Source organism: Nothobranchius furzeri, chromosome 12, assembly GCF_043380555.1.
Source record: "Nothobranchius furzeri strain GRZ-AD chromosome 12, NfurGRZ-RIMD1, whole genome shotgun sequence".
Lineage (NCBI taxonomy): Eukaryota > Metazoa > Chordata > Actinopteri > Cyprinodontiformes > Nothobranchiidae > Nothobranchius > Nothobranchius furzeri.
The window spans coordinates 33355571-33477466 of record NC_091752.1 but is presented as its reverse complement, the minus strand read 5'-3'; the positions used below and the strand labels follow the sequence as shown (position 1 = coordinate 33477466).

Below are 121896 nucleotides of genomic sequence, written 5' to 3'. Positions count from 1 at the left end.
TGTAAGAAACACAAATTTAATAACAAAACTGCTAAACTCTTTCCAAAACCTATGTGAAAAAACAGAATTGAAAAAAGATGCAATATATTTTGGCCGAATGGTATTGCCGTATTATGATGACGTCATCAGCAGGCGCAAGACCCTGAGCAGTTTCGGAAACTATAGCGCCAAAAAAAAAAAAAAAGAAACGCAATCGGCATTGCATTCTCTTGATGGAAGGTCAGAGTATTCATTTCATTCAGCCAAACACTTGACTTATTACACATTAGAGATTCTTTAGTGATTTGTTTACCCACATGGTGTGTGTAATTTCTAGCAGTGCCCTTTCTCACAAAATCTTCCCTTTTCCTAGCCTTTCTACCTATTTGTTCTCTGGGATCCAGACGCCTTCTGGAGATTTTAAATAAAACTACCTTCCCTTTACATTTCTCTCAGATTTAGGAGAGAATTGATTCTTCCTCTCAAACAGCAGTCTGACTCGATGCTTCCTGACACGCAGCAGAGGAGCAGCTGGTGAAAGCACAGATTGATTCTGTTTGTTATTTTCCACAGCTCTGGACAATTTTACTCTAGGCGGACGGTCACTTCTAGGATGAGGGGTTACTTCACAGGAAGTGGCGTGTCTCTTAACCTCTGTTGATCACATTGTTTTCAGAATGGCTTTTAATGAGCTTTGCAATGATGTGCACTAGATAATAAGTCCTGCTGTAGCGATACCTGAGCCAGATTTCACACACAAAAAGCATTTACAAAGTCTCACATGGCTTTTTAATCCCGTAACATCGTTTAGCACAAGTCTACGAGGTCCGGTAGGTCTTGATGATATCTTTGATTGTCCTTCTGCAGATGGGGCAGCACGCATTGGCCATCTTCTTGAGTTTGAGGCCACATCTGTAGCAGAGACACATGTGTCCACAGGCATAAAGGACGGTGTCCACCGCATTCTCGTAGCAAATGGTGCATTCGTCACTCCATGAGCCGGAGCAGGATGGGAAGGTGGGGGACTCGGGGTGGCTTGAAAATGGAGAGCTTGGGGTTGTACCTGATGAGGTGAGAGAAAACATGAAAAAGTAGATTTTCTCTTCCTCTCTTTAGCTAACGAAGCTTCAGGGCCACTTTATGAAAAATCTCAATACAACTGACGTAAATACTTCTGAGATCGTCGAAGAACACAACACCTGACTGCTGATTGTACCAGGAGAATAAATGTCATTTATAAAAAAAAATCATAAATAAGTTTGGGCACTTTTAGGCTAAATTTCTGTTAATGTGAACTATTTTATAAATTTTATATAATAAATGAATGACTTAAACTGAGCATACACTCATTATTTTATAAGATCTACTATGGTCACACCCAAATGAATGAATGCCTTGTGAGTACAAAGCACTTCTGTTTTCTGTGCTTCTGTTTCCGGGAGAACACGTTAGTCATGGGAGTTGGGGATAGAAAGCAGCAAGATTTGGAGTCTTACTCATATTCAAGATATGCAAATATCTTGCCTCTGATTGGCTAACAGAGATGCAACTCTTCCACTGCCTTTGCTCTTCTTTCGTGGGTAAAATAATTAAACCATGATGTCTTATTTCCGCAAATCACACAAGCCTGAATGTGTTCCACCATGTTTTGGAGTTGCTAATGCTAATGGTTAGCTTCTACTAACAGAGATACACTCTGTTCTCTCCTGGCTGCAAACAACAAACAGCCTACCCCGGTCACGAACCAAGACAAGTGAGTTCATAAAGTCAAAATTCACAAAGCGACGTAGATCTGTGTGACTTTTTCTGACCCGACCATTTCCTTATCCATTTTCTTCTGGCAGCTAATAGGTGTAGAAGACTATTTTCAAGTTCAACATGTGAAACTCAGCGTTGCTGATCGTATTTCAGAATGAACATTCTCATCTTGAAGGATGAAAGTGAATATTTGAGCAATCTACATTTGAAGTCGCTTTTAAAATGCATCACAGCTCCAAAATGCACAGATTAAACCACCAGTCTGCAAACTGCAACACTCCAGTAAATAGCTGTGAGAGTTATGAAAGTAGATGTATCAAATCCTTCATATGACTTTTGCCAGAAGCTATACAAAGCCACTGCAGAGACCAAAGACCTTCGTGTGGCCCCAGTTACTGACCAGACTTAATCAATGCTTCCTGTAGCTATGAAAACAAGAGATTTTTCTCATTTCTCCTCATTTCACCTCCACTTTAGCAACATTCTTGGACTGTCTTGCATCACACAGCTTTTATTAAAATTTTATCCACAGATATTTGAAGGTGTTTACACTGGAAAACTTTAGAAGTAAAGATTAGAAAAGAATTTTGTGGATTTTTAGTGGGTGGACAAACCTGCTGAGGAAGAAAACAGCGTGTTGTAGTTGGAGTTAAGGCTTGCATTGAGGTTGATTTTCATAGAAGAGTTGAGGGTGGACTCAGAGCTGCTGCTGTTAAGGATTGTTGGGGTGTTGGGTGTACACGACGGGGAGCTGGGCACCGATGGGCCTCGATAGTCAGCATGCAGAGATGAGCCTGTGATAGATTTAACACACCTGGGTTAACACAATCTTCTTTATAGATGATTAAAACTTAGTTTTACAAGAGAAAAAGAAAAGATAGATAAAAATTTGTGTCACTAGCATCTTGAAGTAGAGCAAAGTAGACAATTGGTTTATCTAACCGCCTCATTCTGTCCCTATTTCTTTTTCACACACATTAAATCAGTTCTATCACGAAGCAGATCACTATAGTGAGCCCACTGAGTGTGCTTGTGTGTGTGGGTGTAAGAGTGAGTCACGAGCCCATGAGGCCCTCCTCCCTTCCTTCCTCCTTCCTGAATCCATGATCCCTCTGGGTGAGGAACAAAACACTTCCACAAGACTATCTGCTGTCTGTCCCATACGATCCATCCCTAACTGCACCTCCTAACCACCAGCGCAAGCATCACTTCTCATACTGGCAGCTCATCTCTCCTCAGACACAAACAATCAGACCCATTTCCACAGACGGACAAATTCTGATCTTCTCTGCCTGACTGGAAAGCAGCATTGTTGTCTACACATTGTCCTTTGCAGAGATATAGCTGCACAGCCAGACCAGCTGTTTACTTGGCACTAAACATGCTAGATTAACTGATATCGGCACCTTTCATCTTTTGCAACAATTTGATAATCGGAAGAGTTCTGCAAGACAGCGTGGGCCTCCCTCCCACAAAAACAGAAAGATGAGATGAGATGCATTATCAGTTCTTTCCTTAGAGCACTTCAACCAGTGTATTTGCAGTTTCAGCTCATAGAAACAACTTACAGAAGCTTTTTATGCAACAACCAGATTCCTACTAAAGGTCAGCAAAAATAGTTTATATGAATACAAGTCTTTTGGTAGTGCTTTGGTCTTCACGGTGCTGAGATTAAAGACAATATCACTTTATTTAGACACACCTTTACAGATGACTATTGATTCTACCATTTTATCATGGAAATAGATGTGCATGTATATATAAAAAAGCAGAAAGAGGCCTTGCATTATCAATCTGTAATGACCTTTTTTGTCCACCTTGAGCTAAGTAAATGTATTGGTGAACTCTTAATAGGCCAGAATGGATAACCTCCATGTCTATGCACGTACGCTTTCATCAAGGGCACTTTTCATCTTCTCTTGCTGGCTGTGTGACCATGGATGCTTTTAGCTATATGCAGAAGGTGGGGATGACTTGTCTTTCAGATATGTTTGTAGGGGCTTTGAGCTTTCCCTTAGAATTATGTAGCTTTCAACTTTACCCAAAAAATAAATAAATAACTAAACAAACTGTTTATCTGCACTGTTAGCATCAGAGTTTGCATTGATCTGACATTTTTTATTTGTTTTTTTTTTTCAGTTGTTAGCTGTGCTTCCATATTTTTTCCTACAAATTGTTTTTTTTTTTAGTTATTTATTTAACGTAAAACATTGGGTTTAAACTAACATTTCAATGTTTTTAATGGCCTTTTATCTGGGTCGTGACAAACTCGGGGCTTGTCCGGGATTTTACCTAAAGTCTACTTGTTTGTCTGTGTATAGATTAATAGGAAAACATAGATTTATCCTAAATCTTTGTGCACTTGGGACATTTCTGAAATAAGACTGAGGATTACTCTTAATGACTTATCATCAAACAGCATTTTTGTAGCAGCTCAGCCGCATTAGCAATGTCAAACAGTCCCAGTAAACTTTACGCAGAACTCTGCTGCAGCTCTTCTCTTTCAAATCAAACCCAACCTTTCAACTTGTTTGCATTCATGGTTTCCATGGTGTTATTTCCCGAATGTAACGTTACAGACTGCCTTTTATCTGTTAAAATGTAACTTCAGTTTAGTTTTCCACTTGAGCCCTTTTCTGGTTTTTACTCTATGAGGCCAGCAAACACGATCCGTCTTGTCTCTCCAGAGCTCAAGACACTCAGGAAAAGGTTGTGTGCTGGAGCAGTTCACTATTAACCTGGGTCAAGACCATCAGACCACATACAAGATTGATTACTGGATGGACTATTGGAACACTCCAGGAATAAGGTCTGTCACCTATTTATAGACACTGGCACACATCAAATGAAAGTTTGTAGTAAAACTGAACGCTTGGTCAATCAGTGCAGTTAATTTGATTAAAACAATGCTCAATGAGTAAGTGGCAAAGATGAGTGTATAAATAATTATGAAATGTATCCGTTAGTTAAAAGGTTAATTCTTAAAGTAAGAACATAATTTAAGCTGTGGACTGTGAAAACAAGGGTTACCTTAAACAGTGGAATCTTTGCAGAGTCAAGTTTGGCATTTTTCAGTGGTTTGGACTTTAAATGGATCCCAATTCCATATTTGGACACTTGATCAGCTGCTGCTTCACATAAGTTTGGACTTTAAATGGATCCCAATTCCATATTTGGGCACTTGATCAGCTGCTGCTTCACATAAATCAACCATAACATTATGACTACTTCAAAGGTTTCTTTTTTTGGCTGTTAAAACCTGTTAAAGCAGCTTGACTAGTCAACCTGCGAACCCAAAGCAAATAAGGGATTTTACCAGTAGGTCATTTGGGTCAAAAGGATCATTGGGTAGGTTTCCTATAAACTGGGTTTGCTTTTCACAAATTCCATCTGCTTAGTATTTGTAATCTAGGCACTGCAGACCAGGGGCGGCGTTAGGCCCGGCTACTTGGGCTGAAGCCCCGGATCTTTCATGATAAGCCCCGGATCTAAATCGTGGAAGTAACATGCAGTACCAAAGTCCAACAGAGAGAGCGCAGCTGGCAGTAGTTTGTAAAGTCCCATTTAGTCTCCGCATTTGACCCATCCCCTGGGGGAGCGGTGAGTTGCAGACACGCCGCGCTCGGGAACTATTTGGTGGTTTAACCCCCCAATCCAACCCCTTAATGCTGGGTCCCATTTTTCTCAAAAGCTTTGGTATGAGCCGACCAGGAGTCGAACCCCTGAGCTCCCGATCTCAGGGCAGACTCTCTACCACTAGGTCACTCAGTCGGTATACAGCCTGCCCGAGCCTCCACCACTGAAGAAAAGCCCTTCAGCAGCTGGCTTCTTGTACAGTCTCTGTCTGAAACGCATGAGTGAAGATGGACATAAGGACGTTTTTTTAGACCAAAAGTACAACGACAGAACCCCAGCTCTGATGAGACTGGTGTTGACTCAGGTTTGTGAGTCTTATTTGAAAATATTTGTTGTGCTGCTGGTTTGCCTAAAGTTAGCTTACTATCAGGTAAAGTTGTTGGAGAAAGAAGGGAATATTTACTATCATCTCACACTAAACACTAACAGGAACAATACTCTGCCCTGAATATGCTGAATATGTAGCTTCAGATTAAACATTATGTGGTACAAGATATATATATATGATGTTGACTAGTGCGTGTCACATGTGTGCGCGCATGCTTGTTTGTGTGCGCGTGCGCGCGCGCGTGTGTGTGCGCGTGTGTGTTAAGCCCCGGATCTTCTTCAGTCCTAAATCCGCCCCTGCTGCAGACTCTTTCGAGGCTCTGTCAAGCAGCTCCTGACGCCCAGCTGAGAAGCAACAGAGTATTGTGGGAGAGTGCTGTTGCCCTGTAGGTGGTGTGATTGGTCTTTAGAAATGTTTAAGTGGGTAACAAGTGACATAGTCACACCCATATGAATGTAAAGATGCATGTTTCTCCCAGAAGAACATTGTTTTGTAGCCCCATTTGCAGTATCACCTGTCCATGGTAATAAAGCAGCAGCAGAATAGTGCATACATGTATCCATAGCAGCTTTAAAACAACTGCTGAGAATACAAAAAAGTGAACAAATGATCCTCGAAAGCTGAGGAGTTGCATGACTTCTGTAGGCCATTACTGATTCTAAATATATCAGATGAAATGTTTAAATCTTGGTTTCTAGGATAACACAGACAAAATGACCAAGTGACAGCAACAGACTCCCATCTGTTGCACTTCACAGGCTTGACAGCATCTTGCCATGACAAACTGTCACTTGCCTCAGTGGTTAGATGTCTCCATGGTAACTTGTGGCATGCAGCTGCAGCGAGTGTGGGTGAGCACAGACGCCACAAATGCATCCCCCACGACTGGAATGGGTAATGACTCGAGGAACGTACCCCAGAGAATCAGTATGGGGGTAAACGAGGAACGAAAAGCAAAGGATGAAGAAAAAAGGAATGAGACGATCAGAGACCACTGGTACAGGAAGTAGGTGTGGGTGGAAAACCTAGCTTCTCAAATCTCCATGCAATTAAATTTTAATAATGCATTATGAGGTCATCATAAGAGGCTATCACAGGCTCCCTCCTGACACATAATGCTGGCTGCTGGGAGCCCACGCGTGACAGAAATAACTTCCTTAGTTACCGGTCTCACTGCATGGAAGAGTGGAGGGAGAGCAGAGCATCGAGAAAAGATTTACCAAAGAAAATTAGGAAAATTGATCAATAATAAGTGCATTTTAACCTGCGGCAAAGTTCATCTCAAATTATAGATTTGAGGAGCTATCTGAGCTGCTGGGACAGATTCAATAATGGCTAAGCTAGCAAAACAAAGGCTGGTTGGAGGAAATTAGTTTTCAAGGATTTAAGATGAATGTTGTCTTCAGTGATGGTAAACAAATAGAAAATCTTCCCAATCATTCCTCTGGCAGATTCAAACAAATCTGTTAACCCTGAGTTAAACTAAATATTTCAAACCTGATGTTTGTTTTTTAAAACCCACAGTTTTACATTTAAAAAAGTAATTTGGGACGGACAATTTGTCCAAAAATCTCTGAAGATTTTATGTTTATTATTTTCTCAATTTCTAATCAAATCACACAAACATCCAGCTGCGCTATTGTTGTGTGAAATCTGCTGGAACATAACCAAACTAGCGCATGGTTCTGAGTCTGAGAGTTAACATATATAGGCAAATTTCTGGATGAAATTCTAATTACTAGCTGACATATGCATGGATAAAAAGTCAGAAAAGCACTGGGATATATTTCAGGATTTGACGAGAGTGCAAATGCAGTCTCCAAAGATTGTACAAGGATCAAGGCCTGCATTAGTTTTGAATTAAAAGCTACAGATGAAGTCTTTTGTAGATCTGTGGAAGACACACAGATTTATACAATGAAAACTATCCCCACTGTTAATAAAGCTAAATTTAATTCAAATTTAATCAAACACCTTGCTTTGACTTTTATTTCCCTTCGATGTGAAAACAAGCAGAACGTAAAGCCTAACCTGAGATTTAATATGAACTATTAAGTCCTTACTAGTGGATGCAATCACTACGATGAGCATTTTCTGGACAGGTTACAAAAATAGTCCATAACAGGCAAAAGAAGCATCTTATGAATTATTATGAGCTCTGAAAGTACCTGCCACATAATTATTATAGAAAGAGAATGAAGACTGCTTGAATGTACCTAAAATCCTGAGTTGTGTGATGGTGCTGGGCAGACAGATGAACATCCAGAGAGGCCTGGAGTTATCCACACACAGCTGCATTCCAGCACTGATTCCATTATGGCTCATCGTGACCTCCCCCTCTGCATTCATCACAAAGCCCAAAATATCTCCACTCTGAAGTGGCACCGCCACCCTACACATGGCCCAGAATTCCTTGCGATCAACCAGGGACTCTGGGTTGGATGGGAGATCACAGGGCCTCAAGGTGGACGGGTCACAGGACGTCACACCATGAGAAAGAGAACCAGCTCGGGTGACTCCTGCCTTCACCTTCACAAACACGGTTTCTGAGCATTGCACTGCACGGTTGGTGAACACCAGGGTCCTCTCATCACCACGGTGATCCAACCGTGCCACCGTGTGCTTGTCCAGCATGGTGACATGGAGGCCGTGCACCGTGTGAAACTGAAGATCGGTGTCTAGGTGGCTGGGCAGTTGTGAGCACTGCTGGGAGTTGTGAGAGTTCTGGGGAACATGGCAGGAGGAAGAGCTTATGCGCTGCAGCTGTTCTTCCTCTTCATCATCTTCCTCTAGGTGCAACTCTTGTGGCTGCAGACTGAGGTCACACAGGCTGATGGAGAGGCGAGGGTCATGACTGTTCCGCCGGACGGGGGCCTGGTGGGTGGCAGCAAAGGAACGAGGACGCAGACAGTCCAGAGGGACCATCTCACTGTCTATTAAAAGATATTAAAACACAAACATAAAAACAAAATGTTAAAGACATATTATGACTTTTCAAAAGTTATAATAGTCCTATGATCTAAACATAACACGTTTGACAGTTTTTTGCACCAAAGACCACTCACATGAAGCCATTCCAGCAGTTTAGACATTTTCAGTACCTTCCAGAATGAGTCAGTTTCAGGGCTCTTTCACTTTATGAAAACAAACAGAAGCTGGCCAAGCCCACCCACCCCCCAAACCCTAACCCTATAGGCTGCTATAGGCTGAGAAGCTCTGATATTCGGGAGGGGCTTGGAGTAGAGCTGCTGCTCTCCTCTAGGTGAGAGATGGCTCTATTCTAATTTTGTTATTGTGACATCACAAACAGACTTTCTGAAATGACTTGTTTTAGGCATTCAATTTCAAAAACCAAACACTGACAGAAAACAGACAGATGTTTATTTTCCATGTTTGAATTGTATATAGAAGCAGTAGAGACCCACATGGCAACACAGAAGGATGCAAGAGCTAAGATTTTCACAATATGTCCTTTTAAACAATTAATTGTTTTTTCTTTCTTTTTTAAGTATGCATTTCATTAATAGTTCTAATTTTATATTTATCAAATTGCACTGAACAAAACTGTTTAGTTTTATATTGTGTTGGCTCATTCATCACACCTGCCACTGTAAATAAGAAGTAGCTTCTGACTTTTTAAATTTTCAATCTGAGGCATCTCTGTACCAAGGATTGCTCTCCAAGCAGACGAAATAATCCGTCAACATGCTTAGAAACATTGCAGAACTGTAAATGGGGGCCAACTGTAGCTGCAGGCCTATTCCTACATCATAAAAAATACATAACAGGTTTATGTAACATTGAAGGAATAAAAGATACAGACCTAACTCTTCATTTATTCCTCCTGGTCATGTAATAACGAGCCATATTTTTCTTTTATTATCATTAACAGTAGATTTATAATTGAGTCATTTTTGTTAATTTGAACAAGGCCAGTTTAAATTCAGCTTTTGTCAAGGACTGAACGTGTTTATGTAGTATATGTATATACAGTATGGCGAGTTTCAGATACCTGCTATGTGCTGCCACAATTCCTAAGTGTTTACATACTGTAACAAACTGTGGCAGCAGCAGTGACTTCATGGACCTCTGTGCAATGTTAAGATTCTCTGTTATGCGTCTGGATGTTTAAGTCAGCTACTTTCCGACAGTTGTGAAGGAAAGGCATTCTAAATATCACCTCGCGTGTCTTTGTCTTTGCTGCACTGAACCCCTTTCACAAAAAGCCATATGATAATACCCCCTCACTGTAAAAAGTTGTCACGCGGGCACCACCCGTGCCAGTGAGAGCACTAAAAGAGAACGTGCTCTCCATGCTCACAAACAGATCTACATTGTGGCACGCTTAGGGACTCGGTGCCAAAATTAGCCTGATTGGACATCTGAGATGAGTGGGGAGGCAGGGGAGGAGGATGAGGGTGAGTGACATGATGGCTCTCAGCCTCGGCCCGCTTTGGGCTTCCCCTATGTGAAGTGGATGAAGAATAAGAATAAGCCGGGAGAAGATTAGATGAATAATAGCGCCGGGCGGACACTTGAGGCAAAGGGCATACCTCACCAAGCTCCTCTTTTATCACCCAAAGACAGCACATCTCCAGCCAAGCGCTGATAAACTGCTTGAACTTAATTACTTCCTCTGTCAAGAGTGTGCACAAGCAGCCATGAGGCTCTTATTATTAGCAGCCTTATCATCTTCAAGGCAAAGTTAGCCGACGCTGGGATACAAGAGATCATTTCTATTCTTGCTTTTACGGATGCCTAAAGTGTACGGTTTCTGTTTCTCAGAGCTGCGCAGCAGTCGGAGAGGAAGAGCAACGTTAAGTGAAAATTTCAACCTATTGTGGAAAGATGCATTAAAGTTGAAAAGGGGCAAGACAAAGGATAAACATTTGGGAGTTGTATAAATATGTATGCTTCTTTCTGGGTTTGGTCTCAAAAGGAGCCTCGATAGTTTCACATGTTTGGCAAATAAATAAAAAATAAAGACCCTGAAGTCTCTCAGTGAGAATGAGATATGTTTTCAGAAAAGAAAAACTAAAAACTGAATATTTAGAATACTTTCTTTCAGGAAATCATTTCATCCATAAACAGGAATCCTAATGAGAAAGCATCTTTTATTATGTAAAGTGTTGACTGTATTAAAGTTGAAGCAAAGTAAAAAGTCCTGCAGTACGTCTCAGAGATTTTCATTGGGGTTAAGATCTGGGCTCTATGGGAGTTCATATGTAAAAATCTCGTCTCGTGTTTCAAACCATGTTTAACGATCTGAGCTCGAAGCATGCCGGCTAGTCACTCCATGTCACATGGTTGATTAATCCAGTGAAAACTTATACCTAAGGGTTTTCCAGGATTAATTGATAAAATATATGTCAGTTTCCAATTTTTTTTTACATTTTTTTGATAGGTGGTTAATGAAGGCTGTCTGATATGTGCTGTATGACCGATGTCAGTGCTTGGTCCACATTGCCAGTAGTAGGTCGAGCTCGCTTCCAGTGAGAGTTGGACTCCGCCAAGTATGCCCTTTGTCACCGATTCTGTTGATAACTTTTATGGACAGCATTTCTAGGCACAGCCAAGGTGTTTGGTGGCCTAAGGATTCAGTCTCTGCTTTTTGCAGATGATGTGGTCCTGTTGGCTTCATCAGAACGTGATCTAGGGCTCTCACTGGAGCAGTTCACAGCTGAGTGTGAAGTGGATGAGAATCAGCTCCTCTAAATCAGAGACCTTTGGTCTTGAGTCCAAAAAGGGTAGAATGCCGAGTATTCTGTCATCAGAAGTCTGGTGGACTACTGGCGGTTGCGAGTGGGGCCCCTTGGAGGTCTTGGCGGCAGCCATGGGTCACTGCCTGACAGCTGCGTTGCCCCTGGGCGGGTCTGGGTGGGGGGCCTGGGGGCTCAGGGTGTTGGGGTGGCCGACCCCGTGTGGGGATCTGGGCGGGGCCTTGGGGGTCGGGTCCTGACATGTACGCTGCCAGGAAGAAGGCAGGAACATGCAGCAGTGCCTGGCCTGGGTTCAGGGGCCTCGGGTAGACCTAGGCTCCTCTGCTGTCCCATCACAGGGGAGGGGGAGGTCCAGGAGGAGGAGGACCCAACCTTACCTGGATGTCCTATGTCTTATATATATTCTGGAAGTTGTGCAAAGGCAGGGATGGGCATAGATATTCTGCTGGGGTGGGGCTGGGTTGGTGCCCTCGGACTCCGTGAGGCTCTGTAATGCTGCTGCTTTGGGCCCTGGCAGGATGGGCTGGGGTCTCCATGCCCTGGGCGGCAATTTGACAACAGAGGTGCCTATTGGGGCCAGTGGGGGAGCTGGCTCCCTGGAGGGCTAAGCCCAACCAGCCGTTCCTCCCCATCCCCGCATATTTCTCTCCTCCTGCTCCCTCACATCATCACACAAACATGCACATGGACCTTGGGGGGTGGACAAGTCAGAGAGTGCGGGTATGGACCCCATCTCCGCATTCCTGTGGCAACCTGCCCCCCAATTTTATTTGCACCTTATACACTTCCACCGACGGCAATCCACGCAAACACACACTTAGGGCCTTGGGAGTGAGCACATTCAACGGCACTTGGCAGGGGGATTTCTCAGCCTCCTCCCGAGTGCCAGTGCTCACTTCCAATTTTAAACTGCACTTAGACACAGAGGGCTGTGAGTGCAAGTGGGGTGGTGCGGTGTCATCTGCTGGCATAGGCCAGACAATGCCCGCACTGCCCGCTCACCACAGCCATGGAATACACCTCATTAACACACAACACTATATTGGAGCAGGTGGAGGGAGACAAGGGGTCTTAGCACACCTCTGTTGTCGCTTGGCTTCCAGGGGCTGGAGGCTAGGAGGGAGATCTGGCCGTCTGGTTGGGGTCTGGGGTGGTGGGTTGCTGTGCTCAGCGTTGGGCGGGGGAGCCTGCTCATCAGCACCCCAGCAGAAAGGGTCAAACTCTGGTAACTGGTGATGGTTGTACCCCATGTGCAGCAGTACCGGGACTAGAGTGAATAAGGTGTGTATGGGGATGAGTGGATGTCCGGCGTGCATTTTTGTACGTCTTTGGTTGTATGTGCATGTGTGAGCATGAGGGAGGGAGTGTGTGACTGTGTTTGTGTATGACTGTATATGTCAGGTGGGGCATTTGACTCCTCCCCTCTCCTGGGACTTCTTTTGATGATAGAGATCTTTGTCTCTCCTCCCCCTGCCACACCTGGTGTGGGGTGTGGTGCCTTGGTCTGCCTGAGTGTTCGGGGCTCCCGGGTCAGGGGGTTTAAGATTTTTGGCGTCAGCCTGATCAATCCCGGTGGCGGCCTGGTAGGGTCTGGGTCCCTGGGCTCAGCTGGGTCCCTGGGCTCAGCTGGGTCCCCGGCGGGGGGTGTTCGCCCCGGTTCCCGGGTCGCTGGGTCCCGGGCTCGGCTGGCTAGGGGGTGGGAGGCTGCGGGCGGGCCTGAGGGCTTGCCGCTGATGTCTCCCGGGACTCTGCCGGCTGCTGGTTGTGACCCCCGGGGCGATCCTCTGTGCCTCTTGAGGGGGGCGGGGGCCTTTCTGGTTGCAGTCTCCTTGGGGTTCCTGTGTTCTGGGGCAGCGCCTGGATCTCTGGGACTTGGAGCTCTCCCCGTCTTCTACGCATCTTTGGGGGGCAGATCTGTGGTCCCTCACACTCTCTATTTGACGCTCCTGTAGATAAACCTTACATAAACAAGCGCGTGTACACACACAGGTGCTCACATGGTGCTGTCAAAAGTATGGGCACGTTCAACACATGTCTTAAGACTATGGTGGGCACTTAATGCATTGTGATTTATTATCGTGTGACTGTTCAGTTAAACAATGCTGATTATGTATTTCTTCTTCAAGTTGATGCAGTGACAGCTTGATCTTGTTGTATTGTTGTTGTGTCCCTTTTTTTTTTTGCTTTTTTTCTTGTCTCTTTCTGCAGGTCTAGAAGCAAACTCTTGTTCATTTTTTGTTCATTTTTGTGACTAATAATATTATAATATTTACACACATACCAGACTGACATTACAAGGTCAATAGTTAACCTTTGCTACATTTTGTATTAGCAACTTGACTATGAGAGAAAATTTGTCCACAGACTCTTACTGGATAGAATCAACACACTAACAAAACCATAAATGACAGTCAGAAAAAGATTAGTGCACCCAAAAGACAAGATATCAGCAGATAAAAAATGTGGCGTCATTATCAATACCATGCAAACTCTGTAATAAAACATACATAGGAGAAACGGTCGCCAACTCAACACATCCAACAATAGAATATCAAAGACAGTGCGTGAGGGAAACAAGTCGAAGACACAAGAGCAACAAAGCAAGAAGCAGAAAGTACAATAAAGAAATCAGCCATTACAGACCGCTGCACAAGGTAAAATCATACAGTGGACTGAGAGCGCAAGGATCATAAACACAGAACAACTAAACTACAAAAGATGGATCAAAGAAGCGATAGAAATAAGGAGACGTGGACACAAAACCATGAAAAGAGATGAGAATTACCGTTGGATCATGCATGGGACAGTGTCATCGACACTGTCCTCTGCTGCCCGCGGATAAATGGAAATGATGCCACCAACACTGGCTAACTCTGATGATGCTAGAGTTACTAAGCCGAAACATGTAAGATAAAAAACAAGTTTTTACTAAGCTGTGTAAAAAAAGAACAAAGTAATGGATTCTGAAGTTACACACAGAACGAATGTACAAAAAAAGGTAAATCTTTCTTTGAAAATGGCTTTGAGAGATAATAGACTTCATCCAATCTGGAAAAACTGCTTTCAGAGAAGTATTAGCTATTATAGTATAAGCTATTTATAAACAGATGATGACCAATCAAAGTTTAGAAACCTGGAGACTAGGCGGTTTTGGCTTGCTTTTAGCACCCCATAGTGTCTGTTTATAGAACTGAAAGCCAAACTTATCTCCTTGGTGTGCGTTCGTCACACCTTCATTTACTCAGCCTTCCTAACCCTGGTTTTACACTGAGAGCATCAGCGACGCGGAACGTCAGCGGAATGTCACTGCTTCAAATAGAATCCATTATAGTCTATGGACAATTTCAAACCAGCAGCGACGCAACAATTTCCAGGTGAGTCTCAGAAGTGTCACGCCGCGCCACACCGCTAAAGATAGGATTGGGTTCTATTTTTGCTGCGAGCCGCCTCTGAGACGCGTCATTTTCCGCAGTTAACATAGGGCTAGACAGGAAAATCCCACACTGTTTCAGTGTAAAATACCCGGTTAATTACAAAACAAAAGTACTGCACCAGTACAATTTCATATGAAGTTTACATGTGGCCCAACAGCTTATTTACAAACAGCATCGTTCCAGAAGTGCAGCAGTGTGTTTTTCATGGCTTTAATGCTGGCAGTGGAGAGGAACAACATCATATATGACATCAAACAGCGATATGAAATGTGATTTCCTTCTTTTTGGTTTAATGGCAGATTGCATGAACAAACAGTGGCCTGAAGTCTTGAGGGATCTTGCATTCTCGCGAGTCCAGCGAACAACACAGCGTGGAAGCCGTGCTGCTGCCAAGACTCTCTCAGTGTGATAAGGACTGCTTTGAAGTTCGCAAGTAAACCGTTTCGCGCTGCTGATGTGTGAAACCAGGGTTAGTGTCTACAGGAGGGATTTATCACTAAATTAAACAAATCAGCTGTGCTCATGATCCAAAACATACAGGAAATTTGTTGGAAGAAGACTGCAGCACCAGGTATGTCACCTCAATTTTTTTTAAGTCCCGAAAGAGCGGCCCACCAGTCTGAAGTTGTAAGTGGGATTTTCTGGCCACAGGGGGCGATAGGGGCTGGGTGGCCTTTCATTAACCCTGTAAAGGGTCATTTTAGCTCATACTGGCTCAAGAATTAAAAATATGAAAAAGTAGCAAAGTATCACTTTAAAAATGACTCATGGCACAGCAAGACCTTAACATGGTTTGCATTTCTTCCATATCCCATTTACAAATACATGAAGTAGCACTGGGTGTGTGTGTGTGTGTGTGTGTGTGTGTGTGTGTGTGTGTGTGTGTGTGTGTGTGTGTGTGCGTGTGTGTGTGCGTGTGTGTGTGTGTCTGTGAGTGTGTGTGTGTGTGTGCACTGTAAAAGTGTGTTTGGAGATTGACTCTATGTATAGACGGGGTGTCCTGGACTCTGTCTACTGAGAGTGAATGAAGTCATCTGTTATCAGAGAAGTAGCTCTGGGGGTCTTTGCCCCCAAAAGGAAACAATGGGAATACATTGAAAATGGATTCTGCAGAGGAAGCAGACTATGACCTATGAGATCAAGAATATTGGAAGTCATGTGGCAAGTTTGTGGGCTTTAGTGAAAAAGAAATATATCAAAACAATGAAAAACGAGTGATCTAAGAACCCTTTTCAGTAAATGTCAGTGGAGAAAGACTCAATAAACAGGCCAGTGTAGGTCAAAGGTCACTTCATGCACTCTCATACAGCCTAAGCTGTTTTTGGTGATTTTAGACTGCATCCATCAATGAGGTGTCAGAATCTGATTCTAATTATATTATATATTTATCTCAATGTTTTGTGACATCTGCAAAAATACTGTAGATGGACACATTTTTTCAATCACACACACACACACACACACACACACACGCACACACACGCACGCACACGCACACACACACACACACACACACACACACACACGCATACACACACACACACACACACATACACACACACACACACTCATAAAAGAGCACACATTTTCATTTTCACTGGAGCTGAAATCAGTTCATCTGCAAGTGATTAACTTCCTCTCCAAAGGTTTCCCCCTGTACAGTTCAGCTTCCAAGATCCAAACCTGACAGGCTCCATTACAATTTCTATTTGGATTTTCTGCTAATTTTTTGGATTCCACGTGGACCAGTTAAATTACAGCTGAGGCCTAATGGTCTGTCCAGCCACTTTTATTTTTGTTCCACAAATCAAATGAATTTCAAGCCTGGAGATCACCAGAAACACCTGTATACATGTTGACAAGTGTTGGGTCAAAGGTTGTTAGGGCCTTCCACTGTTTTATAACAGAACATAATGTACTCAGAAATGATCAGAAAGGAGGTTTAGTTTAGGACTAAGCCTTAACTACTATTAAAATGTCACCTTTACCCGACTTACCAGTTTATATCAGAAGTAAAATCTGCCTTCAGAAACCCTGAACAGACCTCCTGCTCTGTTAGCTCACTTGTTTAGGAGTATGAATAAATGAAATAACAGACAAAGCCATAATAAAATCTAACAAATAATCCAAAATAGCAATGTGATAAAAAAAAAGTAAAAAAATAAAAAAGAAACAAGCAAACAACTCATGTAGTCTGACCCCTACTTCAAACTGGAGGCATCAGCATCATGGGACGGTTTACTCGCAAGCTTCGCTGCGTGGCAGTACACACCGGGAGAATCCCAGCCACAGAGCGGCTTCTCTGCCGGGATTCTCGCTGCACACGCAAGACCACTAAATCCCTCAAGACTTCAAAGGTCACGGTTTGTTTATGCATTCACTATTAAACCAAACACAAGGAAATCACGTTTGATATTACTGTTTGATGTCATATTTAATGTTGTTCCTCTCCACTGCCAGGATTAAAGCCATGAACATACATTGTTGCACTTATCAAAAGATGCTGGGAGTAAATAAGCCATTAGTTCACATGTTATAACGTAATCTACATAGATATGAAATTGCATCGCTGCAATAGTCTTTTATTTTGAAAATGACCAGAGATGTTACACTGAAACCATGTGTGATTTCCTGTCTAACCCTATGTTAACTGTCCCAGAAGCTTCTCGCGGCAAAAATAGAACCCGATTCTATCTTTTGCGACGCTGAGAGCCGCTTCTGGTACGCGCCTGAAAATTTCTGTGCTGCGATTGGTTTGAATTACCCCCATTGACTATAATGGATTATGTTTGGAGGAGAGAGGAGAGATACTGTCTAAAAGTAAAGGGTTAAATGAAAGCATAAAAATACAAATGGATAAAAATAAACCAAATATGTATCAATGGTTTTAGCCAACCAGCCTATTTTCTGGACGATAACCAGATGGTGCTTCAAAACAAAAAGGCTCATCCACATTTGCTGACTCCACCTTGTGTAGATACTTTTACACCCTTGCATTATTTTTTTTTACAATTTATTCCTTCATAATTAAGAGAGTAGATTAACTCATTCACTGCCAATGACGACTAAAGTCGTCATTTGCATTTTTTTTTTACTGTTTGAGCATCGGAACGAGCCCCCGCGCTGAGAGAACAAACATCTCAGCCCTGAAGCCGATCTTCATCCGCATACGTCACAGATCACATGATCAGGAAGCAACACATCCATGTGTTAGAAGATTGTTTTGGGCCGTTCTTGTAAAAAAAAGTGAGGCGCGAACCGGAAAAGCATCTGCCGATCACAATTCAACAACGGATTATGAAAGAATGGATAACGCTCGAAACACGTGGACTCTTCCTGATGTAAGAGGTGAGTCTCCTCTTTGTTTTGGCATCGACATCATGCTAGCGCGCAATGTTCTGTGACTCTTAAAAAAACAGTAAAAACGGCGAGAAACGCTGGCAGCGAAGGCCGTTAGTGATCAGGAAACGGCTGGCAGTGAATGAGTTAAATAAAAAAACCAATTTACCTAAAAAAAAATGCTTTATTTTTTCTTTTTTTTTATTGATGGTAATACTCCTCTATAATCCAGGTATCACATTATCTAACAAAGACATGATTTACAGACCATAGAACAGGTTTCATTAAATGAAAGTTGAACTCATTCTGCATTTAAAGCATCACAAGTTTGTTAAGATCCTAGAGTTTGGGAAAAAATAGAGACTTTTTACACGTTTTTTGTCATGTTTTCTGAAGTAAGGTAGGCGTACCTTTTTTAAAAAAAGTTAAATGTATCAAACAATGAAAGCAGTAAAAGCTGTACATTAAAAGGTCAATATACCTACTTAGAAATGCTACTCCAGCCTCAGTTTTCTCTAGTCTCTGAGTATCAACTCACACCCATAATGTCCTCTTGACCTGAACATAACTTGCAGACTGCAGTCATTTCCATAATAGGAGAACTTGGGCCAGAATCCAGTGTTGTGAAATCAAAATGTGACTATAATCAGGTTTAAATGCCAACTCCTTTATAAAAGAAGAAAAAAGTCATTTATTAGTGTTATCATCAAACTGAGAGGAAAGGCTGGAGCAAAAAGAACACAAAACAGGGAAAAAGACCGAAAGGCTGCGGCATGATTCATCATTTAAGTCTCATGCTGCCAAAAGATTTCAGCAAAGGGAAATTATAAAATGTTTATAGTACAGAGACATTCAGTATATCTCTTTGCCTCTCTCTCCAATTGCCTATTTTTTGCCTTTGGCTCAGAAAAGAGTTTTGACAGATGAGTTTGCATATTGTTATTACCGAGCTGAAGTTCCAGTTTATTGTTTTTGGAGGATTTGGCTGTAAGCAGCAGACCAGAAATCAAATGCATTAGTGCAACATCAGTTTGCAGCACCTCTAGGTAAGGAGATCCCTCAGGCCTTTTGCATGTCTTCATCTATCAAAATTAACCAAAGAATGTCTGTTAGTTTCTTCATGACCCCCTGGAGAAACAGGTGTAACACACTAAACGTCTATAGAGTTGTGATAAAAGTACCTGAATATAAAGTTTTATTTATTATTTTTACAGCATGGTAACAATGCTTTGAACTGTGTGCAGCCACAGCATCAGATCACAGCTCTGCTACTATATTTAAAACCTTAAAAAGCCACAAATCAAACCTTGTGAAAGGCACATAATCTATGCGGATAAGTGAAACAATAAGCGAGGTCCGTAGCAACTGAGCATGAGCGTGCGACACACTGAGCAAACAGGCAAAAATAGAAACAAAAAGAGGAAAGTACTGTACAGCTAACTCAGGTTCAGGGAAGCCAACAGGCTTGCACTGAGCTTTCTTAAAATCCACAAACCATATTTTCATCTGTTGACAGAACAGTTATGAGACAAACAACCATTCCAAAGGGGTACAAATTAAGGCAGGTAGGAGAGGTATCCATAGGCAGTTTCTACTTGTTAAGCAACAACAGACAGCTACAGTTTAGAGGCTCGACCCTGCCATATTCCTGTCAGAATTAACAAAGCTCCTCGGATGAGAAATGGTGTTTTCAAGAATCCAAATAAGCCCAGTTGCCTTCGTTTGAACCCCTTTGGATTACCATGACCTGGATGACTGAAAACCTTCACCAGCACTACAACCATTTAACGGGAATTGATAAGAAAGCACCAAGCATAAGGAAACTGTGATGATCTGCTAAAAAGTGACCTAGAATAGCTGGAAAAACACCCACAAAGTAATGGTTTTATTATTCCATTTTGGCTCTCGTTCTGTTCTTGCTGCAAACACGTTAGAAAAGATTGTTCTAGTAAATCCACAAAAACGTGAAAGAGTTCATGAGGCTGGAAAACTTCTGGCAAAGTGATCATCAATGTCACTAGTGAGTCGTGGCGGACGGCTGCTTATACTGATCCAGGATCCTCTGGAGGTTTCTTCCTGTTTAAAGGGAGTTTTCCTCTCCACTGTCACAACATGTTTGCTTAGACTCTTTGCTGGGTTCCTTATATAAATTTTTTACTGATTGGTTTAATGATGTGAACTGTATTGGAATGTTTACTTTGTGAAGTGCCTTGATACGACTTGTCGTGATTTGGCGCTATATAAATAAACTGAATTGAATTTAACTGAATGCAAAAATCACCAAGGATCACCAGTAGGGTTGGGCACTGTTTGAATTTGAATGATTCTGGTTCCAATTCCAAGTTTCGGTTCTTGTTACAGTTCCTATTGATTCCCGATTCCGACTCTTTCAAGAGGCTGGATCCAAAAACATTACGTGTTTTTAATCATTAAGATAACCACAGGTCTTACTTTATGGAATAATGTGAACTTCAATATGGATTTTGAGTCTATCAATAGCATCACCTTCATTTAGACAAAAGATGTTTTGTGCTGCAAAAAAGACTTGCAGCACAATCAGTGTGTTTGTTTCTGACCACAAACTAAGTATGGCAACTGAAGAAGCCTCTAGGATGAAAGGCTAAATGTCTTCAACATAACCAGAAAAGTCCAGCTGTTTTCAACTAAAACTCTCAGGATGATCATGTCCAGGATGACTGAGAATCTACACAGACATGCTAAAGGCAAGTAGGGTTGTCACGGTAACTGGTGTAACGGTAAACCCCGGTAAAAAAGTTTACAATAATAATAACCGTCTTGTTTTTTAAAAAAGTGGACTGAGTGGACAAAGCGGGTTCAGAAAATGGATGGATGGATAATTACAAAATAACACATTTTAGGCAATATTTAGACACAAACTGAGGACAATATTTTCCTGATAAACAGGGTTTATTTAGTTGTCTGAAAATGTAACATGTTTAAAAAAAATACCACGATAATACAGAAAGCCGTGATAATTCACAATAACCGTGAGGTTACATTTTCACACCGTGACAACCCTAAAGGCAAGTGCCCAAAGTCCTCAAAGTCCTTTTGTAAACTTGATCAATGTCTTCATCACCTGTATATTCTACAACTACAATTCTCTGCATTTTCATCTTGATCAGTCATCTCTCCATGCTTTGGTTAAGTATATATTTTTTTAAATGCGCTATAGAAGTAAATTTGACACTGACATTATTCAAAGACACCAGTTTATCATCTAGTATTGGTAAAAATAACCAAAATTAAACAGTTCCCTCTCCATGAATGTTAATATGCATGAAAAGCCCAGAGGGTTTTTCCCACGCTGACGCTTTACAGGTCTAATGCTGAGTGAACATGGACGATTGATGTCAAAATCCTTCCCTTAATCACACGAAATGAACACAGCCTCTTGACACTCTGGCAGCCATTTTTATTTTTTTAATGACTGAAGAGACAGGTTGCAGATGATTTTAGATGATGCTGGCCTTATGGATGACTACAGCTCTGTCAGTGATGAAGTGACTCATCTACCTCTGGTAAACAAAACCCCAGTAGGGCATGTTGCATCCATCAGATGATGGCTTTGAATTTCTAGGTTCATACAGCTTTTAAAAATACATCTTACATGGAGAAATAAAAGGGAAGGATGATTTGGTTTTCAATGGTTTATGTTCTATAAGCAAACACACACATATGTAAAGATACTAATCTAAATTCATATTTAGCATTGTAAAAACACACTAATCTCATGTGTGGCTTACGCCATGGGAACTATTGTGTTGAATATCAAAAATCTGGTGAAAAGATACAATACACAGTACATTTGAGATGATACGATAAATCGCGATTCTAAAACCCAGACGATATAAAAAAATTTTGAGACTGGATTTAATTGGAAAACTCAGGCCAGAGACTTCCAGTCCAGATCCAGCGTTATCATGAGATCTCGTTGTTCCATCAGAATGAAGGTGATTAAAAAACAGCTGCCACCTAACTGTCGGGGTTTGAACTGCAACACACCAAAAAAATACACTAAATGTTTACATACAAACTCTCAAAAAAATCAATACACTGCTTTATAATATGAATTCAGTTTCATAACACAAAACATTGAGATATTTCAGTGTATTTATATTTTCTTAATCCTTTAATGGAAAATGAATTGAAAATTGAACTGAACTGAAAATATGTGTAAACTGTAAGCTGTTATTAGATCAATAACTAAAACTAACCTTGCAGAATCAAAACGTAGAAAAAGCCAAACGTTTGACAATCCTGGCAGACTAAGACATCTGTAAATACACATTTGTTACATGGCATTTCTCATTCACTTGAAAAAACCTTTTTTCAGTCCCTCAACAGACTAATGCGTCTCAGCTTGGTGCAGGATATTCTTCACAGCAAAGTGTGTTCTGTATAAAACTCAGGAGAAAAGGCACTTTGGTCTGTATTGATAGCTGCATGAGTAGAGCGACCGTGGTGATGTAACAGATCTTCCTTAAGTTGCATAGGCAGCATTGTTGCTCTGGACAACCCCTGAGGCTCAGTTTGATTTCAGCAGATTAATTTAGCGTTCTCTCTTATGCAACACCATCTCAGCTTTCAGCAGTCTCACTGATCTCAGGGTCACCTTTGACTCCTTGCAGGGGTGGCTAGCTTCTGAAAACTGTACTCCCTTGATAAAGGCTTAGACAGAAAGCTGTACCTGAAGAGAACCTCAAACATCAGAATTTGATCTGAGTCACATTGTGAGAAGTGAAGCAACTTTCATGAATCCTTTAAGATGACATGAAAGGTCGAAAGGAATAAAAAAAAAACTCTATGCAGAGTATGTGTTCTGTACAGAGGACTAAAATAACAACAATAAATGCATGACTGCAGCATGCATTAGAAACATGTTACGACATAGCAAATCCAGGTTGTGTGACATTTTATCAGATCTGACACAGATGTTTATTCTCAGGAAACATTGGGACACTGTTCTGTCATGTGAGCAGGGATGTGTTCAAAATTCATCCATGAAAAATTCAAATGAGGGACGCATTTCACTGCAAAGGTGAGATCAGACACTGAGGGGCTCACGTGTCTTCAATTAAAAGAAGAAGAGGGTAGCTATGAGGTCATAACACAAGAACAGGTCAAGAACAACGGATACATGTTCCCAATGTGTATGAAAAACAGAAAAATATAAACTACATCGCTTTTGCTTTTCACTAAAATGGGTTAGACTCCAGCAATGATGAAACTGCACACCCTATGACTCAGACACGTGCTATCTTTGATCCTGACCTTCTTGGTAAAAAGCCCCAACCTTTTTTTTTTATCAGAAATCCCCAGTTTGTAATTTTACAGGTGCAATTTAACCAGTTGTCTTTATGAGGTCCGATGCCCTCCAGCAACATGCCTGAAGTTGTTGTTATTAAACGAGGTTCTTTTCGTTTCGGACATGAAGTTTCGAGTTACCTTGACATGTTTCGACTGTCGTCTTCCTCAGAAATGTCACAGATGTTTGTGTGACACGTCTATCAGCTGTTCTAGTGGGCGCAACCAACCCGGATCTGTCAGATCCACCGGGTCGGCCGCGCCCACCTCCGCTGGCCGCTCTTTGGAAAAGGGAATCCCAGGTGTGAGACAGATGATAGGCACCCTCGTCTGTTCATGTTCCAATGAAAATAACCTTGTTTAATATTGAAAAAAGAGGACATAATGAACATTGTAAAGGATGAAGTTGTTGTTAACTGAATTTAAAACAATCTCTCAAATTTGAAAGTATAAGGAAAAAAGAAAGATACCAGAGATTTAGAAAGATGCGGGAACAAGCACCATCGTGCTAATTTAACTACAGAAGACACTAGAATCATCAAATGATTTGATTCATTAAAGTCCTCAAATAATTTTTTACTGATTCGAAGCTTCGTTAAATAAATGGTAAATGGCCTATAGTTGATATAGCACCTTCTAGAGTCCTGGGACCCCAAAGGCACTTTCCAACACAATCAGTCATTCACCCATTCACACCCACATTCACACCCTAGTGATGATGAGCTACACTGTAGCCACAGCTATAACACACTGACAGAGGCAAGTCTGCCGTACACAGATGCCACCGGTCCCTTCGATCACAACCAGAAGGCAAGCTGGGTTAAATGTCTTGCCCAAGGACACAACAAAAGCGACTGAGTGGGGGCTAGCACTTAACTCCTATGCCACCGACGTCCCATAAGCATCATTAAATGTGTGCACCACAGTCAGAAAACATTTTACTGGTGCACTACATGGAAATCTAGGTGCTGTGGAGGAAAATGGAGAAACCAGCAAAGTCACAAACCATTGTAAAAGGCAGAAACGCTCCAACCTTTAGGATCGAAAGTCAAACTATGGGCAGATTGGCTAATGCTAGCGGGTAGCACACTCACGATCAAGTGGGTTTCAGTGAAAACATGATGGTTGTTATTAACTAAACTCTACAAGCAGAAGAGGAATCCCCACCATCCCGTTTATTTGTAGATGTCTGCAGAGCTATGGAGCCAAACTGCAGCAGCTACCTGGAGTCTGGTTGTTGCTTCTGAGTCTGTGAGTCTTTAGTACGACTATTGCTCAACACTGCTCCTGGAACTCTGGCAAGACATTGAAGCATGCAATTCACAAACATATCTATCTTTGAGTACAAATTAGACAAGATTATGTTGCCCATCCATCCATCCATTTTCATCCGCTTATCCGGAGTCGGGTCGCGGGGGCAGTAGCCTAAGGAGAGAGGCCCAGACTTCCTTCTCCCCAGCCACTTGGGCCAGCTCCTCTGGGGGAATCCAAAGGTGTTCCCTGGCCAGGTGAGAGACATAGTCCCTCCACCGTGTCCTGGGTCTATCTTTAGGTCTCCTCCTGGTTCGACGTAGGGCTGGGCGATATGACGATTTTAGACCGTTTTACGATCTACACATCTGACGGTCTGTCATTTTTGAGAGACCGTTTTATCACGATTCACAGCTCTGCTGTTGAATTTCTGCCTCTGAATGAAAAGGGAACTTACCCCAGGTGAATGACACGCCTTTGTTTGACCCTTAACCAATCAGAGTGAGTCATAGTAATATATTAGTGCCCCGCTTGTTTTCACCTTCACCTGTGTGTGAACAAACATGGCTTCGCCGCGGCTGAGAGACAACGAGGTTTTCGTTCCGAAGAGGAATGCAGTGTTTCCTTAGCGCGTGGCGCTAACAACTTAGCGACGTGACATGTCTCGGAGAAAGCGTAAAAACACGTTGGACGCTTCTTCTGAAGTAGGAAAATAACACCGCTTCTTAAGCAGAGCACGACGTCACCTCGGCTCGTTCACCCTCTGCCGAGCCGGTGTCGGTACCGGACTGAGCTCGGTCACTGGGTCCCTGGAGCTGCCCCGTGACTGCCTGATGGAAAACCAGCGGGTTTCATCAGACTCGTAGTTTCTTGTTTTTGTTGGGGACCCCCTGTATTTTACCGCTCCCTCCTGCAGTCTTCCCCTATTAACATTTAAAATGATTCTGTAAACTCCGTGTATCAATAGAAACAATCTCTGCCTCTGCCAGCTGCAGTAAATGTAGTTTCCAAATAATAAGAGGTGCATTCATCTGTGTATCTCCTTTGATCCACATTAGTGATATTTTCAGCACCAGAACAGTGAAGCAAAGAAAAGATTCCTAAGTTTGTTAGTAATTTTATTTATTAGGTGCATCTAACCTGTTCTATTTTTCTCTGAAATGAGATCAAATCAGTGCTTCGTCTCCACTCTGCACTGGAAAATTTTACTTTATTTAGAGACTTGTTGCAGAAAATATTCAGAATGCGCAGTTTTTTGCTACCACAAGCGATCTCTGGTCCAGCCGCACATCAGAGCCGTATTTGAGCTTAACTATCCACTACATGAGCAACTGGGAGCTACATAGTATTTTGAACAAGTTAATGTTTGCACAATACGTTTGCAATTGACATGTTTGCACTTTAAATATGTTTACAATTTTAATTTATGTTAAGTTACTTGAAAAACGAGAAAAACAGATTTTTGTAATTGTTTCTCTCAGGGCTTTTATCATCTCTGGTGTGAGTTTAAAATATAAGTGTGTTAGCACTGTGTTGATTATCCCTAATATGAATAAATGTTTATTTATTCAATGTTTCTCTTCTTTAATACGCAATTGAAGTTATGCTATTCATGGATAAAAAATCGTGATAAAATCGAAATCGTGATAAAATATTGGAAAAATCGTGATATTCTATTTTTTCCATATCGCCCAGCCCTAGTTCGACGTGCCCGGAAAACCTCATCAGAGAGGCGTCCAGGAGGCATCCTGACCAGATGCCCGAGCCACCTCAACTGGCTCCTCTCGATGTGGAGGAGCAGCGGGTCTACTCCGAGCATCTCCCGAATGACCGAACTTGTCACCCTATCTCTAAGGGAGGGCCCAGCCACTCTTCGGAGAAAACTCATTTCAGCCGCTTGTATCCGAGATCTCGTTCTTTCAGTCACTACCCAAAGCTCATGACCATAGGTGAGGGCAGGAATGTGGATCGACCGGTAAATCGAGAGCTTCGCCTTCTGACTCAGCTCTCTCTTCACCACGACAGACCAGTACAATGCCCATATCACTGCAGATGCAGCACCAATCTGCCTATCGATCTCATGCTCCAGTTTTCCCTCACTCGTGAACAAGACCCCGAGATACTTAAACTCCTCCACTTGGGGCAGGACCTCATCCCTGACCCGGAGAAGGCATTCTACCCTTTTACGAATCAAGACCATGGTCTCAGATTTAGAGGAGCTGATTCTCATCCCAGCTGCTTCACACTCGGCTTTGAACCGCTCCAGCGAAAGCTGAAGATCACGTTCTGATGAAACCAACAGGACCACATCATCTGCAAAAAGCAGAGACCTGATCCTCAGGCCACCAAAACGGATGCCCTCCACACCTTGGCTGTGCCTTGATATCCTGTCCATGTCATGACTCTCAGGCCTACACCCTCCTCTGCCTCTGCTGCCTCCTCAATCAAGCCCTCAGCCACTTAATTACCATCACCTGCATCCTGTCATCAGCTCATGCCACACACCTGCCTCCTTTGCTATTTAACACCCAGCCTGCTCTCCAACCAGTGCCAGATTATTGAACACTCTTTGTCAGTAGATCTTCCAGCCTTTCACCTTGCCTGATCACAGCCTCCGGACCTTGTTTTCACGCCTGATCCCTGCCTAGGACTCTGCCTGACATCACGACCCTCGCCTGTCTTTGACCCCTTCTCTAGCCTGCTCCATTTACCTGCTTCGCCTCATTCTGGTTTTTGACCCACGCCTCCTCTCCGACTCTGTCTCCAGCCTCGCCCTCCTCGGATAATGCCACATCTAATAAAGACTTTTAAAGGAGCTTTACTGTGTTTGGTGTCATCACGGGTCCTCCAAGTTCTGGTCGTTAAAGTCCCCCAGCAGAACGAGGGAGTCACCGGAAGGAGCGCTTTCCAGCACCCCCTCCAAGGTCTCCAAAAAGGGTGGGTAGTCGGAGCTGTAGTTTGGTGCAGAAGCACAGACCACAGTCAGAACCCATCCCGCCACATGTAGGTGGAAGAAGGCTACCCTCTCATTCACTGGGGTAAACCCCAACGTACAGGCACCAAGATGGGGGGCAACTAAGATGCCCAACCCTGCTAGGTGCCTCTCAGTGGGAGCAACTCCAGAGTGGTAGAAAGTCCAACCCCTCTCAAGGAAACTGGTTCCAGAGCCATGCGTTGAGGTGAGTCTGACTATACAGGTGCTGGCCAGTAAATTAGAATATCATCAAAAGGTTGAAAATATTTCAGTAATTCCATTCAAAACGTGAAACTTGTACATTATATTTATGCAATGCACACAGACCAATGTATTTCCGATGTTTATTACGTTTAATTTTGATATTTATAGGTGACAACCAATGAAAACATCAAATCTGGTATCTCAGAAAATTAGAATATTCTAAAGGCCAATGAAAAAATGTTTGTTTCTCTAATGTTGGCCAACTGAAAAGAATGAACATGAAAAGAATGTGCATGTATAGCACTCAATACTTAGTCGGGGCTCCTTTTGCCTCAATAACTGCAGTAATGCGGCGTGGCATGGACTCGATCAGTCTGTGGCACTGCTCAGGTGTTATGAGAGCCCAGGTTGCTCTGATAGTCGTCTTCAGCTCCTCTGCATTGTTGGGTCTAGCGTATTGCATCCTCCGCTTCACAATACCCCATAGATTTTCTATGGGGTTAAGGTCAGGTGAGTTTGCTGGCCAATCAAGGACAGGGATACCATGGTCCTTGAACCAGGTGCTGGTGGTTTTGGCACTGTGTGCAGGTGCCAAGTCCTGTTGAAAGGTGAAGTCTGCATCCCCATAAAGTTGGTCAGCAGCAGGAAGCATGAAGTGCTCTAAAACTTCCTGGTAGACGGCTGCATTGACCCTGGACCTCAGGAAACAGAGTGGGCCAACACCGGCAGATGACATGGCACCCCACACCATCACTGACGGTGGAAACTTTACACTGGACTTCATGCAACGTGGATTCTGTGCTTCTCCGCTCTTCCTCCAGACTCTGGGTCCTTGATTTCCAAAGGAAATGCAGAACTTGCTTTCATCAGAAAACATAACTTTGGACCACTCAGCATCAGTCCAGTCCTTTTTGTCCTTGGCCCAGGCGAGACGCTTCTTGCGCTGTTTCTTGTTCAAGAGTGGCTTGACACACGGAATGCGACACCTGAATCCCATGTCTTTCATGAGTCTCCTCGTGGTGGTTCTTGAAGCGCTGACTCCAGCTGCAGTCCACTCTTTGTGGATCTCCCCCACATTTTTGAATGGGTTTGTCGTCACAATTCTCTGCAGGGTGCGGTTATCCCTGGAGCTTGTACACTTTTTTCTACCACATTTTTTCCGTCCCTTCGCCTGTCTGTTAATGTGCTTGGACACAGAGCTCTGCGAACAGCCAGCTTCTTTAGCAATCACCTTTTGTGTCTTGCCCTCCTTGTGCAAGGTGTCAATGATTGTCTTTTGGACAGCTGTTAAGTCAGAAGTCTTCCCCATGATTGTGGGGCCTTCAAAACAAGACTGAGGGACCTTTTAAAGGCCTTTGCAGGTGTTTTGAGTAAATCAGCTGATTAGAGTGGCAGCAGGTGTCTTCTATATTCAGCCTTTTCAGAATATTCTAATTTTTTGAGATACCAAATTTGGAGTTTTCATTAGTTGTCACTTATGAATATCAAATTTAAATGTAATGAACATTGGAAATACATTGGTCTGTGTGCATTGCATGAATATAATGTACAAGTTTCACGTTTTGAATGGAATTACTGAAATATTTTCAACCTTTTGATGATATTCTAATTTACTGGCCAGCACCTGTATCTAGTTGGAACCTCTCAACCTCACACACCAACTCAGGCTCCTTCCCCACCAGAGAGGTGACATTCCATGTGCCAAGAGCCAGCTTCTGTAGCCGAGGATCAGACCGCCAAGGTCCCCTGCCCCCGACCCCTTTGGCCCCTCCCACAAGTGGTGAGCCCATGGGAAGGGGGACCCATGTTTCCTCTTCGGGCTGTGCCCGGCCGGGCTCCATGGGTGAAAGCCAAGCCACCGGGCGCTCGCCGACATGCCCCACCTCCAGACCTGGCTCTAGAGGGGGGGCCCCGGTGACCCACGTCCAGGCGAGGGAACACGGTTTCCATTTATATAATTCATCATAAGAGGTCTTCGGGCTGCTCTTTGATCCCTCATCGATTATGTTGCCAACTTGTACATAATGAAACAGATATGCCATTATTATAATGTTACTAGTAGGAATTAAATGTTATTAGCGTTTCCACTAGCTTACGACTGAACATGTGAATGAAATACAATCAGATCTACTGATCATATCTGGAAATATTTGGATTTGTTATTTTGACTAAGATGAGTGATACTGAGACAAACCTGAAATGTTAATGAAATGTAGGTCAACATTTTTTCATAAAACATTTCTTTTCTATAAATATCAGATAGGAAAGAACGAACTAGATCACACCAATTAAATACATATTTTTGATCCTTTCATACTGTTTTTGCTTTATTTTTATATTTTTAGCAGCAGACCATAATCTTGTTTCACTTGAAACGTCGTCAAACATAATATTCAATCTAGACCAGTTGGAGATCAAAAATAGCAAGAAAATTAGTTCTTTTTCAGTTGAAATGACACATAATAGGTATTTTTTTCAGAAGTAACTGAAACATGTGATGTGCTTGTAAACAAGGTGTGACCGTACATTATATTGTCACAATTAGTTATAGGCACACTCAAGTATCAAATTATTTGCAATTTTGGTGACCTTCCCATGAACGCCTTTAGTAATTAGTAACCAACAGATGCAGCCAAGTGAGAAACTTGCTAAGCTGTGTGTCCCAAAAATCTGTGCTAATCTGTTGTCACACTCATAAATCAAAACTGAATTAAGAGACAGAAGACTCTTAGTCTGAGACAAAATATGGAGCACTCCTTTATGACAAAGCTCCTTTAAGGGACTTTACGGAGTTTTGAATTTTTATGCTCGCAATTGCCCCCTCAGGCCAAAAGTGCAACGGCAGCTTCAATAGTAGGCTCGTGCACGAGGCGCGCATGCTGTACATGCACACTCCTTAACGAAAATAACAGCTGAGACAGTCCCGTGTGTGTGTGTGTGTGTGTGTGTGTGTGTGTGTGGCCCGGAGGACAGAGGACAGGAGAACGCGCAGCTAATTAATAAAATAATTTGGTTCTGTACCTTTATCTTCAGCACAGCTAACAAAGGTTTAAGATGGGTCAGTCTGTCAGCTTCACAGAGCTTTCCTTCCCTTGCTTGAAAAATTGTTCCAAAATGAAAGTTGAACCCACATCTTTTTTATCTGTGAATTCAATGCCGTTTGGCGAGTGTCAAATAAAAATTTGGGCATCTTACTGTAAAAAATATACCATTAATGTAAAAAATAAATTCTAAATAAATTATGTTCACATTCAGAATCGAACCTGGGTCTTCTGCACGGGAGTCCGACTTCTTAATAGGTGTGCTAAAGTGCTGGAGACGTCTTCTGTATCTGTAACTTTTATATTCTTGATGACAGCTGGAACAACGTTCAAAGAACGGTTCAGAGCGAAAATGGCTATTTAGTTGCTAATTTGCAGGAAATATCTAGAAGAAAGTAGCTAAGGGTCCTCAGAAATGTAGGTAGGTTCATCACTAGGCGTTAGGAACAGCGACAGTCGCTGAGTTGGCACTACCTCACTCTCTGCTGCTAAAGCTACTGATAGCAAATGCTACAGGCGATGCCTGAGCGTGAACGCGCATGAAGCAGCCTGCTCGACCCGAGCAGCTCTCTTTTTCTGTGATTTTACAGAAAAACAGGCAATCACAGTAAAAATGCCAGGGCTCATTCTACAGGACCAAGGCATTGCAGGAGAATGTATGAAGAAGAAATTTATTATTTCTATACATGTTTTGGCTGTCAAACTTCCATAATGCCCCTTTAAACATTTTTATTGCTTACTCGACAACACATGAATTTAGAGCCAGTAAATAATTTAATCATATGTTCATGGTCTTGCACATTTATTTAAATGTCAAATCAAGGTTATCTAACTGAGCCTTGCAGAGCCATGCTCCATTTGCCCCAATTTAGAAAAAACTCCCAAAAAATACAAATAAAAAAGAAAGAAAAATTAAAGCTGCAAGCAGCATCGTTCGGCCCTCGCAGCTCCGCGCCGCTCCGGCCTGGCCGGCAGCCTGGGGCACCAGGGCACGTCCGCGGAACACAAACGTCGACCACCCCAACACCAGAAACCGCTAACGGTCACCTCGTCCGCACCTCACCCAGACTCAGCATCCGCTCTGAGCTCACCATTAAATTGAATTGTAAGGTCAAGGCGGCAAGCGAGGATTCGCCATGGCTTCAAAGCCCCTCCCTTTCTGGAAAGCTATCAGATCTGAATGGTCATTACAACATCATGAAGACAGTGCATGACCTTGGTGTCATGTTGACTAAATTAGAAGGGACAAATACGGGCATTTCACAATAAAACTATAGACTTCCTGTAGTCAGGGGGCGGGGCTTAGGTGATGTCAACTGTCCACATTGTCATTGTTTACAGATATGGTCAATGATCACACAGACAAAGTTTGAAAAAGATCTGATCATGCACATGGGAGTTATTAAGTCAAGTAAAGTAATGGTGAAAGGTCAAAGTTTGAGGCTTAGCCACGCCCACGCCTTTCAACTTTTGAAAAATCCGACGGTTGAATTTTTTTCCCTACGTCTTAAGCGTATATTGCAGAAGTTTGAAGGTGATTGGTGAAAAGGGCGACGGAGCATCACTCTCCAAACAATGTGTGCGAAAACCACTAAATCACGTACTTGCACCAAAATGGCCGACTTCCTGTGCGACTTTGTGCTTGGCTCCAAGAGACTTTTTTGTAGGTCGTGAGACCCCACATTAGTGTACCAAATTTCGTAATCCTCAGTCAAAGCATGGCTTGGGGCTATTAGTTTAAATGGTCCTAGGGGGCGCTATTTAAGAAAATAGGCCACGCCCACAAATTTCAGCTGTGGATATCTCTTGGGGGTCAGACTAGGATCACTCACCAGAAGTTTTGTAGCGATATCACAATAACTGAAGAAATGAGAGGCAAACGTATTTCCTTGGCGTGATGGTGATTTTCGCCATGCTGCCAAAGCCCGGCCCTTTTTCTAAACCTACCTGTACTGGAAAGCAAGTGACCTCAACTTGTCTACTGCTATTTGCCAGAGATTATTGGTGATTGGGTAAAAGGAGCCCAATAGGGAGATGTGAAAAAAAGAGTGGCGTGGCGAAAGGTCAAAGTTTGAGGCTTAGCCACGCCCACAACTTTCAACTTTTGAAAAATCCGACGGTTGAATTTTTCCCCCTATGTCTTAAGAGTACATAGCAGAAGTTTGAAGGCGATTTGTGAAAAGGGCGACGGAGCATCACTCTCCAAACAACGTGTGCAAAAACCACTAATTTGCGTACTTGGACCAAAATGGCCGACTTCCTGTGCGACTTTGTGCTTGGGTCCAAGAGACTTTTTTGTAGGTCCTGAGACACCACATTAGTGTACCAAATTTCGTAGTCCTCAGTGAAAGCATGGCTTGGGGCTATTAGTTTAAATGGTCCTAGGGGGCGCTATTTAAGAAAATAGGCCATGCCCACAAACTTCAGCTGTCGATTTCTCTTGGGGGTCAGACTAGGATCACTCACCAGAAGTCTTGTAGCGATATCACGATAACTGAAGAAATGAGAGGCAAACGTATTTCCATGGCGTGATGGCGATTTTCGCCATGCTCCCAAAGCCCCGCCTTTTTTCAAAACCTGCCAGTACTGGAGACCAAGTAACCTCCACTTGTCTACTGCTGTTTGCCACAGAATCCTGGTGATTGGGTAAAAGGAGTCCAGTAGGGAGCTGTGAAAAAAAGAGTGGCGTGGCGAAAGGTCAAAGTTTGAGGCTTAGCCACGCCCACACCTTTCAACTTTTGAAAAATCCGACGGTTGAATTTTTTCCCCTCCATCTTGAGAGTATATATCAGAAGTTTGAAGGCGATTGGTGAAAAGGGCGACGGAGCATCACTCTCCAAACAACGTGTGCGAAAACCACTAAATCGCGTACTTGGACCAAAATGGCTGACTTCCTGTGCGACTTTGTGCTTGGCTCCAAGAGACTTTTTTGTAGGTCCTGAGACACCACATTAGTGTACCAAATTTCGTAATCCTCAGTCAAAGCATGGCTTGGGGCTGACAGTTTTAATGGCTCTAGGGGGCGCTATTTCAGAAAATAGGCCACGCCCACAAACTTCAGCTGTCTATTTCTCTTGGGGGTCAGACTAGGATCACTCACCAGAAGTTTCGTAGCGATATCACGATAACTGAAGAAATGAGAGGCAAACGTATTTCCATGGCGTGATGGCGATTTTCGTCATGCTCCCAAAGCCCCGCCTTTCTTCGAAACCTGCCAGTACTGGAGACCAAGTAACCTCAACTTGTCTACTGCTGTTTGCCACAGAATTCTGGTGATTGGGTAAAAGGAGTCCAGTAGGGAGCTGTGAAAAAAAGAGTGGCGTGGCGACAGGTCAAAGTTTGAGGCTTAGCCACGCCCACACCTTTCAAATTTTGAAAAATCCGACAGTTGAATTTTTTCCCCTATGACTTAAGATTATATAGCAGAAGTTTGAAGGAGATTGGTGAAAAGGGCGACGGAGCATCACTCTCCAAACAACGTGTGCGAAAACCACTAAATTGCGTACTTGATCCAAAATGGCCGACTTCCTGTGCGACTTTGCACTTGACTCCAAGAGACTTTTTGTAGGTCCTGAGACACCACATTAGTGTACCAAATTTCGTAATCCTCAGTCAAAGCATGGCTTGGGGCTGACAGTTTTAATGGTCCTAGGGGGCGCTATTTCAGAAAATAGGCCACGCCCACCGGATGTTGACATCAGATTTTTTGAGGGGCCAGACTAGGATCACTCACAAGAAGTTTCGTGAGGATATCTTTAGAAATGATGAAATGGGAGGCAAACGTAAGGCCACGGCGGTACGCCTGACTTCGCCGCGCCGCCACAGCCCCGCCCTCTGCCGAAAATTCCCATAAAGTGACGCCAAGCAACCCCCACTTGTCTTGAGTTACCAGCTACAAATTTGTGGTGATTAAGTGAAATGGGGCAATTTGGGACCTTTCACAGTAAAACTTGACCTTTTTGGTCCTGAGGGGGCGGGGCTTGTGTGATGTCATCATCCGACCATTCAATTTACTTTGTGGGTGGATGACAAATGACCACAGAAAGTTTGGTAACTCCATTCCATTCATTTATGAAGTTATAGCTATTTAAAAAATTTTGGCGAGTAGTCAAACTTCGAGGCCTGGCCCCGCCCATTCAGTATTTACGAAAAGTCAATTTTATTGTCTCATTTTGTTCGCCCATCCCTTCTGAGCAATTTTCCACCACTTTTGAGATGATCCTGCGAAAAATGATCGAGCAATCCAATCAGAAACGGACCCTAAAAACGGCAAAAACGGCTAAAAATCGCCATTTCAACCCAAAATGGCCGACTTCCTGTTTGATATTGACCATGCTTGCAAGAGACTTTTCTGTGCGGACTGTTGAGTACTACAAGTGTACCAAATTTCATAACTGTACGATAAACTAAGCTTTATGGAGAGGTTTTTTTTTCACTTTCTAGGGGGCGCTGTTCAGCCATTTTCTTTGCGATTTTTTTGGGACCTTTAAAATATCAAAATTTTCACCAGGCCTGACAAGTGTGCAAAATATTGTGAGTTTTGGGGTATGTTAAGGTCCCCAAAAAGCCGTTCAAAGTGGCACCGGAATAATAAATAAAAAAGAATAAACAGAGCAAAAACAAGAGGCCTTCGCAGCGCTTTCGCTGCTCGGGCCTAATCAAGAGATCTTTGATAAAATCCCACAACAGGTGAAATTTGGCTTAGCTCACTGTGGCGTTCATAGTGTAAGCGTCATTAAGAATCACAAAGCACCCTTCTGTTGAGAGAAAAGCTACGTGCCAGACTTTGATGTGTCCAGCCATATTCCAGAGGACAAGCGTTTGCTGAACAGAGGCCAACTTGTGAGACAACACCGGGTCTTTGAGAGACAAAAGAGACGAGAAGCACCGGTCTCGGGCAGTAGAGCTAAGCTGATAACCAAGTGATCCTCTGATTGACTGAAGCCCGACGCTTTTCACTTTAAAGTGTTTTAGTTTGCATGAAATACACTCAGAACATGACTAGAAAGACGTTATTTCAAATGGGAGTTAAAGATAATTGTGTCACATGACTATTATTTTCAAGAAGTGAGACATTCCAATGGCCTGACTGTCTTGGGAAACACACGGCACACATGTCTTAACCTGACATCATCCCTTTTCTTGCCTCTCCCCTTAGGAGGATCCACACACAGCTCTTGTTCTCCGACAAGAGCTGTGTGTTGGGCGGCACCACGGGACCAGCGAACCCCAGATAGTCGCACTCTATCGCTGGATACTAAAGAGCTCATCGTGAGATAGCGCGCTCCCTCACTGTCAACCACACCACCAGAAATGAGGTTAAATGGCACTATCACACCGAGTGGGAGCCTCTTCTATTTTTATTAAAGGTGCTGACAGATTCTATTCTTTAGAGAGAGGATCTGTAATTCTTGGAAAGGATTATAACAAACCAATGACACTTCTTCAGGAATTCCTTTTATTGTTTTGTTTTAGTACGTTTGTGTTATTCTGGGGAAATGGGAAATGTTTACAAGTCACCTCAATCTAAGACATACTTCAGGTGGTTAAGTTTAGTGTAAAACGGCTGCTAATAATAAGGAAGGGCCTGCTCGCCCTTGATTTCTTTGATGTAATGACCCTTTAAACAGCACTTGTTGAAGTAGATTTTAAACATTCTGAAATTCCTCCCTCTGGGGGAATTCTTTGATACCCACAACCGTGGTAACTAAACAGGCCTCCTTATCTCCCACCATCTTTTTCCATTGAGTCATTTTGTTGTTGTGGGAAAACCTGCACAGTTCAGTGTAACATCACCTTTTAATCACTTGTGTTTAAAAAAAAAACTAAAGAAAAACACAATTTAGAGCAGTTTTCTGAGGTAAAGGGGGTTCATGCAGTCTGCATTGCCTGGTTGTACTTTTAGGCGTTTTAAGTTAAAATCTCACTAATGTTTAGCAGGATCAGAAAGCTATTATTCTCCTGATTATAGCAAGACAAGAAAATAAAAAAATTAAACCCAAATACTGGAACATAGTTAAAATTCAACACTTCCCAGAAAGAACCCGAGTGTCAAAATATGACTCACCTAGCAGCTGGACCCCCCTGGTGAGACCGTAGACGTCTATGAGAGCCCAGAGAGGCTCCCCCACATGTATGCCGCTGAAGAACAGCATGGTACTGGAGTTGTTGATGCGGTAAAAAACTCTGCCCTTCTTATCCACCCAAAAGGAGATGACATTCCCTTCATTGGAGAGTTCCTCTGGCAGGGCTTTTGCCCAGAAGCCACTCTGGGAGACCAGGTCGGGGCAGGCGTACTTGGGCAAAGTGTCCGGATTGATCCTCGATGGGTCTTTGGATGTGAAACCAAGACGTAGAGCACCACTCCAGCAGCACTGCTTCTTAGTTATCTAGAGAGGACGTATTCTAAGTTAATAAAGAAACTCAAATTAAGATAAATCTTTAAATATAATATTTGTTCCATGAATTACAATTAATAACTAGCATTTGGGACCGGATTTATTTCCATGAAGGCCCCACCTGTGCTGCTGATTAATTAATTTACTTTAAATCAAGATTTATTCTTGTTTTATTTTCCCACCCTCATCAATTATAATTACACACATCCACATAAATGAGCCATCTTTTTCTTAGAGCAAGACACAAAGTTTAAAGATTTACGAGTGCAATGAGTACCAAAGCTTTGGTTTGTACTTCTTACGTTAAAAAATCCTATTGGATTTTTGAAGGAACTCAAAGTAAACACTGAGCATTATTACTAATCTGATGAATCAAACTGTGTTCACGTTTTGTCAAATGTATGTTAGAAGACAATTTATTAGGGATGCAACAGATGATCACTGACGACTCGACACGCACATGGTCCGCGGATCGCTCACGTGGAGGGTCGAGGCGCCACCTGTTCAATCCAAATGAGAAAATTACAGCAGTGGTCATGGCGGAGGAGAAGAGAAGCTTGAAAAACCACCCACATCGTTTAGGTCGCATGTATGGGAGCATTTTGGCTTCCTTGTAAAATATAATGATGAAAAAAATGGCAAAGGAATACAAATGCGCGTGTGCCTCGTCTGACGGCCCAGCGCCGCTCACACGTGGGGGGATGGGGGTGGGGGGGCACGCGTAAAATGCCCGGGACAATTATCACATCGACGTGGTGGGACCTCTAAATATTGTTGGGGACAGATCTCGTAAAAGAGGAGGAAAGAATAAAACTTGCATCAAAAAGGTGAGGAAATGAGTGAAAGCAGGCTATGCAGGGAGAAAGTATACAATGGCAAGCTGTTTAAACATTTAATCAGCAATCGGACATCCCTGTAATTCTTATTTTTATTGCAAGTTGCATATTAAGCAGAAAATGTTGTACTAAGTGTTCTACTACATAAAGAGAGCAAAGCTATTTGTTTTTTCTTTTCTTTCTGCTGATCTGGAAAATGATCCGATTCGCGACTGAAAACAGCGACCCAATCCGAACCGTGGCTTTTTTGATCCGTTGCACCACTATAATTTATGTTTATGTTTATTTATTTAGCAGATGCTTTCATCCAAAGCGACATACAATTTTTAACTTGTAGGGCACGTTGTGATCTGTAGGGGAAACTGGAGTAACCGGAGGAAACCCACGCATGCATGGGGAGAACATGCAACTCCACGCAGAAAGGCCACAGCCCAGTTTCGAACCTGCAACATTCTTGCTGCGAGGCAACAGTGCTAACAACTGCGCCACCATGCAGCCTTTATTAACAACACAACAAATGCTAACTCTTAGTTATTTGGGTTTTCAAAGGCCCTTTGCATTAATTATCATCCTACAGATTTTAATTATAATTTCTCTATAAATTTGGTACATTTTTTGCACAATGAAATTCCAACTTATTGTTATAAAACCCATCCTGGACGTACGCCACTACTAAAGACTTTCTTGTTCTCCATCAAACAGAAGATAGTGCAAACAACTGAACAAGACATGAAGACATTGTTGACATTAAAAATCAAATGGTGAGTTTTGCTTTCATTAAAACCTGGAACTTCCTTTTACACCAACTCCAGCATGGCAGACCTTGAGCATTCTGTCAGTTTTCAAGGTGAGTTTATTAGATTTCACCCTACGTTTCCTGGAGCATGTCCCACAAGACGGACTGCTGGGGTTGTCCTCCGTACCACCTGGTCAAGTTTCTCCCACAGCAGGCTTCAACCCAGATACCAGCTACTTCATTAGGATCTCAATTCCTGCTGCATGCTAGCTCTTTAAACACTGCTGGCACATTTTGCATGTGTTTGTGTTATTTTCCTGCTGCAAGATGAAACTGGACCCTGTCCACATGCATGTTTTTGCAGAATCTTATGGTTTGTTAGCCTGGCAAGCCATCCATTGCATGTGAATATAGTCCAGCCACGACCCAAAAGCAGAGCTCAGACATAGAGGCACAATCTATACTTGTTTTTCAGTCTCTGAAAATAATTGGACAGAGCAACAAATAATGTGACATTGTCACTACAATGAAAATGAGTCAAAACAAACTTAAGTACCTCTATCTGCTGATGTCTCAAAGAAAAGCCCAAGACTAAATCATCCAAAGTCGATTCAAATGTCATTTCAAATGAGCACCATGATTGTTGTTTTGCAATTCTGCAATTCTGCGTAAAAAAGAAGCTATGACGTGATGGTGCTAAGCCTGCCCAGTGTCTCTCCACAAACGTAAAGTGCTGTGATTTGCCCAGCTTACTTTTAGCTGAGAAAATGGTAAACCTGCTCAGGCTACAGTGGAGCGTGACTAGACTAGCCTGCAGAGAAAAATGTTTTTATTCTGCTATGGTTTGTTCAGATTTCCAGGCTAATGGTTTCTTCCACTCTGCACAAATCTCCCAATGTATCACTTAACCCCCCAAACCATCATGTTTTCTAATGAATATTTAACATCTTATAGTCTTAAAAAGGATCTGCAGCCATAGATGGAGGCAGATGCAAGGGACTGATAGTCACTGATATTGTGCAAAAATGTTGAGGAGGGTTAGGCAGTCCTGGTCCTGGGGTACCACGATCCAGCATGTTTTAGCTCCAACACACCTAATTGATTGGTTGATTCACCTGTTCACCAAGTTATCAAGCTCTACAGAAGCCTGTCAATAACCTTCTGATGTAAATAAGGTGTGTTGGAACAGGTAAAAACTAAAATATGCTGGATAGCGGCACTCCAGGACCAGCACTGCCTATCCTGAAGTAAAGTACTGTAAATCCTCTAATATTGGCCTGTATTCAATTAACGGCCGGATATCACATTTTGGCCGCGGTCGGAGTCGGCGGATGGGAATAATGGCCGTTTTTTTTATTGTGTCCGGGTGGAATGTGGTAAGAGGCAAGTACCACAGGGGGGCGGTTGTGTCATCTGTCTCACTTTTGATTTGCCAGTGATAGACCACGGGGGTAACTTTAACCATGGCAGGTGCGGAGACGAAGAGGAGGCGAAAATTTGATATCAAGTACAAAGAGAACGTGCTGATTATGCTGCAGAACACTCTGGGGAGCAAGCTGCTAAACGTTTTAACATCGACCCATCAAACTTACTACAAATACATTTGTAACATTGATAAAGCACTGTTCCTCAACATTGAAAGGAGCCAGTTGAGGTGACTTGGGCATCTGGTCAGGATGCCTCCCTGGTGAGGTTTTGCTGGCACGTCCAACCGGGAGGAGGCCTAAAGGGAGGCCCAGGACACGCTGGAGGTACTATGTATCTCAGCTGGCCAGGGAACACCTTAGGATTCCGCCAGACGAGCCATCCCAAGTGGCTGGGGAGAGGGAAGTCTGGGCCTCCCTGCTTGAGCTGCTGACCCCACGACCTGACCCCAGATAAGCAGATGAAAATAGATTGTTGGACATTGATACATTCTATAAATGTGTAAACTGTCTCAAGATGTCCATTTGCATTTAGTCCCATTCCCATTTAGTTCCAGTGAAATAAAGCCTGGGGCACACCAGAGCCGCTGAACGCTTCTTGGAAAGTCGCACGATAGTCACAACATCACACGGGACGTGAAAACAGGAAGCTTATATTGTTTATATGTGATCAGACTTGCCGTCGTGTTTTGTGAGACTTTAATTTACAAAAAATGGGTAAGTTTGTCACAAAGTGGAAAAGTTTTGGATTGAGTTTAAGTTGCATGATTTGTGTTTCATTATTGTTGACATGCTTTTGTGTTTTGAATGGTCTTTCCCTTTGTGGTACCTCCCAGAGACACTAATTTGAACAAATGGGAACAGGTGTGGAATGCCCACAGGTGCAATGGACTCATAAAACGAGGTGTAAAAGGAACTGAGGAAAGAGTCCAGGAGAGCAGCAGACACCAGAGAGACATGCATGAGGCCTGATTGAGAGCAAGAGACGCACCCTGGATGTCTCTGGCATGGAAATGAACGCCCGACCACCCGGAATGCAGATTGGCACCTGGAGCACCGTCCCAGGATGTGGACATGCGGCCAAGTGTGGAGGACTGTGGGTTGCCCTCTTCTCACCCATGTGAGTGGCGCAATTTTGGTGCTGGTGCCTCTGTGTCTTGTTAGGGCCTTGGGCCGATGAGGGCATGATGTGTCTAAGGAGCGGAGCTGTGCCAGGGGGCTACAGAGAGACCAGCAGTGCGTGCAGCAGCCAGCGGACACCGCTGGAGCCATGGTAGCAGCACAGACGGGTTGCTGCAGGAGGTCAACTGTGCCTGACAGCCAAAGAACAAGGTGGAGCAGACTGCATCCCAGCTACGTGGGTCAACACGGTCAGTTGGAGCCAAGAGGTGGCTCCTTGTACTGGACACCGTCCCGCCCCTGGTGATGCACAGGATGTTTTAGGCTGTTTTTAGGACTGCTTTAATGATTTTACTCCTTCACCCTTTGAAGACTGGAACTTTTAGCATTGTCCTTGCTCCTCCCAATAAATTATCTATTTTAGTCATCAGTGGTTCCCCTGCCTGTTCTCTGGACCACCTGAGTCGCTTGTCCCCCCTTGTATCCAGAACCTGCAGCCGTGGTCGGCTGTTGTGGGGTGATAAGTACACCATTTATTAGAACACTTTAAGATCAATAGTACTTTAAAGTGATCAAAACTGTGGCTGGGTTGGTGCCCTCAAGCCGTTCCGTGTCATAATGTCTGTTGTAAAGTACTCCACAATGCTGTAAACAGCCTCGGTGTATCAAAAGATGTGAGTTATATCACAAGAGCAATGCAAATAATGATTTTTCATAGAAACAAAACTGATTGCAGCTGGGTGTAAAAAAGTCTTCATTGTTTCTGAGATATTTGGACCAAAAGAAAGTGATTTCTCATCACGAGTGCCAAAGCACAAATCTGACTAAAAACAACAGATCTGTCTCTAACTCGCCAACACCAGTTACTTTGGTATTTTTATCACCTGCAAACACTTTTATCTTTTGACCCTGTCAGCTTTTTCTCTGCGCAAGATAACAGAACCCCTCATATGGCAGCGCTCGCCCTGCTCTCTCACTTTTGAGACGTAGATGGCCTGATAGGTGAAGTGGAAACTTGTTCTGAGCTGCCGCTGCTTTGGCCCACACAAGAGCGCAGAGAGAGAAAAGAAAGAAATCCAAACAGAAGGGCAAAGATGAAGAGATGGGATCAGAGAGAGGAAAAATGAAAACCTACTGACTGAGTGGGAGGTACAAACCTCAGAGTTACCATCTCATTCCTAGACTGCACTCATTAATTTACAAAGCATGTAACTTCATAAAGCTGATACTGGAATATCTTGTCTTTAAAAGAAAAAAAATGGTGCAGATTTGAGATAAACTAGTTTCTCGGATGCAGAAACAGTGTGTTTACCTTTAGTCGGACTTGCTCGTAAACAGCAATGGGTCTATTGCTGAAGGTGATGGCATTACAGAAGCTGGCCTGTCTCTTGACGGTTCTCTGGGACATGTCCATGATGATCTGTGAACCCTTGGTGCTGGGATGGAAGAGCAGAGGAAAGGAGGACAAATTCCCACACACCTGGATGGGCAGGCAGCGCTTCGGCTTGTGATGGCATCGATGGGATGTTGAAGGAAATGGCCCGTTTAGGGAATCTATAGAGAAAATGATAGTGTTTTAATGCTTCTCTACATTGTTCAGATTTGATTAGACAGCTTGCATGACAGGTAACTTATCTTTAATGAAAAATGACAGCTTGAGATTGTGACCTGCTGTCATTTTCACTCCGATACAATCCCTGCTCCTGCAGCAACTTGTTAGGTAAAGACACAAAATAGTTTAACGATCAGGTTCTGTTTGTAGTTCATAGAGAAGACAAGCCAGACCACTTGTAAACGTGAGGAAAGTGCAAGGCGAATTACATGTTAAATGCTCTTGAATGGGAAAAAAATTGCATCACAAGGACTTAATAGCTCCCTTGGTTTTAGAGTCAAGTTAAAAACACAGCTGTGAGAAGTTTACTCGTTGAATTACTGAATTTTCCACTATTTGCTAAACAGACGTGTGTGTGAGTGTGTTTCATTTACTTGTTTTATTTTGTGAAACTTTGCACAATGCAGCAATAGAACCAGAAAGGATGGATTAAAGATTTGATATCAGTTAGTGCTTTTACACGTGCATCAAAAAACTGAACTATTGCCCTAAATAGATGGACGTTTTCTTTTTTTATGCATGTAAACTTGTTAGATTGGAAGGGGAACTGGTTCTAATCGAGCTGAGGCTCCCAGGTAATGCGGTGGGAACCCGACTTCATCTGCATGTAAACAGTTCAGTCCAGCTTACCGGTAACTGCCGAAAGTGACGAGACCACCGAAGCAGTCTTCTGATAATATCACCATCACAATGTTACATGTGCAACACCATCAAACAGTACAGTATGTACCAAATAATATGTGCTGCAGGGTTGTTGTTGTCCATTAATAATACCATTCTGTTTTATTGCGTCTGCTTCATTCCCGCCAGCATTTGTTTTTCTATTTGTATTCACATAAGCTAACCAAAAGAATGTTGACATGAAAGGACGCATGTCACCACCTGCCACACCAGAGTGGAACCAACTACATTTGAGAGTTTGGTTTTCTAACTGACAACTGTAAACTAAGATAAAAGCTGCCAGTTTCCAACCTCAGATCAACCTAGAGCGACTTATGTGCATGTAAACACACTGAAAATTGCAATTATCCCTCGTTCACACCAAGTACGGTTTTCATACAGATTCCGAACGGACTGCCATTCCCACTGGCTCTGGATTGATTGCACAACATTTTTGAAAATGTGCTTGTGAGTTCACGCAATAAATCAATATATAGAGGAAATGGTAATCAAAAGCCACAGACATTCACTTACATTGTTTATGCTAAGCTAAAGTAAACATAATGCTGCCAGAATAGGGGTGTTTCTGAATGACAAGGAAATATGTCTTGGTCCTGCCCCGGTTGCCTTGGAGATATGTCATCAGGAATTGCCAAGGTGTGTTCCAATGATCATGTTCTGCAGAAGCGTCTGTTCTCCATTTGTTGTCTCTATTGGGGATCACAAATCAAAGCGGATTACATGACATGTGGGGTCCCCCAAGGCTCAATTCTAGGATCACTACTCAATTCTAGGATCACTATTCTTTAATGTCTATATGCTCCCCCTGGGTCAGGTCACATTTAATAACAACATTGCCTATCACAGCTATGCTGATGACACCCAGATCTACCTAGCCCGATCACCTAGTGACCATCGTCCACTGGACTCACTCTGTCAGAGCCTAGAGCAAGTAAACAACTGGATGCAGTCAAACTTCCTTCAGCTAAACAAAGACAAGACTGAAGTTATTGTCTTTGGCATAGAATGGATGTTATTGCTCAGCTGGACTCCAGGGGAATAAAGACAAAGACCGAGGTTAGAAATCTTGGTGTTATTACGGACTCAAACCTGAGCTTCTCTGGACATATTAAGGCTTTAACTAAATCAGCGTTTTATCACCTTCATCAATTATCAAGAGTCAGAGGTCCCATGTCCAGACCAGACTTAGAGAAACTCATTCATGCTTTTATTTCTAGTCGGCTGGACTGCTGCAATGGTCTCCTAACTGGTATTTCCAAAAAAGCTGTGAAGCTTGTTCAGAATGCTGCTGCTAGAGTCTTAACAAGAACTATGAGAACGGAACACATCACTCCTGTTCTTAGAACTCTACACTGGTTACCAGTAAACTACAGAATAAATTTCAAAGTGCTCCTACTAGTTTATAAATCACTCAATGGCATGGGGCCAAATAACATGTCAGATCTCATCCCTATATGTACACCCAATAGGGCGTAGAGATCATTAGAAAACAATCAGCTGGTAGAACCACGGGTCAGAACCAAACAAGGTGAAGATGCTTTTAGCTACTATGCTGCTCACATATGGAATCAGCTCCCCCAGGACCTCAGATCTGCCCCAACCCTAATGTTGTTTAAAACAAAACTTAAAACCCTAATGTCCTCATCAGCCTTTGTATGAATCGTTTCTTATGCTGCATCACCTCCACTGTAATCTGTGATGTAATAGCTCAACCTTAATTCTGTCTTTTCCTTTTAGCTCTTAATTATAATTTTATCTGTGTATATTTTTTGTTTGTATTCTCGTGTTTGCTGTTGTGCCATTTAATGCTAATTGTAAAGCACATTCAACTGCCCCTGTGCTTGAAATATGCTATATAAATAAAGCTGCCTTGCCCCGCCAGCTAACCAAGGATTCATGGGAGATGTCTTGTAGCCTGGCCTTGTTCAAAAATTTCCCAGAATGCAGTGAGACATTTTCAGAAGGATGGTGGATCAGGAGCCAGCAGCTACTTTGGGAACAAATTTCCAGTAAGTCAACTAATTGTAGCTATCGAGTTGATATCTAAACATTTTTGATCCAAAGCAGTTATCTATGGTTGGTTAGTTGCTTAGTAGTTGGTTCAGTGGCTAGCAGGCAGTAACTTGCTTACATACTTAATTTAACACATATATACACAGTTAAAAAGTAAAAGGCTTGTTCTATATTGAAACTTATACATATAAAATATAACTTTACCTCACGTGTCACGTGACGTGACCGCCGCGGGAGCCGCAGTCACGTGAGGTAAGTCTGTTCCATGTTTTCATTAACCAACGAAGGACAGTGTCCTCGTAAACAAGGCGCCTGGCCTTGAGAAACACTCTAGGAGAATGCTGTTTCCCACTTATCTAACTCTGGGGAATATGGTAACAGAAAAAAATTCACTTAGGAGTGAAATATCCCTTTTATGGCTGACATTGATTTAGGTCTATTATATATAATAATCTATTGTATGCAAATTTCTTATTTTATATTACATATTTCGGATCTTGAAAATTGTCTTCCTGAAAGTAAAAAATAAAACCTCTGACCAGAAGATATGCTATAAATATAGCACTACACAAATAGAGTGAATTCCTATTGTTTTAGTGCACCTCTACATCAGCTGACTCATACAATCCAAAGCTACTCAATAACACTGATGTGCAGCTATTTTTTGAACAGTTTTTCTTTCAGGTTTATTTTTTGAGTATTAGTCATGAGAGCAGCAGGGATACGCATTTGCGACTCAGAAAGATAAAACTAAAATAGGTTCCTGCTGGCATATCTAAATGTTCTTCTTTTGAGTTGTTTGTCAGAGGAAGCTGTGCAGTCAAACAGGTACACAGTGAGTCACTTTGTGATTTTATTTTCCCATGAGAAAATAGGAAAATAGGAGTTCCAGCTTGCATCATCGCATAACAGAGCCAAGCGTCTGCATCCTAGAAGGTTTACAGAGATAACAAGTTTTCAAAGGCATCTTAAGGCTCATTTCTCAGAGACTCCCTTATTTTTGGATCAACTCTCCCTTTTCTTGTTTCCTCTTAAAAGTGAAACACCAAGGCCACTGTGGTTTAGTGGAGGAGGGTTTTTCTCACAGACTTTGGGCTCTCGTTAACAAAAAAGCAGACATGAAAACTAATAAACAACAATATGTATCTCATCTGGTCTTTTCATCGTTTCATTCGAGACTGTTTCGCTGCTTCAATCACTTAATTACGTTCAAAGCATCAGTAAATCTGTTCGATCTCATACATTTGGAAGTGAATAAATCAAGCCTAATTATCACTTCTGCAGTCGTTGGGAACAGTTTGTATTTTCACACCTAAACTTGAGAGACTGTGGAGGAGCTGTTTATCAGAGAAATATAACCGACTGTAGCTATTCTTACATCCCCACGGTTGACTCAGAAGAGTCAAGAAAGAACGGAAATTAATTAAGGATGTCAGAACTGGAAACTGTGTGACGTGTGAAGTTTGTTGTGACATTGCAGCACGGAGACAAAAGCTTTGACATTAGACGAGTGCCTGAAACTAAACAAGAGTATCTGTGGAGCATTTTAACTACAAACTTCTGCAAAGTCTCTGTCTTTGAGTCACAATTAGAGAAGTTCTGCCAAGTTTCTGTGTTGAGAACAGTCTATTTGTTAAGCTCTCTGCATACTCTTATTATGGCAGAACAATGCTGAGTTATGTGGTCTTAAATGAAGTCATAACAAATCCTCAACCATATTGTGTCCACGATGTCAGGACAGACGCGGTGTCTTCAGGAAAATACAATAGAACCCCATTGTGCTCCTTCGATAAAGCGTGAAACAGAATAGAGTATTTCCTGTGAGACTCGAAAACACAAGACCCCTGCAGACAGAAAATACAGTTTTACGCTTTACCATCTAACAAGATAGCTCTATTTCTGATGTTATTCTTGATATTTTATTTACTTTAAAACTGCATTCTTTCAACCAATTATCAAATAAACACTTTTATCCTGAAATTCCACTTTCCAATTTTCTGTAATTGACAGCTGGCAAGACTTAAAATCGCTCACATGTGTTTGGAAAGTCATGCAATTTCACAAAAGCCTTGGTTGGATAAAAGAGAGTTAGTCCACAGCTGTGCACAATCTTGCAGCCTTTGCTGCCATTAATTGAAGAGGACAGCGGGGACAGAGGACGGTGCTGGTTTTTGTCACCTGGCCTCCAACGTTCTAGAAGTTTAGGAGGCCCTAACGTGGTGTGACGTTAGCATCAAGGCTCATAAGACAAACACTCAAAGACGTGTGTGTTTCCACGTGCCTCTGGGATTACCCCACTTGTCCCTGAAAAGGCATGTGGATGCAAAAGGACTTTTTATTTATTATATAATTTGCTTTTGTAAAATTACCACTTATGGCCAAAGGAACGTTGAAGTTTTTACTTCAAAGATACAAGAAATTTTATAATTGGACCTAGATTGTAACCAATTAGAGCAACTTTCTGGTTTCGCTACGGTGCCTAAATGTTTGCGGGGGTGGATTCTGCTCAACAAAAAAAAAAAAATAAAAAAAATAAAATAAAAAAATAAAATACTACAGAAAAAATTGGTTCCTTAGCAGAAAACTGAAAAATAAATAATTAAATAAATAAATACATCAATACAAATAAAAATACTAATAAATTATATATATATATATATATATATATATATATATATATATATATATATATATATATATATATATATATATATATATATATAACACATACACTAAATGCTCAATGTCTTCTTAGGCAGAATGGAGAGTAACTTACATGAAAACACATGAAAATGTGCCATGATTCCAGCTTAGAGGGTTGTTTATGTGATCTAAGATAAAGTTAGTTTTGGCCGTGAACCAAAGTTCGATGCAACATCCAGTAGCCCAAACATACTGTAAAAGGTACTAAACAAACTAATGAACCCCTAAAATGGATCTAAATGGTTCTAATTTTATATATTTGAGGACTTAAAGATAAAGTTAATACAGGAAGCCAAGCTCTTGTAGCTCAGATGTATTACAAAGAAGCTGGCATACACCTTATGTAATACGTCATGTATGTTCGCCACATGATGCGGACTAAAATGAAGCGTCCTTGAGCAGGAGCCCTGTAACCTGACAGGGATTAAAGATGTTTACATATTCAGGGCTGTGACTGAGCTCTTGTCACAGGGCCAAGCATTTTCTAGCAGCCTCTCTGTCTGCACCTGTAATGTTATTTCACACCAGTGGCCACTACCATGGACAATGGGAAAAAAGATACAGATCTAAATGACCATTTTTTGTAGGCTGCTGCTCATGTTAATCATTTATCAGGTGACACCACGTCATCCAGTCACTAATCATGCTGTGTTTAAGTAAAGAAATTAAAGGCTCAAATTAAATCACTACAGTATATAAAATAGGCCAAAATGAATTCAAACAGCATTTCTACTTTTATTCAAACAGTTCATCCAAATTCAAACAGAAAAGTGACACAAATAATAACAGATCCCAGGGAATGATGCAAATTACTCATACATTTATAAACCAATTGCTCTAAAGTTAACTTAAATTGTCCCTGGTGAAAGGGGGCAGTATATACCTAAATCATTGAAAGCAAGCAATATTTTTGTGTTCGAGCAACGGATGGCTATTAGGGTCAAAAATTCTTGGGAGTAAAACCTCCAGCAAAAAGCACATCAGACTCATTTTCATCACTGGCGACGAGTGAAGAGATAAAGGTGTAAAACAAATGTTCATGAATGGCGAGAGTTTTGTAACTGTTGGTTACAAATCAATAAATGCATTTTGTCCTCACGGGCTCCTGTGGAAAGAAACATGGCGTCTAATATGAGTAACACAGAGACGTACACCTGCTCCTATGTATTTTAGACCTGATTTTTATATTTATATGTTACAACATATATTATATTTTCCAACAACTGGACATCATTAAATTCATTTTCAACATTTCGATGGATTTTTTTCCAGAGATTAACGGTAAAAACCACACATTGTCGTTTTAATCTTTGACTTTTGATTACTTGAATCTTGATATAAAACCTAATTTTTCTAAATGTTCAGCATTTAAAAAAGTGTTTGACAGGAATAATTTACAAAGAGCTTATAAATAAATCACAAGCATGAAAAATAAAGATCTAATTATGTTTTGTGACAAAATAATCTTTAAAATGCACATTTACTCTAAAACACGGCTGTAAAAATGTACTATTTCAAAGCACACATCTCTATTGAGGAAAAAACAATAAAACTGATCATTTAGATGTTGCAGGTGATTCAATTTCAACTTGACAGAGTTGTTCTACAACTTTTCTCACTTCTTTTAACTAGTTTTAAAAGAAAGAGGAAAACAAACTTGACATTGTTGAGAATTATCACATATTCCAAAGATATTGAGCATTTATATGCTTAGATATACTTATTTTTCTCCAATTTTGTTTCTATTTTTACCTAAATGATGCAAAACCCGCCCCCCTTTTTCACTTCTCGTTTATCCAAGGCAGAACAAACGCCATAAAGGTTCCACGCAAACGCGCATTCATCCCAGCCTCCAGAAACGAGCCCGGCTGTGGCTCCTGCTCCGGGGTACCAGCCAGGTGTTCTTACCGTAGAAGGTGTTCCTGGTGATCTGACCTCCCATGGCAGCTGGATGCAAGGTGCTTTCACGAGCTGGATCCACAGTACGCACGTTCAGCTGCGTGTTTTCCGCTGCCTCATTATGCCGACGGCACGCGGCTCATAACAAAAACAAATTACATACAACGGTATTTTCAGGCTGTCTGTTCCGGATCTCACCGATAAGCAGCAGCAGCAGCACGGATCTAAAGCGCCGCGTCTGTGTGAGCAGATCAGGCTGAAATTAACAGCGAAGGTGGTGGTGGAGTAGGTGGAGCTTCCCGGGATTATTACCGCTGTAGACACTAAAGACAGGACGCCAGGAGGGTTTACTGGAACCTTAAACGCCTTTGTTGGGATATATGTCATGTCTTGCTGCTGCATACATTCTATTTGTTTTATTTTAGTGTGAATTTTATCAACTTGCTATTACATACAGCACTTACTGAAAACCCTGTTTTATTTAATCTCTTAAACTGTGCTGGAACCTGAACAAATAAATGACTAATGTTTTTTTAATATATATAGAAAAGCCAGTTAAAAAAAAACTTCATCCCAGTCATTAAACTACTGAAAACACAGTTGCAGGAGATGTATTTGAATACATTTTAATTTTGTCAAAATGACCAGGCACACACTACTGTTATTGAGAGGCGTGTTCATTTATTTAGATTTTTATTTCTGTAAGAAGTTTATAAATAGTTAATTGCTTACCTGCAGTCAATAGCTCTTAGAGAAACCTCAGTTTGCAGAAATAGAGATGAATGAATTTGTAATGGCTTGTACTTACATAGTGCCTTCTAGAGCTGTGGTTACCAAAGAAGGGTTTAGGACCTTCAAGGGGTTCTACAAGATTACTCACTGAGGTGAGGTTAGTAAGATTTTTTTGGTAAAAATTACATTTTAAAAATCCCAACAACACAACCTAAAGTATAGTAAAAACCCAGCTTTTCCCCTACATAGGTCAGGTGTGGCGCTAAAATTCGAGCACCCCCCCCCCCCAAGGCCACCCCTTGGTGGCGCCCTTGCCGGTCAGGACTGCACGATTGAAGAAAAGCCTGCAATGAGCGATAACTGTTATTAATCGTATGATTACGATAGGACTTGCAATAAAAAACTGATACTTAACTCAAGAACAAAAAAAGGGGAAAAAATAAACATAACTTTTTTAATGGGTTAAAATATTATAAAAAATGGGAACATTTGTGATCAAAAGATGTGAGGAAAGGGAATGAACAAGACAAGGCAATCAGTGGATTCTGGTATAAGCAGAATCAGCAGAACAAAGCTAACTCAGGAGTTTGCTAGCCATCCACTTTAAGTGCCTTCCACCTAGAGGGCAGGCATCTAAGAACCCACCCGATTGGCCAAATGAGTAAAGGGCTCTATTTGATTTGTCAAAACCTTCAAGCTTCCATTTGAGTGGCAAAATGCATTATGTGTAGCAAACATTAGAGCTGACCATTCATTGTAGTTTTTTCTGTTATTTGCGACGGAGCATTTTGCGCATGCAGCTATCGTGATAATGGTACATTAGCAAAGTATTGTGCAGCCCTACCACCGGTCCCTCCGACCACCACCAGCAGGCAAGGACAGAACAGCAGATTTCCCTGTAGGGAGCTGGGACTGATCTTGCAACTCTCCAATTACCGCACTTTACCTCCTGAGCTGCTGCTGCTCCAAAGAACAGTTTTCCCCAAGACCAGTCTAGTTCAAATGAAGACACTGAATAATGTACAAGAACAAAAATCAATTCAAATAAGTAAACATGTAATTATTATTTGTAAATAATTGCTTCAAAGCTAATACCCTTCTCCTTTTTAGTAATTTTATGTTTTTGAAAATGTGTCCATGCATGTTGTGGAGTAAGACCAGAGCCATACAGCTAAGTTGGCCAAATAAAAAAGATTTAGCCAGTCAAATCATCCTATACATGTAAATACATGTATAGGATGATTTGGCCATGACCACTAGAAAGAGCTCTGATGTCTTTCAAACTCTTTCTGCATGCTACTGGACAGCACTATAGGACCAACCAGAGCAATGAACAATTTGGCCAAGTCAACCAGGCAATCCGCCAGGCAACGTTGAACAACGTTTTTTGACACAAGTACCTCTTTCTGCTCATCTCAAAGAAAAGCCAAGAAGAGTACAAAGTTGACACCAAAGTCGTTTCAAATGAGTGCCAATCTTAAACCGTTGCTATATTCGTAGTTCTTGCTCCATCTCAGCTCTGGTGCCAAGCACGACCAGTGTCTCTAAAAACATGGACCGCTGTTATTGGCCAGACCAAACATTTTTCAGGCTAATGGTACACCTGCTGAGGCTACAATGGAGCGCTGCTACTGCTATGTTTTGTCTAAATTCTCGGTTAATCATAAATAGTTAATTATGTATAATTCAGTGGTTGTGGCTCAATGTGTGGAAATGAGCTAGCTAGTTTATGACTTGGTATGTGAGTTTATGATTTTAATTATCTTCCAGCAGGAATAACTTTTAAATATTACATTTTTGAAAAAGTATACACACCTCTAAATATAGCATTTGCATGAGCATCTATGGAATACAGCCCGACTGCAGCTAAATGTTAGGTGATCTGTTTTCCCAAGCTGTGGCCAATCAGAGAGCTATCTCCAACAGATAACATAAATCCATTTCACAAGATTTAGTCTGTGACTGCATTCATCTTCTTCGGTGGCAGAGGAACTAAGTCCCCATCTCATAACCGGAGGGTTGTGTGATTGAGTCCTGCTCAGTCTGTCACAGTTGTAGTGTCCTTGTGCAAGACACTTAACCCACCTTGCCTACTGCTGGTGGTTGGAGGGACCTGTGGCACCAATGCACAGGAGCATATCTTCTGTCAGTGTGCCACAGGGCAGCTGTGGCTATATTGTAGTTCATTGCCACCAGTGTGAATGTGTGTGTGATTGACTGATTGCGCTGTGAAGTGCCTTGGGGGTGTTGTAGAACCCTAGAAGGCTCTATCCAAATACGGACCATTTACCATTCTTAACGACTTATTCCTTAGCAGGAATGCAGGTGATAGGCAGAGAACATCTCGGACAAGTTGTCAGTCAATAACAGGGGACTTTAAAGAAAAACAAGTGGAGGGTGGGAGACATAACTTCAAAGTACATCATGACATTTACAGAGTCTTTGCAACAAGGATTTTTATGCATCTACAGCAAAAATGCAAATAAGTAAACGTTGGTTATGTTTTTTAACCCCAGATTCTATGAGTATGGCGGAGCTCTTTAAACCTCACCTATTGGGAGTTAGTCCTTGACAACAACTAATGACTGAAGAGCTTTAATGTACGCCCGCCCATCAGGTGGGCCCTGGTCCAATAAGAGAGGTGCGAGGACGAACAATCATCTCCAAAAGTTCAAAGAATCCCAGAACCAGTGGGCCTCGATGCTGCAGGGTTTGGTAAATAGAGTGCTTTAAGAGCTCAATATATATTACTTCTACTTATGACCAGTAAGCTGTGATACTCTATCTAAATATAGAATATGAACCTGCTTGGTCTTTACTGTATTAATCAGAAGATTCTAGGATTCTTTTTTTATTCAGGGATTCTAAACACTTTGTTTTGATTCAGAAAAGAGTCAGGTTTATTAAAGCAAGAATTTATTTTAAAAACAATTAAAACATGACAGGTTAACTAACATTTACTGTGATTGATGGAACTAGATGTGATGTATGAAACCTATGTGTGAATGTGATGTTATCAGAACTTCTGTATCTAGGTGAGCTGAGTTCTGGATGTAAAAGAATTTTGTTTGCGTTAAGCTATGAAGTTGATTATTATCAAAAACACATCAAACGCAATCTGTCATGTCTTTGTACCCACTCAAAGACCCTCGTGATAGATCCGGAATGTCGAAGTCCTCGGACTTCCAGGCACCCACGTCCCTAGAAGAAACTGTGGCAGTACTAGACCAGTCTTAGAGTTGTCTCCAGGTCACAACAGATGGATGGAACCGCGCGTCTGGTGGACTCTTAAGAAGTCTAAACAATATCAGCTTGTTCTGCTGGAACTGTTTGCTGTATCAGCTTCGCAGGTGCAAAAAGATTTTGACAACGTGCCAAAAGCTTTGATGGTTAATGAGGTTTTGCTTCAGATGGCCGGTCTGAAGCTTTTCTCAAGAACTGATGAATCACCAGAGTGATCCAGTTTTAATGTTCTCATGTTATGATTTGTGCAGCCAACCAGAGGTTGACAAGTTGAGGAATATTACCAAGACAACTCAGAAACTCGCCTTCTTTGATCCGGATGCTCTGATCTGGGGTAAAGGGCAATCTATGTGTCACGCGTTTAACTTAACCTTACTTTATCCTTGTGTGAGTGCAAATGGTGATGACCTTGTCATGTTAACATGCTGAAACATGTATCAATCAATGTTATCATAACATAACATTCATTTCAAAATGCAATCAATGAGCACAGATTAATGAAAACATTTCATTATATATTATACTTAGGCTGAAGAAGGAGGCCTACAGGGCGTGGCTGGTCTGTGGGTCTCCGGAGGCAGCAGACAGGTACCGGATAGCCAAGCGGGGTGCAGCAGTGGCAGTTGCCGAGGCAAAATCTCGGGCGTGGGAGGAGTTTGGTGAGGCCATGGAGAAAGACTATCGATCGGCTCCAAAGAGGTTCTGGCAAACTGTCCGGCGCCTCAGGAGAGGAAGGCAGCAACTCGCTCACACTGTTTACAGTGGGGATGGGGAGCTGCTGACGTCAACTGAGGCTATAGTCGGACGGTGGAGGGAAAACTTTGAGGAGCTCCTCAATCCCACCAATGCGCATTCCGAGGAGGAACCAGAGCTGGGAGGCCTGGGGATGGACTGTCCGATCTCGGGGGCAGAAGTTGCTGAGGTAGTCAAACAACTACACAGCGGCGGAGCCCCGGGGGCGGATGAGGTTCGTCCTGGGTATCTCAAGGCTATGGATGTTGTAGGGCTGTCATGGTTGACACGTCTCTACAACATTGCGTGGTCATCGGGGGCAGTTCCTAGGGAGTGGCAGACCGGGGTGGTGGTCCCCATCTTTAAGAAGGGTGACCTGAGGGTGTGTTCCAACTATAGGGGGATCACACTCCTCAGCCTCCCTGGAAAGGTCTACTCCAAGGTACTGGAGAGGAGGGTCCGATCGATAGTTGAATCTCAGATAGAGGAGGAGCAATGTGGTTTTCGTCCTGGCCGTGGAACTGTGGACCAGCTCTATACCCTTGCAAGGGTGATGGAGGGGGCATGGGAGTTTGCCCAACCAATCCACATGTGCTTTGTGGATTTGGAGAAGGCTTATGACCGTGTCCCCAGGGGCACCCTGTGGGGGACGCTCCAGGAGTATGGGGTGGGTGGCTTTCTGTTAAGGGCCATTCAGTCCCTTTACCAGAGGAGCGTGAGTTTGGTCCGCATAGCCGGTAGTAAGTCGGACCTGTTCCCAGTGAGGGTTGGACTCCGCCAGGGCTGCCCTTTGTCACCGGTTCTGTTCATCACTTTTATGGACAGAATTTCTAGACGCAGCCGTGGTGTGGAGTGTGTCGAGTTTGGTGGCAGGAGAATCTCGTCTCTGCTTTTTGCGGATGATGTGGTCCTCCTAGCTTCATCCAGCTCTGACCTTCAGCTCTTGCTGGGTAGGTTCGCGGCCGAATGTGAAGCGGCTGGGATGAGGATCAGCACCTCCAAATCTGAGACCATGGTTCTCGACCGGAAAAGGGTGGCTTGCCACCTCCGGGTCGGGGGAGAGGTCCTACCTCAAGTGGAGGAGTTTAAGTATCTCGGGGTCTTGTTCACGAGTGAGGGTAGGAGGGATCGGGAGATCGACAGGCGGATTGGTTCGGCATCTGCAGTGATGCGGACGCTGAGCCGATCTGTCGTGGGGAAGAGGGAGCTGAGCCAGAAAGCCAGGCTCTCTATTTACCGGTCGATCTACGTCCCAATCCTCACCTATGGTCATGAGCTTTGGGTAATGACCGAAAGAACGAGATCGCGGATACAAGCGGCCGAAATGAGTTTCCTCCGTAGGGTGGCCGGGCTCAGCCTTAGAGATAGGGTGAGGAGCTCGGACATTCGGGAGGGACTCGGAGTAGAACCGCTGCTCCTCCGGATCGAAAGGAGCCAGTTGAGGTGGTTTGGGCATCTGGTCAGGATGCCTCCTGGACGCCTCCCCGGGGAGGTGTTTCGGGCATGTCCTGCCGGCAGAAGGCCCCCGGGTCGACCCAGGACACGTTGGAGAGGTTACATCTCCAATCTGGTCCGGGAACGCCTTGGGGTCCTGCCGGAGGAGCTGGTGGACAAGGCCGGGGAGAGGACGGCCTGGAGCTCCCTAGTTGGGATGCTGCCCCCGCGACCCGGACCCGGATAAGCGGAGGAAGACGAGACGAGACGAGATTATACTTATTATAAGTAGCAATAAACAAATGTTTATTTAATGATTTACTAGCTTATAAGTTTTAAAAGTTCATATTTAATTTAGGAAATCATTCTTTGATTCAGCAACTAATCCGAGCTGCGAGTGTTGCTTATTTGGAGGCATGAGGAATCCTGTAGGACGATAAGGGAAGCTAGACCTTGAGGAGAGAACATCATTGTTGACAATTTGTGATCACATGCTCAGAGCTGCAGAGAGGCTCTGAGCTCCAGATGATGGGATGAAGGCAGGCCGATTTAAAGGGAACACATGCAGTCTCGTGTCTCCATTTTGACCAGATGTTGAATGGTCAAACTGTACCTAAAAACTGACCATTGCTGGACGTTACAGTGCTTAAAGGGCTCCGCCATACTCATAGAATCTGGGGTTACAAAACGTAACCAACATTCTATGTCGTATGGCTCCGCCCTTTAAGCCTCGCCTATCGGGTTAAAGGCGGAGCATGATGTAGTAAATGTCCACTGATTAAGTAACAAGGAATAAGTGAGCCCATAACGTCCTTTCACAGTAACACCATTACACAGCTGCCGGCGGGCATGACAAGGATGAGCAGCTGTAAGGACAAGACACCATGTCAAAAGGGGGAGGGAGGGTCGCCCAGAGGTTGCCTGGTAATGAGCCAGGGAGCAATGGGATGATATGAAGGAACACCAACACCAGAATACAATGGGTGGAGAAAAGCAGGGGTTAATTGAGGAAAGACTCATTAACACATCCCTGATAACACTGAAGAACACTGAGTGTTAACATCAGCTGCTAAGAATAACATGTGAGAATAGCAGGGGATAATGGAGACAACTCATTAACATCAGTGGCGGCTGGTGAAAAATATTTTTGGTGGGGCTGTGCTATTTTTTTATTTTTAAACAAACTTGTGCTTTCTGAGCTTTGTGCACAACTTCACTATTTCCTGAATTAAGCACAGCTCTTTTATTTCCTGTCTTACATCATTGGACAAACTGATTAATCCAGGTGTGTCTGACTATTGGCACGCTGCCTTGCGGACCAAGGTTGAAAAATACTGCATTAAATTGCACATAAAATAACACGACCATAAATGGTAAATAGGCAATGCAAGAGGCAAGTAACAAAAACATTTTGTTTAATTTCAACATTTGAGTGAACACCAAAAATTATGAGCAGGTCACTGTTACAGTAATGGTAGTAAACACCACTTAGACAAAATTACAGAAATTTACACTGTTAAATATTTCTGGAGTGTTGTGCCAAGGTCAACTTTATACAAAGATCAAGTGGATGCATTTGTGTGTGTGTGTGATACCTCATTTGTACAGAAATTTTGCCCTTCTGTCCTTCTGAGTGGCAAAGCTCTCGATTAGCTTTTTATTGAAGTCAGGAATGTTTGTGACAAGCTTTTTTTTCCATGGAGAGCATGGCAAGAGCATTCAGCCCATCCTGTGTCATGGTGTTCCTCAAGGAAAGTCTTAATCCTCTTTAAAGTAGAAAAGCACCTTTCTGATTCGGCTGTGGTCATGGGTGTGGTGACAAGTATCTTCTTTTGCATCGCTCAGGATGGTGTGAAAAACCTGTCATATGATGAATAAAAAACAACAGATAAGTACATAGGAAACACTTTTATAGGAAATAATGTCATCAGTATCCTCTTACAAATGTCATATTTCCCAGTTTTTGGGACAATAAAACATTTCTGATTCTCAATCAGATGTTTTTACATTTGAGGTAAAAACATCTAATTGAGAATCAGAAATGTTTAATTGTCCCAAAAGCTGGGAAATTTGTTTGCTGCAGCAGAAGTGTAACAAGTAAAATGGAATCAGATTGATGTACAGGTGCTGGCCAGTAAATTAGAATATCATCAAAAGGTTGAAAATATTTCAGTAATTCCATTCAAAACGTGAAACTTGTACATTATATTCATGCAATGCACACAGACCAATGTATTTCCAATGTTCATTACATTTAAATTTGATATTCATAAGTGACAACTAATGAAAACTCCAAATTTGGTATCTCAAAAAATTAGAATATTCTGAAAAGGCTGAATATAGAAGACACCTGCTGCCACTCTAATCAGCTGATTTACTCAAAACACCTGCAAAGGCCTTTAAAAGGTCCCTCAGTCTTGTTTTGAAGGCACCACAATCATGGGGAAGACTTCTGACTTAACAGCTGTCCAAAAGACAATCATTGACACCTTGCACAAGGAGGGCAAGACACAAAAGGTGATTGCTAAAGAAGCTGGCTGTTCGCAGAGCTCTGTGTCCAAGCACATTAACAGACAGGCGAAGGGACGGAAAAAATGTGGTAGAAAAAAGTGTACAAGCTCTAGGGATAACCGCACCCTGCAGAGAATTGTGACGACAAACCCATTCAAAAATGTGGGGGAGATCCACAAAGAGTGGACTGCAGCTGGAGTCAGCGCTTCAAGAACCACCACGAGGAGACTCATGAAAGACATGGGATTCAGGTGTCGCATTCCGTGTGTCAAGCCACTCTTGAACATGAAACAGCGCAAGAAGCGTCTCGCCTGGGCCAAGGACAAAAAGGACTGGACTGATGCTGAGTGGTCCAAAGTTATGTTTTCTGATGAAAGCAAGTTCTGCATTTCCTTTGGAAATCAAGGACCCAGAGTCTGGAAGAAGAGCGGAGAAGCACAGAATCCACGTTGCATGAGGTCCAGTGTAAAGTTTCCACCGTCAGTGATGGTGTGGGGTGCCATGTCATCTGCCGGTGTTGGCCCACTCTGTTTCCTGAGGTCCAGGGTCAATGCAGCCGTCTACCAGGAAGTTTTAGAGCACTTCATGCTTCCTGCTGCTGACCAACTTTATGGGGATGCAGACTTCACCTTTCAACAGGACTTGGCACCTGCACACAGTGCCAAAACCACCAGCACCTGGTTCAAGGACCATGGTATCCCTGTCCTTGATTGGCCAGCAAACTCGCCTGACCTTAACCCCATAGAAAATCTATGGGGTATTGTGAAGCGGAGGATGCAATACGCTAGACCCAACAATGCAGAGGAGCTGAAGACGACTATCAGAGCAACCTGGGCTCTCATAACACCTGAGCAGTGCCACAGACTGATCGAGTCCATGCCACGCCGCATTACTGCAGTTATTGAGGCAAAAGGAGCCCCGACTAAGTATTGAGTGCTATACATGCACATTCTTTTCATGTTCATTCTTTTCAGTTGGCCAACATTAGAGAAACAAACATTTTTTCATTGGCCTTTAGAATATTCTAATTTTCTGAGATACCAGATTTGATGTTTTCATTGGTTGTCACCTATAAATATCAAAATTAAACGTAATAAACATCGGAAATACATTGGTCTGTGTGCATTGCATGAATATAATGTACAAGTTTCACGTTTTGAATGGAATTACTGAAATATTTTCAACCTTTTGATGATATTCTAATTTACTGGCCAGCACCTGTATGTACAAATTTACATGAAATACACATTTACGTGATTAAATATGTATAATAAGTATGTGTGTTGAAATTAGTTTTTACAGTTATTGCACATTAAACATGTTATTAAACAAATGTCCCAGTTTGTGGGACAACCAAGGATTTCTGATTCTGATTGTCTTGTTCACAGAAATGTAATGTACAGCTTACCTCTGCACCCAGCTGCTGTTGTTCCCTGCATGGCAACGTTAGCTCTGCTGCCTAGCATGGCTAGCTTCACCGTGTTGTTGTCCATGTGTGCCCGGGATGACTCGTGTTTCTTCACCTTCTCAGAAAAATGTTTCATGTCTGTAACTCCTGACTCATCCATGCCTTATCTGTCCCAGCCGTTTTGAATAACAAACACAGAAAGCAAAATAACGCATTAGCGTGATTGCATCCAGCTAGCCAAGCCTTCCTGGTGTACCAATTTCGGGAGAAGCCTAGTGTGTACAGTTTACCTCTCTCCTTCTCCTGCTGGCTTATCTTTACGTCGGGCTGATCTGGTCCAAGCTCTTTGACATTAAGTTTTTCCACCATAGTTCTCCTCTCGAACGGATGCTGGAGAAGAGACCGAACTGAATTCAGTGGCTGCTGAGATCCGGTATCCATGCTGGTTGTACAGTAATCCCTCGTTTATCGCGGTAGATGCGTTCCAGACCTGGCCGCGATAGGTGAAAATCCGCGAAGTAGGGACTCCCAGCATGCCCCTCGCGGGGATTCCCTCCACGTCGCACCTACGTCACAAACCGCGGCTATAAACGGAAGTCGCCTTTCCAGCTCACCACTCAGTCATCGTTTCTTCAGATTCATGATCAGAGTTTCCAACCTACCGATCAATCCAACAAACTATCAGCTGATAGTAAGTTATCTTACTTACTTCTGGAAAGCCCGGCATTTCCGTGTCACTTCGTTGACGCTCGAACGCTCGGGGGTTTCCTAAATCAGCCGGCGTTTCCCCGACGCTATCACTTCCGCGTCTGTGAAACCACGCTCCCTATTGAATTATCGTATGATCACATTCTCTTTTTGTGGGTAAAACTCAAGAAAAAAAATTTTTATACTTGTTTTTTTTTAGTTTTATTACAAAAAGTGCATTTTATGATTAAATTGATGAAGAAAAAAACAAGAATTTCTTGATATTTCGCACAGAAAAATACCGCGAATCAGTGAAAAATACCGTGAATCTGCGAATTCCCCCTGAAAAATGCTCCAAAGAAAAAATCCGCGAAGCAGCGAATCCGCGATGAACGAACCGCAAAGTAGCGAGGGATTATTGTAGTCACCGGCGGCGTCCATGTTACATCTGCGTCACGACCAAAAACGACTCTGCCGAGTTCTACCGAACACCAACGAATCATTTGGCGGTAGCTCCATCGCCCATCATGCTTCTGAAACGTTCTGAAACAACGTCGACGCTGATTGGATACATTCCCATTCCTACCCTTTGATATTCTTGTCAGCAATTGGACAGCTGGTCTCGTCCTGTTTGGGCAATTGAAAAACAGCACACAGCCTCCACCGCTCGGCAGAGATCGGCAGAGACCGGCAGAGACCTATATATATATATATATATATATATATATATATATATATATATATATATGATTTATTTTTGTTACAAAACACACAATTAACTTAGAATATGTGATTATTGTTAATTTCATTTATTTATTTTTTTAATAAAAATTAAAAACACGGAAAAACTGAGAGGGCGGCGCCCTATCGCCCTCTACTGGCCAGCCGCCACTGATTAACATACCCCTGACAATTGTAGCCTCTCATGCAGAGAGAGGGAGGCAGATGCTGAGCTGATGACATTAATAGATAGAAATCAGACTGATACATTATCAAGCGCTGCACTGGAAGCAGAGGTGCTGGACATGCCCTCCAGGTAGAACCTCACGAAGAAGCAGGGTGAAGCCCATGAAGCTGCTAAACAAATGTCAGAGAGACATTCCTCCTTGGAGTGCCACAGAAGGAGATACACTTCTTGTCAAGTGAGCCTTCAACTTTTCTGGTGGTTCCAACCCTGAAGAGACATATGTGAGCAAGATGGCGTCACATAACCAGTGAGACAGGCGCTGTGAAGACAGGGACTGTCCAAGGGAGTTATCCCTATAATGCACAAACAGGTGATCCGAGCGGTGACAGGTGGCGGTGTAGGAGACATAGCGCCTGAGAGCGCGCACTGGGCACAGCAGATGAGATGCTGTCTCCTTCTCCAAACTGTGAGGAGGGAGGAAGAACCCATCCAGTGTAATGGATCTGGATCTGAAGGAACTGGTAAGGCTCATAGGAGTGAATGCTGGGTTGGGGCACAAAACAGCCGAACCCCCATCATCCCGAATCCTGGGGCAGGTTGGGGCCACAGACAGAGCAGCCAGGTCGTTCACTCTCTTAAATGAAGTCAGAGCCAGAAAAAATGGCTGTTTTAAAGAGATAAAAATTTCAGCGAGACCTGATCCAGCGGTTCAAATGGGGCCAACGCCAGTCCGCGTAAAGCCTGATTCATGCTTCTCCGTCAGCTCCAACAGGGAGCGACACGCACACACGGACGGAGACATTTTGCTCTCATACTTCTCCGTCTCCTGGGGAGTGTTGCAAAGCAATTCCTCTCCAGGACAACAGAGGGCGTAGCACTGTTCTGTAGTATCCTGTCATGTATCCGGTCCAAGATAGTGTGTTTATATTGTGTTTTTTGTATACAAGAGACTTTTTAACATGGACAAATTTGTCTCTCATTCTCCAATTGCCCACAGAATGGGATAAGCACCCCCCCCCCCCCCCCAATAGGGATGCATACGTGAACACAGACACTTGCGACATCACTTGCCCGAGAGAAACCCCATGCAGCAAGGTCTCGGGGTTTGTCCAATGTTGGAGGTCTCCCTTCACTGAGGTGGGAATGAGTACCATGCGCCGTTTGTGGTGTGTGGGGTCCATCTTGAGGTGACTGAACCAGCATTGAATGCACCTCATATGTAGCAAGCCAAGCGGAACCACAACGTGGGCTGCCGCCATCATGCCCAGAAGCCTCATCACAGAGCTGTCACTGTGTGCTGTGGTTGCACATGGCAGATCATGGCGAGCAGATCCACTGTTCTTTCTCGGGAAATACGTGCTCTGATGGAGCTGGAGTTCAGTTCCATGCCCAAGAAGATGATGGACTGGGATGGGATCACAGAACTCTTCTCCCAGTTTATAGAGAAGCCCAGTGTGATCAAATGCAGCACCAGTTCCCTTGTCTGTGACTCCGCCTCCGTTTGGGAATGGGCTAGGAGGAGCAGGTCATCTATATAAAACAGGATTCTCAAGCCTGCCATTCGTAACAGCTGGAACGCCGCAGCCAGGCATTTGGAGATGGTGCGTGGGGCCAGGGAGGCAAGAGACAGTTCAAGGATCGGTCTGGAGCCACCACTTTTCTTTGGCACCAGGAAATAATGGGAGTAGAATCCCGAGTTCTCCTCCCCTGGAGGAACCCTGGAGATGGTCTCCTTTGACAGGAGTTCCCTCAACTCCGCCTCGAGGGTGGAGGCTTGAGGGGCTGACATCAGTTTTGTCTCCACAATTCCCGAGAACGGGGGTAGGCAGGACTGAAACTGCAGCTTGTGGCCATTGTAAATTATGTCCCAAATCCATTTGTTCATGTGACACACGCGGCTCTAATCTGGGGCGCGTTCTGACAGTGGGCAGGTGCTCAGTGCCTGGGCCTGCATTGCATCTAAAATCCAGGTTCGGGTCCCTGCCGCTGTCGCCTGACCCAAGAAAATATCGGGGGCGACCCATAGGGGGCTGGTGGGGAAAGGGCAGCCTGCTAATTTGTAATGCAGCCGATGCCGAGCTCCCTCGGGAAGGAGGTGTGTGGACATGAATCCTGACAGTGTGTGACTGTGGTGCTGAGCAAGATTCATGAATGGGTCGCTTGCGTGGTACCGGCGAGTGCGTACTGCGCTGCCGTGCATCAGCCACATGCGGAAGTGGCCCAGAGAGCGAGCGCGGGAAAGGCTCAGAAACGACAGCTCGCTTTTGGTGGCTGCAGTGAATGTAAAGAAGCCTCATCGTGCTGGTTTACATCACATACGCTGAGCTTTTTGAGCTGTTGTGTAATGACATGGTCTTCCTAGCTGGATAACCCAAACCTCCGTACGGAGTAAGCGGGGCAGAGGAAACTGGTAATGACTTAACCCTAACCCGTGACAGATGTGTGGGGGGAGGGGTTGTACTTGGTGTGGGAAACGTGTGGAAAAACAGCAGACGGCTCGTTCAAGCCGGCCGCAGAGGGCTGTGACAGGATGTTGCTTTTTAAGCGGTTTAAATGTTTTATTTCAAAACAGGATTTGTCACAAACACCATGAAAATCACACACATTTCCCCCAGAAGTCATTTCCTTTGGTTCTTTCTGTGCACGTCCTGGGACTGCCAGGCCATGTTGGAGCAAGAGGTTGGTTCCCTCTGACACGCTGAGCTGGTGGGTGGCGAGCCAGGGGGTCCGGGGTTGCTGCTAGCGGCTGGTTCTGCGCCGGTCTGGGACTGGGCTGGTGGCTGCGCCATCTCTTCGGTCCACGATGGTCCTCCCAGGCTCTGGGGGAGGTACGGGGTTGTCGTCTGGACCGAGGCCGAACCAGGCTGCGAATGGTGGTGGAGAGGTCAGCTGATCTCTGAGCCCTCTCGACAGCATTGCGGAAGTGGAATCCAAACAGCATGTTCGAGCTGATTGGTCCCTCCAGCATACCCTTGTACAGCTGATCCGGGATGGATGGCAGGGCACCAAGCCATAGGAGCCGATGGATCAAAGTCTGCCAGGCGGAGATGCGGGCTGCACAGACCAGATTGACGGCACACAGATTTAAAATGTTTTCAGCCGATTTGCAGATGAGGTTCTTCGGCTCATCAGGCAGGTCACACATCCCCGCAGACTTGGAGATGCCTAGGCGATTGGGGCAATGTTGTTTGAGGCTGTGCCGATCTGTGCTGTGCACTGATGAGAGCGGTCAGCGAACTGAGTGAGATGCTGCTCGTATTTGGCGGTGGGAATGGCACGCCGGCCTACCTTCTTGACCTTGGCTCCAAGCAGAGAAGTCAAGTCGGGTTCCAAGGGTGGGACAGCCGGGAAGCCATGTTCAGAAAAGTGCTCCACCTTGGTGATGGACGTGTAAGAAGAGACAGGAGCCCTGAGCCGGACGGGCTCCGCCTTTGAGCCATTCCAGTAGTCCATAGCTGCCGGGAACTGAGGAAAAACTGTGTCAGGGCAACGGGCTACGTTTGCGCCAAACTGGCCCGCTAAGTTGTCCGACTTAGGAGGGGTGGGAGTGGGGTTGGTTAACCCTTTGTAGTCTGCCGCCGCTGAAATAATGGCGGGCAGCTTGTGGAGCAGCGCTCAGATGGCAGGGAGCAGTGCGGAGGTTGCCTGGAGGACTGGGTTTGGGTTCCGTTCGGGATCTTGGTAGTCCGCAGCCTCCGGGGATATATTAGAGGGTCCCGCACAGCTGAACCGCTCTGTGTCAGAGCAGCCAGCCAGCGCGGGATCAGATGGGTCCTGACAAGCATCGAAAATGTCCATGGCAGCTTCTGCCCCTGGTGGTAAGGCGTTTCCTGTTCCCTGTTTTCAGTGTTGCACTACGTGTATCTGTTTGGTGTTCGTGGCTTGCTAAAACTGATTCATTTTCTCGGTACTATCTCTGAGTTGTAGCACATAAGCATGCTAAAACCCACATTTTCTGTTGTTCCACCTAGCTTTTAGGGAACATTTGAGTTCGCACGCAGTTTATTTGGTGTTGAACAGTTTGTTCGTCCAGTTAGCTTAGCCTCAGCACGGCTATGGCTACTTCTGTCTCTGCTTCTCCGTCTCCTATCTCTTGCTCTCTGTGTCAGATGTTTAGTTACTCCTCTGCCTCCTTTAGTGATATTGGTACGTGTAATAAATGTAGCATTTTTGTAGCTTTGGAGGCCACGGTGTCGGAATTGGAGGCCCTGCTCCATGCTGTTGAAAAGCCCGTAAACAGCCGTAGATACTTAGCTAGCGTGGGGCTAATTAGCTCAGAACCACCCCGTAGCAATCCCCCAGCAGAACCCGAGCAGCTGGGACCTCAGGTCAGCTGGGTGACGGTACGCAGGAAGCATAGAACCCAGCCCATGGGCCACCACCAACCCGTCCATGTTTCTAACAGATTTTTCCCGCTCAGTAACGCACCCACTGACAAGCCGACTCTGATCATTGGCAGCTCTATAGTCAGAAACGTGGCATTAGAGACTCCAGCAACCATAGTTAAATGTTTACCTGGGGCCAGAGCGTGCAACAGTAAATCTTACCTGAAACTGCCGGCTAAGGATAAGCGTAAATACAGTGAGATTGATATTCACCCTGGCGGTAACGACACCCGGTTACGCCATTTGGAGGTCACTAAAATTAATGTTGCTTCAGTGTGTCAGTTTGCCAAAACAATCTCGGACCACGTAATTTTCTCTGGCCCCCGCCTGATCGGACCAGTGACGACATGTTTAGCCACATGCTGTCCTTCAACCGCTGGTTGTCTAGGTGGTGTCCTGAAAACAACGTGGGCTACATTGATAATTGTAAAACTTTTTGGGGAAAACCTGGTCTGATGCAAAGAGACAGCATCCATCCCTCTTTGGATGGAGCAGCTCTTCTTTCTAGGAACATGGCCAGTTTTACTAGTCCTCCATGTCAACCCAGGGTCCAGACCAGGAAGCAGAGTAGTAGTTTAACACAGCCCTCTGCAGCTTCTGCACTGTTACCCACCCACTACCCCATAGAGACAGTGTCCTTCCCATGGCATATACTCAGTTATATTTATCCATTAACCCTGATGAACCTTATCGGTTAGGTAGATTACAGGCTTATCTTGAGGACATAAAAAATTGGATGACTCTAAACTTTTTGCTTTTAAATCAAGACAAGATGGAAGTTCTCATCTTTGGACCAGAAATCCAGAAAAGGAAATTGCTTAGTCAATCACCTGACCTGAATGGCATTACATTAATCTCCGAGAACAAAGTAAGGAACCTTGGTGTTATCTTCGACCAGGACATGTCATTCAAATCCCAAATTAAACAGGTTTGTAGGATTTCCTTTTTCAACCTTCGGAATATTGCCAAGATTAGAAGCATCCTTTCCAGGAGTGATGCTGAAAAACTAGTTCATGCATTTATTACATCAAGACTGGATTACTGTAATTCATTACTCTCAGGAAGTCCACAGAATGTAGTTAAAAGTCTCAGCTTGTCCAAAATGCTGCAGTTAGACTTCTGATGAAAATTAAAAAGAGATCAAATCTCACCTGTCTTAGCTTCCCTACATTGGCTACCTGTTAAATTCAGAATGGATTTTAAGATCCTCCTTCTCACATATAAATCTCTTAATAATCAAGCTCCATCATACATCAGTCATCTGATTGTTCCATACGTTCCTAACCGAGCACTTCGCTCTCAGACTGCAGGTCTACTGGTGGTTCCCAGAATATATAAAATTAGGATGGGAGGCAGATCTTTTAGTTATCAGGCTCCTCTCCTGTGGAACCAGCTCCCAGCCTTCGTCCGTGAGGCAGACACCTTGTCTACTTTTAAGAATAGGCTTAAAACATTTTTATTTGATAGGGCCTATGGTTAAAATCTGATGTTAGCCTAGATCGGGACAAGTGGGGGAGTAGAGGGAGGTAGAGTGTACAGTAGGTAAAGACGGCTCTCCCTTGCCCTGCCTTCAACATGTCTCCATCTAAAACGGCTAGGTTATACAGAGTTATCTCTGTAGTTATGCTGCTATAGGCTTAGACTGCTGGAGGATACACTGACCACTTTTCACACTCTACTACTTCTTCTACAATCTGCTCATTTGCTGTATTACATTGTTGGCCGCTGAGGAAACGTCCTCGGAGATGGCGATGAAGTAGTCCACACGTCGTAGCTTCTCGACCACCAGGAGGAGCTAGCAGAAGTGGCATGCGGTTTGAGGTGTAAGGGCAAGGCCGGCGTGTTTGGGGCCGAGGCAGATGTCGCATCTGGCGTGGAGGTCGCCGGGCATGATGTAGGCCGCGTTACAGGGCTGGCATAGACGGACAGCTTCGCTTGTCATAATGGTTGATCTTCTAGGTTAGCTCTAGTGGTCAGGTCTGTTGAAGAACTGAAAGGAGATGATCCTTGGTTCTTGCACCTTTCTAATAGGACCAGAGCCCACCTGATGGGCGGGCGTACATTAAAGCTCTTCAGTCATTGGTCATTGTCAAGGACTAACTCCCAATAGGCAAGGCTTAAAGGGCAGAGCCATACGACATAGAACAAAAATGATCTGTGAAATAATGATAGTGAATCTGCTGATACAACTCTGCACACAATATACTGTCACCTAAGTGTTGTGTACTTTGGGGAACGTAATTGCATTGTGACTTCAGAAAATAATAATAATAATAATAATAATAAAAAATAATCATTAATAAATAATACTATAATGATTATAATTATGATAATATAATTACTACTAATAATATTAACAATATTTATATTATTTGTATCTGTAGTAATACTAGTAAGATATGATACTTTTATTGAACATATTATAATTTACATCAAAATCATCATTAATGATATGAAATAGCATTTTTCCTATTGTTAACAAGAACTGAAAACAAAGGCTAAACTCACTTTTAATTGGGATAAAGGTGCATTTTACTGATCATTTCCCCAGCTAATATTCCTGAATTTAGTGGTTCAAAGAGTCCATTTTTAAAGTGGGATTTTGTGTCGTAACTATTTATATCTTTATCCTCAGACACAGATTGACTACCATTTACTGCGCAGCAAAGCACAACTTGTTGAACACTTGCCTCTGAAGTGTCTGGCTCAGTGATTATGAGTTGGCGTGATGGTCCTCCTCCCCAGTAGGCACCTCTCACAATCTGCCTTGTCGCTTTAGCGTTTACATAACTTGGATCGGCAGCCAGGCCTGTGAGACACTGCGCTGGCTCGGTAGCACGGGCCATATTTTTCTGATGTTTATACAAACTGATTGCGGTTAACTCAGCTGTCTGTAAGCAATTTTCAGATAGCATAAAGCCATATGACAAAAACTTTCTCATGCTGCGTTTGGGATTGTGAATATCCAGGAGACATGGTGAGACTGGTTTTGATTTTTGTGGAGAAATTAAAAGAAATTAATAGTAAAAAAAATAGATACTAAAGCAAAAAGGTGTGAACACAGTTTGAGAATAAATAGCGTGGACCCTGTAGGCATCACACTACTGCCTAATTAAGAATGACACATCACCTGATCGCTTGGTTGTCAAAATCTGATTGGCTCTTCTATAATTGAAGAAGACATGTGGTGAACTGAAGTAATCTAACACGATAGCTTATGTCCTGCAGTCATAACAAAGATGCATGCCATGGACTATGAGTTTTCTCATCGGGGAAAAAAATCATTACAAAACACAAAGAGTTTGATATAGTTGATCAAATATGAAAAAGGAACATTTCTGGAAGAGTAGCAGAATTCATTATCTTGTTATTTGCTGATTTTCAAAAAATAAATAATGTTGTTCCTTTCATCTGGTGACACACAACCCAAAGGCAAAGGAAGATTTGGGAGCCATTTGTAGTGGTTTTTCAACATTTTGTACTTTGTAGTTCAGAGTTTATGTGTTTTTGTTGTTTTGAACACTAGGATGTTTTTTTTCTTTTCCCCCCGTATCCTGTCCGGCAATAAAGCAATCAGAATTGATGTCTGAATGCCGGAGACAAGCCTTGCAGTTTTACTCTCACAGGTGGAACGTTATAAACTCAGCTATAACACCCCACCTGATATCAAAACTTTTTTTTAGAAATGTATTTTTTTTATCCCAACAGACATAAATAAAAGATAAAGGGGGAGAGTAAAGGATGAAGTGGGAGTAAAAAAGCTCACCAAAATAAACAGTAAAGGATGTAGAAGAATTTGCTTCTAGACCTGCAAAAAGAAAGAAAAAGGGACATAGAAATTTACGGCACAACCAAAATATCACTGCGCAAACAACGTGAGCTCCTTGATGGCCGCACTCGTGCTTTTCTATGCTTCAGGATGCTGGGGCACTGACAACAAAGTTGATTCTGATTCTGTTATATAACAGTAACATTTATGGGTGACAATGACATGGTAATGATTCTTAGTGCATTTAGTGCCAACCACAGCCTTAGGTTAAGTGTCAAAAATAACCAAGTCCATACTTGTGAGAGCACCATGTGAGCCCATGCGTGACTACACTCCCTTGTATTTAAGGTTTCTTTGTAAGAGTGTTCAATAGTGAGTGTGAGGAGCCAAAGATCTGCCCCCAAATACCTGCGAAAGATGGAGGAGATCCAAGCCCCAGAGATCCAGAGGTCTCCCTTGGGGTATCTGGAGAAGCCCCCTCCTGAGAGGCACAGAGGATAACCCTTGGGGGGAGGGGGCAACCACCAGTCATGTCAGGAGATAATAACTGCAAATCCCCGGGCTTGCCCACAGTAACCCAGCAGGGCAGCCCAATCTCAGAACTTTTATTATTCTGCGTAGGGGAAAATATAGATTTTTTTCAGTGTTTCACACCTTTAAATAGCATTGCTATATGAGACATTTTTTTTAAACGTATATATAAAACACATTTATACTGTAGATATATATCTATTTTTATTTTCCCTCACCTATTTCTATTTAACCCTTAGTTGCTGTCATTTTGCATGCTTTATTTAGTTTGTATAGACACACTATTTTATTGATGTGCAGTTATTTTGATGACTGACTTGCATAATCTCTGCACTGTAACAAAAATCTTGTTAGCAAAGGTGATAGTATCTTTATGTTTCATTCAAGTGTGACATTTGCTTTAGCAGGTTTTAATTAAAAAGGCATAAAACTACAGTAAAAAGTAGCAATAGAAAATATTTTTGATGTTACGTTTAGCCCTATATTCACAAGGCTTTTAGGGTGTGTGCTTGTGTTTTTGTTGACAAGTTGTGAATGCTCTTTGCTTTCGTAGTCTTGATGGTGGTAAATGATTATCTGAGGCTTGTTTCAATGCACTTGAACAATAAACAGCTGTTCTGAGTTATGAAACTTTCTCAAATTGATTAAATTCAAAACGGACCACGTTGCCAAATTCTCTCCCAGCTCTTCTTATTGCTTACTCTTTTTAATATCATATTTACAGCCTTCACTTGAGATCATGTGACCAACGTAGAGCCTAAGAGAATGGACTGACACCTCCTCCCACGGTGGATTATTTGTGGATGGGCACCTGGCAGGCAGCAGCTGCCTGCTGGGGTTCGCTGGCATGGACCCTGCATGGACGTCTTGACAGACTTGTTTGAAACAGCCATGTGCACTCTTGCTCTCTTCTGGGATGATCCATGTTGAACAAAAACACCATTCAGCTCCAAGATTGGATCCCTGCCCAGCAGCCATGTGTAAAACATTATAAGGCAACACAAGAACATCATATGATCTTCAACTGGGGGATGTCAGCAGAAAACAAAGAACCCCACCCAGTGGGCATGTATGTGAATTAAAATGTGGCACAATGCATTGTGACATTACTATGGTAAATGGCCTGTATTTGATATAGCGCCTTCTAGAGTTCTTGAAACCCCCCAAGGCGCTTTACAACACAATCAGTCATTCACCCATTCACACACACATTCACACACTGGTGGGGATGAGCTACGATGTAGCCACAGCTGCCCTGGGGCGCACTGACAGAGGCGAGGCTGCCGAGCACTGGCGCCACCGGTCCCTCCGACCACCACCAGCAGGCAACGTGGGTTAAGTGTCTTGCCCAAGGACACAACGACAGTGACAGACTGAGCGGGGCTCGAACCTGCAACCTTCCGATTACGGGGCGAGCACTTAACTCCTGTGCCACCGTCGCCAAGAAAGTGTAGATAAAACACACATCTATATGCAAAATATCACTAAACTGGATCTTTTAAGGACCCGAAGTATTAATTTAAGAGGACCTCAACCCAATTAAAATTTTTGGCAAAGTGTGTTTGTAGGAAATGTAGCGGAATATAGTTGATATATTCTTACACTTATTAAGGTAAAGAGGTTAATCTTACCTTAGAATCAGAAGAGGTTGTTTTTACTACAGAGAATTTTATTCAAACACTTTGTATTCACTTAGAGACAAGAAAAGAGAAATATGGGGCGTTTAAGAATATTTATTTTATAATTATTCGAAACAATCACCAGGAATAACTCACTAATGATGGATGCAAATGGATGTGAGCTGAAGTGTTGGTGTGTGTGTGTGTGTCAGCTCAGAATCTCCGTTCTGATGGAGGCAGGTCTGAGTGTGAGATGTTGGTTTGTCTAACTGATCACGAGGGACTTCAGGAGGAAGACATGAGACGCTATCTTGCCGGCTACGTACCTTCGGAGACTCCCGTGTATGATCCGGAATGCCAGGTCCTCGGACCCTCCTTGTGCTGGAGCTGGCGAAACAGCGGTCGGCAGCACGACAAACCAGTCTACGGATCGACTCACGGTACGACGGCAGGTTTCAGCGTCACGTGGAGAGTTCAGCTTTTATTCTGAAGGAACCGTCGTCTTGTTGATAAAACGACAGAATTTTCCATCTTGACAGTTCTCAGCTTAAAGTAGAAAATACAGCTGGCCAGTCTGTACTTCACGTAGCGATGATGGATTTGAGAGCTGGTTGAGCTACGTTGAAGAGCTTCGTTGGAACTCGATGGAAACTCAGATGGAACTGAATTAAAATGGCATTGTTCTGTTTTATTAAGCTTAGTTGTTTTTGAATCTTAGCCAATCGGAGTGGACAGATTAACTAAAAATCACAAAACTCTGCCTCGCAACAGGACGGAAGTTCTGATTGGATGAATGCAATGTGTCATGTGTTTGTCTTATGTGAATCAGGATGTCTATCTCAGTTAGTCCTGTTATCATTAAAACACATAAATCATAAAATATTGATTTCACAGATCAGTCACCTGATTATTATTGACTAACAGTTGTTTTGATTAGCTTTATTAGAAATAAAGTTCTTTGATTAACTAATGAAAAGCGTTCTTCGTCCTTCTTCTGTCTTCTTTGCTGGAATGTAAACATCAGAAGCAAGCACACAACCTTGGCAATTTATGCACACTGTCACTGTGTCAAAGGGCAGCTGTTAAGGGCAGAAAATAGCATATTCATAACGCTACAGAAATGTTATTACGAATACAACTACAGTTGTTGGAGCTGTCACTGAATAGACACGCAATGCCAAAACGAAGCAGATTCAGATGTCATAAAACAATTGTAGGTACAATAACTTATTTCCCAAGATTGTAGCTTTACACAAGGGAACCCTTTATTTCATAGAATTGACCCTTTTTAACTTATTCACTGTCACGCCCTGTCCTGTCTACTCTTAGGTGTTGTCTGTTCTCCGTTAATTGCTCCCACCTGCCTCTTGTTTCCCAATCACCATAGCTCCCGCTCCTCTTGTATTTAAACCCCTTCTGTTCTGTGTTCCCTGTCGTGTCATTGTTTCAGTGTTCCAGCGTGTGTTTCCAATAAATCGATGTTAGAAGTCCTCACCTGCCTGCCTGTTTTCCTCCCCGCGTGTGGATCCTTGCCTCACCTCAGCTCACCTCGCCACACGCTCGTGACAGAATGACACGACCCCCTGAAGGGTCCAGCGGGGAGATCCTCCCATGGAAGTATTTATTCCAGTTCTTCTCCGCCGACTATCGACCGGCTTCTCCTTCCCCAGCTCCAGCTCCGCCTCGCCGCAGACGGCGTCCCCGACCTTCTGCCTCGGCGTTCCTCGCCGCCCTTCCGGAACCGGACGGGACGTTGGAGGGAGAGATGCTCCGGGATCGCTCCAGCTTCGAGGGCACGAGGCTGGCTTTCTGCTCCCCCGGGGTTGGTCCACGGCGTGGGGAGAGACGCCGGAATCCACCGCAGCCCTGCGCTTCAGGACGGAGCTGCGAGCCCACCGCTGGCCGTGCTCGGCGAGCCAGTTCGGACACGCCCCCGGTCAGACCAGCTGTCCCGTCTCCGGCCGAATCGGCGTCTGCAGGAGGAGGAGCTGCGCTCGCAGCCCTGTGGGCGGAGCACACCAGTCTACAGGTTGAAACAGCCCAGGTTCGTCAGACCATCGAACTCCAAGTCCTCCAGCTAGATGATCTGCTCGCTGAACTCCGCGGGCTCCAGCTGGACGATCTGCTCGCTGAGCTCCAGCTGGACCACCTGCTCGCTGAGCTCCAGCTGGACGAACTGTTCGCGGCTCCGGCTGAACCAGCTGTCCCGCCTCCGGTCCACTCGGCTCCTCTGTCATCTGTGGGAGGTGGAGCCACACCCACAGTCAAGCCAACTGAACTGGCCAGTCAACAGGCTGAGCTGGTCCGGCTTCAACAGAGCGCCCATTCTAATCAGCTCCGACTCGACGCTCTGCGCTCCCTGTCTTCAGCACTAGCACTGCTCGTTCACTCAAGGCCTGTTTCAGGGGGGGTCCAGAAGCAGACGGTGCAGGCCGAGAAGCAGACGGTTCCGGTTCCGGCCCAGAAGCAGACGGTACCAGCCCAGAAGCAGATGGGTCTGGTGCAGGCCCAGAAGCAGACGTTACCAGCCCAGAGGTCAGCGGTTCGGGGACCGGCGGTCCAGAAGCCAGAGGACCAGAAGCGGATGAAAGTCAACACCTCCTCCATTCCAAGGGTCGACGCCTCCATTCCAAGGGTCGACGCCTGCATTCCAAGGGTCGACGCCTCCATTCCAAGGGTCGACGCCTCCATTCCAAGGGTCGACGCCTCCATTCCAAGGGTCGACGCCTCCAATCCAAGGGTCGACGCCTCCAATCCAAGGGTCGACGCCTCCAATACAAGGGTCGACGCCTCCATTCCAAGGGTCGACGCCTCCACTCCTGAAGTCGGCTCGTCTGATGACGTCGCCGCCTCCACTCCTGAAGTAGGCTCGTCTGATGACGTCGCCGCCTCCACTCCTGAAGTCGGCTCGTCTGATGACGTCCCCGCCTCCACTCCTGAAGTCGGCTCGTCTGATGATGTCGCCGCCTCCACTCCTGAAGTCGGCTCGTCTGATGACGTCGCCTCCTCCACTCCTGAAGTCGGCTCGTCCGATGACGTCACCGCCTCCACTCCTGAAGTCGGCTCGTCCGATGACGTCGCCGCCTCCACTCCTGAAGTCGGCTCGTCCGATGACGTCGCCGCCTGCCATCCTGAAGTCGGCTCGTCCGATGACGTCGCGTCTGGTCTGACGTCTCCTCCGTGTCCGGTTCTGATGGTGACTCTGAAGGTCGCTCCGGTCCAGCCTGCAGGGACTTTGTCGCCGGTCCTGCCTGTGTCCCCGGCCCAGCCTGCAGGGCTCCTCTACCGCAGGCGCCTCCCTCCCAGGGCCCGTCGCCTCCTCTTCTGCCCCAGGCGCAGGCCCCCAAGGGTCCGTCCCCATCTCCTCATCTGCCCCTGGCATAGGCCTCCAAGGCCTGTCCTCGCATCCTCATCTGCCCCAGGCGCCGGCCTCCAAGGGACTGTCACCTCCTCATCTGCCCCAGGCGCCGGCCTCCAAGGGCGCGTCGCCTCCTCATCTGCCCCAGGCGCCGGCCTCCAAGGGCCCGTCGCCTCCTCATCTGCAGCAGGCGCCGGCCTCCAAGGGCCCGTCGCCTCCTCATCTGCAGCAGGCGCAGGCCTCCTGAATCTGCTGATCCCTGCCGCCTCTCCTGTGGTCCCTCGGTTCCTCTGGGCCCTCCCTCCGGGTCCCCCTCCTCCCGCCCTGCTCCTTGTTCCTGTGGGCGTCTGGGATCCGCCCTTTGAGGGGGGGGTACTGTCACGCCCTGTCCTGTCTACTCTTAGGTTTTGTCTGTTCTCCGTTAATTGCTCCCACCTGCCTCTTGTTTCCCAATCACCATAGCTCCCGCTCCTCTTGTATTTAAACCCCTTCTGTTCTGTGTTCCGTCGTGTCATTGTTTCAGTGTTCCAGCGTGTGTTTCCAATAAATCGATGTTAGAAGTCCTCACCTGCCTGCCTGTTTTCCTCCCCGCGTGTGGATCCTTGCCTCACCTCAGCTCACCTCGCCACACGCTCGTGACATTCACATTGTTGTCCAAAGGCTTTAGCTATTATTGCTAATTGAATCTTAGCTCCATTAAAAGGAACACTACGGCTTTTTGACCCTGATTCAAGCTTGATTTAGCATGATTACAGTAACTGAGATACTTTAAAACTCGCTTCCACAAAATAAAATAGTGTCACTTTAATTAAACTGTAAATAATTTTAAGAAGTCATAACTTGAACGTTTCTTTTTTCCACTTGAAAAAAATTATAAAATGTCTTCTTAATTCCGACCTCAGGGGGATCACACTCCTGAGCCTCCCTGGTAAGGTCTATTCAGGGGTTCGGGAGAACAGGGTTCATCAGATTATCAAACCTCAGATTCAGGAGGAGCAATGTGGTTTTATTCCTGACCGTGGAACACTGGACCAGCTCTACATAATTAGGAGGGTCCTGGAGGGTGCAAGGGAGTTCGTCCAACCAATCTACATGTGTTTTGTGGATTTGGAGAAAGCATTCAACTGCGTCCCTCGGGGGGCCCTGTAGGGGGTACGCCAGGAGTATGGGGCACCAGGCCCTTTATTATGGGCTCTGCGCTGTCCATATACGGCACTGTATATCCTGCCTGGTGACGACATTAAGGCCAGAACTCAAGTTCTTGTTTTGGAGTGTGCATGCTCGTGGAGTGCATGTGGGCTGGTTAAAGAAGCAAAGAGGACAAAAACGATCCAATGTTAAATATCGGCTTCCCGACCAGTGAAAAATCATTAGGAAGCTATCCATTCATCCATTCTCGCCCGCTTAGAGTTGGGTCGCGAGGGCAACAGCCTAAGTCGAGAGGCCCAGACTTCCCTCTCCCCAGCCACTTGGTCCAGCTCTTCCAGGGGAACTGCAAGCCGTTCCCTGGCCAAGCAAAAGACATAGTCCCTCCAACGTGTCCAGGGTCTTCCCTTTGGTCTCCTCCCAGTTGGACGTGCCTGGAAAACCTCGCCAGGGAGGCGTCCAGGAGGCATCCTAATCGGATGCCCGAGCCACCTCAACTGGCTCCTCTCGATGTGGAGGAGAAACGGATCTACTCCAAGCCTCTTCTGGGTGACCAAGCTTCTCACCCTATCTCTAAGGGTGATTCCAGACACCCTGGGGAAAAAACTTATTTCAGCCGCTTGTATCCGCTTGTATTCTCGTTCTTTTGGTCACTACCCAAGGCTCGTGGCCGTAGGTGAGAATAAGAACGTAGATCAACTGTTTAATCGAGAGCTTTACCTTCCAGCTCAGCTCTCTTTTCACAGCGACAAACTGGTACAATGCCTGCATCACCACAGACGCAGCACCAGTCCACCTATCAATCTTGCACTCCAGCTTTCCCTCACTCGTGAACAAGACCTCGAGATACTTAAACTCCTCCACTTGGGGCATGACCTCATCCCTGACCCAGAGATGGCATTCTACCCTTTTTCAACTTAAGATCACAGATTTAGAGGAGCTGATTCTCATCCCAGCTGCTTCACACTCAGCTGCGAACCACTACAGGGAAAGCCAGAGATCACGTCCTGATGGAGCCAACAGGACCACATCGTCTGCAAAAGGTAAAAATCTGATTCTTAAGCCACCAAAATGGATCCCTTCAACACATTGGCTGTGCTTAGAAATCCTGTCCATAAAAGTTATGAACAGAATTGTGACAAAGAGCAGCCTTGGGGGAAACCAACTCTTACTGGGAACAAGCTTGACTTACAATGCGGACACAGCTCTGACACTGGTCATACAGGGACCCGCTTCCCCTCAAATTCAGTTGAACATCGACATTACCGAAATCAGGAGAAGGGAAAATGTCAAAGCGAGTTTCACACGTGAGCTGCCCAGTTGTTGACTACCAACCTCCACACATAAATGTGTTTGTTTCACCAAAGTTGGACCAAGTTACCAGGGACCAGTGGATTCATTTTATTTTTAACAGCAAACTCTCACCACTTGTCTCGGTGTCTGTGCTAACCATTTTAAGTCAGAATGCTTTATACTGTACATCTGGGGCAATACCAGACAAAGATGGCATCGAGGATTCGTCTAGAAAGAGGGGTCATCATAAAATGTTGGGGTTATTAGGAGCGAACAATTAGTAAGCTTCAACTTACTTTTGGATTCTTCAATAAATTCTGTAAATATGGGAATATTTACTGATTTATTAATTAATTAAGATATTCTTAGATATACGGGGCACCATTCCCCTTTTACCGGGGAAAAATTGAATCCAAAACTCTTATCAGTCTTTCTTGAAGTTCGTAGAATCCTTGGAGCAGAGACTTCTCTTCGACACAACAAAGCTACTGGACACAAAAATCTGAATTTTATAACATTTAATTAACAATTTGTCAAATGAATAAACAGTGGAATAGATGAATAATAACCGTGTGATATGATTGAAGATGGATGTGTTTGCATGTGATGGAGGATGTATGAATGGGGTCCTTTGTTCTCACAAAGGAGTAGTGTGTGTGTGTGTGTGTGTGTGTGTGTGCGTGTGTATGGATTCAAAATGGAGTCTTGAATACAAGATGGCTGACCCCTTTGTCTGGCTAAAGTGTGGGTGGCAACTTGCACTTTAACTTCCAAAGCACTTAGAATCAGTAGTAACTTAACCTTAAATCACTCAAAACATTTCAAAAGATCATGAAACAACACAAAAGATTAATCACAAATTAATATCTTTTAGTTTCAGCCTGGCCATGACAGAAACCATTTTAAGATACCAAACAATGATCAATAAGCAGTTTATTCTTTCAAAATGACCCGACGGACGTGTTTGGGACGAAAGAGGAAAACACGAAGCTACTTTTTAAGCAATAGACGCGGTTTATTGCTTATTTGAGACCATAGAGGAAACGGGAGAAGGAAAGAATGAGAGAAAGAGATGAGTTTCTGATCACCAGAACAGTGAAGCGTCCCTCACTGTTTTGATTTGACGGTTCTCCGTGTTTCTCCGCAGTTTGGCGTCGTCCGTCGGTTTGATGCTTTCTCCGTTGTTTACCTCCACGAGTGTTTCTCCACGGGCTGGACAGAGACAGCAAAGTTTCTTTCTGTGCTGAGTTATAACTTACAGCGTGCTTGATGGAGTTGTTGCTTTCCTCCGCAGTTCTGTGTCCTCAAACATCAGCTGGAGGGGAGCAGAAACGAGCAGATCTGATGGGCTTGCAGTTTAGTTTCCAGCAGTTCCGTGGCTCAACTTGGCACTTAGAGCTTCCGCGTGCTCAAGTTGTCGGAGCGTTGACAAGCGTGTCCTTACCGCCAGGTATCCTGGGCAAAAGAACGAGGATTCTTTGTCTCTGCTGAAGATTTATGGTCTTAGTTCGCGGGAAAAGCTCCACGGCTTCCCGCACATGCGCAGAACGTGTTTCTGGTACTAGGCGGTAACATCACCCAATGCTTCCGTGTGCAAAGCATCATGGGAAATGAAGTTTCTTGGCGCTGATGTGATTATTTGCTTTTCAGAGCAATTTAAGCACAGTCATTTTGGAGAAAATCACTGCATAGTAATTTCCTCATGAGGTCAGACCCTCAACATTCCCCCTTTTGGTTTCGGGGATCGCGCCCAAAGCTCGATCGTCGGAAGCACAGATGGGTTTGTTCCTCATGAACGTATGTCGACTTGATTGTCGGAAGCACAGGTGGGTTTGTCCCTTAGGACGTTGGTCTCCTTGGACGCCTTTGTCTTTGGTCTTTGTCTTGGATCCTGGCGCCTTTGGTCTTTGATCCTGGTCAGGCACAAAGAGGATAGGAAACGGGATAGTCCCCAACGCGCATAACGAGAAGAAGCCACTCACGCAGGTGGTACGCAATGATGATGTCGTCCATGCGAGAGGTAGTAGTGTAGAAGGAGGAAGGTCGGTGGGCGGTTAACTCCACGAGTGGACACAAAGGCATCTCACCGCCGGCCATACAGTTCAGTTTATGGAGCACGCGGTGATGTACGAGGTCCATAGTTCGCAAACGCGCATTGACCTATGTGGTCCCAAGATTCCCCCCTTTTTGGTCCAAAGGGTGGATCAGGACAGTCTTTGGGCTAAAACAAGGACCATAAAACTAAGAGGTACTACAATGTGCTGGCGCGTCAGACAGAGTCATTGACAGACTGAGCTGGGCCGGCACATAACCACTAGTTAATATGTGACCAAGTAAGAAACAAAAATACAGAAAACCCAAAAAAAAAAAAAACATATAACATCCAAGAAAATTCATAGCAACCTTGAGGTCTCATAAAATACATTCTTAGGTCATACAGTCAGTGTGTAGCTTATAAAGAATGTGACATACTGCAACACTCAGATAAATATGTGAGGTAGACTAAAATGAGAACTACTCTTAGGTTTACAGAATAACAAAGAAAATGTTGCTCACCCCCTTTAGACAGGTGTGGTACATTCACGCTTGGAGTCTCCCCGAACGCGGTCACGAGGCACACCGTAGGTGAGCAAGTGCATCTTATCTTGGAGTTTATTAACACGCCTGTAGGCGGAATAAGCTATCACGGCCGTGATGAGCCATTCCATCCCCAGGGCGACCAATGTGCAGATTAAATCGTATAATCTGTGTCAATGTAGCGTCTTGGGCGTCAAAGTAAGTTCACGCGGGTTTTGTGTGAACTTAACAAATTTGGTTCCTTCAATCAGTAATTGTTGGTCAATTTCTAAATCGAAGGCAAAGTTATAACCCTGGAAAGCGTCCATGATCTCAATCTCTGAGTCATGCTGTTCGAGGTTGAGGTGATGGAGTGTCAGGTTTCTAGTTCAAAGTGGAAATGCCTACCGTCCTTTCAAATACCAATGCTCAGCATCGACCTAAACCTATAGATGTGAGGTGTCACAATTATGGGAACGTTTAACAGGAAACCGAGTTCTAATGTTCTGCATCAACGTGAATGGGAATTGCACTACCTAGGCTGTACGCTAGGTGGATTTGTGAAAGGTGCACAGTAGAGGGGTAGCAGCTGTCAAGCTAACTTTGAGCAGGTCCAGTGGTACCAAGTACGGGGAAATACGACTTTCAACCAAGCTGTCCAGCGTGGAACTTACTTCCCTGAGCAGGTCCTACATCAAATCTCTCACCACTCATGTGTACACAATATCCTGATGTATGGTTTCAGACAAAGTCTTGATTGCACGTAGAGATTCATTAATCAGAGCAGAATGTAGGTTGACAGTTACAAGAGTGCCCTGTAAGGTTTTAGTAAGTACTTCCTGTTAGCGTTCTAGGAGGAGTTTCTCTTGGTTAGTGAAAATGACGGCGGGGGGGGGCTTGGTTCTTTGTCGGTTAGTACATGTTAGTGGGTTAAACGTGCACTTTCCCCCCTTTTCCATTTCCATGCATAGAACTATGTAGCGACTACGTCTACCTCCTGCGGGGAGTCTGGTCTCTGTACCCGCGGGGATGGTTTGACGTAGGGTTTGATTTGGTTTGCATGCACCCATTTGTAGACAGGCTCCTGTCTCGCTTTGGTGATGCGTAACCTGTATGCAACTGGAGAGAGTTTTGCCACGATCTCAAATGGTCCTGACCAGCACGGCAGGAACTTCTTAGCTTTGCGTGCCGGTTGGGCGAACCGAAAGTAGAATACTTTGTCACCCACCTCGTATTCGCGGCTGGTTGTCTTTTGGTCGTAGTAGGCTTTAGCGCCTTCTACGTTGGTCTCCAGTTTCTTCTGAGCGTGCGCGAACGTAGCTCTGAGGTGTGTTTTCAAGTCTGCCACATACTGATGAGCGGTATAGGCAGTGGCAACACTGACATCCTCTGGGTGATACAGGAGGTGCAGTGGTAGAGTCATCAGTCTGCCGGTCATCATCTCAAAGGGCGTAACCCCCGTGGATCGCTGTGGAGTGGACCGTATGGCCATCAGGACCAGAGGGAGCTTGACGTCCCAGTCCTTCCCAGTGGAGCAGACGTACTTTTTGAGCATAGAGACGACCGTGCGGTTCATCCGTTCGACCTGTCCGGATGACTGTGGGTGATAGGGGAGGTGGAATCTCACTTCCACTCCCAAAAGTTCAAACAGGGACGTCATTACACTGGATGTGAAATGAGTTCCTCGGTCAGAGTCAATGCAGAGTGGAAGTCCCCATCGACTGAAAACGTGGTTAATCAGCAGTACAGCGGTTGTGACGGCGGTATCGTTTGGCGCTGGAAGGCATTCCACCCACTTTGTGAAACTGCAAGTTACAGTTAGCATATATTTGTTTCCTCTTGCCGATTTGGGAACCGGTCCAACCCAGTCGATCTGCAGGTGGGACCAAGGGAAGGTTATTCCCCTGCGTTGCAGTGGTGCTCTAGCAAGCGGCTGGGAGGGTTGAAACTGGGCACAGATGAGGCAGCCTTGGACATAGCTGTGTACATCCTTGGACATCGATGGCCAATATGCTACTTCTGTCAGTGACGCGAGGGTAGCTTTTGTTCCGCGGTGACCTCCAACCGGAGTGTCGTGGGCGTAGGCAAGCATCACTCCTCTGTGGTCGAGTGGAACAACCCAGCGCGGCGGGCTGTGATCGTCACGTATGTAAACTAACAAATCGTTTTGTAGTTTCAGATGCGCGAGTTGACGATGCAGGGTTACCAAATCTCGGCTTGCGCCAGTAGGTGGTGACGGTTGTTTAGACATCGGGCCCTTTTGGAGAAGCTCGCGGATGAGCTTCAGGTCAGGATCTTGTTCCTGCATGGTGACTAGGTCCGCGTCATGTGGTTGTCTGCCTAGAAACACGGGTACCCCAATGTTCTGAGGTTCGTCTGCCTGTTTAGCATGGCGACGAGTAATCGCACAGACCTCGTGAACGACCTTGGGAGGAAGCCACTCGTCTTTGAATTCCCAGCAGGTTCCCTGGTCAGCACCGAGCTTAGCAAGGCGGTCAGCTTCGTCATTACCATCTTTCTCCGGACCTATGGTCCTGGAGTGACCTTTGACCTTTTTCCAGTAGACCATTATGCCTTTCTCAGTGGTGAGCAGATCACACGCTAGGAATAACTCCGAGTGTTTCACGTCTCTGTTCCTGGCGTTTTTCATGTGATTCTCCTTCCACATGGGGAAGTGAGAGATGAAGCTGTGTCTAGCGTAGTTTGAATCTGAGCAAAGGACGATTTGAGTGATGTCCAAGGCTGCCGCCTGCTGGAGGGTTATCAACACTGCAGCAATTTCGGCGTACTGACTAGACTTTTGGCCCAACCGGTAGTGATTTGGTTGCTTAGTGTCACAGTCCACCCAAACGACTCCAACCCCAGCACGGAGCTGGCCTTCGTGAAGGTAGGCACATCCGTCAGTGTAAACTTTCGGAAGCCCTTGGCAAACATTCTCATCAAAGTAGCGATGATTGTATGCGGTTGGGTAGACTGCGGCAGGTGTGTCCAGGGGGCCCATGACGGAGTCAGAGTCACAGTGCTGGCAGCCTGCTAGCCCTTGTCCTAGCGCTAGCTTGGTGTTCTGACCATACTTGACCTCAATGTTGTATCCTTGGAGCACCATCATCCACGTCGCAATGCGGCTGTTTGACACTCTTCCTTCGCGAAGTCGCTGGCTGTTTAGGAAGGTGACGGGCTGATGACACGTTTCAATGATCACTTTCTGTCCACCGATGTAACTACGAAAGTGCTCGACGGCCCAGACTGTAGAGAGGAGAGCTCTCTCGCAGTCTGAGAATTGGAGTTCCACCTTGCTCAGAGGCTTGCTGGCGTATGCCACAACTCTCATGTCCTGATCGTGTTTCCGCTTCAAAGCAGCGCTCAGGCAGTGAGAGGAGAAAGTAGCCTCTATGTAGAACTCTTTATCCTTGTCTGGGTAAGCCAGACAGGGTGCGGACGCCAACTTCTGTTTTAGGAACTGGAAGGAGTGTTCTTGGGGTCTGTCCCACACGAAAGGTGTGTCGTTCCGAAGTAGCTCGGTGAGGGGCCTCGCTATTTCAGCGTACTCCTCAATGAACTGCCTGGAGTAGTTGCAGACTCCGAGTAAGCTCCTGAGTTCAGTCAGATTAGCTGGGGCTTTGATGTCCTGAATGGCTCTAATGCGTCCCGCTTGGGGCTCGACTCCATTAGGGCCAACCAGCAGTCCAACATACTCCACTTTGGTTCGACACCACTGTCCCTTGAGAATCGCCAATTTAGCTCCGGCATCAGCGAGCTGTTGCAGCACGTGACGGAGTTCGGCCAGGTGCTCCTCGAAGGTTCCACTCCTCATCAAGATGTCATCGACATATATGAGGTTCCCTCTGGAAGCAGCATCTGACATGGCTTTGTGGAGGAAGATGTTGAACTCTGCAGGTGAGTTAGAGTAGCCAAAGGGGCAGCGGTTCCAAGTATATTGGCGATTTCCAAAGGAGAAAGCCAGTTTATACTGGTCCGCCGGCTCAACCTTCATGGTCCAGAAGCCGTTGGCTATGTCAACCGTAGAGAAGAAACGAGCATCTCTGACTCTGGCTAGCTCCTGATCTAAATGGATCATAGGCCACCTGGAGAGAGGTACTTGTTTGTTCAGTGCACGATAGTCTATGGTGAGACGCCATTTCCCAGTCGGTTTCAGAACCGGCCAGATGGGAGAGTTGTAAGTGGAGTTACACTCTCTGATGATGTTTTTCTCCTTCAGCTGATTGAGGATCTCCTGGATCGACTCATAAGCAGCGAGGGGAATCTTGTACTGACGTACAAAAGTAGGAGGGGCATTCGGGTTCGTCGGAATGCGAACCGTGTGCAGGTTTGTGAGTCCACAGTCCAGGGAGTCCCTGGATAAGATGGACTGAAACTCATAGAACAGGCTTCTAAGCGCTGCTCTCTGCTCCTCTGACTCCAGCGCATCCGCTTTGTCAAGCTGCTGGCTGACTTCGGCCTCGAAGCCGTCATAAGGTTCAGAGGAGGAGGGTCTCTGGTGTTCCGGGCTTTCAACCGGTGACTCAGAGGGTTGAGTATTTATTGCAAAAACCGTTAGACACTGACCGCCGTCAGTATCTAAGGTTGCACTGCAAATGGGTTCCTTAGGAAGGGCTTCATGCCGCTTGATGGTAATCATTTGTGAAGGGAAAGTACTGAATGTGTCTACACCAACCTGTCTGTCGTTCAAGAACAACGGAAGTTGTCCGATCACGGGGACTGAAAGTTCGAAGTCATGGAATGAGCTATCTATCAGCATGCCCAAGGGCTTTCCTGCCGGCAGGTGGATAGGACTCTGGGTCGGATTTTCGACCAACAAGTACGCAGAACGATTGTTCAGCTCCAAGAGTGGCGTGCCACAGACGGCTAAGTTGAGCTCCAAGAAGTGTGGTGATGGCTGGAAGAAGGCCTGTGTGCCTGGCAGCTTCTGATGCTTCATCAGAGTCAGACGAACAGGCACTCCTTTGACCAGTGGGGGCAGAACCGTGCTGGCCTCAACCACTGCACGGCAGGCCTGTGGAATGGTCTGTCCGGACAGCAAGTGTTCACGGCCTTCTGAGCGAGGCTCAGAGGAAGGTGTGGCCCGGGCCCAAAGGACTTGATTGCAAGTGTCCAGCTGGGCACCTAGTCGAACCAGCAGATCTGCTCCAATGAGTGCAGGTGGATCAAGCTGTGGTATGATGCTGAATGTATGTGTGAGCTGTCTTGCTCCAAGCTGGATAGTCAGGGAGCAGACCTCTGGCGCTTTCAGGAGCCTCTGCGGCCAAGTAGCTGACAAGAGCCGGTGGCTACGTGTCACACTGACCAGAAGGGGGTCCTTCTGACGCAGGTGTTCAAACGTCTGCTGGCTGATGGCTGACTTTTCAGACCAAAGAGCAAGGCGAGCATCTGAGATGTGGGTGCAGTTGATGGTAAGACCACCAACTATGTGTGGTGCATATGGCTGCAGGCTGACGTTCTTCAGCGAGCAGAGAAAAGATAAATGTGTGCGGAACGGAGTTCCAGGAGCGGTTTCATGCCTTTGCAGGCGGTCATCGTCTGTGGGAGCCGTAGGGAGGGGCATGACCTTGGAACAAGGGTTTTGCGGCTCACTTATGCTGACCTCAAGAATGGAGGATGGTCGGCTGCTATCTGGGTTCCAGGGCTTAGGTGTGTCCACCTGGGCCCACAGTTGACCCTTCTGGCAGTCGATGAGGGGAGCTAGACGTTCAAGCAGGTCCTGACCAATGAGAAGTGGTTCAGTGTCTAGCTGGCAGACATAAAACGGGTGAACCAGAGTCATGTCTTGGAAGGTGATATCCAGCCACGCCCGGTGAGTGATACACTCCCGGGTCTGGGTGTAGCTGGTGATTTTCAGGTCACAAGGTTCAACCTGGACTGGTTTCCCGAGCGACCGCATGGTGTCAGACACGCGATGGAACAATGTGGAGCACATCAGGGTGATTTCTGAGCCGGTATCCAGCAGAGCATCAACTTGTATGCATCCACCTAGATTGGTGCTACAGTACAAACGGCGAGCATGATCATGGTTTGTTAAGTCACCAAGGAACTTCAGAAATTTAGTATCTGGTTTCTCTGGGGGGTAGATTTCAGGAGACTCCTGTGGTCTACCAGTAGTGTTTCCCCAGCTGATCAGGTAGGTCCTGGCCACGCTGGGAGGTTGAGCCACGCCTAGTCATGCGGACGTTGGCTCTGGGTCTGGCTTCTTAGAAGAAGACTTTGGTGCAGGGGTCTCTTCTGCAGATCTCAGCTGTTCCTTCTGTTTAGCTAGGAACTGCTGAAACATCTCCTGGAGGTCGGCTTTGGTCAAGTACTCACCTGCGGACTTGTGTTCGGGACCTACCTGTGGGCGGCGCTCCTTAAACCTTCCACTGTTCCGACCTGCCTGCCGTTGGTTTTGGTTGGGCCACTTCCTGTCTGATTGTCCAGACCTAGGCGGCCAATCAGCACCCCCCTTCCCCTGTTGAGGAGATTGGGACTGCTCTCGCGGTTTAACAGGTCTAGGTTTAGCAGATTTTGGCTTAGTGGGTGGAGCTTCTGTGCCTTCGAGCTCCAAACGCGGCTCGGCATCGGGAGCTAGGTGCATGACGCGGTGACGTGCGTCAGGCTTTTGGGGCTTTCCGCCGGCTTCCCAAGCCTGTTGAGCGTATCTCCTAATCTCCTGAGTTGTCAGTTTTTTCATCCGACAATACATTGAGACTTCGGAGCGAACACACTCGTGCAGGTTGTGAATGAACAGGGATCTGAAGGCAGGGTCTTCCTCGAGCCCAGGGCCGTTTCGACCTTGGAAATAAGCACTTTTGAGTCGGCGATAATACTCTCTGGGGGGTTCGTTCCTCCCGTGTTTGATGGAGAAGGCCTCCATTGTAGCTGACGCAGAGTCTGCATACGTGGCGTATTCATCTCTCAACGCTCGGCAGAGCGAGGAGTACCGATCTCGAATGTCAGATGGTAGAGTTTCCATGAAACCGTGCACCGTTCTAGATGTGGTTTTCCAAATTAGCTTGAGCTTTTCCCTTGAAGAGGGTGCTGGAAGATCAAGCAGACAACGTTCTATCTCCCTGAGATAATCGTCGACATTGGATTCATTGGTGTTAGGATCAAAACGTTCTACGTCTTTAGCTAGCGATTCAATTTGACGTACACGGAGCCCTGACTCACGGTACGGCGCGTCATCCTCTGACTCTGACCCACGGTCTGTCTCAGAGAGTGCTGGATATCGCTGGTGTGCTCTGGGCTCCCAATGTTGACTCCTGGGGCCCAAATCGGGGTCCGGCATGTTGTGGCGGGCTGCTGGCACGTCACGTGGGTGTCTTGGGAGGTCCTCCTCCCGGAGCACGTCTGCGAAGTGCAGCCTGCGTCTTTCAACTGGGGCTTCTGCGTAATACGCTCTGTCCGGGTACGGACTGGCGTATGATGCTTTGTCCTGCAGCTGGTTATCGGCATGCCGAATACCGGAGTAGCTAGGATGGGTAGATGGTTGAGGTGCAGCTTGGGCTTGTGCATAACCCCAGCCGGCACCTTGCACCCTTCGTGGACTGGGGGAGCGGTCTAAATAGAGGTGCCGCTCAGCTGGTCGACTTCTCACAGATTGAGAAGGCCGTGAAGATGAGGGTGGTGGTCCAACCTGGGGTTCGAGGGCGAACTGCCCTCGGCCCCTAGATGGTCCTGAATGCCCTATAGTGTGTGTAGGGAACGGGGCCGAAGGTTGGGACAGATAAGCTTCATCTCTCCCCTGCGGCGTGCGTCCGTCCAGATAGTCCCACACCACATACTGTTGATTATCGTATGGAGCCGTATCAGGAGGTAGCCTACCTTTACGGCGGGACGGCGGTCCCTCGCTACCTTGGGTGGAGGAAACCAATTGGTCTTTGGCGATCGTCCTGGGCGGACCCTGGTTGGCTTTGCCGGCTTGCTTTCGTACCGGTGTGGGAGAGCACTCTGGCTCAGCCTCAGAGTCACGGTGTTCCCCCCCTTCCCACTGTCTGTTGTCATCAGCAGAAGGGGGCGGGGTCTTCTCCCCATCTTCCCCAGAATCGGTGCTGGCTTCCTCCTCGTCATCCTTCTGCCTTCCATTTTGCTGCCTTTCAGCTAGCATGCTCTGGAGCTTCATGATCTCTCGATCATGTTGGAGTTCTCTCTGATAGAGGATCAGGGCTAACTTAGCTAAGTGAACCTGGATTGGTTTTGTACCATCCGGGTTTTCTATTTGATCAATTACAGCTTCTAGCTCGTCGCTACGCTGTTCTTCAGTGAAATCCCTAGAAGGGTAGTCGGGTTCTCGAGCAACCGCGACCAGTTTGGACAATATTTGTCCAGAAAGTAGGCCAGGTTCATAGTCGTGGGCCGCAGCGTCACCTGGTTGCTGGGAGTTGGTCAGTTCACTACTCTGTCCCTCCATTTTAACAACCGAACCAAAAATAGCCTAGTAGAGCTTCTGCAGATAGCTCAAGGCTGCACCTTTGGCAGCAACTGCTAGCTTTGTAGCAGAAAAACACTAAATTAACCTTTGTGCGCACAGGTTTTAGCGTTTTAAGATTGCACGGAATGCCGTGACTGACGCTTAAAATACTATTCCTTTCAGTATTTTAGCAAAAGCTGGTGCGTTGCCGTAGCAACGTCTTACAACACTTGCAGTGTTAAATATGCTAGTTATTCCTTCAGAATATTAGCAAACAAGGTGTTATCAGTCTTTGAGTGAAGGTTTCAGTTAGTTATAATAGCCACTGTGAGTTAAAGTCGCTAAATTAGCAGTTAATTTTAGCCTAAAAGGGTTAGTCAGAATTACTTACACGCTGCACCTTTAATGAGGAACTGAATTTTAACCTAAAAGGTTAGCCAGAATTAATTACACGTTGCACCTTTAAGGAAAAGCTGAATTTTAACCTAAAAGGTTAACCAGAATTAATTTACACGTTGCACCTTTAAAGAAGCACTGAGTTACTGGTGAGAGTTCGATGCAGCTTCCTGCTCAGCGAAATCAGCACCACTCTGTTGCTGGTTCAAGGCTGAACAACGGATTATTTTTAATTCAAGCTCTTTGGATTTATTTGTTTGTTTGTGCCGGATAGAAATCTCTGTGTATCCAAGCCTCACACGGCCGCACCAATAAAATGTTGGGGTTATTAGGAGCGAACAATTAGTAAGCTTCAACTTACTTTTGGATTCTTCAATAAATTCTGTAAATATGGGAATATTTACTGATTTATTAATTAATTAAGATATTCTTAGATATACGGGGCACCATTCCCCTTTTACCGGGGAAAAATTGAATCCAAAACTCTTATCAGTCTTTCTTGAAGTTCGTAGAATCCTTGGAGCAGAGACTTCTCTTCGACACAACAAAGCTACTGGACACAAAAATCTGAATTTTATAACATTTAATTAACAATTTGTCAAATGAATAAACAGTGGAATAGATGAATAATAACCGTGTGATATGATTGAAGATGGATGTGTTTGCATGTGATGGAGGATGTATGAATGGGGTCCTTTGTTCTCACAAAGGAGTAGTGTGTGTGTGTGTGTGTGCGTGTGTATGGATTCAAAATGGAGTCTTGAATACAAGATGGCTGACCCCTTTGTCTGGCTAAAGTGTGGGTGGCAACTTGCACTTTAACTTCCAAAGCACTTAGAATCAGTAGTAACTTAACCTTAAATCACTCAAAACATTTCAAAAGATCATGAAACAACACAAAAGATTAATCACAAATTAATATCTTTTAGTTTCAGCCTGGCCATGACAGAAACCATTTTAGGATACCAAACAATGATCAATAAGCAGTTTATTCTTTCAAAATGACCCGACGGACGTGTTTGGGACGAAAGAGGAAAACACGAAGCTACTTTTTAAGCAATAGACGCGGTTTATTGCTTATTTGAGACCATAGAGGAAACGGGAGAAGGAAAGAATGAGAGAAAGAGATGAGTTTCTGATCACCAGAACAGTGAAGCGTCCCTCACTGTTTTGATTTGACGGTTCTCCGTGTTTCTCCGCAGTTTGGCGTCGTCCGTCGGTTTGATGCTTTCTCCGTTGTTTACCTCCACGAGTGTTTCTCCACGGGCTGGACAGAGACAGCAAAGTTTCTTTCTGTGCTGAGTTATAACTTACAGCGTGCTTGATGGAGTTGTTGCTTTCCTCCGCAGTTCTGTGTCCTCAAACATCAGCTGGAGGGGAGCAGAAACGAGCAGATCTGATGGGCTTGCAGTTTAGTTTCCAGCAGTTCCGTGGCTCAACTTGGCACTTAGAGCTTCCGCGTGCTCAAGTTGTCGGAGCGTTGACAAGCGTGTCCTTACCGCCAGGTATCCTGGGCAAAAGAACGAGGATTCTTTGTCTCTGCTGAAGATTTATGGTCTTAGTTCGCGGGAAAAGCTCCACGGCTTCCCGCACATGCGCAGAACGTGTTTCTGGTACTAGGCGGTAACATCACCCAATGCTTCCGTGTGCAAAGCATCATGGGAAATGAAGTTTCTTGGCGCTGATGTGATTATTTGCTTTTCAGAGCAATTTAAGCACAGTCATTTTGGAGAAAATCACTGCATAGTAATTTCCTCATGAGGTCAGACCCTCAACACAACGCTGAGAATCTCGCCTGAAATTCAAACGGTAAGGCAGAAGTCTCTACTCTGTATGGATGCCGCCACACACAGCCAAAATATCTCGTGTGCTCTCGCAAGAAAACGTCCTTTTGAAAGAAGGGTCAGAAAAGCACTTTTAAAATGTATTTTTACAATACAAATCATTTTCATGGCCTAAAATACTATAAAATGATGTAGATATCCATGGAAGTAACAGGTGATGGCTACTTTAAGGCTGTAGTTTATAAACAGCTACATAAATAATGCAGCTACTGATTTTGTTTGTGGTTCACAGTTACATGAGCAGGATTTCCCAGAAAGAATTCAGTGTTGCCATCTGATCAAAGTGGGTAGGATAATAAAATGCCCCATGGCTCATTTTTATTAAAACGTTTCTTTCAGAATAAATATTTTTACAGTCACTGAGATTCAAGTACGCAGTGTGGATGTATGGAATGATTATAAAAATGCACTAATAAACACATCAGTAAGGAGAGTGTGTCTAAATTGTATCTATGTAATTTGTTGATGTTACTGAATAATTCATATTTATTAGTAAATTTAGTTTGAAATTATTTCAGTCTGTAGGATTTCAACATTCTGTCACTCAACACCCTAACCCTAGCACTAACCCTAACCCTATAATTTCAAAGTTACCATGACTGTGGAAATTCTATAATCGTAAACCTAAATAGTCTAAGATATTCACAACAAACAACTTGTATTAAAAACCTTCAACGGTACAAATTTGATACCAAGTGTTTAAAGTTTCTTCTTTTCAGGAAGACAGCAGCTGCAACCCACGAGCCAGCCTGAGCAGAAACACGCGTTTGCTTGTCAAAGAGGCTGTTTTTCAGCTTCCAGAGTAGAGATGGTGCCTGATCACAAGCAGGCTCCCAGAAACGTTGCCTCACAAGGTCTCAAGAATTTTTAACTTAGATAATCATGAACAAAAAGAATGAATTAGGACAAGATGTAAATTGCAAGCTTGCTCGAATGAGCAAAGACTTTACAAACATCAGTAGTTGACATCCCAGCATGAGAAAGGAGCAGCAAATGAAGAAGGAACGTCTAGTGGACAACGGCTTATTTAGAAAGTTGATTTTTCATGGCACTTTGACAATTCTGGAAATACTTTCACTTATTATCTTTCAAACATTAAACCTGGTGTATCAACTCTAAAGTCTAAATTAAAATAATTCTTTAAAGATATGCTTTTTGGGACAATGATGAATGTATGCATATTATGCTTTTAAAAACAACCATAGATTTTTATTTGAGCCCATTAAAACAACACCTGAGTGTAGTAGGCCTTTTATCAGTGTTTATTTCTGTGGAGAGCTCAAGTGATTGCCATTGATCCTCCCCCAGGGAGGATAGAATTGAAGCGAAAAGAGAAAAGTGGCAAGAAAAGAAAAGAGAGAGAGAGAGAGAGAGAGAGAGAGAGAGAGAGAGAGAGAGAGAGAGAGAGAGAGAGAGAGAGAGAGAGAGAGAGAGAGAGAGAGAGAGAGAATTGGTAATCACAAAAGTTGGATTAGTGTGCCTGTAACTATGGCCAACTTGATTTTTATCACACTTTAGTAGTGCAATTCCGCTTGTGGCAATCAGAAACAGCCTAAGAAGGAAGATCTTATTGAAACAGTGCTGACCCAGAAAAATATGCATATTAAAAATGAACTGAAACTGCAGCATGGGATGATGGGAGAACCCGGCCTGCACCAGATTTAATTGTAAATACACATATATCTTTTCCCCCTGCAGACATTCACTGCTGTAGTTGCAGCTCTAATGATTTAACAGGCCTTTCCATGTCCTCATCTTTAGATGCAACAAATGAGTTCAGACAGCATCTAGCCAGCTGAGGAGGACTTAATAGGGTGTGCTAATAACCAGGTCTGTTCCAGCAGTTCCAGGTATGAGTGCAGTCATTTTAGATGGAATTAAAAACAACCCAGACAAAGTTTGTTAGAAGGGAATCCTGTTATGCCATGCAGCTTTCAACAGTCCTCTGACTGCGAGCGCTGCACTCTCAACAGTTTAAAAGTTTGCATAACAAGTTAAATAAGACTAAAATTACACCTACAATCAAAAATAAGACTTATAACAACTTTAGAACCAGTAAATATTTAGATGTGATCTTCTTTGGCCTTGTGCATATTAATACTTTGCAGAAATTTATAAAATGCAATACCAACAAATGTTAAAACATCTGGGTATAACCTTGTAATAATTATTGTTTTATTTAGGTGAATAAAACATGGAGCTTTATCCTGGTTGCAGAGGTAGGGTAGGCAAAATCTGTAGGATTTGGGGAAAATACTGCCCCAAGTGGAGGACTTTAAGTATTTCTATATATTTTTTAACTGGACAAAACGGATTAAGAACAGATTAAGTATGTCAGGGTATTGTTCACCCATGAGGGGAAGGGCAGCAGTATCTCAGGAGGTAGAGCAGGTTGTACTGTAATTGGAAGGTTGCAGGTTTGATCCCGGCTCGCGACAGAGATTTCTGCTGTTGTGTCCTTTGGCAAGACCCCTTGCCTACTGGTGGTGATTGGAGGGACTGATGGCATCTGTGCTCAGAAGCCTCGTCTCCGTCAGTGAGCCCCAGGGCAGCTGTGGCTACAGTGAAGCTCATCACCATCAGTGTGTGAATGGATGAATGATACACCGTAGTGTAAAGCGCTTTGGAGTCCTCTGACTCAGAAAGGCATTGTACAAGGGCGGGTCATTTATCTCAAGATGGAGCGCAAGATCAATAGGCTGATTGGTGCTGCATCTGCAGTGATGCGGGCATTTTACCGATCTGTCGTGGTGAAGAGAGAGCTGAGCCAGAAGGCAAATCTTTCGATTTACCGGTCGATGTACATTCCTACCCTCACCTGTGGACATGAGCTTTGGGCAGTGACTGAAAGAATGAAATCAAGGATACGAGCGGCTGAAATAGTTTTCTCTGCAGGGTAACTGGGCTCTCCCTTAGAGATAGGGTGAGAAGATTGGTCATCTGGGAGGGGCTTGGAGTAGATTCGCTGCTCCTAAACATTGAGAGAAGCTAGCTGAGGTGGCTTGGGTATCTGGTCAGGATGCCTCCTGGACGCCTCCCTGGTGAGGTTTCCTGAACCGGGAGGAGGCCTAAAGGAAGACCCGGGACACGCTGGAGGGACTTTGTCTCTCACCTGGCCAGGGAACGCCTCAGGATTCCCCCAGAGAAGCTGGCCCAAGTGGCTGGGTAGAGGGAAGTCTGGGCCTCTCGACTTAGACTGCTGCATAGTGTTTCTGACTCCTATGAATGCAAAATATAAAAGTATGTATGCACAATCTGATCTGTCAAGTGGTTCTAGTTCACAGAAACAGCCTCACAATCTCTAAAAAAAAAACAAGTATGGGGTGGGAAAAATGAATTTCTAGTGATGGTGGGTTAGTTTGTGGGAGATAAATATGAAACCCCCAAAATTCAGAAAGGAAAAGAAACAAAAGACCTTGTGTGGCGTCATTGCGTAGTTTTCTGTTTTAAACAGACCAAGACTGAAAAGCAGGGAAACAAAAAGTTCTTTGATCCAACTGGCTGATTACAGCTTGAACTTGACTAACAGGTATAACCGTATCCATAGTCTGGCAGCATGTAGTAGCAGGAAACGGTGGTGATTGTGTAAGGCTTAGGTTGAGCTCACACGCCCTACATCTGGGGAAAGTTTGAAAACTAGAGGTGAGAAAGAACGTGACAAGGTGTGAAAGCAACTGCAGGTGTGGTTTTGATCAAAAACGGTGGCACCTACCTACGCCACATTTTTATTGTGACTGAATAAATTAATTTAGTTTTATTAGATTTGTGTCCTAATGCTACCTGAAGATCATCATCACAAATATTAGAATTTAGCTTTTGGTTCGAAAAAAATATATATTTTAAAGCTAGCTTACCAAACTAAACATTTTCTCCGAATTTCGCCTTTTCATATAAAAAAAACAATGAACACGTGCTTTGGAGTTACAGTTTCTATGTAAAATGTACATGACTAAACTTATAAATGTGTGACTTTCATTTTTTCTTGCTCTCCTTTTTAGTTGGTTACTTGTATAAATTAGACTTGTAGGTTCATACTTGTAATTTTTCAATTATTTAAAATGCAAATGAAGTAAAACTTCACACTGAGTCTCAGATAAATTAAAGGTGTGATTTGGGGACTTTTACAGATTTCGTTGATTTTTAAGTGACCTGTTTGGTTTTGTCTTCGATCCAGATGTTTTCATTGAGTTTTCTGACTTAATTTTAATTGTTTTAATGGTGTACGCCTCAAAGGTAACGGCATGTCACAGCACGGGTGGCTCTTCCCCCCATCCTACACAAAAATAAGCTCTAAAATGAGATTTATTGCTTTTTATAGTAAACATCTTGTATTTAATTCATCAATCTGATAAATAAATGTAAGTTCATTTTTTCATTACACATGTAGTAAGCTTAAAAACACATCTAAACCATGAATAAGTTACGGTTAGTGCTGCCTTGTGGGATGATTACACTTCCCCCACTGTCAAGATAAACCTGCTCTTAGATTTTCAGAGGCGGTGCAAAACAAGATGAATGACATTTCAGTCCTGAGTATCGATTCCTCGATGCCACAAACAGATGCTCTGTCACTGGCTTTGACTCAAAATCATATTAAGCTGACAAGAAGGTGAAGGCCATTTTACTGCTGAAAGACAGCTTGGTTTCAGATACAAATGACTCCACATTTCTTCACTTTACTCCTTTTTACAGAGCTATGTAACAGATGCTGCAGATGAATCTCTGTGTTAATTACTGAAAACCTATTTCTCCAATTTATTTGGATTCAGGCTCTGGGATTCATTTGTTTTGTGTCAATGTGGCTTGCTTTTGCTGCCGTGTCTATTATGGGTTATGATTTGAAGCCGTATGACAATGTGCAGGCTGTCATGTCCAGATTTCCACTCTTGTTCCGTCTGTTGTTTCCGTGTTCTCCAAACAGATGCTCCATCAAATCTCTTTATACTTGGCTGAGCAATAGGAGTTACACACTGTCACTTCATGGCCTCCATTCAAAGACACCCTGTGGATAAATTGCATTCACCATAAAAGCTTTCACTGGTGTCTGCAACATGTGTGTGTGTGTGTGTGTGTGTGTGTGTGTGTGTGTGTGTGTGTTGCTGTTGTCATAAACATATGCCAGTCAGTTCCTCAGCTGTTTCCTAGTGAAGTTCTTTATTTGAGGTTTCTGAACAATCATCTAGCCAGATTTGTACACGTTTTTCACATCTGGTTTTCATCCAGAAATGAGAACTGTCAAGCGGTAACCTCATATAACATCCCTTGTGGCATCTACTATTATTCTAAATTTCTCAGTATTGAGTTATTTTTCTGCCAGTCTTCTTTTTCAATCAGATTTCCCATCAGGGTGTAGTGGGCTGGCGGTTGGAGCCATGGAGAGTCTAAAATCAGTTCTCCAGCTTGTAAGGACTCCAGTGCATGTTTTAAGAAAGTGCAGAGTGGATCTGACCTGTTGCAGAAGCAAAACCTCAGGCAAGAGTTTTGTAGAACATAATTCTCAGTCTCAATTGGATTAAAAGGATACTTAGCCACTTTTTTTTATTTTCAAATAATTTTCCTGAGCCAGCATATACTAAAACGATCCTTAAGAGGGTTAAAAACAAGGTCACTCAGCCCCTAATGCCCCCTAAAGAATATTCCACTTGCAACTTCAGACTGGCCGGCTGCTCTTTGGGACTTTGAAAAAAAATGAGCTGACATTCATGGACTCACCCATCTTGGCTTGCAACCGAATATTTTGATTTAACATCCAGGAGAGAGCAGAGTGTGTCTCCGCAACTAGAAGCTAGCCATTAGCATTAGCAACTCCACATTATGGAAGAACTCCTTCAGGCTGGTGTTATTTGTGGAGATAAAACATCAACATTGCAGAGTGAGCAAAGAGTTGTGTTGCTGTTGGCCAATCAAAGGCCAGATATCTAAATGGCATGAATATTAATGAGTAAGACTCCAAAATCCCGCCATGTTCTGCTTCCCACTCCTCTGGCTAACGTCTACTTCCCTTAAACAGAGGCGATAGATACTTTTCTTTCGCAAGGCATTCATTCATACTAGAGATTACAGCAAATATATTGAAATGGCAATATGTCCTCTTTAAGTTCCATTTGTGGAGAAAGTGGTGCTTTGTGAATTATTTTGACATGTAAGGTAACTTTTTTTGCAGTAGATCTTGTTGCATTTGCTTCCTGGGGTGCAGACCTCCAGCAGGCACTAACTTGCAGCAGACAGTTAGGAGATCAGTTATCCGAGAAGGGCTTAAAGTACACTTATTGTTCCTCTTCCATGATGAGAGCATGTTGACAGTGATTAGTCTTCTGGTCAGGATGACTCCCAGATGTCTCTAAGAGGAGCTACTTGAGGCACGTCTTACAATAAGATGGTCTCCGAAAGAAAACTCCAAAACAGTGACTGGTACAGTGGTCCAGCTAAGTCTTGCAGGATGTGTTCCATGCAATTGTTTAAAAAAATGAGACCATTTAGGTGGATCTTGCAAACAGTGCTGTTCAATACACATTTTGTTTCCCCCTGACATTACTTGGTTGCAGCATTGGCATTGAGCAACAATGGTGAGAGAAGGGTGTGTTCCAAATAGTATTTGTTGATCTAAATTTATTTGGATTAGAAAAATAATCTATAGACCCAGTCACAACAAAGACTCAATGCAACATAGTTTATTTGCAGGTTACTTTACTCTCTACGGGTTTTCACTGCAGAAATGTTGTTTTTAATTCTTGTAATCACCCTTTGTTAGAAGAGCATTCAAACACTTGTTCAGTCTTGCTTTATTCAGTAAAAAATATATATATTCCTGTTTTTCTGGTTTAAGGTGAACTTAGAGTTCACCACTTATAGCCCAACTGTTGTAGATTCTGGAGGTTGTAACATGTTAAAGACCTTCAGTGTCCTGATACTTGTTTTTTCATTTTAGAGAGGAAGAAAATCAGGAAATGACATGCTGCAGCCAAAGCATTTAAAACTTTGTTTGTCACTTTTGACTTGATTATGTTCAAGGAATCTTTGAATTTCTATTACCTTAAACTAGTCTAATCTTAAGAATACTATAGCGATACATGGCAATGTTACTTTTTTGTAGTACTCTTCAGGAGCGTGTCCATGGACTGATCTGGTATATCACATTTTCGTATCAATTTATTTGCCACCCCAGGCACCACTTCACTGAATTCCCTTTAAATAGACTTTGCATTGTCCACAAAATGCTTCAAGTGATAAAAAAGCGTAGCCATAAGCGCTACAGATGCGCAGAGATGTGCCACACCTGGGCCACCGCTACTCGTAATTCAGGCAGAAACAACAATGTAAAGATTGGTGAATGTTATCAGGTGTAAACTGCTGTATTGTTGTTTAAAATGAGATTTTTAATGTGACAAATATGCTCTTTTGAACCAGCCTCACTGTGGCTGATCTCATCACTCCGGTCAGAAGTGGTCTCTTTTTCTCTAAACTGAGGCTACTCATAGAATTGCTGTTCCTGCCCTTTTCACAGAAATCAACTTCAATATATCACTTTACACAAAGCACACATTTAGTCAGATGACATTACTTACAGTAGAATTATAAATTATGTCAAAAGAAATGGATGTAAGAGCAACAAAAGAAAGGCCTGTAGAAGGTTTTTTAAAGGTGTGGTTGACTGAAAAACCATTTTAAATTTATTATTTTTGATTTTAATCAGTCACTGCATTTTTCAGAGAGGCTGCACATGGAAATAGTCTTTCTGTGTTAGCTTCTGGTAGAAAATAGACAGTGAAATGCTAGAATTTGAATATCGTCACATATCTGTCACCCCGGCTTTCCACAGGAGCCGTCAGCAGCACGTTACTGCAGCAGCACGTCATAGCTGCTGATAGGAACCGCTGTGATCAACAGAACCTTTTCCACCGGAGCCGTCAGCAGCGCGAGTCGGCCGCGTCTCAGGAGCAGCATGTCGCGGCCTTTACGCGCCGGTTCTATTTTCTACGCGCGACGCCTCTGAAACGGGTCAATTTAGACATTTTTGGGGAAGGAAAGACAGGAAATCGGATGCGGAAATGGAGAGAAGCTCCCGAGATTTTCAGAATAAAGAACGTACTGCCTTCCGGTTGCTTTACTTTTAAAAAAGGTTACTAACTGTGTGGCCCCGTGAGAAGTTATCACCTAGCTAGCGGTCTCCTTTGTTTTTCAGGTCCGTATTGGCGATTATAAAACGGACAGAACATAAAACACAAACCATGTTGTAATTTTCTCCTGCTTGTTGTTGTGTTTACTGACGAAGTCACTCGTGTGACTTCGTGCTCTGTCGGTGACAGCTGCTCCCCTGCTGCTTCGCGTCTCGTGGGAAGGGCCAAGCAGCAGCTTACGCGAGCAAGACGTGCTGCTGCAGTAACGTGCTGCTGACGGCTCCTGCGGAAAGCCGGGGTTACACTGTGAATTTGCATTCTTGGCCTCGCCCATCTTGGCCCATCTTGGCTCACGCCCGCCCACAGGGAGGCTTTATTTGCAATGAGGAGGGAGAGTGGAAAATGTCTTGGTGGTATTGACTTTGTGACACAGCTGAATACATTCTATTAGCCAATCAGAAGCGATGTGTGTGCATATCAATAATAATAATGAGTAATCCTGCTGTTTTCAGCCCACCTCTGCACCAGCAAACATTTGCATCTCAGAATAGGAGCATCTTAGCTTTTTTTTTTTTTTTTAAAGAAAACGAGGCATTGATTTACACTATAGGACACTGCAAATGTATTGAATAAACAAGTAAACCACACCTTTGGGAAACAATTAGGTATATTTTAAAAATTATTTTTGTAAATAAAATTTATTGTTGATCTAAACTGATTATCCTTATGCATTCACTTTTGACTGAAATGTCATATAAAACATACGTTTTCATTCAGAAAATGTTTTTATAAGTGAGAGCAGCAGTTTCTGGTCTACACAGCAGTTTCTCCTCGCTGTGTCTCTGCTTCTGACACTGAGCGCAACACATCTGTCTTTACTCACCCTGGAAAGCTGACATCATCTGCAGGACTCATCCATCTCCCCCGTCTCTCTCCCTCTCCCTCCAGCTGGGAGCCTGCAGACACTTCTCCGGAATGAGGATGTGAGGAGTGGTAAATAAGTTGGAGTCGACAATAAGCATCTGTTTAAAACAACTGATAGGATCCAGGATGTGGATGCAAAGCAGCAACAGTGAAGGTCAGTGGAAAAAAAAAAGTAAGCACGCCGTCGATCACACTGGGAATAAATGATCTGAATTTTAACCCTTTCTTAAATAAATAAATCTAAACAGACTTTGGAGTTGTCACGGAGGACACAAACAGGAAAATGGATGCGATGTTGCACTCGGTTGTCAAGGAAACTGCTCAAAGTAAAGTGATGTCCATGACATATGCAGTCAATGTCAATAAAAACCTCGAGGAATAAAAACTTCTTAATTTATGCTTCATTCAGAGATTTTTTCAAATAACACTTATGCTTATATTCTCATTCAATTTAATTAGTTACAAAAAGCTGAAAGAAAGTGAAAAGCTAAGATATTTAAAGCCCTGTAGGAGTGAGAAACTATTTGAAGTGTGTCGAAATAAAATATCTCTTGTGTTATTACTACAAGCTCACTTACAACATTTTCTACAGAAACAGAGCAGAAATTTGCAAATACGCGTTCAGACTTTGAAAATGACGTGACAGTGGATCCATTTGTTCCAGCAGAAGTTTGCAATTAACTCAAATTTTTGCTGTGTCAATTAAAAGATGATTTTGCTCCCATTACAAGGCAATTAAAAAAGGTCCCTCTGTTTCCGTTCCTGCCAATATTACTGTTAGTTCTCCTCTATCAACACTGAACTATCAAATACCAATTAGTTTCTGTCTTTTCAAAGACATGCAAATTAAAGTTACAGCAAAATTAACTGGCTTTCCAGCTCACCCTGAGCACTGGAGTGTGAACCCACTTAACTATATCTTTTATTCAGTCATTATTTCAGCCTGCAGTCTGTGTCGGTTCATTCTCGAGGGTATTATGATGGGAACGGATTAACCTGGCCCAACCTATAATATCCGATTAAGCTGACACTGATGTAGATGTTTATCTTCTCTGTGTAAGCTCTTCAGCTTCTTCCTACAGATGTAGAAATGTGTTAAAAAGCATGACCAAAACACTCACTGCAACCATTTTGAAAGTGAGTTCCTCCCAGTGATCTAGCCCCCTCTAGTGTGTAAAGAAATGATAGGAAACTCCGTCTTTAGTACATCATTCACTCTACTTTAAATCCAATAAATGACATTTAAACATATGAAATATCCCCTGCATTTGAAACACATGTTAAATAATCAAAGTTAATTTAAATCCCATTTAAGGTCAGTTTGTATTCTGTTGGGGCATTCTTCCCTTTTCAAGTAAATTTTTGCCTTCGGAAAACTTTTTTTTACTGGTTTTATTAAGCTGAACTAATTTGGTTTTCTGCTCAGCCACTTTCTCCAGTCCCACAGTCTTTGTGAACCACTAGGGGGCACTCTGAAATAACCCAGCCATTAGTAAATTAGCAGGGAAGTCCTGAGGGCTGGTATTTCTCCAGCAGTATCTGTGTTACTGAGAATGAATTTTAAAACAAACATGTCTGTTTGGTTCAATTTCTCCTTTTACTCTCCTGCTATTTTTTGCCTCTATGCCCCCCCACACCATTTTCCACCCACTTTTTTTTTCTTTCTCTCTTTTTTCCTTCCTATTATTATAATTTTTTTTAAACCAACCAGTGGTTATGTTGTCTGGAATATGCTAATCCGCTATGCACCGGCAACTCCCTGGGTGAAGATCACTTATTAAAAGCATAGTTGGGAGGGTTTATGCAAATGCAGTCAAATCAAAGCAAGCTCTCCCCTGGTTGGTTACCCCTTTGCAAACACTGGGAATTTGAAGCCAATATTTTGTTCCTGATATTCCTTTCCATGGAGTCTGTGCCACTTTCACGTACTGTGTATTAATGCCGACTTCATGTGGTTCCTCTTTCCATGCTTGTCTGCAAAATGGAGAGGTTTCATTTCCCGTTGAGTGGATTGACAGATTTGTTGGAAGGAAAAGATGGATAATATCCGCTGTGGCCGAAGGCTGCTCTGAAGTAGTCTGACACAGACACTGATTAAGCCTCTTGAGATCTGAGGGGATTGTGGGTCTTAGTTGTGAAAGGGAAAAAGAAAGGAAAGGAGATGAGTTAGCAGGCCAAAAAAACAAAACCTCAGATTGGAGTGTCCTGTGGGTGCGCGGAACGTGGCTTTTGTGTAACTTGCAGTTCAGGCTAAACCAACAATCAGACTTGCTTACTTAACTCCAGACCATTAGGTGAAGGAGAAGAGGATAAGCAGGTCTCAGATCAACAAGGGAAATGTGCCACACTGCCTCTGTGCAGTGTTGATTTCTGATTCCTGGTCATTATTTACAGCCGCGCCACACTCTCCATCAGCTCTGCTCATTTTGCATTTATGGACACATAATAAAGAAGCTCCTAACCAGACCCTTTGACATGCAAAATTTTACAGCACAGTAGTTCACCTGACTCCTAAAATAACCCCTGCCCTTTGCCCGCCCCATGGAGCGCTAATTTCCAGTGCAAAGGTGAGTCTTCTGTGCTCCATATTTATAATGTGTCAGTGAAATTAAGTACAAATGAGCAGAGGTCATATCTTCACATTCAGGTAAATGTGCACACCATGCAGTCTTGCGTTGAGTGCTACACACCACCAGTGTACCTATTACTAGTTTAGCCACAGTGGGAATTTTCTGCTTAAAGAGACAAATGAAAGGTTATTAAGTACATTAGTGATTACTCAACCGCTCAGCGCAGCCAAGCAGCATAATTGATTAAATAGATTGAATGTGGATTCACGCTTTCAGAAGCAAATATGTATTCTTTCCCAAGCTATACCAAGGCTAGTGGTGCAGACAGGTAAAATCTAAACATTTAGCCTCACATCTTGAATTTTTTCCCCAATAATATGATCCTTGAAAGCTGTTGTGACTTGGCGCCAATGAAATAAAATTAACATTTTTTCCTGCTGCATGTTTTTGTCTCTGTTTCTCAAGTTATATGATACTTTTAATGAGCTATACCTTCAGCTATCTCATGCCAAATCAGATTAGAGATGAAGCTCACTGGGGTATTACAAACACGTAAAGTGCAGCCAAACCCGAGTGGGAGAAAAAAGGTGTTTGTTCAACATCAGAACATTTTCTGAAACATAATTGAGATGAAAATAGCATTTGAGTCCGCTTGGTAGATTCTGCGGCAACGCTAACAAAACACGAGACGATTTATGACATCTCCAGCAGCAGCAGCTTTTCATCTCGCCATTTTCATTTAGACAGTTGCAATCCTCAGTGTCTTTGTGGGTCAGTTCAATAAGGTTTGGACTAAAAGAGAATCACTTGAGAACATTTCAGTGTTTAACCCAAGCATAAACCCCATCAGCCCTGTAGAAGAAGCTGCGGATGATTCCCTAATCCGAGCAGACACTGAGAAGGGGATTCATAAAGACAGAAAGGCTTCCAACAGCATCCTCCCCGCTGCACGCCAGCAGGGATGAAATTCCCTAAAGCGAATGCAGACGCGTTTGTCGACTGCAAAGTTAATTGCAATATTAATCAATTACAGGGAATAAAAGGGCTCATTTTTATACTTACCATGGGTGGCTGGTGAACTGACTTCCTGTAGTCTTCACTCACAAGATCATATGAAATCTGCACTTCATTTTTGAAAATGAAATTACCCCACTTCACTTTGATATTTGCATATCCTCTCAAAAACACTTATGCTCCAGTATAGAAGTTGCATCATACAAGTGGAGAATATATAATGTTTGCTGGGCTCCTGTTGACAAAGTTACACAGAATCAGCCTTGCATTAATGGTGAGCGCAGTTCAATAATGTCTCAGTCTGGATGAAAGCAGCCCCCAGCAGCCCTCCCCCCCCCCCCTCCCCTCAACTCTCCTAAAAAACCATCAGAGGGCAATCGATGTGCTTTCATCCCAAGGACGGAAATTGCACTCATATGGCTCAGACTCTATGAAGGTCCCCCATCCAAATCCAAATCATTAACATCAAACTTGCAGCAAAGAAATCAAAATGTCAGCCTGCTCTGCAATTGCTTGGCAGATGAGTCTTGCTTCTTTTTCTTATATATTTTCATTCTTCTCATATCTCCTCCTAGAGTAGCCTACTGTAGGTGTCTTTCCTTCAACTTCACCTGGAAGTATCGCAGTGAAAACTTCCTGTGGAACATCTTTTGAAGGCAACCTTTTTAATTCAATTCAAGTTTATTTATGTAGCACCAAATCGTGACTAGAGTCGTCTCAAGGCACTTCACAAAGTAAACATTTTTCATATTTTTTAATAATTTTCTTTAGCTAATATGTGCGTGCGGTATTCTGTAGTCAGATTGTCGCACCTGCAACTTCAGAGTGGCGGTCTGGTCCCTGTTGGACTTATTAAAGTGGAGCTGACGAGCCTGGTGATGGAGTCTGCTTCCAGCACCTTTCCTGCATGTTTTAGATAATGAACACAGCTGTTTTGTTTGATATAGTGATTAATCACTCCTGTAGACAGTAATGAAAGCTGAGGAGACATTTCAGCTGTTAAGGTGTTAAAAAGACAAACGCACAGCGAGTTTTACTGTTGTTTTTACTAATGGACATTAGGGGGTGCTAGCTCAAACTGCTTAGTATCCTTTTAACAAACAAGTTATGATTGCTTGCCTATTTCTTCTCTAAAAGTTACAGTTAGTCTGGAAATATACTTGCTGTTTGCTGACACATGTTTAAAATGGCTACTTCGTGTAACTTGCATTGTTTTGACTCGTCGTTTGTACGTGTCCCCATAGTTAACACGACATAGTCGACTGCTGCAATATAACAGTAACCAGTAGGAGGAATCAAAAAAACGAGCAAGACACACTCACCGTGGTCACTCCATCTCTGGTTTAGAGGTCTTTCATACCATCTACAAAACTGCTGCAGTCTTTTTTTTCTGCTGTGATCTCAAAATGAACCAGTTATTGATCTGATCTGTTGATGTCATGTTTGTTTTGGTGGTATCCCACAAACACTGGGTGTTTCTCAATGCCAAGGTACCTTGCCTTGATGTCCTGGTCCCGCCCCAGTTGCCTAGAGATACGTCATCAGGAACCGCCAAGGCGTGTTCCAATGTTCATGTTCTACCGAGGCGTCTATTCTCAATTTGTTATTCGTTAAGCTAGCTGAGTAAAGATGCAAGTTTGTTCCATTAACTGTTTTCTTTGACCAAGGAAGGACGGTGTCTTGACACCTAGACACTGAGAAACACACCCAGCTTTCTATCGGTCTGAGTATTCTCTTGTGCTTCCTAGTGGAATCATCCAGAACTACATGCAGTGCAGTGTCGTACAGCAGTAACTATGTGAAGAAAGATGCTGCCTGTGCCAATGCTACGTTAAAAATCAAGTATATTTCCATCCTCAATTTACAGTAAAATATGCATTCACCCAAAATTGCTATTTTTACTTTCCTCTGAAGCATCAGAACATTTTGCACATCTTGAACATCTGTCATTTATCGATATTGAGATGCATTTTCACATTTATTACAGTCTCCATGAACTGAAACAGCAGAGAAATCTAAACATACATTCATTTCATCATGTTTTTATTTTTTTAATTAATTCTTGTCAGGCTATGTTCCTCAGACACGCATACAGGTGTAACTCAAAAAAATAGAATACTGTGCAAACTTTTATTCATTCCAGTAATTCGGCTGAAAAGGTGAAACTAATAAATGAGATAGACTCATTTCATGCAAAAGTCTTTATTTGTTATAATTGTGATGATTATGGCTTCCAGCTTATGAAAAAGATTGAATGTTCTAGGCTCAAAGTGTCACACACTAATCAGCTGTAATGAATCAAAAGGGTCAGTTTCCACCATCGAATTGACTCAGTAACCTTTCATACACACCTGAGCTGCAAAGTCAAGGTTACGCCAGCTGGACGATTCAAACGCACAAATCAAGCTTTTGCTCACTTATTGTTCTTCAACGCAGACATAAATAAACTGTCGAGGTCTCCCGCAAAAGCCTTATCGCTCTGCTAAAAGTCACACTGCTGGATTCCTCACTCTGAATAAAAGTGAATCCACACAAATCCTACAAGGCTTTACAACATACAAGTTAAATAATCATATGTGATGAATGAACAAGATGTTTAAATGAAATGTTTGAATAATCTGTGCTTAAAACAATGAATTTGAAATCAATATTGTTCTTACAATGATCAATTCATATCACAAATCAGTATGTGTTTGATTTAACAAGTTAATCATTATCTGCACATACACATCTTCATATGATACAAATTAAGGTTAAGGTTCACCTGACTTAACGTTTAAAGATTCTTATTCACAGTGTTAAGAATCTTGTATCTGAAGGAAGGCGTGGCTTTCTGAGGAATGTTTTGGTAAAGCCTTCCAGACATGGCATATTCTGATTTGCCAGATTGGGCAGAAATCATAACAAAGTAGTTTAATAAAACAAGAATTATTTCCCGAAGGATTCAGTTTCTAGCAGAGTTCTGGACCAGCCAATTCGGAACAAGCATCTCTTTTGACATACAGTCAAAACCTGTTTTCATACTGCAAGCTGACACAGCCAGACGGCTCCCTAAGAGCCACATCCACTTTGGACGCAGACAAGCATTCCAGCTACTGTTGTGACCTGGAGACATCTCAAGACTGGACGGTCATATCGGAGTTTAGTCTACGAAATCCCGGTGCCGTGAGGTCCACCTGACTTCTGACTGTCCGGATCTGCTGGGGGTCTCCACCAGGGTTTGTAGACACAACAGATTGCGTCCGATGCTGTTTTATTCATAAGCAACTCTTTAGTTTATAGCAGACAACAAATTCTTTTACACCCAGGTTTTACAATTTCATTCAGATACAAAGATTCTGATAAACATCTAACTTACATCACACCACCTACACATCACATTCCATCACCGCATATCCACTCCATCACATCTCTTTATTCATATCTTGTTATGTATAATCATTAGTTTAGAAAATGATAAAATTCCTTTTTAACTATATACTTGACTCTGTCTAAATTACTACAAAGTGTGTTTATGGTCCCTGAACAAGTAAAAACAACTATAATCTTCTGATTAAACATTCAAAGATCAATCAGAATTGATATTTCATATTTCTATGGAATCATCACATCTTATTGGTTATAATTAATTTGCAGTCATCACGCTATAAAGTGTGACCGCTACACAGCTAATGACTCCAAAACACCTGCAAAGGGTCCCTGAACATTTAGATGGTCTCAGTCTATGAGGGATTTCTGAAATAAATGAACTTTTGCACCATATTCTCAGTTTCGGAGTTTCTTCTGTAAAATAAAGGATTTTGTTTATGGCATTTTTAGATAGTCCACTGCAGTCTCCTTTAGAAGTATGATGGGTCTTCATCAGCTGTTTTACCCTACAGTCACGACCAGTGCACCAGATCCGTCAACTTCGTCCAATTGGCCATGCCCACTGCTGTCTCCTTAAAAGAAATTCCCAGATATGTAAGAACTTGAAGCCCCCCTTGTGAATAATTGGGTGTCTTTCCATCTTGAATTTGATTGCCTTTAAAAGTAAATGATTGTATTTGTTATTTTCTGATACATTCTAATAATTTATCTGATTTGGTAAAATCTTTCATACTTTATACATTGTCCAAACAAAATACCATCACAATAGCTTTATTGCTATTGCTATTGGATGGATGGATGGATGGATGGATGGATAGATGGATGGATGGATGGATGGATGGATGGAAGAAACTGCTTTATTCGTCCACATACTGGGAAAATATTGATCAGAGGATTGAAAATCATTATATTTAAAATTGTGTGAAAATAGGTTGTTAAAAACGTGTTTCAACAACCTGCAATAAGATCTGATCATTTAAGAGTCAGCCTGAATGTTTGAAAATACATTAATTGCTTCACCTAATTATTGAAAGCATCCGCTGAATGTGTAGTAACAGATTTGTGAGGGACAGGATTAATAATGTTTCAGGACCGTGGACCCTGATCGTGACAGAATTCATGCTCTGACAAGTAGAACATCTCTTCAGGTGTCGGTGTCGATCACTTCCTTACAATTTAGAACTTCTCACATCTTGAAAGAAGATTTCTTTGTGAGTCCAGTAAAGCTCGAGAGTAAACTATCTCTCAAAAAAGAAGACAGAGAGAATGAAGACAAAAATATCTGCATATTTGTCAGGCTGATCATCCTTTGCTGTGACCAAAAATGTGCTTAATTGAAAAACGATTTTTTTCATGATCATTTCTGAATCTAATCAGTCATTCTGAATCCTTCATGCAGGCTGAATATGAAAAAAGTCTCCTACACCCATCTGTTGCATTAGCTGAGACGGTGAAGCGCTAGGATTTGAAAAGCCTGACAGATCTACGTCACCCTGTCACGTAACATTTCATGGACTCATCCAACTTGACTCACAACGAGTAAGGCTGTTGTCGGTTAAGCATCTAGGAAACAGCAGAGAACTAGCTAGTAGAAGCTAACCGTTAGCATTAGCAACTCCACCACACAGTAGAACTCCTCCAGGCTTGTGCTATTTGTGGAAATAAAGTAATTCTCGATCCCCAGTAAGTTGTGGCGGATGGCTGCTTATACTGAGCCAGGATCCTCTGGAGATTTCTTCTTGTTAAAAGGGAGTTTTCACTACATGCTTGCTAAGTATGAGGATTGTTGTAAAGTCTCTGACACTGGTCAGTGACTCGATGCATGGATTCCTAATATAGGAAGCCTTTTACTGACTGGCTTAATGAACTGACCTGTAATGGAATGTTTACTTTGTGAAGTGCCTTGACATGACTCTTGTCATGATATGGCGCTATATAAATGAACCGAATTGAAAACATCACTGACACATCTAAACCACTGACTCTGTTTGCAACAGAGTTTCATTTGTGTTAGCCAATCAGAGACAAGCTATCAGGACTCCAAATCCTGACGTCTTAAGCTCTAGTCTGATGTTGCTCACTTCTACTTCCTGAAACTGGTGCATTGGAGCTTTTTTCCCCAGAGTATGCTTTAAAAGGCGTTCATTTCTACTCAAGACCACATTATTGAATCCGCGAGTAAAACATATATTTAAATCAGTTCCCTCTTTCTAGTTTTATTTTATTTATTTGGTGCACTGTTAAGGTTCTGACTGCATTTAACTAAAATTATCAAGTCAGTTTAAGTTTCTTCAGTGCCACGCTGTGCTGCCTTGACATGATGCATTATATTCTGAAAGTGATGCATGAGATATCTTATCTGATTTTTGCTGACAGTGGAAGATGTCACCTTTGATCCCCAGTTAGTGGATAAACCATATGCTGAATTAAAATGCTAAAACCTCTGTTACTGTGAAAAATACACAGGACAAAACCTTTCTTTAGGTTGTTCAGAAATTACATTTTTGTAGACATTCACATGTGTGTGTGTGTGTGTGTGTGTGTGTGTGTGTGTGTGTGTGTGTGTGTGTGTGTGTGTGTGTGTGTGTGTGTGTGTGTGGCTCGATGAAATTGAAAATGAAAGCTTTCTAATAGCATGGTTAAGTACAGTTTTTTATGATTAACTTTGAAAATACTGACCTGTTTTATGATAAAAGTGGTCCATCCATCCATTCAATTTCATCCGTTCATCTGGAGTCAGGTCACGGGGGCAGCAGCCTAAGCAAAGAGGCCCAGACCACTCCCCAGCCACTTGGACCAGCTCCTCCGGGGGATTCCTAAGGCGTTCCCTGGCCAGCCGAGAGACATAGTCCCTCCAGCGTGTCTTGGGTTTCCCCCTTAGGTCTCCTCCCAGTTGGACGTGCCCAGATAAGCTCCCCAGGGAGGCATCCAAGAAGCATCCTAACCAAGTGCCAGAGCTACCTCAACTGGCTCCTCTCGATGAGGAGCAGTGGATCTACTCCGAGTCCCTCCTGGATGACAGAGCTTTTCATCCTATCTCTAAGGGAGAGCCCAGCCACCCTGCAGAGAAAACTCATTTCAGTATTCTTGTATCATCCAGTCACTATCCAAGGCTCATGACCACAGGTGAGCTAAGCAATTAGCGTAGCATTCAACCTTACACTACATCAGACTATTGCTAGAAGGTTTGGTTGTGCAACCATTGTGACTTCAGGATTCTGGCCAGTTTTAGAAGTTTCCCTGATTGAACACAGCAGATTTGACTAAATGAATGATGATTAAACAGTTATAATCAGGTGTGTCTGAGCTGGAACATATCAACAGCATGCAGCCACAGCAGGGCACAGTATGAGGTGTGGCTTTCAGCCCCTTCCAGGAGGAGAGGGGGGACAGGGGCAGGAACTACAGCTGTTCATATTTTAAATTAATCTCCTCCTCTCCTTGATAACTTCATGTTATCTTCATGTACCTCAGGTTTAGGAGTTAGAGTCTATAGGTACATCAGACACAAAAGCTGACATTGAACATCCTTTAGAAAAAGATTTCCAAAACATCAATATCTGGAATTGTTGACGGACTTATTTCTAAAACAAAATGTTTATTCACTAATAAAACAATCAGACATTAAAGCAATACTTTTTCTATTGTTTCATACTGATGTCAATGGGCCTCCTCCACCTGTACTGGAAAGAAAGCATCCCTACTGAGCATCTTCTAGACTAAACTTCATTTGAGCCCTTCCCAAATGTGGTTATTCTTAAAGTTCAACCTGGACACTCTCTCTATTAAATCAGACTGATTTTTCAAATAAGATTCTGAAAAAAATGTTGGGAATGTACAAAACCCTTTTGTGTTTTGTGACCTCGAGCGTGAAACCGTTGAACATCTGTTCTTTGCTTATAAAAACTTTTATTGAAAGTATTTGTTTAAACAATGGAAATGACTCTCCATACCTGCAGTAGAAGACAAAGTGATATGGTTTTATTGACTTGTGCTTTCAGTCTCCCTGGATGATTTGTCATCTAGGAAAGGAGAGATATACCGTAGCGGTTGTCTACTTTTAGATTTACCCAGAGATGGAGAGGAAGTAAAAAAGCTTTTATTCATTTTTTTCTTCCAAAACTTTAGAAAATGTGATTAGTTTGAAGAAACGTGAAAGTGCCTGTTTTACATACAAAGGCTTGATTTCAGACTTCAGGGGCTTTGACTGCTGATGCCTTTCTTTAAAATTCAGATGCACACAAATGATCAGTATGTTTTTACTATTCCACATTTGTTTTATTTGGTTTTATAATTGCGGTGAGGTCTTGAGGTGAAACAATATGTAGCAGGAACTTAATGAAAACATAATAAAAAAAAACACGACATGTCTCCTGCTGTGTCTTTAATTACCTTTGTCTTTAATTTGTCAGCGTGCTTCCAAAACATCACAAGCTCTTTGTTCATTGAAAATGTACATGCAGAAAAAGCATCCGTTTCCATTATAGATTTTAAGAGTAGCTTCCAAACATTTAGCACAGCAGAAAAGCAGATATTAAATCAGCAGTGATCTCTATTAATAGTTATTTATCATCTAAACTATGTGGATAATGAATTTCATATGACAGAATGTTTCCTAGCAGAACAAATCAAGTTCAGATTGCAAGAAATTCAGATTTCAAATCCCAGACAAGCCCCCAAATATGTTAGATCCCCAAGTTAAAGGGACTAACACAACTCTGGACTGTGCATCTAATCTGTTTATTTCCTTTCTCTTTCTGTCTGTTTATTTAACCCAGAAACACACTGAAACCTCAAGGGGAGCCAGAGTCGAATAACAAACATAACACTCTTAATTAGAAAACAAAAAGTTCTAACAAACCTAATCATTAAAACAAATCAAAACACAAGAAGCTGCGTCAGACTCCCTAACAAGTTGCAACACTCCCCTGCAAAGCTAAAATCTAAAATTAGACACATTATAACCAGTTATTTCACAGAGTTGACCAAAAGCTTTGGCCAAAACTCAACTGGTTGTCACTGGCTGTCAAATAGAAGATCAGCCCCACGGTCTCATATTTTATCGGGATGAATGGAAGCTCAATAAAAAGTCTGAGGAAACACTCCTGTAGGACTATTTTTGTTCAAAATGGTGTGAATACTCGTAAAGAAAAGTGACAAGCAAAACAAGTGTCTTGGCACACATTGTTAGCTTTATAGTTTAGGATGAGAACCATGTATCTAAATCACACTTTCATTCAATAACACGTGTTCACGTACAACTAACAAATCTGTCCCCGGGCATTTCTTTATTTAAACAAATCTTCATTCCCAAAGCAATTTCCTCGTGGGAATTCTTGTCCAGTAAGCGATTACACAGTCAAGTTGTTGCCTATTTTCTACCTCTGATAAAAATACAGAAGGATCCACCGGTTGTGCCACTTTCTGCTCCTACTTTACCACAGACTATAAATAAGGACTCACTCAGGAGTGGTTGTCAGATTCATTTAAACAAAGTGAGAAAATATTAATTCAATATTAATTTATGAAATTAAGCAAGGCAAACAAAAAATACATAAAAACATACATAACATTCATCTTCCATTTTAAAAAGTGGAGAAAATATCCTTTTGTTTTACCAGAACAGCATGGTGGACGAACTGTGATAATATTAGAGTCTGAATAATTCTAACAATATATATGATTCTCTTTTTGCTCCCCTATTAGTTTTGAAAAGAATTTCTAACTGTGACCAGAACTAGTCAAAAAGTTTGGATGTTCCAGTCATTTTGAATGAATAAGTGAGTCCTTAGAGGTAATGAGGGGCACATTTTATGGCTGAAACATAAACTTGACAGCACGCTCTGATGGATGGATGGACTGGAATCACTTCAATTTCTCATCTCCCACTGCACAGATACGGACTTATGTAAAAACTACTAACTGAAGTGTGCTTATAATTCAATTTTGTACAAGTTTTCCTCATTATGATGGAAAAGATTTTGTCAATCTACTTTTTGCAGAACAAAAAAATAAATAAACAGCCAATCAATGAAAGATAGTTTAGGCCAGACCTTTGTCATTTCATATTTACAAGAATCTTTTGTCTTATTGTGACCAAGCAGCCATGAGCTATTTTCTCCGTGCATCTTATGTGTAATGAGAAAAAAGAAATAATTTTCCAAATTTTGCCATGACTGATCCATGTCTTGACCTGCAACAATGAAACAGTCTCCACAGATTTATTATTTTTAACACAGAAGTCTCTGAGCTCTTTGAGGTTTTGTTTGTGAAAGCCACTAATAGTATTAAAGCTCATTGTTCATTCAAAGCACTGACTGATCAAATAATATGTTAATTTATTGTATACGGCACAAATGTTCAAACAGAGTATAAATGCACTGAAGCATTCATTTTAACATTCATCCTTTTGATCATTTGGAATTAGTTTTAAGTTCAAATGATGCCGAGGCCTTCTCTGATGCATCCCACTAAAACTAACAACAAACATAAAAAAATAACTTTTTTTAATCCTCTCGTGCTTTACTTTCTTTGTCTCTGCAGCATCCAAATCATTTCAGTGCTTTGAAGATCATTTTACTTGCTTTACATGTAGGGAATGATGCTAAAGAATTTGAAAGACAATTACTTGAATTTGTTGCCATTTCTTGTGGCTTTTTGCTTCTTGTAGCTCCCAGTGGGAACCCAAATGCACAATAACAGAATACTAGAATTGTCGCAAAAGCAATTAGCAACCTAAAAGTGACACTGGCTCAGTGTAGTGCCATGAACTGGAATAATGAAAAGGATGATGACATGTAGTTTTTATAATTAGACTACAATAAAAATCACTGTAGTCTTAAGAAGTGTTTTTTTGTCATTACCCTGTGTGCATCATCACTGGTACCACCCAATGAATAGAGTACAAATCACACCTAACATGAACTTAATTGTGAAAGTTGTTGCTGCAGTCATTAAAGAAGAGTTCACAACTGCAAAAAATGCAAGACTTTTAGGCTTCATTTTAATTGTGAAACCACCAAAACATGCTTTCTAGATAATTTAAACAGTATTAATTGTTATCTGTTTTAATTTAAAAATGATAAAAAGTATGAAATTATAGTTGCTTTGCATCTTACACTCACTGGTCACTTTATTGGGTACACCTTACTAGTACCAGGTTGGAGCCCCTTTTGCCTTCAGAACTGCCTCAATCCTTCATGGCATAGATTCAACAAGGTACTGGAAACACTCCTCAGAGATTTTGATCCATACTGACATGATAGCATCACACAGCTGCTGCATGTTTGTAAGCTGCACATCCATGATGCAAATCTCCCATTCCACCACATCCCAAAGGTGCTCTGTTGGATTGAGATCTGGTGACTGTGGAGACCATTCGAGTACAGTGAACTCATTGTCATGTTCAAGAAACCAGTCAGAGATTATTCGAGCTTTATGACATGGTGCATTATCCTGCTGGAAGTAGCCATCAGAAGATGGGTATACTGTGGTCCTGAAGGGATGGACATGGTCAGAACAATACTCAGGTAGGCCGTGGCGTTGCAATCATGAACAATTAGTACAGAAGATCAGCAGTTTCTGGAGTGCTCAGACCAGCCTGTCTGGCACCAACAACTATGCCACCTTCAAAGTCACTTAAATCACCTTTCTCACCCATTCTGAAGCTCGGTTTGAACTGCTGCGGATCGTCTTGACCAGGGGTGGGCAATCCTAGTCGTTGGGGACCACTGTTCAGCAGGTTGTTGTTGTTTACCTGCTCCAACATACCTGATTCCTGGATGAATCACCTGTTCATCCGCTCGTCAGGCTCTGCAGCCCATTAATCACCAGTAGATTTAGTTGTGTTTAGCCAGTCCCTTTTATTTTTTATAAAAAAAAAATAAAAGGGACATAACAACAATACAAGAAGATCAAGCCATCACTGCGTCAACTTGATGAAGAAATATAAAATCAACATTGTTTAACTGAACAATCAAACGATAATAAATCACAGTGCATTAAGTGCCCACCATAGCCTTAAGATGTGTTGAACGTGCCCAAGTCCATACTTATGAGAGCATCATGTGAGCACCTGTGTGTGTACACGCGCTTGTTTATGTAAGGTTTCTCTATAGGAGCGTCCAATAGAGAGTGTGAGGGGCCACAGATCTGCCCCCTATAGATGTGCAGGAGATGGATGGAGCTCCAAGTCCCAGAGATCCAGGAGCTGCCCCAGAGCACAGGAACACGTCTTGGCAGCTCCCGATGACGTATCTCCTAGGCAGAGCCGGATTAAATAAATGGACTACACTAGGCAGGCTGCATTTTTGGCCCCCCTCCATCGATGTTATTTAATGAATTGAAATCTGAAACTTACCAAAGTTACTAATAAAAGTTCATTCACATTTTACATAGCCTAGTCTTTGGTTACAAATTGGTTGTTTGTATGCCAAAATAAGTCATGTGTTGTATGTAAAAAATTCTATCGGACTATTTTTTGATATTATTAATTCATGCGCCATTACACAGCTGTATTAAATGCTAATAAATTATCCTCATCTTATCCATTGGGAGTGTCAATGTCAGGGCAGTAGTACCAGTAAACAGGGGCGTAGCACCAAATTCTGGGCCCTAGGTACAAGTCTTCTAGGTGGGCCCCATGCTCAATTGTGTAATATCTCTCTTACACATTTTATGCCATGCTATAAGACAAGATAATAAATATGATCTCAGTTTAACCTCTATATTGAGCAAATACAAATGCCAGCATAATAAAAGTGAAATGCCCAGACTTCACATATAATTATTTTTATTTGCCAACAATGTGTTCAAACATTAATCCTGGAATTTATTTTCCAGTAAATGCCCACTGACGGGTCTTCATGTTAGCAAAATCCCTTATGAGATCTTTAAAGTCCAATCCTTTGGCTAATTGGCTTTCAATAGAAAGAAGAGCTAGGCTGTTCAGTCTATCCTGGGACATTGTTGATCTCAAATAATTTTTCACCAGTTTCAGTTTGCTAAAAGCCCGTTCACCCCCAGCAACAGTCACAGGTAGTGTGCAAAAAATCCTCAGTCCAATACAAACTTCTCCAAAAATGCTCTGTAATTGCATCCTGTAGATGGAATTAAGCAGCTCAAGAGGAGACATGGGATGCAGTACAGAGCCTTTGCACTTTCACTGTAAATAAGCCAGTCTCTTCTTATCTTCTCATGCCCATTGGCTGACTTAGCATATTGAAGATAATTTGGAAATGGCTTGCCCTCCATATCTTTGGGTGTTATTTTGTCGATTCCTGGTGTTTGATCACTTTTATTCGCCAGTCTTCTGACAACTGTATCTCTCTGTTGACCAGTGAGCTTCTCTGGCCATAGTCCTGGATCCTCTGGCAGACACTCATCTGTGTTGCTCAGCCTCTCACTTTCTTCTTCTTCTGGCCTCTCCTCATCATCCTCACTACCTTCAGAGCAACCATCCCCTTCCCTATCTTCACTTACATCATCCTCTTTCACATATTCTATCTCTTTCTCTGCTGCAAGGGGGACAGACACCACACAAGCAAAATGGATCATGAATTAGGTCAGCAAAATATAACCTAACATGTCCTTTCAGATAAATCTGTTGCTAATGATTGCTTGTAAATTGAATAACTTAATTGTATCGTGAGCTCAGGGGCGGATTTAGGACTGAAGAAGATCCGGGGCTTAACACACAAACACGCGCGCACACACACGTGACACGCACTAGTCAACATCATATATATTTGTCTTGTACCACATAATTTTTTAATCTAAAGCTACATATTAAGCATATTCAGGGCAGAATATTGTTCCTGTTAGTGTTTAGTGTGAGATGAAAGTAAATATTCACTTTCCAGCAACTTTACCTGAGAAGCTAACTTTAGGCAAACCAGCAACACAACAAATATTTTCAAATAAGACTCACAAACCTGAGTCAACACCAGTCTCATCAAAGCCGGGGTTCTGTCGTTGTACTTTTTGTCTAAAAAAAAGTCCTTATGTCCATCTTCACTCATGCATTTCAGGCAGAGACTGCAGAAGAAGCTGGCTGCTGAAGGGCTTCTTCTTCAGTGGTGGAGGCTCAGGCAGGCTGTATACAAACTACTGCCAGCTGCTCCCTCTCTGTTGGACTTTGTTACTGCATGTTACTTCCACGTTTCAGATCCGGGGCTTTTCATAAAACATCCGGGGCTTCAGCCCAAGTAGCTGGGCCTAACGCCGCCCCTGAGTGAGCTCACCTTGTCTCATCTCCTCAGTGCTTTCTGGAGACAATGAGGGCCCTGCTGCTGCTGCTACTGCGTCTAAAGGGCCATGTGGTTCATGATGTTAAGCTTTGCTAATACTGATATATATTGATATATTAAATACATATGACATGAAATAAACCAGGTTCTCTCTGTGAATGTAATGTACTCTAAATTTTATAATCCCTGCATTATCAGCCAAATTATAAGGTTGTCCGTTTTCATGATCAAATATAAAGAAATTTAAAATAGGCTTAAAATATCTAACCAAGTCAATAACAATCCTCTAACACCAGTGTCATCATGCTATACGAAAAACAGTGGCAGCTTCCCATTCCTGAGATTACCACGAATCCATCGATACCAAGTTTGTCCTGGTCCATGACTGGGAAGGAGCTGAAATATCCACACAGAGTGAACCTGTTTTTACTGTGAGGTCCGCAAATTAATTGGCGGCAGCCACCCGCGATAATAATTCTGATTAATATATATATAAATTAATTAGTGTTATCACTGATAACACTAATTAATTTATATTTGATCTTGATGGTGAAACTAAAGGCGTTTGACACTTTCTTTCTTCTTTCTTTCGGTCTTTATTTTGGTTTATAGCATTAACATAAAATTTTTCTTTTCAAACAAAACAATATTAACAATTTGAATTTAAACCAAAGAAGGAATAGGCAGAAGCAATGCTTATTTTAGCCTACCCTATTTTCCACCTAATATACATAACCAATATACATTTCTTTTATTTTCCCCAATATAAATATCCACAATGAAAATTCATTAATGTCTATACATACTTTTCGTACCCTGTAAATATGTGACACTTTACACCTGCTTTAAACTTTAGTAAAGAAGTACATTTATTCAAATCATCATCTAACTCATTCCACAATTTCACACCAACAACAGAAACACATCTTGATTTCACATTAGTTCTGGCTTTTACACATTCAAACATAAATACACCTCTGAGATTATAATGATCATCTCTTGGTTTGAAATAAACTTTTATGCAATTTGGGATATTATTATTAACTACTTTATGAAGAATCTCTAAGATTTTTACTTTAAAAATGTCTCCTAATTTTAGCGTTTTCGTTTGACTAAATAGATAATGGGTTGGTTCGAGGTATCCCAATTTATTAACTATTTTAATCGCCTTTTTTGTAATTTAAATACAGTCTCAACACACGTTTTACCTGCATTTCCCCAAACCTCTGCACAGTAAGACAAATAAGGCATAACTAAAGAGCTATAAATCAAAAACAAGGCTTTTTTATTTAGTATATCAATAGTTTTATAAAGTATAGCAATAGATTTAGACACTTGCTGTTTGATATATTCAATGTGTGGTTTCCAACTGAGTTTACTATCAATAGTCACACCTAGGAATTTAGTTTCATGTACTTGTTCAATTGGGACTCCATTTAAATACAGCTTAGCACCGTCATTGTCCCTTTTCCCTGAAAATATCATAAATTTGGTTTTATTTTCATTTAGTGATAGCTTGTTGTAATCAAACCATTTTTTAACCCTTTGATACATAATGGTCACTACAGTGGACAGGTACTCAAAATTGTTATTTCTTTATTTTTGCTATTAAGCACAGCTGTTGAAGACTTTATTGCATTTGAGCCCCTCCATTTGGACTTCAGTAAGTCAAGCCAACATATTCCATGTTCAGAATGCACGCTGTCCACTGAGATGGACATGTAATAAATTATTTGTAAATTAACAAAATGTTACAAAAAATATTTGTTGAAATTTGTTTCATTCACACCTAAAGATGAATGAAAAAAATTGTTTAAAAAATCTTGGTTGAAGATTTCATAATCCATGCATCAGAGGGTTAATTGAATCCAATTCGTTTTCAACCTCTTGTAATAATTTACTCATATCTTTTCCCATACAAATGAAATTTGTATCATCTGCAAACATAATAAATTTTAACCGAGACGATACAGAAAAGATGTCGTTCAGGTATAGGTTGAATAATTTCGGTCCTAGCACCGAGCCTTGCGGTACACCACATATTACTCTTTCAAGCTGTGAATCTATATCATTAACATTTACATATTGAAATCTACTGCTTAAATAACTTTCAAGCCATTGATTGGTTTTACCACGAAGACCATAGTATTCACATTTCTTGAGCAGGTATATGTGATCAATTGTATCAAATGCCTTACTCAAGTCAATCAAGACAGCCACTACATGAAGTTTTTGATCCACTGCTGTTGCAATCTGCTCTACCAAATCCATAACTGCTAATGAGGTTGAACGATTCTTCCTAAACCCATACTGATGGTCATTTAAAAGATCAAACTTGTTGGTAAATGCTTCAAATCTAATTACAAAAAGTTTCTCAAGTATATTTGAAAACTGTGGCAGTAAAGAGATAGGTCTATAGTTACAAGCTAATAATTTATCACCACTTTAATAAATAGGAATAACTCTGGCTATTTTCATTTTTTCAGGGACTGTGCCACTTGAAAATGATTTATTACAAATATAAGTAAAAGGTTCAATAATGCAATGGATAACCTCCTTCATGAGAGACATATCTATCCCATGAAAATCTAAGGACTTTTTACTTTTGAAACTATGTACCGCTTGGATCACATCACTTTGGCTTACACTGCTCAAAAACATTGTATTATTATTTTTATTTATTTCATGGTTAATGTCAACTTCTGGCAGCTTTTTAGCTAGATTAGGGCCAACATTCACAAAATATTTATTAAACTCATTTGCAATGTTCTTTCCATTTTTATTGTGAATATCTATACCTGCTTCTTTTGTATTTCTTATTAATTTATTTAACACATTCCATGTACCTTTAATAATATTTTTGTGTTTTAGGAAAAGCTGATCATAATATTCCTTTTTTTGCTTCCTTATTATTGTAGTTAATTTGTTTTTATATTCCTTATACCTTTTTTCTTTTTCCTTTGTTGGATTTTTTATAAAATCCAGATACAGTGATTTCTTTTTCTGGCAAGCCCTTTCCAATCCCCTAACAATCCAGGGTGGGGACCTTTTTTTTAAGTTTTGCTTATGATATTTTAGAGGACAATGTCTATCATAAGCTCCCAAAATGAACACTGAACACCTAACATGAATGCAGCTTCTGAGAGCTAGCTAATATCAGCTAAAACTGTGTTCTGCTGCTCACCTTCCTTCTTGAAGAATCTAGTCAATACTTGCTTCTGTTCGATTAACTTTTTCTCCTTCTCCTTCTTTTCTTTTCTGGAAGCCAGATTTCCCTTTCTTGGGAAAAGACATGACTGACTCTCCTGCCTCCAGCTCTGGCTGTCGGCATCTGCGATGTCTCACTAGCACATGCGGCAGTGCAGCCCCTGGCCGCTGGTGTGGACTAAACCACTTTGCACATTTTTAAGGGGTGATAGATGCCTCAGAGATTATTCAGTTATTATTTTTAAGGCGAAATTCTGTTTCTTAACCTCTTTATCCAGGTAAAGGGAAGTTTATTAAGACATTAAGTAAGTTGGGGGGAAAAAACAACAACAATAAAACATTTTTATTCAAAGCTGTCTCAGGGCCCCTCCCTGCAGTGGGCCCTGGGTAAAGGGTACCCTTCCCCCCCCCCCCCAGTCCGACGCCCCTGCCAGTAAATAACCACCAGGTGTCATTAAACTATGTCAACAGAGCAAATATGTTTATCTTATTTGCTGTTTACATTTAATCAACACATATAATTAAAAATATTTTCTGCTAAATACAATAGCTTACACTCCTCCTTGAACCGTCACCTTATCGTGGTGGAGGAGTTTGAGTGCCCTAATGATCCTAGGAGCTATGTTGCCTGGGGCACTTAGTGCCCCTGGTAGGGTCTCCCATGGCAAATTGGTCTTAGGTGAAGGGTGAGACAAAGAACGGTTCGAAGGATCTTTCATGGCGGTGAAAACGAAGAGTCGGAGTACCCGGCCCGGAGGGTTACCGGGGTCCCACCCTGGAGCCAGGCCTGGGGTTGGGGCCCGTGAGCGAGCGCCTGGTGGCCGGGCTTTCGCCCATGGGGCCCGGCCGGGCCCAGCCCGAACCGGATACATGGGCTCGTCCAACTGTGGACCCACCACCCGCAGGAGGAACATGAAGGGTCCGGTGCAATGTGAATCGGGTGGCAGACCAAGGCGGGAGCCTTGGCGGTCCAATCCCCGGACAAGGAAACTAGTTTTTGGGACATGGAACGTCACCTCGCTGGCGGGGAAGGAGCCGGAGCTTGTGGCAGAGGTTGAGCGGTACCGGCTAGATATAGTCGGA

The 121896-nt window shown here is 43.2% G+C and overlaps 1 protein-coding gene across 1 annotated transcript; it reads right to left on the bottom strand.

Annotated features, from left to right (window-relative positions):
* Positions 1–649: 649 nt before the first annotated feature.
* LOC107376004 (E3 ubiquitin-protein ligase NEURL1) lies at positions 650–50642 on the bottom strand. Its single transcript, XM_015944876.3, has 6 exons — positions 50423–50642; positions 42818–43059; positions 37060–37381; positions 7918–8634; positions 2352–2531; positions 650–1042 (listed from the first exon to the last, which is right to left on the bottom strand). The coding sequence occupies exons 1-6, from the start codon at positions 50454–50456 to the stop codon at positions 798–800; spliced, it is 1740 nt and encodes a 579-aa protein (XP_015800362.3). The 5' UTR covers positions 50457–50642; the 3' UTR covers positions 650–797.
* Between the last annotated feature and the right edge of the window lie 71254 nt (positions 50643–121896).

What these genes read in the sequence shown, in the direction of transcription:
- LOC107376004 (XM_015944876.3), bottom strand. Translation starts at nt 50,456, where the DNA reads ATGGGAGGTCAGATCACCAGGAACACCTTCTACG. An exon ending in ACGAGCAAGTCCGACTAAAG is followed by an intron (nt 37,382 to 42,817) that starts GTAAACACACTG and finishes CGTCCTCTCTAG; the next exon opens with ATAACTAAGAAGCAGTGCTG. An exon ending in GCTGTTTTCTTCCTCAGCAG is followed by an intron (nt 1,043 to 2,351) that starts GTTTGTCCACCC and finishes TCACCTCATCAG; the next exon opens with GTACAACCCCAAGCTCTCCA.